Source organism: Triplophysa dalaica, chromosome 20 (assembly GCF_015846415.1).
Source record: "Triplophysa dalaica isolate WHDGS20190420 chromosome 20, ASM1584641v1, whole genome shotgun sequence".
Taxonomy (NCBI): domain Eukaryota; kingdom Metazoa; phylum Chordata; class Actinopteri; order Cypriniformes; family Nemacheilidae; genus Triplophysa; species Triplophysa dalaica.
The window spans coordinates 2,016,160-2,150,000 of record NC_079561.1 but is presented as its reverse complement, the minus strand read 5'-3'; the positions used below and the strand labels follow the sequence as shown (position 1 = coordinate 2,150,000).

General features: G+C 36.5%; 9 protein-coding genes and 3 long non-coding RNA genes across 14 annotated transcripts in view; 8 read left to right on the top strand and 4 right to left on the bottom strand.

The window, feature by feature from the left end:
- Positions 1 to 2,470, top strand: part of LOC130409094 (mucin-2-like) — a 19,251-nt gene extending 16,781 nt beyond the window's left edge. The window contains exons 42-48 of the mRNA XM_056732732.1: positions 336 to 389; positions 512 to 647; positions 743 to 876; positions 1,358 to 1,402; positions 1,524 to 1,653; positions 1,801 to 1,910; positions 2,013 to 2,470. Of these exons, the coding sequence (XP_056588710.1) occupies positions 336 to 389; positions 512 to 647; positions 743 to 876; positions 1,358 to 1,402; positions 1,524 to 1,653; positions 1,801 to 1,906 (605 nt within the window). The 3' untranslated portion in view covers positions 1,907 to 1,910; positions 2,013 to 2,470. The remainder of the gene's footprint in view (positions 1 to 335; positions 390 to 511; positions 648 to 742; positions 877 to 1,357; positions 1,403 to 1,523; positions 1,654 to 1,800; positions 1,911 to 2,012) is intronic.
- An 11,380-nt stretch (positions 2,471 to 13,850) lies between these two features.
- On the top strand, positions 13,851 to 17,469 carry LOC130409525 (L-rhamnose-binding lectin CSL3-like). The gene is made up of 11 exons (XM_056733549.1): positions 13,851 to 13,881; positions 14,144 to 14,200; positions 14,299 to 14,434; positions 14,523 to 14,653; positions 15,474 to 15,524; positions 15,719 to 15,854; positions 15,927 to 16,036; positions 16,279 to 16,323; positions 16,483 to 16,612; positions 16,733 to 16,842; positions 17,024 to 17,469. Exons 1-11 carry the CDS (start codon positions 13,851 to 13,853, stop codon positions 17,026 to 17,028), a joined length of 942 nt encoding a protein of 313 aa, XP_056589527.1. The 3' UTR covers positions 17,029 to 17,469.
- A 2,827-nt stretch (positions 17,470 to 20,296) lies between these two features.
- Positions 20,297 to 23,733, top strand: LOC130409524 (L-rhamnose-binding lectin CSL2-like). The gene is made up of 13 exons (XM_056733548.1): positions 20,297 to 20,327; positions 20,434 to 20,457; positions 20,559 to 20,615; positions 21,418 to 21,474; positions 21,607 to 21,742; positions 21,827 to 21,954; positions 22,383 to 22,439; positions 22,550 to 22,685; positions 22,765 to 22,871; positions 22,952 to 22,996; positions 23,107 to 23,236; positions 23,360 to 23,469; positions 23,638 to 23,733. Exons 1-12 carry the CDS (start codon positions 20,297 to 20,299, stop codon positions 23,463 to 23,465), a joined length of 1,014 nt encoding a protein of 337 aa, XP_056589526.1. The 3' UTR covers positions 23,466 to 23,469; positions 23,638 to 23,733.
- A 5,031-nt stretch (positions 23,734 to 28,764) lies between these two features.
- Positions 28,765 to 32,277, top strand: LOC130409096 (L-rhamnose-binding lectin CSL2-like). Its single transcript, XM_056732736.1, has 12 exons — positions 28,765 to 28,823; positions 28,951 to 28,974; positions 29,059 to 29,115; positions 29,219 to 29,354; positions 29,443 to 29,582; positions 30,442 to 30,492; positions 30,687 to 30,822; positions 31,096 to 31,205; positions 31,295 to 31,339; positions 31,493 to 31,613; positions 31,733 to 31,842; positions 32,014 to 32,277. Exons 1-11 carry the CDS (start codon positions 28,793 to 28,795, stop codon positions 31,836 to 31,838), a joined length of 957 nt encoding a protein of 318 aa, XP_056588714.1. The 5' UTR covers positions 28,765 to 28,792; the 3' UTR covers positions 31,839 to 31,842; positions 32,014 to 32,277.
- A 2,704-nt stretch (positions 32,278 to 34,981) lies between these two features.
- On the top strand, positions 34,982 to 55,912 carry LOC130409523 (uncharacterized). The gene is made up of 30 exons (XM_056733547.1): positions 34,982 to 35,045; positions 35,844 to 35,898; positions 36,002 to 36,025; positions 36,123 to 36,179; positions 36,289 to 36,424; positions 36,508 to 36,626; positions 36,995 to 37,051; positions 37,189 to 37,324; positions 37,409 to 37,536; positions 37,965 to 38,021; positions 38,132 to 38,267; positions 38,347 to 38,444; positions 46,925 to 46,981; positions 47,095 to 47,230; positions 47,307 to 47,416; positions 52,143 to 52,187; positions 52,304 to 52,439; positions 52,528 to 52,659; positions 52,981 to 53,075; positions 53,191 to 53,326; positions 53,414 to 53,544; positions 53,979 to 54,035; positions 54,143 to 54,278; positions 54,358 to 54,458; positions 54,936 to 54,983; positions 55,076 to 55,211; positions 55,281 to 55,387; positions 55,468 to 55,512; positions 55,654 to 55,781; positions 55,895 to 55,912. The coding sequence occupies exons 2-29, from the start codon at positions 35,868 to 35,870 to the stop codon at positions 55,722 to 55,724; spliced, it is 2,658 nt and encodes an 885-aa protein (XP_056589525.1). The 5' UTR covers positions 34,982 to 35,045; positions 35,844 to 35,867; the 3' UTR covers positions 55,725 to 55,781; positions 55,895 to 55,912.
- Positions 55,913 to 58,298: 2,386 nt separating this feature from the next.
- On the top strand, positions 58,299 to 60,443 carry LOC130409097 (L-rhamnose-binding lectin CSL2-like). Of its 2 annotated transcripts, XM_056732738.1 has the most exons (10): positions 58,299 to 58,354; positions 58,517 to 58,540; positions 58,661 to 58,723; positions 58,857 to 58,992; positions 59,099 to 59,196; positions 59,354 to 59,398; positions 59,557 to 59,601; positions 59,739 to 59,865; positions 59,968 to 60,079; positions 60,239 to 60,443. In XM_056732738.1, the coding sequence occupies exons 1-9, from the start codon at positions 58,327 to 58,329 to the stop codon at positions 60,071 to 60,073; spliced, it is 672 nt and encodes a 223-aa protein (XP_056588716.1). In that variant the 5' UTR covers positions 58,299 to 58,326; the 3' UTR covers positions 60,074 to 60,079; positions 60,239 to 60,443. The 2 variants fall into 2 exon arrangements, with proteins under 2 accessions (XP_056588716.1, XP_056588715.1); XM_056732737.1 differs by having other exon boundaries at positions 59,968 to 60,443.
- A 3,771-nt stretch (positions 60,444 to 64,214) lies between these two features.
- LOC130409098 (uncharacterized) lies at positions 64,215 to 67,085 on the bottom strand. Its single transcript, XR_008904816.1, has 3 exons — positions 65,945 to 67,085; positions 65,300 to 65,393; positions 64,215 to 64,965 (listed from the first exon to the last, which is right to left on the bottom strand). It is a non-coding gene; the product is annotated as an uncharacterized LOC130409098 (long non-coding RNA).
- A 341-nt stretch (positions 67,086 to 67,426) lies between these two features.
- LOC130409099 (uncharacterized) lies at positions 67,427 to 68,672 on the top strand. The gene is made up of 5 exons (XR_008904817.1): positions 67,427 to 67,457; positions 67,603 to 67,647; positions 67,876 to 68,011; positions 68,098 to 68,207; positions 68,456 to 68,672. It is a non-coding gene; the product is annotated as an uncharacterized LOC130409099 (long non-coding RNA).
- A 5,224-nt stretch (positions 68,673 to 73,896) lies between these two features.
- Positions 73,897 to 79,409, top strand: LOC130409095 (L-rhamnose-binding lectin CSL2-like). Of its 2 annotated transcripts, XM_056732734.1 has the most exons (15): positions 73,897 to 74,531; positions 75,258 to 75,382; positions 75,495 to 75,518; positions 75,625 to 75,681; positions 75,769 to 76,061; positions 76,151 to 76,263; positions 76,725 to 76,781; positions 76,889 to 77,024; positions 77,118 to 77,236; positions 77,663 to 77,719; positions 77,845 to 77,980; positions 78,067 to 78,173; positions 78,274 to 78,315; positions 78,459 to 78,588; positions 78,703 to 79,409. In XM_056732734.1, exons 6-15 carry the CDS (start codon positions 76,161 to 76,163, stop codon positions 78,806 to 78,808), a joined length of 993 nt encoding a protein of 330 aa, XP_056588712.1. In that variant the 5' UTR covers positions 73,897 to 74,531; positions 75,258 to 75,382; positions 75,495 to 75,518; positions 75,625 to 75,681; positions 75,769 to 76,061; positions 76,151 to 76,160; the 3' UTR covers positions 78,809 to 79,409. The 2 variants fall into 2 exon arrangements, with proteins under 2 accessions (XP_056588712.1, XP_056588713.1); XM_056732735.1 differs by lacking the exon at positions 73,897 to 74,531 and having other exon boundaries at positions 75,067 to 75,382.
- A 5,620-nt stretch (positions 79,410 to 85,029) lies between these two features.
- LOC130409750 (uncharacterized) lies at positions 85,030 to 97,207 on the bottom strand. The gene is made up of 5 exons (XR_008904894.1): positions 92,393 to 97,207; positions 90,958 to 90,994; positions 90,797 to 90,854; positions 87,791 to 87,975; positions 85,030 to 85,696 (listed from the first exon to the last, which is right to left on the bottom strand). It is a non-coding gene; the product is annotated as an uncharacterized LOC130409750 (long non-coding RNA).
- Positions 97,208 to 99,674: 2,467 nt separating this feature from the next.
- On the bottom strand, positions 99,675 to 116,132 carry cd34 (CD34 molecule). Its single transcript, XM_056732171.1, has 5 exons — positions 115,885 to 116,132; positions 104,786 to 104,917; positions 104,402 to 104,622; positions 103,067 to 103,216; positions 99,675 to 101,626 (listed from the first exon to the last, which is right to left on the bottom strand). Exons 1-5 carry the CDS (start codon positions 116,078 to 116,080, stop codon positions 101,435 to 101,437), a joined length of 891 nt encoding a protein of 296 aa, XP_056588149.1. The 5' UTR covers positions 116,081 to 116,132; the 3' UTR covers positions 99,675 to 101,434.
- Positions 116,133 to 133,495: 17,363 nt separating this feature from the next.
- The window catches only part of plxna2 (plexin A2), a 167,905-nt gene continuing 167,559 nt past the window's right edge, over positions 133,496 to 133,841 (bottom strand). The window contains exon 32 of the mRNA XM_056732916.1: positions 133,496 to 133,841. This exon is cut by the window's right edge and continues 3,217 nt beyond it. The gene's annotated coding sequence lies outside the window, so the exon portion shown is untranslated.

Here is a 133,841-nt window from a genome sequence, read left to right as displayed (position 1 = left end):
GCGGTTTACTAATGTACGTGGCAGACAGGTTGTAAATATTGTCTGTAATTTGCATTTCATCATGAAGATGTTATCATTTTATGCTTTACTTAAAATAAAGACAGAGGGTCATCGTGGAAGGTCCAGACACTCAAGATAAATGTATTCAGTGGGCCTGCACTGAAAAGAGGAGCTACACAGATTTATTTAATTTTTGTACACTGTTTTTTGTAATTAAATTTACTTAGATTAATTATTTTAATACTTAAATGTATATGCAGACATTTAGTCTAGTAGACCGTAAATGTTCACTGTTGCATCACAACTCCTAACAAACTTTTCATCTCTGACTCAAGGTTCACCAAAAAGTCTTGTTACCTGTGAATCAGAAACTGCCCGTCTTCAATGCGGTGAGATCTATGGCTTTGGTTAAAACAATGCATTTGCATGCTGTACAATGACTTTAAAGAGCATATAGTACAATGAGAAAATCTAAAATGTAATTTTTGATAATGTTACTTTTTATTAACAGTCCAGGGAACCATTAAGGTTCTTTCAGCCTTTTATGGGCGTCAAGACACAACAATCTGCTCTACTGGAAGACCAGCTAATCAGCTCGCAAATACCCAGTGTTCGATCACTACACCCCTAAATGTTCTGGCCACTAAGTAAGAACACTAAACATCGGGAGCTATTCAAAATATAAATGCACTTTTTGTTATACTTTTGGGGTTCTTGTTCATTGGGGTTTTATTTGTTACAGATGTGATGGAAAAACTAGTTGTTCCATTGTTGTGAACAATAGAGCTTTCACTGACCCCTGTCCTGGAACTTACAAATACCTGTCTGTGTCATATGAATGTGCTGCACCACCACCATCACCAACAACACCACCAAGTACGTTTTACACCTTATTGATCCCACAATTTATATAAATTGATTTCTCATAAATGTCATTTTCAGTAAATCAGATCAGTTATGGAGTGAATTAAGTCTTGGTTCATATGGTTTGTCTATGTACCAAACTTTCAAAGTAGGGAAGCAAGGAGGCGGGAACCGGCGAACATTTAAATAAAGTTTAATCAAAAATAAACAAACAAGAACACCGAAGTAAAAGACTGGCAACCACCTCACGGTAGACTGCCAGCTCCAAAAACATAAACACAAACTCAAACATGTCCATGCCCGGTCCTCTCTCGTCAGCAGTCCCATCGCTCGTCCTTTATGCTCCCGTTTTTCTCCGTGAGATATGCGAGACAGGTGTGCGCACAGCTGATTCCAACTACTCATGCCACCGGCCCCACCACAATGCTCTCGTCCCGCCTTCCTCGCCACAGTCTATAACTAACTAATATACTTGCTTTTCCTCTAAAAACAGAAACAGACATTATCTGTCAAGATCGAAGAAGTGTCCTTAGCTGTGGTAAGATTCTTTTGTTTTCTGTTAATGCTTTTTCCCCTTTTATCATCAAAATCACATTTTCAGAGTGACTTACCTCAGGGGCCAGACAAAAAATGTCTGAAGTGTTTTTTTTTTTTTTTAGCTAAGGGTCGCACACTTTGGATTCACCATGCTTATTACGGGAGAAGAGATAGGGTGACCTGCCCTCATCCTCATGCTGGTGCCAGGTTCTCCACATGCATTTCTTCAGTGACCAGAAACATCAAAATCCGGTATTACTGCTGTTCATTACAACACACATGTACACAAAGAAAAGAATACTATCACATTCTCTTGGTTAGAGTTATTCATATATCTTTTCAAACAGTGTAATAAACAAAACCTAAATTAATCCCAGCATCTGTTTTGTATGTGATTAGATGTAATGGCAGGAGACGTTGTGTCCTACATGCTACAAATTCATATTTCAATGATCGGTGCCCTCGCAACAATAAGTACTTGGAGGTGTCTTACAGTTGTGAATAAGCAAGTAAGTATCTTCTGTTGATCTTTGCAACCACTTTGTTTATATGTTGTATAATGTATAGTGTTTTCCGTGTTTTACTCATAATTTAACTGTTTCACTTTGTAGGAATGAAAACATCTGCTCATCTTAATTTATGTGAACAATTTCTGTTACCTGGGGGAGAAAATCATTTTTTTTCACTTGTTTTTTTTCATGAGATTTATTTCTTAAAGTGATTTTAAGAAATTTAAACTTTTGAAACTTAATTTTCAGCTTTCAATTAATTTGTTTCAACCATTATAAATCATTAACGTATAATCTGAACGTTTTTTAATTAAATGTTAGTTTGGTCAATTTGATATGATCAAAGAAATCTCTGGATGGTTGATAAGTTTAAATTGAGTATTATTTTGATATTATATCAATTAAAATTGTCCTTTTTGATTTTGAGTGATCAGTCTCTTGTTAGTTCAATACTGTTTAAGAATTATTTTCTTTTTTGGTCTTTTGTTTTTAGGTTTGTTTTGACCTAATGTAACCAATTACACCTGCTCAATAAACTGCTTTCAAATGCAAACCTTTTATCAGTGGTCCTAGTGTTATTATGACAAGAGTAAAAATGTAAGTTTAAAGTACAATGTTTTGCAACAACAAACCTTACACAAGTGCTTTTACAACAGTGTGGAAATACGCGAGAAATAACAAATAATTTAAACAAAAAACAATTTGGGCATGGTGCGCTGCAACCCAAGTTATTTTACACCGTTATTGTAAAAGATTTTTGATGAGGCAACATGGCGACCAGTGTTGAGTGTAACTAGTTACTAAGTAATTAGTTACTGTAATTTAATTACTTTTCCCTTGAAAAAGTAAAGTAAGGGATTACTCATATGTTTTCTGTAATTTAATTAGTTACTTTTGATGTAATTAAACTAAATACTTTGTGAAATATATGCGTGTGCAATTGACATCAAAATTCAAAGTCTTACTTTAAAATATGTGCTTTAATGTATAATTCTCACATTTGTAATACTTTGGTCAGTTAATAATATTATTTATTTGAATGAATTAAATAAGCCGTTTAATGTCTATCCTTGAATCACTTAACTAATCAAGGTTGATGTAGGATATAGAAAGTAATTAGTAATGAGTAACTTAATACTTTTTGGACAAATTAATTTGGACAGTAATCTAATTACACTATTGAAAATGTAATGAGTAACTAGTAATTAATTACTTTTCAGAGTAACTTACCCAACACTGATGGCGACCCCAACACTTTTGGAGATTTGTCACATCCTACCGTTGGTTTTCATGTATTTTTTACTTTTCTCTAATTTCATTTATTGTGAGTTGTATGTATTTATGCAAATCATGCAAATTTATGTTCTTATATTACCTTTAATATAGCTTATATTGTACTAATCTTTTGGAAAAAAGCAAATATCCCGTGATTTTTATAATGTCCTTAACATATTGTGGCAAACAAAGTGGCAACATATGTACAATCATGATGTGACATGAGCAGAGAACAACAATAAAATAAAATATTAAGAATAATATTCAAATAAAGTATAGAATATTCTAAATAGTGCACATCCTTCATCACACAAATCTCATAAAAGCAAATCTAATTATTACACTATTGCACTAAGAACAGAAAACACAAACTAAAACCTGACCTTTCTGGCCTTCCTTGATGCAAAATCATCACTAATGTCATCATACGAAATTTGCCCCCTATTAAGTGATTGATACTGATGATAGCAAGGCCAGTGAGCTGTTCCTGAGACATGGCTGAGCTCAGGTACGACTTGATCAACTTCATTTTGAAAAGCTTCTCTCTGCTTGAGCCACAGTGACTGTCAGAGTAAGTGCAATCCTGAGAACAGTCCAAAAGTTGGGGTAGATCTCCGATAGATCCTTATCTTTCATAAAAGTGATAAGTTCAAGGAGGCTGATGGTTTTTGATGGCTGACCAGTGGCAGAGGATGCTACAAAATATTTTAGAAATGCCCCTGAAATTGCAATTGAATTGAAATTGACATCAAAAGACTGTAGGCTACAGTATAACTCTTATGAATTGCAAATTTAAATAAACATGCCCTTACATGCCAAATGTCTGTCATGACTCATTAGACGCTATAATAATCTAATCTAAGGGAGGAACAATTAGCTCCTTGGTTACTGCCTCGAATTATATTCTTTCTCATTCAACAGAGTTATAGCAAATGTTCAAATGACCGGATTATTGTTGTATAAACTTAGCAAGCATCATAGCAAGAAGGCTAACAAACGTAAGAGTTAACGTTACCACCAATTAACATTAGGCCTTCATTGATGATATGGATAACGTTACCGTAATCATACAGAGAGAACGTAGTTGCATACCTTTATCTTTTGCTCTTTTCTTCTCTTCTCCTTTTCTTTTTTTTCCTATATTGGGCACCTGACGGGTTTTACATTTTTCTCTCCATCGCTGTCACTGTGTTTATCTGGCACTCGACTATCAACAGATTTCACATCACCTCCAACCAAGGCCGTAACCAGGGTTTGAAAATTAGTGAGGTCCAAAGTAAGGTGTTAAGAATTGTGCTATAATAACACCCACAAATGCACTCCTAAACTTCAAAATAGACAGACATGTTGATGATTGCGAAAGTTTTTTTATTCAAAATAATGTTTTACATTTCACAGACGTGTGTGTGTGTGTGTGTGTGTATATATATATATGTGTGCCATCTGAAAATTTCTTCTAGAGTGGTCATTTTTATCAAGCTCGTATATTTAAGTTCAGTCATTTATATATATATATATAAGTAGATAGATAGATAGATACACTGTATGAATATGAGGTACCGTATAAGTAACCTTAGATAAGGTAGCAGTTCCAAAATAGTTTTTGTTAATAGTTGGTATGTGTGACGAGACCACAGTCATTTAGAAATACATTACAAAAACACAGTGAAAATAAAGTAGCATTTTGAGGGTTAAGGTCTGTTACCATGGTAAATTTGCGCGCAACGAGCACAGTAGCCTATGACTGACAGGACTGGAAAGTTCGTTTTTTTTTAGGTGAGGGAATTTTTATTTTATAACAAGTTATAAAAACGTTAGAATAATGACACCGATATAAAACTTGACAACATCTCATTTGACCGTAAATACTGAATGAGGAAAAAGCGTTTTTGATAGTCAACCGCTTTCACGCACGTCTGTCAAAATAAAAGTCTAGCGTCAGATAAAAACAGAATTACGTTTGTTGTTTCTTTGAATGCACACTCCGCAACCCACTCAAAACGTTTTTGCGACCCACCAGTTGAAAACACTGCTTTAATTTATGTTTTTTGATGACTTAAGGTTAACTAAAGAGCATGAGACGTCATCCTGCTGGTCAGTAACGTTATTTGGCAATGGCATAGCCTATTTCATTCTGTAACAAACATATTTGTATTATGCTATTGTTTTTGTTGGTGTTAATCATTTCTTTCAGATATTAACGATGATCACTGCGTTTGTCTTACCAATGGTGGTATCTTCCTGTCAGCAATTAAGTTACAGTTTGTCTGTAAGCTTTTTTTTTATTAATGTGCAATGTTGCCAGATATTGCTATGAAAAACAAGCAATTTCAAAAAGAAAGAAAAAGATATCCGAAATAAGTTCAAAGCTTGTGTTTTGTGAATAAGATTAATATATCACTAACACTAACGTTCAACTTTACACTTTATAAACGTCCCAAGACTCCCAAAGTGTCACAATAAATTGGAAAAACGAGTAAAAAAACACGTATAATAGGTGCATCTGGCAACAAATGGAGGCATACCCGCGCTCTCACTCAACGCGCTCTCAAGCCCCGTTCACTGCGCTAGCTTCTCGCAGCAACATGATGAATTGCAAACACTCATATGATATGGGGTGGTTTAAATGGCAAAATAATCATTCAGAGAGCTTGACATTTTATTTTTGAATATAAAAAAATGACCGAGGTCCGGACACTAACCCTAACCCTAAGTCCGGTTCAAGCAGGGGCGGCAATTTGCCATTTCCCCACACAGACAGTTATATTATAGTTAATAGAAACCCGCTTTGCGGCGCAGATTAATTTTCTTTTTCAAGTGCTTGTGCCCCCCCCACAGGTCGTGAAAAATTGCCGCCCCGGGCGGCTGCCCGGTTCGCCCGTGCCTAAAACCGCCACTGCCTGCAAGTCTGCTGGTGTTTTAAACTGAAAACGGATTTTCTCAATGTTTGTACGGATCTAGCCTACTAAAAGTTTTGCTTGTTCATACACTTTAGTGTCAGTGCTACTATGACAACATGGAAGAACTGATTTTTTATGCCATTGAAAATGTGTATAAAGTACAGAAAAAAGTATACTAAATACAAGAGCTTATCTCAAGCCGTATTTTGTTTTTCGGTAACACTTTCCTTGAGGTATGTATGTTTACTGCATTATAGTTTTAAAGCACTGTAATGCACCTTTTGATGCATTTTAATGTCTAATAAATAATTGTTATTACAGTTAATACATTATAAAGCTTAGCAATTCATTGTTACACTACACGTTTTAAATTGGTTATAATACTTTACAACAACATATAATGCATTACATCACACATTATAAGAATTTTAATGCATTATACATACATGCTTCAAGGAAAGTGTTACATGTTTTTCATGCAGATGACAGTTATTATAAAACCGATATTGATACAAGATTGGAAGTTGGAAAAAGAAAAAGTTTATAATTTATGTTGGTCATGCCATTATACGGAACATGTTTGGAAATATATTAGCTCATTTATTAATGAGAATTTTGAGGGTGGTTTCGCAATAACTTTTAAGGAAATTATCGTGGGATATTATGACTCTTTACTTGAACAATATTTGTTTTATTGTGAACTTAATTTTCTATCTTTGTAAATTTTACATAATGTAAATTTTGGAATAATAAGCATTTTTTTCCGGTCTTTCGAAAAGATCTTAAGTTATAGACTACCTTGACATTATTTCACATTCTTTAAATTAGAAAGCCATTAAGAAAAAAATCCGTTTTTAAACACTTTAATGTATATGCTGTTACTTATGTATCATTCAATGTCATACCCTTATGTTTACTTTGTTTTAATTTATTTATCACTTTGAAGCGTTCCCACAGCTCTCATACATTACTTATTCTTCCTATACTGTGAAAAAATGTCAGATAAAAATTGTCGAGACACCCACAGTGTAACAAGTCATTGTTCAAAACACGAAATTGTTTTCAGAACTAAACTCTACACAAACTGAGCAATAGCCTATACGGTTACAAAAAAAGTTTAAATCGGACATCAACCAAACATAAGCTTAAGAGTTGTAGGTAGGGTGACCACCTGCTAATAAGCCCAAGGGGGGACAAGGGGTATGTTTCTGAGGGACAATGTAGGACACTGCCTGGCGCGGCGTGCCCCCACCCCCCGGACAGACTCACTGATAGTGGTTTACCCATTTCTAGCACATACCACCTTACATGGTATATTAATAATGCCCTATTCCCCTAAACATGTGTAATTGCCGATGTATGCTCATGAATAGACCAGCCAATGTATATATTTTTTAAATAAAGATTCACAATATTTTGAACATTCAATGAATTGACAAATGCACCTCCACTTACGATTTACTTTAGCTATTTAATTTCCCCAGTCTTTCTTTTACCCACACCTTCTCTTTTTAATTAATGGCTCAGACCAGTGGCGTTGCTAGGCCCCTTTTAGGGGAGCTAAAGCCTCCCTAAGTTCTAGCTCAGCCCCCCTAAAATATTGTGTGTAATGTAATCTGTACAAGAATTCCAGATCGCTTTATAGCCTCCTTTAAAACTCTTATTATGAAAACGGCGTTAGGCTGCGTTATTTAGCGCATTCTTCAGTTCACACAGTAGCACATTGGAGTTAACGTCATTATCAGAGTAACTTTACAAGGTGTGTTCATTAACATGACATCTGCATTTTTGCCATTCTTTGTTATAAATGCATCTTAATATGATGTGGAAGCGATACAAGACCCTTTCCCATCCACTGTTTAAAAGTTTTATGTGCGTTAACCCCTCGTTAACTATTTGTTAACTTTACCTCAAGCCAAATAAAAGCACCAAACACCAATGACGGCATACCTCGACGATAAAGATGATATTGTAGCGCACAGAAAGTGTCATTAATGATGATGTGCTATAGTTATAGAGAGTTGACGGTAGTTTTGACAGCTCCAGAAAGAGGACGGGCAGATAAGAGTTACTGTAGATCAGCTGGTGCGGCAGTGTTACTCACTGTTCTGAGTTCAGAGGAAATAAAAGTGTACAGAAGCTCGTTTTATCAGACGCTTCAGTATTTTTATCATTCATTGAAAACATATTGTGGAGGTAATAGATGAACACACAGTCATGCAGAGAGTGACAGCGCTAGTGCTCATCAGAATGAATGGCAGGGAAACATATTAAGTTATTCTTAATAAATAATGATTCAGCAGTTGATTGTGACATTTTATTTTATGGATTTGTGACTGTCGTTGTCACTTTGAAATATAAATGTTGCAGATTTATCGATTAATGTGATATTCATTTGAATAACAATAACTTGTATTTATTCTTTTCTGCATATTCTTTATTTATTTGAGTAATGTATACAATATGTGGTGATTAGAGTGTGGCTCTCTCTATATATATCCTCATTGGAGGCTGAGCCCCCCTAATATTGAAAACCTAGAATCGCCCGTGGCTCAGTGGGCGCGCTGTCATGACAACAACATCGGAACAACCTAGTCAGCAGTTCAACTGATGTGTGGGTGTGGCAACAGTAGCGTGCTGAACTGTCAAGTAATGTTCGTTTGGCTGCCTGGGGCTAGAGGATATAGAGAGACCAACTTTTTTTTGAGCAAGCATTGATTATGCGTGACACGGTCTCAATTTGCGGGACGCATGAATTGGGCCTCAAACGCTTTGCGCGCACGCGCTACGCGGGACGGGTGGTCACCCTAGTTGAAGGCTAATATGCGTGGAAACTGTGTACTTATCATTTTTAAAGCACAGGAGAGCTTCCTGTAATTGTATTTTTATATTGTGAGCGCATCACATTAAAGTGTGAATTATGACTCATTACTACCTGTGTATGCTGAATAAAACAAACATTTACAGAATTTCTAATGGTTTCCATTAAAATTCCGTCATGCAACATTTAACCAATATTACCATATTTCTTTACAATTAATGCCTGTGACTCATGAAATATAATGTTTTGAATACTTTTCCGTAATCTTTATCTAAATTAATAATAAATTATTCGTTTTTATACTTAAAATATTATTTAAACAAATAAGTTAAATCAATCAGTTCAAAAGTAACAACTTTATTTTCTAACGAATAAGAAAAAATGTGTACAAATATTTTAAGTTATTATTTATTAACTTCCTATGATCTACTAGGAGAGCTGTGGGGACGCGTGAAGGTCTGCGCATCTTCTGGCTCTGTCTAGCTGATAGTAAAACTGCCACCTGCCAGTTGTTCTCACCGTATTCTGAGCGCTTTAAAATGCAAAAACTCCACACAAAAAGTTGTTCATGCACAAGAAGACATTCATACGAATAAACGCAGAATACAAAAATATTAAATTTGTATTTATGAGAGCTCTGGAAATGCTTGAAATCCAGCGCCTTTTCTTGCTCTGTTTAGCTGTGAATTGGCGAGTCACGTGACCTGCCGCTGGCTATCCAGCCACTCCTTGCGTTTACGCAAATGAAATTAAGTTTTTCGAGTTTGGACGAGGGATATAAATGTTAACCCAGCATTCCTATTCCAATAATCATGAATATTGGAATCTCATCTATACATATTTGGAGGTGTCTTACAGTTTTGAATTACAATGTGAGTTTTATAGTATCTTCTGTTTGTCTTTGAAAACCTATATGACTTAATAGCATAAATATCACTTTAGGAGATAATCATGAATGAAGTATCCTAATGTAGTTTTATACTATTTTATTTGAAGGTTTATTGTCTAATAACGTTTTTCAGCGTTTCTTTTTCCACCTTGTAGGATAACCCTGGCAGCCTTTTTGTTTTGTCCTCCATGGTTTTGTCTGTCCTAATATCAGCTATAATTGCTCACGAATGCAGACTTTTTATTCTTGGATCATTCCTTGTTGTTTAATGTCTCCCTCTCAGTTTTAAAGTTAGAACCTGGTTCTTGATATTCTCGGTGCTACATGCTTGTAAAATTCAAATTTTGTTTATTCAAGGGCATAATATTTACTTCATTTTTGAGGGTTATAAATATTTTCTTTCCCCTGAGAATTCACATTTATGTGCCATTACAATACATAAAAAGAATGCAAGTGTGGGGTTTATCTTTGGAGTACACTAAAAGCATCAGTTTGTAAAATTTTCATCACATTTCCAACATTAAAATCGCTTTGCTTAAAAAAAAAATGCACTTTTGATCTGCATAACTGAAAGGAGCTGGACATCACTGTTTTCTCCAGAAGCTCCTTATCACATAAATATCACATGCCATGTAAATAAAGACTTTGACTTAACAAAGCTGCTGGACTGATGGAGCAAAATATGATAAATTTCATACATTTTGGGAAAAGACCGGATTTGTGGCCCACAGCTGACATTTTTTGGCCGAATGTTATTCAAAACAGGCACCAACATGGCCATGTGCAGTTGCCATTGCTGAATGAGCTGCAGCTTGCCAAGGGCCACATGTATGTGATAAATGAAATGAAATAAATAATTGCATAATTAGTATGGTTGCAAAATTGTGTGGGTATTCAATGGTGCACTTTCCAAGGGAATTTAATTAATGGGAATAAAATAGAAAGGGTATTGTCGTTTACGAAGAGGCAAACTTATAATTTTAAAATTTAACACATGAGTTGAAGGCACACAGAAGAACAATGTTGATTTAGCACATAGTCTCACACATAAACATGTCTTTGCATTCTTTTCTCAGCAGGATTCTGTGTCACTGCATGGAGGACATTCAAACTCATTATAATAACTATGATAGGGACGATAGATAATTTCAACATGAGTTTTAACAGGATGATGTGACTCGAAGGAGATGTGGTCGTACGAGGGTGCCAGCTGTTTGAATTTGCAGTCGTTAGGGATAAGTAGACCGGTTCCTCCACCCCTCCCAAATATGCGTGGGGTGTGGGAGAAAGTGTAGTTATTACAGAGGGCAGCCGGTGTGGCAGTTTGCTCTGGCTTGATCCAGGATCCAGATTCAAGAATGTTAAGCAATAGCTGTGATGAAATCTGCTTTGTTTACAGCAGATTGGCAGTTCCATAAACCATTGGGAAATGTAATTGAGGTAGTTGTGGATGCTGAAAGAGTACGCAGATTATTAGCATTGCATGGCCTTCTAGGTGATGCCGGTGATTTACCAGTTGTAATGACAGTAGGGATTTGAAAACACATAGTCAAAGATGAGAATAAACAATATACAAGACAATTGTGTAGTTACAAATTCTGTCCTGATCACATACTGTACTGTATGCATTTCCTCCCTTGCACAAGAGAGTAATGTCATGTTTTGTGTCTATATGTACATTTCTCACATGTTATGTACAAATAGAACTAGCTACCTTAGTATACTGTAAAGTAGTTATGTTAAACATATGTACAGTCTCCTTATACTCTTCAAAATGTTTTGATGATCTATAATGGTGCAATGTTCATAGTACTATTTTGCCATTTTTTTAATATAAATTTGCTATTTTTTTGATGTAGTCCCCTGCCACATGTTTATATGAAAATAACATAGATTCTGGATGTGCTTTACTCCAATTTTTCAGTTTTAAAAACGTTCCGTTTTGTTGGATAACAGGGAGAACAAAATGACAAATAGTCAAATTAAATCACTTTTTATTAATCACTATAAGCGCTTTTGATTTGATAAAAGTCAACTTGTGCATCTCGTCCAGCTAGACAACCTGTTAGAAAGGTGGAGCTGTTAAACATCTCTTTTTGTTCCCGTCTTGTTTCCATTAGTGTGGCTGGCTTAAACTTAATACCATTATAATAGATACATCTACAGGCATAATTACATTAATTAGTGATTGTTCTGTACGCGCTTAGTTTTATCTCACCTTACAGTAGACATATGCAGTGAGGGATTACAAGCAAAACACAACGGGAGATTCCCCATATTCAAATATGACAGTCTCATAGAACCTTTAACATGATATAACACCGAAATAAACGGATTTTGGTTACTCGAGCTTTCCCATTTTCACAACAGTCATTAAAGGGTTCATGTGTCAATCAGGGCAGGTTGATTTTAGCTTTATTGAGGCATGACCCCAAGAATGAAATCCTAGAGCCACCCCTAATGCACATGTGAAACACCACAACATATCACACAATTTCGCACTATAGTAAAGAGATTATATGTGACCCTGGACACCAAAACCAGTCTTAAGTAGCACGGGAACGTTTTTAGTTATAGCCAAAAATACATTGTTGGGGTAAAAATTACAGATTTTTCTTCTTTCCAAAAATCATTAGGATATTAAGTCAGTTGTGGTCTAGTGGTTAGAGAGTTGTACTCGTACCCAGAAGGTCGCTGGTTCAATTCTCAGTGCAACCGGGAAATGATTGAGGTGCCCTTGAGCAAGGCACCTTACCCCGGTTTGCTCTGCAATGATAGCTGCCCACTGCACCCTACTTGTAAGTCGCTTTGGATAAAAGCGTCTGCCAAATGAATAAATGTAAAAATGTAAATGTTAGGTAAAGATCATGTTTCATGACTTTTTGTGAGTGGATGACCTGCTACAATGCCTCAGATTAACAACTTCAAAGGCGAATTTCTCAATATTTTGCTTTTTTTGCACCGTCAGATACCAACTTTGTAAACAGTTGTTGATCAGCCAGATAGTGTCATATCCTAGCAGACCATATATCAATAGAAAGCTTATTTCTTCAGCTTTCAGTTGTTGTCAAAATCTCAATTTCGAAAAATTGACCCTTAAGACTGGTTTTGCCGTCCAAGGACACATAAAATAAATAATGTTTTGGGTCTGTAGATTTGATAGACTTAACTTAAGGAAAGTTTAGTGTCATCTTAATAGTTATCAGAAATCAATGAGGAGGATAAAGGTCCAATTAAGTGGCATCTAGCGGTGAGATTGTAAAATGGCAACGGATGGTTGACTCCAACCCTTCCTTTCGAAGCACTACGGTGGCTGACACAGAACTAAGATGTCGTCACATTTTTTGCTTCTTTGCAGAAGAAGATAACATATTTACAAAACACTCTCTGTAGAGCAGTTGTCCGTTTAATGCTACTGTAAAAACAACATGGTGAATTCCATGTCAAAAGACCTGCGGTGTACGTAGATAGAAACAGCTGATGCTTAGGTATTAAAAACATAACTCTTCATTATGTAAGGTCTTTATATACATCTGAAGACATAGTTATGTATATTAAGGCTTATTGCATTTCTGTTGATAGATTCTCCAAAAAAGAACACATGATTGGACCTATACTGGGTGAAAAATTACCCCATCATTTACTCACCCTTGCCTTTCTAGGTATATGTTTTAAGTAATTTACAGGGTCATTTTCATTTTTAGGTGATGTATTCCTTCATGCTTTACAGTAGGAATTACTGTAGCACTTCTAGCATTGTACAGGTTTTCTTATACTTGCAAAGGACTTCACATTCCTGAGATTTGTAAAACGGTTTGTTTGTAGGCTTGGCTGCAGGAGGTTTTTGAAGTTTTGTAACATTAACCGCTTACAGGAACTGAAAAAATTAAAAAAATGAGTTACACCCATTTCAAACCCCTTTAACGGTAGGTTATCAGTTTGCCTTTAGAAATCAAAATCTGGTCTCAGGTTTGGCTGTATAAATAAGGACAGTTTAGAACAGCGCTCATCATCAGAAAGCTTCATTCATCTGTTTATCTGTCTGCACATTCAACATGCTGAAAAGAGAGCTGAGCATTCTCACCTGTAAGTCTAATGATTTAAAACGGAAAATGTATTAATTTATTTTTTAAATGTGGTTCAGCTTTAAATCTCAAAGTTTATTGTAAGTTTAAGTTTATTGATAATAATTGATTAATTGATAATCTTGCTGCAAATATTTATTTTTCAGTGTTGGTGCTACTATGTCTTCATGGTAAGAACAATAGTTCACATTTTTTATTTAAATTAATGTAATGTAAATGTAACTTTGTAGTATGAATGTGTATAAATGTCTGTTTCTCTGTAGACGTCAAAGCAGAAAACCTCATCACCTGTGAGGGAGAAACTGCCAGTCTCACCTGTGGTTAGTTCTCCATGTTTACTTGCTGTCATATGCTTTAAAGAATTCTCAAGACTATATCCATCGAATATTAATGATTAATACATTCATTTAATCACTAGCAAAGGGAAACATTAATTTGCTTTCTGCCAATTATGGCCGTACAAACGCAACAACCTGCTCTACCGGAAAACCACCTAGACAACTTTTGAATGTTCAGTGCACCCAGAGCACATCCCTAAGTGTGCTGACCATTCTGTAAGAACACTAAACATCATTTAAGAGCTAATGCCAATATTACATCATTATGATATTCTTTGCATATACTTTGGATTTTCTCTCACAGATGTGACGGACAGCAGAGTTGTTCCATTGTTGTGGGGGATGCAGCTTTCACTGACCCATGTCCTAGAACTTACAAATACCTGAATGTGTCCTACGAGTGCATCTTACCAACGACACCCCCACCACCAACAAGTGAGTTACATCACCTGCATCTTATTAAACGTATAAAAAATAATGTTAAATATTACACGCATATCTTATTTTTAGATGAAATGTCATCATTTCGAGGTGCCTGTGCAAAGGAAAGGAACCAGAGTTTAATGTCAACATATGCATGTGGAGCCAGGAAGACGTTTCACAGCCGAATTTTAATATCATGATCTTTGGCATAAAAGAAAAATCGATAATTTTGACCCATACAATGGATTTTTGCCTTTTACTAAAAATGTTCTCGTGCTACTCAAGAGTTGTTTTATGATCCAGGGTCACATAAGAGGCCTTTAGATGCACTTTTATAAATAGAGGTGCTTTACGATGCCACAGAAGAGACTTTTTTCTTTAATTGTTTCCATAAAGAACCTTTAACCTCCAAAGATCCTTTCTGAGAATACCTTTGACTGGTTCTTTGTGGATCCAAAAATGGTTCTTCTATTGCATCGCTGATGAACCTTTTAAACACCTTTATTTTCAAGAGTGTTATTTCAGTATAAAAGCCATCCTGAGGTGCCTGTGTTCATGTGCACAATCCACCCGTGCTGAACATCATGACCTGGTAGATCAAACGCCCATGGTTCAGCTCTCATGATCCAAAGCCACACTTTTTCAGCTTCACATACAAATTTTGTGGTAGTTTCATGTAAAACAAAACTTGTATTCCTTTAAGAGTTTTGAATATTGGAATTGTGCTTCAAGAAGTGTCATGTAAAGGCATTTAGTCACTTGCAGTGAATGTAAATGCAGTGAATGTAACAATGCATTAATCGTCCTAACAATCTTTTCATCCCATCTCAAGGTACAACTAATTCAGTCACATGTGAATCAGCCACTGCCAGTCTCAGCTGTGGTGAGTTCTTTATGTTTTTCTTTAAAACGTTGCATGGTTTTTCATTAAAACCATTTTAGCACAGTTAGAAAAAAGATTAAAAGTGTAAACATATGCATTGATACTCTAACAAGTATGTTATTATTTAAATCTTTTAATAAAAAATGAACATGTTTAAATTGAGCAAAAACGAGAATGTCACTATTTTTCACTAGCAAAGGGAAGCATTAAGGTGCTTTCTGCCAATTATGGGCGAACGAACCAAACAACCTGCTCTACTGGAAAACCAGCTAACGTGCTCACAAATGATCAGTGCACTCAGGCGACTTCTCAAAGTGTGGTGTTCAGTCGGTAAGAACAGGGACATTTAAGGGTCATTGAAGTATATTTCATTTTTTAAATGCTTTAATTCTGTGTCAATAGATGTGATGGAAAAAAGGACTGTTCCATTCCTGCGACTAGCAACGTTTTCGGTGATCCGTGTGTTGGGACTTACAAATATCTGAATGTGTCCTACGTCTGTGCCGAAGGAAGTTAGTAACTATTATTACAGCTTTCCTGTAGCTCAGTGGTAAGAGCATTGCGTTAACAACGGGTTTGATCCTAGGGGATTGCAAATACCTATATAAAATGTATAGGACAAAGCAATGTAAGTCGCTGTGGATAAAAGCGTCTGCCAAAAGCCTAAATGTAAATGTTATGATAATCAAATGTCTTGGTTAATGTTGTTGTTTGTCTATAACTATATGTTTTCCTTTTCTCCGTTATAATCCAGAAACTGAAAATATCTGTCAAAATGTGAGCAAACACATTAGCTGTGGTAAGATTCATTTTTTTTCTCTTTGCATTCTATTTATTGCTTTTTGCATAAAAAAGGGACACATTTATAACAACTTAAATGTGGCATAGCAGTAGCTGTACCCATCAGTGACCTATCAGGGGGATTCAATATGTCTAAAGTGTTGATGTGTCGTTATAGATGGACGTCGCAAACTTAACATTCACTTTGCTAACTATGGGAGGAGAGATACGGTGCCCTGCCATACGCTGGATCCTAGAGCCATGGCCACCACGTGCATCTCCTCTGAGACCTCGAACCTGAAAGAACAGTAATACAATACACACATACACAAGAAAGCTGTTGCAATACTATTCCAGTATTATTTATATTTAAAACTTTTGGACAGGAATGAATTACTGTAATATAGCAACTTTTTTTATTTCTTTAGGTGTAACGGAAAGAGACGTTGTTTCCTACAGGCTTTAAATTCTAATTTCTTTGATCGGTGCCCTCACATCCATAAATATTTGGAGGTGTCTTATAGTTGTGATTTACCAAGTGAGTATTTTTATTGTCTTCTATCAACCTGATGGAAATGATTTAATGCCATAGATATCACTTCATGCTGTGACATACATCAAAAAATATAATTATTCTTAATGTACTTTTATATCAAATATTGTATAGAGTATAATACATTGAGTCTAATACAATTGTCTTCTATCTTTCCACAATGTAGGATAAACCCAGAAATGTAAACATCTGCACATCTTCTGTAACCTTTAATGGAGCAGGAAAGAAATCTTCTGTTTAATTTTTTCATCTGATTTTCTTCATGATATTCATAGACTCTTGCAACTGAATAAAATATATGCCCGTTTCACAGACAAGGCTAACCTAGTCCCAGACTAAAATAAATAGTTGATAAATATGTAAGTGTTGTCTCAAGATATATACCAGTAACGGTTTTAGACCGTAAGATTTAAATATCCTAATTTAATTAAGGCATGGCTTAAGCTAAACCTTCTCTGTGAAACCTGACCTTAAAATGTTGAAGGCAAATTTTCACTAATTAGTTTCACCCATTTACATAGAAATGTTTGATTAAGTAAAACTATAATATCTAAATATTATACGATTTAAGGAAACTGCATGAAATGTCTATTTTTGTCTGTTATGGTCCTAAGGTTTTTCTGTCCTGAAATAATCAGCTATATCATCTATTCAATAAATTGCTTTTAATTGAAAATACTCTATTCTTGGTCTGTTCCATTTGTGTTTGTATATTTATGTGAACTTCTGACAACGTTTCTCACCCAAAACAATTTGCAGAAAATGAACTGGAGAAAAAAAACGGGTCAAAACAACAACAAAACACTATCTGCGTTTTTAAAAAAGAAACATCGCAAATAAACCCTGAACAAGTTCATATTTAGTTTTAAGCAACACAAAACTAATGTTTTCAAATGTTTGAAAAGGAAAAAATACATACTTTATGAAATAACCTAGATTTTTTATTGCTGACTTTCACTCTTAAGTTTGCTTTTGTTGGAATTCAACAAACACTGCAATATATGATTGCAATGCATGCAGGATAAAAATGATTTATAATGTTATAAATATAAAAAAAACATGCATTCATTGCAGAAGACTGAGAGAATAAAACAAAAATAGTTATTTTTGATTATTGCCTTTTATGTAATAATTGTGTGCGTTTGATTTGACTGATAATGCATTAATAAAGCATTTATGTGAACTGGACATAAATTGAAGCCTATAGTTGGCTAAAAAGAACAATCCCCATCACTGAACGACCACTAACTTCTGTTAAATTTAGCAAAAACTCGTTTTATTGAATGAATCTAATAACACTGCACAATGACCTGTACATCATTTTTGCTGTTTGTTCATGAGGTCCGTGAGCGCGCAACTTGCCTAAACTAAACTATTTTGCACAGTGTTTGGCTACCACCTGCAGCATTGGGTGTTTGAGATGGAGGGAGACAGAATTATTTCTGAAGCAAGAGCTTCTGAAGATGGAGCTTTCAGTCATTACTGAAGGTGAACAGCTAAAAATCTAGCCTGTTGCAAGCAAATAAAAAGCTGTGTGTTAACAGAATAACATAAGGCTCCCATAAGAATGCAAAAACTCCCGTTATTATAAATGAATCTGCACAATTACTTTTACATGCTGTTAATAATAAACTCAAATCAAGCGTGCTTGCGCCTTAAATTCCTTTGCACAATATTCTGCTTCCACCACAGCATGCTTCTCTGTTACACTCTGTTATATGAGTGAAGGGTGGCGTTTCTTGCAACCAATAGAAAAATACTGCAATTTTTGGTGTTATTTTTTATTTTCATTGGGTGGCCAAGACAGACGTTTAGGTGGGCTCAACCCTGCCCATGCCTGGAGACGGCCCTGGCTCCGAGACTTTTGCCATTAGATATAAGAAGCTCCCACAGTAGGGTCTTTTAAATCTCTTTTGTAAACTAATCTTTTTTTGTAAGTTTTATTTTAGTGATATTTTTTATTTCTATCGTGTATATGCTGTGTGGTTAGATGTCTCTATGCTGTATAGTATTGGTGTAAAAATATATATTTTTTGTTTTTTCTTCCTGTTTAAAAGCTGTAACTTATGGTATTTGTAGTTATTTGTTATTGGTCAAATAACTGTTGTTTTTAATGGTGCTTTATAAATAAATTGCCTTGCCTTATGGGAAAAAAGCATATTGTGTGAAGCCGACTGCTGTCTGCTTATATTGCGTCACTCTTGTTTAACACAGAGGGTTTAACACACCTGATCTAAATCTTCAGCTCGTTAGACCAGCGCGCCATTAACTGTGTTCCCATTGAGATGATCCCTACACAGTGTTCACTGCTCTCTACTCCCTGAACACAGAAAATCTTCTGAAGTTTGCTAATGAAGTTAACTTCAGAACACGAATTTGCGCTGCACGACTGTCTGCAGATTCTTCACACGGACAAAACTCATTTAACCACTTGATGAGATTTGCCTAGTCACTGTGCACTTCAATGCACTTTGTCCACTTCGCAGGGCTCTTACGGGCGAATTGGACAAACCTTTGAAGAGAAGCATATAAAATAGGCAGAGCGGGGGACTAGGATCAAGAACGGCAGTGGCAGCTCGGTGCCTACCAGCCAAACAACTGTTGTCCTTCCTTTTACTTGACGAGGCGCAGTGGTCGAGGGTGAGAACAGTTTCTGTTTAGAAAAGTATTATGCAGTCTAATCGCTTTCTTCAGCAGTCTAATCGCTTTCTTCAGCAGTCTAATCGCTTTCTTCAGCAGTCTAATCGCTTTCTTCAGCAGTCTAATCGCTTTCTTCAGCAGTCTAATCGCTTTCTTCAGCAGTCTAATCGTTTTCTTCAGCAGTCTAATCGCTTTCTTCAGCAGTCTAATCGTTTTCTTCAGCAGTCTAATCGTTTTCTTCTTGCTCATCTTTCCGTTATTTATAAAAAACTGAATATTGTCCGTTCCCCCATTGCAGCAAATTAAACTCTTTAAGTCTATGAATGCACCAACAGAAACGCATGCCAATAATTTCTGTGTTAATATAAAATATAAAAATAAAACCCATCCACAACTGAAAGGCTACAAATAGCATTCCTTATCGCAACTGTCAGTTTTATTAGACTTCTATATGTCACAGTTGCGTCCACTGCCGCCGGTGGCAGGTCACCAGGTTTAAAGTAAGTAAGGATGGACTGCACTATGGTACGGTTTAGTTTAAACCAGGGATATGCCTTAGTTAAAAACACCTGTAACGCCTGCAAAAAATAAACAATACTAATGTGCATCTTGAGACAATATGGCACTGGCATATTTTAAGATATTCAAGGGCAAGTTATTTTCAGTTGCAGCTCAAAATTCTCTTTTGGTCGGGGTATAGTCTTAAGCTTTGTTTGTTCATTTAAAATAACAACAGAATGTTTTTAGTTTCAGAAGTGTCCTAATTTGGTTTCAGGTTTGCCTCCAAGAAGGATTCAACATGTTTCATAGAGAGCTGAGCTTTCTCACCTGTAAGTCGTGATGATCTGTTTCACAACAGAAAACTTTTATTGCATGTAGATATGTGATTTAATTAAATGTGTGATCATTCATGCACACCTTTTTTTTTTTCCCCAGTAATGGTGCTACTATGCCAGCATGGTAAGAACTATTTTTGTCAGTCGCATATACAGGACAAAATTCACGTGATGCAAGTGTAAAAAACACATTATAAATGTGGATAAATATCTGTGTCTCTGTAGGTGTCAAAGCAGTAGACCTCATTACCTGTGAGGGACAAACTGCCAGTCTCACCTGTGGTTAGTTCTCAACGTTTTCTTTAACTATTGCGGTCTTATGTTTTACAGTACACTTAAAAAGTCGTTTCCATCAAAACATAAATGTTTATTTAAACTAAACTATCACCAGCACAGGGAACCATTAATGTGCTTTCTGCCAATTATGGGCGTACGGACAGAACAACCTGCTCTACTGGAAGACCAGCTAACCAACTCTCAAATGTTCAGTGCAGACAGAGCACATCCCTAAGTGTGCTGACCACTCCGTAAGAACAATCAATGTCAATGCATAACTTTAAAGAGCTATATTAAAATGCTATTTTGTTAACATTTGGCATATGTTTTTATTAAAGATGTAATGGAAAGCAGAGTTGTTCCATTGCTGTGCGGAATACAGTTTTCAATGACCCTTGCGTTGGAACTTACAAATACCTGTTTGTGTCTTACGAGTGCATCTTACCACCTCCACCAAGTGAGTTATACACCTCTATCAAAGATTGAACTACAACTCTGAAAATATTACTTTCGTGCAGATCTAATTTTGCTCGAGTCATTGTTTGGAGACATTAGCATTAAAAGTGATGCGCTACAAAGCAAATAAAAAAAAAATGATGTGGAGTCTGGAGGAAGTTTCTCATCTGATTTCTTTGTCGTAATGAGTCAACACATTCATATTAAAGCTTGATATAAAGACATACGTTGCCTTTAGCTTCATCAAAATAATTTTAATGGGAGATTGAAATGAACCCAATATTTAAGATTTGATTAGTAAAAGCAGTAAATTGTTTCACAACTCTAACAATCGTTTTATCTCTGACTTGAGGTGCACCATCAACAAATCTGGTCACCTGTGAATCAGGAACTGCCCGTCTCAGCTGTGGTGAGTTCTCTGGAAAAACTTTCAACGGAATATATAAGGGATTTATTAAAACTTGGAAATTTCATTTCTCCCTGTCATATTCTTATTTTTTTTTTTTTGTGGAACAAAACTTAGTATAACTTTTTTTTCCAGCACGAGGAACCATTAAGGTGGTTTCTGCCAATTATGGGCGTACGGATGCAGCAACCTGCTCTACTGGAAGACCAGCTGACCAACTCTCAAATGTTCAGTGCAGACAGAGCACATCCCTAAGTGCGCTGACCACTCAGTAAGAACACTACACAGTTAAGGGACATTGATGAGAGACATTGTTGATCTAATAAATTGATGCTTTAATTCTCTGTGTTAATAGATGTGATGGAAAACCAGATTGCTCCATTGCTGTGAACAACGCAGTTTTTGGTGATCCATGTGTAGGAACTTACAAATACCTGATTGTGTCTTACAAGTGCATCTTACCAACGACACCCCCACCACCAAGTGAGTTTTGCACCTAATGGATGCTACATTTCAGATTAAATTAAAATTTATGTAATATCACATGTATCATAAAAATTTAATTTACGGTTTTGTAGTGTGAATTTTTGCATTAAAGCATAGCATAATTGCCTCCTGTGTTCAATGTGTGTGCATGACTCATCCTTGACACTTTGTCTCTAAAAAACGTATTAACTATTGCCACTCATGGGCCAATTCCCATGATCTGAAACCATCTAGTCCATTTTACAGCTTCATATAGTATTCAGTTGTTAGTTAATTTTTCTAGGATTGACGTAAACCTAACATTCTCTTAAGTTTTGAATATCAGAATTTTGCCACATGAAGTGCAACAGTCAAGTAAAGGCCAGTTAATGTAACTCTTTAGCATCATCTTATATAATAATCCTTAACTCTTCATCTGACTCAAGGTGCACCATCAACAAATCTGTTTACCTGCGAATCAGAGACTGCCCCTCTCAGCTGTGGTGAGTTGTCTGGGTTCTTATATTTTTCAGAATTCTTAGTTACCGGTATACAGTAACTAAAAAGATGATAACGTGTTACTAACAAACACGCATGTCACTTTCTTTACCAGTGAAGGGAACCATTAAGGTGCTTTCTGCCAATTATGGGCGAACAGACCAAAAAACCTGCTCTACTGGAAAACCAGCTAACCAACTCACAAATGTTCAGTGCACACAGAGCACATCCCTAAGTGTGCTGTCCACTCAGTAAGAACACTACACAGTCAAGGGACATTAAGAGACATTGTTGATCTAAATACTTAATGCTTTAATTCTGTGCTCATAGATGTGATGGAAAACCAGATTGCTCCATTGCTGTGAACAACGCCGTTTTTGGTGATCCGTGTGTAGGAACTTACAAATACCTGAACGTGTCCTACACCTGTGTCCCAAGTAAATGATTTACTCTCATGACAAACAAAATGCTTTGTCGTTTGTCTAAAACTGACGGTTTTGTTTTCTCCATTATCTAGAATCCATAATAATCTGTCAAGATAAAAGCAGAACCATCACCTGTGGTAAGATTAATTTCTTAAAGCCTTTCGCTTTACTTTGTACTACCATCAAAGTGAAACACCGCTTAAATATGATCTATCAGGGGTGTGCTAATACTCAATGTTTTATATAGATGGGCGTCGCCGAATTTACATTCACTTTGCTAATTTTGGGAGGAGAGATATGGTGACCTGCCCTAACACTGATCTTACAACCATGTCCTCCATATGTATCTCCTCTGAGACAAAGACCCTGCAACTCCGGTATTACTGCTGTTCAATAAACAATACATGCGTAAAAGACAGTATTGCAATAGATTTTTCTCAAAGCAATGAAATCATTTTTAAACTGAATCAAGTAATTTCAACTTTTTTATATTTCTTTAGATGTGATGGAAAGAAAAGTTGTCAACTATATGCTTCAAATTCTAATTTCATTGATCGATGCCCTCGCATCCATAAATATTTGGAGGTGTCTTACAGTTGTGAATAACCATGTGAGTATCTTCTGCCCCTCTTTGCAGTCACTTTGTGGATATGATTTAATGGCATAGACATGTGATGACAAAGTTTGTTTAAATGGAATGCAAAATATTGCACGCTTTTGACGAGGCTTTCGAATGAAGTTTTCTAACATGTATTGTATAATGTTTTTCACAATGTAGGATAAACCCGACACATCCACATGTCTATAGAGCTGGAGGGAAATCTTCGGTTTCACCTGTTTTCTGAGATTGATGAATTACACAAGTGATTTTTTTTTTACATTAACGATGTAAAGGCAGATTTTTACTACATACTTTCAACCTTGGTGAAGGTTTTTGATCAGTCTTCTATTTTGGACTTGGTCTAAGCTTTGTTCTGTCATATCAACTGTCTGTTCAATAAATAAATGAACGCAAAGACTCCTTGGTCTGTTATATATTGTTTGACAGTAACTCTCTTATAACGTGCACAAAATTATTGCTAGGGTTTTATTTATTTTTGGTTGTACACAAGGTCATTTAGTTTTTTTTTTTTTTTGATTTGATGGGCGAGATTTCGGGAACGTTTACAAAACACTCTTCAGGCTATTTTATATAGTACATATAAACAGCAGTGCTTTGATTTAACATTAGTTATCTAAAAGCATCAGTAGTCATTTAATAAGAGCTCAGGGGTCCATTTCAATAGCGAGAGTCAACACCGTCAAAATGTGAACTTGAGTTGATTAACGCCGATGTGAAACATAAGTTTTTAGTTTCATAACAGCTGATTTGGAGCGTGTGCACCATGGATACAAGCCACGATCAACGGTGCTCCAATATTGCGATTCACCATGGAAGGCACCAAAAAGCAACATTGCGTCAAAGCGCTTGAGAATTACACCGTATACAGTGGATTTACTAAAGTGCTGAAAATGAGAAATAAAAATGTTCTGACTCATGTGTGCTCTTGTAATAACTGACTCGTCATAGTGTATAGAACACTCGTTATGGTGTCAAACTATGTGATAAGTATGGTATCGCTATATTCTGGTGTAAAATGCATGCACACGCTCAGTATTTCTTCCTCCTCAATTCAATTCAAGTTTATTTATATAGCGCTTTTCACAATGTGTATTGTTTCAAAGCAGCTTTACTGGGGCAAACAGGAAAAACAGAAAAGTTAAAACACAGCACAGTGCATGGTATTTATACAACGGTGTTGGTATAAATAGTGCATGGTATTTATACGAGTAAGATCATTCTAATAAATATCAAATTTCTAATTAATTAAATAAATAAATGAATGAATGCAGTCTCCCGGTGAGCAGGCCAACACTGCCCTGCTGTGGCGAGGAACCCAAACTCCAATGATTGATTAATGGAGAAAAAAACCTCTGGAGAAACCAGGCTCAACCGGGAGGGCCAGATCCCCTCTGACGTGTCATAGCTGCACTCAAACTGCTGACATCTGATTTTAGTTTAGCATTTAATACCAAATATTGTAACTTCAGCATTAATAAGACAAATAGTCCGTCTTTGCTCTTGGTTGGGGATGTAGTGGTCTGAGCTGGGATGGTCCGAAGGTCATATTTCTCTTGGCTGGTGGTGGAATTGCCTTAGATTGAGCTGGGATGGTCAGTCAGTCTGCAGCTGTAGCTGGCGTAATCTCAAATTTGGGATGGACATCTGTCGGTCGTCTGGACATGGTGGAACTTTGGGCATCCCGAGGCAGAGGCGGAAAGAGAATAAAGAGAATAATTAGCGTAGCTGCTGTTCATTAACTATGCATTAAGTGAAAGCTTGGCTGAAAAGATGTGTCTTTAATCTAGATTTAAATTTGGAGAGTGTGTCTGACCCTCGAATAGTATCAGGAAGGCTATTCCAGAGTTTAGGTGCTACGTATGAGAAAGCTCGTCCCCCTTTGGTGGATTTTGTTATTCTAGGTGTTGTCAAAAGTCCTAAGTCTTGAGATCTTAGAGAGCGTGATGGGTTGTAACGTGATAAAAGCTCGGTTAAGTAAGTAGGTGCTAAACTGTACAGGGCTTTGTAAGTAATTAAAAGAATTTTAAAATTCCTTCTCTCTCCTTCCTATACACATCTACACAACTCAAGAAGCTTGAGTGCCATCTAGTGGTGCAATAATGTAACAACACCACATATTCCCCTTTTACTTAAATTAATTCTTCTGTTACCAACACTTGACATGAAATAGAATCAAGAACAGCAAATCTACCATCTATCAACAATTTCACCTATAAATGAATTACACTGAGCAACACATTAAATGAACGCAGAAGAGTATTTTAAAGAATAAGCAATATGAACCAAACTACTGAACTAGTATTCAGTACTTGACTTTATGTGAGTAAATGATATATATATTCCAAAAGTGCATGTCAAATTCTGTAGTCCTTTAGCCAACCCGGCTCCCGTCTTTGACGTTGCTCTCTTGAACCAGCATCAGAAGACACGGAATTTCCACATGATGGAGCATGAGAAGGAATAAAGTTTTCAGGACCAGTGGGGAAGCATGTTTAGTGTCTGCAGAAGTTAGGTCGAGAACAAGAGTGATGAGGAATTTATCTGACGTGTGCAGCGGGGTGACCTGGGAGTGATGAGTGGAGCAGTAGCATGTTTAGATACGATCAAGTGGATTACCAGATTTATGGGTTGCCGAAGTGGGGACTCGCTTGCGGTCAAACGATACAGTCATGTTGTTTAAGTCGCAACCTGTGGTTTTTCAAGGTGGATGTTGAAGTCTCCAGGTACCACCAGAGCAGTTCCATCCTCGGGGAAGGATGACAGAAGCGTATCCAACTCCTCCAAGAAATGTCCAAGCTGACCTGGGGGACGATAGATAACTACAACACGAGTTTTAACAGTGTGGATGATAGTAACAGCATGTGACTCGAAGGAGATGTTGTCGCACGAGGGTGCCAGCTGTTTGAATTTGCAGTCGTTAGGGATAAGTAGACCGGTTCCTCCCCCCCTCCCTGATATGCGTGGGCTGTGGGAGAAAGTGTAGTTATTGCAGAGGGCAGCCGGTGTGGCAGTGTCCTCTTGCTTGATCCAGGTTTCAAGAAGTGCTAAAAGAAAAATAGCAGAATGTTCAGCGATAGCTGTGATGAAATCTGCTTTGTATACAGCAGATTGGCAGTTCCATAAACCATTGGGAAATGTAATTGAGGTAGTTGTGGATGCTGAAAGAGTACGCAGATTATTAGCATTGCATTGCCTTCTACGTGATGCCGGTGATTTACCAGTTGTAATGATAGTAGGGACTTGAAAACACATAGTCAAAGCTGAGAATAAACAATATACAAGACAATTGTGTAGTTACAAATTCTGTCCTGATCACATACTGTACTGTATGCATTTCCTCCCCTGCAAAAGAGAGTAATGTCATGTATTGTGTTACATGTTATGTACAAATAGAACTAGCTACCTTAGTATACTGTAAAGTAGTTATGTTAAACATATGTACAGTCTCCTTATACTCTCCAAAATGTTTTGATGATATTTTATAGTGCAATGTTCATAGTACTATGTTGCCATTTTTTAAATATAAATTTACTAGTTTGTTTTGATGTGGTCTCCTGCCACATATTTATACGAAAATAACATAGATTCTGGATGTTATTTAATCCAATTTTTCAGTTTTAAAAACGTTCCGTTTTGTTGGATAACAGGGAGAACAAAATGACAAATAGTCAAATTAAATCACTTTTTATTAATCACTATAAGCGCTTTTGATTTGATAAGTCAACTTGTGTAACTCGTCCAGCTAGACAACCTGTTAGAAAGGTGGAGCTGTTAAAGACCTTGTTTTGTTTCTGTCTTGGTTCCGTTTGTGTGGCTGGCTGCAAACTGTCTTTAACTTAATACCATTATAATAGATACATCCACAGACGTAATTACATCTTTTCTTATTTGTTTCAAGAAATAATTACATTAATTTGTGATTGTTCTGTACGCACTTAGTTTTATCTCACCTTACAGTTGACATATGCAGTGAGGGATTACAAGCAAAACACAACGGGAGATTCCTCAAATTCAATAATGACATATGACATATGACATATGACAGATTCATAGTTTTGAACCTTTAACATGATATAACACCGAAATAAACTGATTTTTGTTACTCGAGCTTTCCCATTTTCACAACAGTCATTAAAGGGGACATGTGTAAATCAGTGCAGGTTGATTTAGCTTTTAAATTGAGGCATGACCCCAAGAATGAAATCCTAGAGCCACCCCTAATCCTGATGTGAAATTCCACAACATATCACACAATTGTACACTATAGTAAAGAGGTTATATAGAAAATAACGTTTTGGGTCTGTAGATTTTATAGACTTAACTAAAGAAAGTTTAGTGTCACCTTAATAGTTATCAGAAATCAATGAGGAGGATAAAGGTCCAATTGAGTGGCATCTAGCGGTGAGATTGTAAAATGGCAACCGACGGTTGACTCCAACCCTTCCTTTCGAAGCACTACGGTGGCTGACACAGAACTAAGATGTCGTCACATTTTTCGCTTTTCTGCAGAAGAAGATAACATATTTACAAAACGCTCTCTGTAGACCAGTTTGTCCATTTAGGGCTACTATAGAAACAACATGGTGAATTCCGTCAAAAGACCTGCGGTGTACGAAGATAGAAACAGCTGATGTTAAGGTATTAAAAACATAACTCTTCATTATGTAAGGTTTTTATATACATCTGAAGACATAGTTATGTTTATTATAGGCTTATTGCATTTCTGTCGATAGATTCACCAAAAAAGAACACATGATTGGACCTATAATGGAATAGTTCATTACAGGATGAAAATTAACCCATAATTTACTCACCCTTGCCGTTATAGGTGTATGTGACTTCCTTTGTTTGGCTGAATAAAAGTCATATTCACAATGGTACAAGAGTGAATAATTTATAGGGTCATTTTTATTTCTGGGTGAAAAATTCCTTTATGCTTTACAGTAATTACTGTAGCACTTCTATCATTGTACATGTTTATTATACTGGCAAAGGACTTCACATTCCCGAGATTACTAAAAAGGTTTGTATGTAGGCTTGGCTGCAGGAGGTTTTTGCAGTTTTGTAACATTAACCGTTTACGGCAACTGAAATAATTACAGATAATCCTCAAGATTTATTAAAGGAAGAAAAAATTATAAAAATTAGTCACACCCATTTCAAACCCATTTAAAATGATTATAGTAGGTTATTAGTTTGCCTTTAGAAATCAATTCTGGTTTCAGGTTTTGCTGTATAAATAAGGACAGTTTAGAACAGCATTTATCATCAGAAAGCTTCATTCATCTGTTTATCTGTCTGCACATTCAACATGCTGAAAAGAGAGCTGAGCATTCTCACATGTAAGTCTAATGATTTAAAACGGAAAATGCATTTCTTTCTTTTTTAAATGTGGTTCAGCTTTAAATCTTAAAGTTTATCATAAGTGTAAGTTTATTGATAATCTTGTTGCAAATATTTATTTTTCAGTGTTGGTGCTACTATGCCTTCATGGTAAGAAAAATAGTTCACATTTTTATTTGAATTAATGTAATGTAAATGTAAATGTAACTTTGTAGTATGAATGTGTCTCTGTAGACGTCAAAGCAGAAAACCTCATCACCTGTGGAGGACTAACTGCCAGTCTCACCTGTGGTTAGTTCTCCATGTTTACTTGCTGTCATATGCTTTAAAGAATTCTCAAGACTTCATCCATCGAATCTGATATTAATGATTAATACATTCATTTAATTACTAGCACAGGGAACCATTAAGGTGCTTTCTGCCAATTATGGTCGTACAAGCAGAACAACCTGCTCTGCCAGAAAACCACCTAGACAAATCGCTAATGTTCGGTGCACTCAGAGCACATCCCTAAGTGTGCTGTCCACACTGTAAGAACACTAAACATCATTTAAGAGCTAATGACAGTATTCTATCATTTTGATATTCTTTGCATATACTTTGAATTTTCTCTCACAGGTGTGATGGAAAGCAGAATTGTTCCATTGTTGTGGGGAATGCAGCTTTCACTGAACCTTGTCCTGGAACTTACAAATACCTGAATGTGTCCTACGAGTGCATCTTACCAACGACACCCCCACCCCCACCCCCACCATCAAGTGAGTTACATCACCTGCATCTTATAAAACGTATAAAAAATAATGTTACATATTACACGCATATCTTATTTTTAGATGAAATGTCATCATTTTGAGGTGCCTGTGCAAAAGAAAAGAACCAGAATATGTGGAGTTTAACGTTAACATATGCATGTGGAGCCAGGAAGACGTTTCACAGCCAAATTTTAAAATCCTAATGATTTTTGGCATAGAAGAAAAATCAATAATTTTGACCCATACAATGGATTTTTGCCTTTACTAAAAATGTTCTCTTGCTACTCAAGAGTTGTTTTATGATCCAGGGTCACATAAGAGGCCTTTAGATGCACTAAATAGATAAATAGAGGTGCTTTACGTTGCCACAGAAGAGACTTTTTTGTTTAATTGTTTCCATAAAGAACCTTTAACCTCCAAAGATCCTTTCTGAGAATACCTTTGACTGGTTCTTTGTGGATCCAAAAATGGTTCTTCTATTGCATCGCTGATGAACCTTTTAAACACCTTTATTTTTAAGAGTGTTATTTCAGTATAAAAGCCATCCTGAGGTGCCTGTGTTCATGTGCACAATCCACCCGTGCTGAACATCATGACCTGGTAGATCAAACGCCCATGGTTCAGCTCTCATGATCCAAAGCCACCCAGTGCCTTGTTCTACAGCTTCAGCTTTTCTACAGCTTCTACAGCTTTTGTATTACATGTGGTAGTTTCATGTAATACAAAAATAGTATTCTTCTAAAAGTTTTGAATATTGGTATTGTGCCTCAAGAAGTGTCATGTAAAAGCATTTAGTCAAGTAAAGAAATGCAGTGAATGTAACACTACATCAATCCTCTTAACAAGCTTTTCATCCCATCTCAAGGTACAAATAATTCAGTCACATGTGAATCAGACACTGCCAGTCTCAGCTGTGGTGAGTTCCTTGTGCTTTTCTTTAAAACGTTGCATGGTTTTTCATTAAAACCATTTTAGCACAGTTAGAAAAAAGATTAAAAATGTAAACGTATGCATTGATACTTTAACAAGTATGTTATTATTTACATCTTTTAATACAAAATTACCATGTTTATATTTAACAAACTCGACAATGTCACTATTTTTCACTAGCAAAGGGAAGCATTAAGGTGCTTTCTGCCAATTATGGGCGAATGAACCAAATAACCTGCTCTACTGGAAAACCAGCTAACCAGCTCTCAAATGATCGGTGCACTCAGAACACTTCCCAAAGTGTGGTGTTCAGTCGGTAAGAACAGGGCCATTTAAGGGTCCATTCCATTCCATTTTCTACCGCTTATCCGAACTACCTCGGGTCACGGGGAGCCTGTGCCTATCTCAGGAGTCATCGGGCATCAAGGCAGGATACACCCTGGATGGAGTGCCAACCCATCGCAGGGCACACACACTCACTCATTCACTCACACACTCACACCCTACGGACAATTTTTCCAGAGATGCCATTTAAGGGTCATGGAAGTATATTTCATTTTTTAAATGCTTTTATTCTGTGTGTCAATAGATGTGATGGAAAACAGGACTGTTCCATTCCTGCAACTAACAACGTTTTCATTGATCCATGTGTTGGGACTTACAAATATCTCAATGTGTCCTACGTCTGTGCCGAAGGAAGTTAGTAACTATTATGATAATCAAATGTCTTGGTTAATGTGGTTGTTGGTCCATAACTATATGTTTTCCTTCTCTCCGTTATAATCCAGAAACTGTTATAATCTGTCAAGATAGAAGCAGTACCATTAGCTGTGGTAAGATTCATTTGTTTTTTTCTATGCATTCTATTTATTGCTTTTTGCATAAACAAGTGACACATGTATAACAACTTAAATGTGACATACCAGTAGCTGTACCTGTGTCAGTGAACTATCATGGGCATTCAATGTGTTTATGTGTTGTTATAGAGGGACGTCGCAAACTAAACATTCACTTTGCTAACTATGGGAGGAGAGATAAGGTGACCTGCCCTAACGGGAATAATGAAGCCATTTGCATCTCCTCTGAGACCAGCAAACTGCAAACCAAGTAAAACAACACACACACATATAATGCTATTGCAATACTATTCCACTATTCTTTTTATTTAAAACTATTGTACAGGAATAAATTACTGTAATATAGCAATTGTTTTTTTATTTGTTTAGGTGTAATGGAAAGAGAAGTTGTCAACTACGTGCTTCAAATTCTAATTTCAAAAATCGGTGCCCTGACATCCATAAATATTTGGAGGTGTCTTACAGTTGTGAATAACCAAGTGAGTATTTTTAGTGTCTTCTATCAACTTTGATTGAATGCCATAGATATCAGTTCATGCTGTATACATCAAAAAAATATAATTCTTCTTAATGTAGTTTTGTATCATATATTGTATAGAGTATAATACATTGAGTCTAATACAATTGTCTTCTATCTTTCCACAATGTAGGATAAACCCAGAAATGTAAACATCTGCACATCTTCTGTAACCTTTAATGGAGCAGGAAAGAAATCTTCTGTTTAATTTTTTCATCTGATTTTCTTCATGATATTCATAGACTCTTGCAACTGAATAAAATATATGCCCGTTTTCACAGACAAGGCTAACCTAGTCCCAGACTAAAATAAATAGTTGATAAATATGTAAGTGTTGTATCAAGATGTATACCAGTAACGTTTTTATACAGTAAGATTTAAATATCCTAATTTAACAAAGGCATGGCTTAAGCTAAACCTTTTCTGTGAAACTGGACCTTAACATGTTGAAGGCAAATTTTCAGTAATTAGTTTCACTCATTTACATAGAATCTGAATGTTATACTTAATAGCATGGTAACAATATTCAGACTCACACAACAAAATTTCTAAATGTTTGATTAAGTAAAACTATAATATCTAAATATTATACGATTTAAGGAAACTGCTTGAAATGTCTATTTTTGTCTGTTATGGTAAGGTTTTTTCTGTCCTGATATAATCAGCTATATCTATTCAATAAATGGCTTTTAATTGAAAATACTCTATTCTTGGTCTGTTCTATGTGTGTTGTTTGATAAGTCCTTATCAGTTAAAATAAGAAGACACAAACAGTGGCATGTCCAGAGGGGCGGCACCATAATGAGCTTTGCCACCTCAGTTCCCACCCCAACGCTGACCATACATTCACGACTTGGGTCCTAATATAATGTACAAACAATTTTGGATTCGGTTCACGGAGAGCGTTACTTTTGCTAAAAATCACTATTTGCTAATAGCATTCTGATAAGAGTTTGTTTTGGTAAAGTTGTAATTTTTGAATATCTATGTGAACTTCTGACAACGTTTTTTGCACAAAACAATTTGCAGAAATTAAACTGCGAGAAAAAGACGGGTCAAAACAACAAAAAAATCTGCGTTTTTAAAAAAGAAACATCGCAAATAAACCCTGAACAAGTTCATATTTAGATTTAAGGAACACAAATCTAATGATTTTAAATGTTAGAAGAAGTAAAACATAAATACTTTATGAAATAACCCAGATTTTTTATTGCTGAGTTTACTTTTTTTGGATTTCAACAAACACTGCAATATATGACTGCAATGCATGCAGGATTTAAATGATTTATAATGTTATAAATAAATAAAAACATGCATTCGTTACAGAAGACTGAGAGAATAAAACAAAAATAGTTATTGTTGATTATTGTCATTTATATAGTAATTGTGTGCGTTTGATTTGACTGATAATGCATTAATAAAGCATTTATATGAACTGGACATAAATTGAAGCCTATAGTTGGCTAAAAAGAACAATCCCCATCACTGAACGACCGCTAGCTTCTGTTTAATTTAGCAAAAACTCGTTTTATTGAATGAATCTAATAACACTGCACAATGAAGTAAACTATCTTGCAGTGTTTCGTTACCACCTGCAGCATTGGGTGTTTGAGATGGAGGGAGACAGAATTATTTCTGAAGCGAGAGCTTCTGAAGATGGAGCTTTCAGTCATTACTGAAGGTCAACAGCTAAAAATCTCGCCTGTTGCAAGCAAATAAAAAGCTGTGTGTTAACAGAATAACATAAGACTGCAAAAACTCCCGTTATTATAAATGAATCTGCACAATTACTTTTACATGCTGTTAATAATAAACTCAAATCAAGCGTGCTTGCGCCTTAAATTCCTTTGCACAATATTCTGCTTCCACCATAGCATGCTTCTCTGTTACACTCTGTTATATGAGTGAAGGGTGGCGTTTCTTCCAGCCAATAATAAAATACTCCAATTTTTGGTGTTATTTTTTTATTTTCATTGGTTGGCCAAGACAGACGTTTAGGTGGGCTCAACCCTGCCCATGCCTGGAGACGGCCCTGGCTCCGAGACTTTTGCCATTCAGCCCATTCGCACCAATTGCGTCTAAATAACACGCGCTGTGCATTACCGTATAATACGGACGCCAAATTGCGATTTTGCGTGCATAAATACGCCTTTTTTGTGTGCATATGATACGCCAAATAGCGTGTTTGCATATTAAACAGCAATCTGTCTCATTACCTTGTCCTCTAACCCAAACCCTAAACCTAATGTTAGCGTCCGTGTATATTATAACCTCTACCCTAACCCAAACCCTAAACCTAACCTATTTATTTTAATTATTTCAGTGTTTCCTCTTCATGTACGTTTTAAAATGGCTGCTCTCCACCCAGGTACAAGCAAACATTGGCGTATCATATGCACGCAAAATCGCAATTTGGCGTCCGTATTATACGGTAATGCAGAAGCTCCCACAGTGGGGTATTTTAAATCTCTTTTGAAGACTAATCTTTTTTTGTAAGTTTTATTTGAGTGATATTCTTTATTTGTATCGTGTATATGCTGTGTGGTTAGATGTCTCTATGCTGTATAGTATTGGTGTAAAAATATATATTTTTTGTTTTTCCTTTCTGTTTAAAAGCTGTACAGCGCATTGGTCAAATAACTGTTGTTTTTAATGGTGCTTTATAAATAAATTGCCTTGCCTTATGGGAACAAAAGCATATTATGTGAAGGCGACTGCTGTCTGCTTATATTGCGTCAGAGGGTTTAACACACTTGATTTAAATCATCAGCTCATTAGTACAGCGCGCCATTAAATTTGTTCCCATTGAGATGATCCCTACACAGTGTTCACTGCTCTCTACTCCCTGAACACAGAAAATCTTCTGAAGTTTGCTAATGAAGTTAACTTCAGAACACGAATTTGCGCTGCACGACTGTCTGCAGATTCTTCACACGGACAAAACTCATTTAACCACTTGATGAGATTTGCCTAGTCACTGTGCACTTCAATGCACTTTGTCCACTTCGCAGGGCTCTTACGGGCGAATTGTACAAACCTTTGAAGAGAAGCATATAAAATAGGCAGAGCGGGGGACTAGGATCAAGAACGGCAGTGGCAGCTCGGTGCCTACCAGCCAAACAACTGGTGTCCTTCCTTTTACTTGACAAGGCGCAGTGGTCGAGGGTGAGAAAAGTTTCTGTTTAGAAAAGTATTATGCAGTCTAATCAGTCTAATCGCTTTCTTCAGCAGTCTAATCGCTTTCTTCAGCAGTCTAATCGCTTTCTTCAGCAGTCTAATCGCTTTCTTCAGCAGTCTAATCGCTTTCTTCAGCAGTCTAATCGCTTTCTTCAGCAGTCTAATCGTTTTCTTCAGCAGTCTAATCGCTTTCTTCAGCAGTCTAATCGTTTTCTTCAGCAGTCTAATCGTTTTCTTCTTGCTCATCTTTCCGTTATTTATAAAAAACTGAATATTGTCCGTTCCCCCATTGCAGCAAATTAAACTCTTTAAGTCTATGAATGCACCAACAGAAACGCATGCCAATAATTTCTGTGTTAATATAAAATATAAAAATAAAACCCATCCACAACTGAAAGGCTACAAATAGCATTCCATATCGCAACTGTCAGTTTTATTAGACTTCTATATGTCACATTTGCGTCCACTGCCGCCGGTGGCAGGTCACCAGGTTTAAAGTAAGTAAGGATGGACTGCACTATGGTACGGTTTAATAGACCAAGTTTAGTTTAAACCAGGGATATGCCTTCGTTAATAACACCTGTAACGCCTGCAAAAAATAAACAATACTGATGTGCATCTTGAGACAATATGGCACTGGCATATTTTAAGATATTCAAGGGCAAGTTATTTTCAGTTGCAGCTCAAAATTCTCTTTTGGTCGGGGTATAGTCTTAAGCTTTGTTTGTTCATTTAAAATAACAACAGAATGTTTTTAGTTTCAGAAGTGTCCTAATTTGGTTTCAGGTTTGCCTCCAAGAAGGATTCAACATGTTTCATAGGGAGCTGAGCTTTCTCTCCTGTAAGTCTGATCTGTTTTACAACAGAAAACTTTTATTGCATGTAGATATGTGATTTAATTAAATGTGTGATCATTCATGCACACCTTTTTTTTTTTTCCCCAGTAATGGTGCTACTATGCCAGCATGGTAAGAACTATTTTTGTCAGTTGCATACAGGGCAAAATTCACGTGATGCAAGTGTAAAAAACACATTATAAATGTGGATAAATATCTGTTTCTGTAGGTGTCAAAGCAGTAGACCTCATTACCTGTGAGGGACAAACTGCCAGTCTCACCTGTGGTTAGTTCTCAACGTTTTCTTTAACTATTGCGGTCTTATGTTTAACAGTACACTTAAAAAGTCGTTTCCATCAAAACATAAATGTTTATTTAAACTAAACTATCACCAGCACAGGGAACCATTAATGTGCTTTCTGCCAATTATGGGCGTACGGACAGAACAACCTGCTCTGCTGGAAAACCAGCTAACCAACTCTCAAATGTTCAGTGCAGACAGAGCACATCCCTAAGTGTGGTGACCACTCCGTAAGAACAATGTCAATGCATAACTTTAAAGAGCTATATTAAAATGCTATTTTGTTAACATTTGGCATATGTTTTTATTAAAGATGTAATGGAAAGCAGAGTTGTTCCATTGCTGTGCGGAATACAGTTTTCAATGACCCTTGTGTTGGAACTTACAAATACCTGTTTGTGTCTTACGAGTGCATCTTACCACCTCCACCAAGTGAGTTATACACCTCTATCAAAGATTGAACTACAACTCTAAAAATATTACTTTCGTGCAGATCTATTTTTGCTCGAGTCATTGTTTGGAGACATTAGCATTAAAAGTAATGCGCTACAAAGCAAATAAAAAAAAAATGTGGAGTCTGGAGGAAGTTTCTAATCTGATTTCTTTGTCGTAATGAGTCAACACATTCATATTAAAGCTTGATATAAAGACATCCATTGCCTTTAGCTTCATGACTGAATAAAATTGAATTGGAAAATAATTTTAATGGGAGATTGAAATAAACCCAATATTTAAGTTTTGAATAGTTAAAGCAATAAATTGTTTCACAACTCAAACAATCGTTTTATCTCTGACTTGAGGCGCACCATCAACAAATCTGGTCACCTGTGAATCAGGAACTGCCCGTCTCAGCTGTGGTGAGTTCTCTGGAAAAACTTTCAACGGAATATATAAGGGATTTATTAAAACTTGGAAATTTCATTTCTCCCTGTCAAACTCTTATTTTTTTTGTGTAACAAACATTAGTATGACTTTATTTTTATTTATTTTTCAGCACGAGGAACCATTAAGGTGGTTTCTGCCAATTATGGGCGTACGGATGCAGCAACCTGCTCTACTGGAAGACCAGATGACCAACTCTCAAATGTTCAGTGCACACAGAGCACATCCCTAAGTGCGCTGACCACTCAGTAAGAACACTACACAGTTAAGGGACATTGATGAGAGACATTGTTGATCTAATAAATTGATGCTTTAATTCTCTGTGTTAATAGATGTGATGGAAAACCAGATTGCTCCATTGCTGTGAACAACGCAGTTTTTGGTGATCCGTGTGTAGGAACTTACAAATACCTGATTGTGTCTTACAAGTGCATCTTACCAACGACACCCCCACCACCAAGTGAGTTTTGCACCTAATGGATGCTACATTTCAGATTAAATTAAAACTAATGTAATATCACATGTATCATAAAAATTTAATTTACGGTTTTGTAGTGTGAATTTTTGCATTAAAGCATAGCATAATTGCTTCCTGTGTTCAATGTGTGTGCATGACTCATCCTTGACACTTTGTCTCTAAAAAACGTATTAACTATTGCCACTCATGGGCCAATTCCCATTATCTGAAACCATCTAGTCCATTTTACAGCTTCATATAGTATTCAGTTGTTAGTTAATTTTTCTAGGATTGACGTAAACCTAACATTCTCTTAAGTTTTGAATATCAGAATTTTGCCACATGAAGTGCAACAGTCAAGTAAAGGGCAGTAAATGTAACTCTTTAGCATCATCTTTAATAATAATCCTTAACTCTTCATCTGACTCAAGGTGCACCATCAACAAATCTGTTTACCTGCGAATCAGAGACTGCCCCTCTCAGCTGTGGTGAGTTGTCTGGGTTCTTATATTTTTCAGAATTCTTAGTAACTGGTATACGATACCTAAAAAGATGTTAACGTGTTACTAACAAACACGCATGTCACTTTCTTTACCAGTGAAGGGAACCATTAAGGTGCTTTCTGCCAATTATGGGCGAACAGACCAAAAAACCTGCTCTACTGGAAAACCAGCTAACCAACTCTCAAATGTTCAGTGCACACAGAGCACATCCCTAAGTGTGCTGACCACTCAGTAAGAACACTACACAGTTAAGGGACATTAAGAGACATTGTTGATCTAAATACTTAATGCTTTAATTCTGTGCTCATAGATGTGATGGAAAACCAGATTGCTCCATTGCTGTGAACAACGCAGTTTTTGGTGATCCGTGTGTAGGAACTTACAAATACCTGAACGTGTCCTACACCTGTGTCCCAAGTAAATGATTTACTCTCATGACAAACAAAATGCTTTGTCGTTTGTCTAAAACTGACGGTTTCGTTTTCTCCATTATCTAGAATCCATAATAATCTGTCAAGATAAAAGCAGAACCATCACCTGTGGTAAGATTAATTTCTTAAAGCCTTTCGCTTTACTTTTTACTACCATCAAAGTGAAACACCGCTTAAATATGATCTATCAGGGGTGTGCTAATACTCAATGTTTCATATAGATGGGCGTCGCCGAATTTACATTCACTTTGCTAATTTTGGGAGGAGAGATATGGTGACCTGCCCTAACACTGATCTTACAACCATGTCCTCCATATGTATCTCCTCTGAGACAAAGACCCTGCAACTCCGGTATTACTGCTGTTCAATAAACAATACATGCGTAAAAGACAGTATTGCAATAGATTTTTCTCAAAGCAATGAAATCATTTTTAAACTGAATCAAGTAATTTCAACTTTTTTTATATTTCTTTAGATGTGATGGAAAGAAAAGTTGTCAACTATATGCTTCAAATTCTAATTTCATTGATCGATGCCCTCGCATCCATAAATATTTGGAGGTGTCTTACAGTTGTGAATAACCATGTGAGTATCTTCTGCCCCTCTTTGCAGTCACTTTGTGGATATGATTTAATGGCATAGACATATGATGACAAAGTTTGTTTAAATGGAATGCAAAATATTGCACGCTTGTGACGAGGCTTTCGAATGAAGTTTTATAACATATATTGTATAATGTTTTTCACAATGTAGGATAAACCCGACACATCCACATGTCTATAGAGCTGGAGGGAAATCTTCGGTTTCACCTGTTCTCTGAGATTGATGAATTACACAAGTGATTTTTTTTTTACATTAACGATGTAAAGGCAGATTTTTACTACATACTTTCAACCTTGGTGAAGGTTTTTGATCAGTCTTCTATTTTGGACTTGGTCTAAGCTTTGTTCTGTCATATCAACTGTCTGTTCAATAAATAAAATGAACGCAAAGACTCCTTGGTCTGTTATATATTGTTTGACAGTAACTCTTATAACGTGCACAAAATTATTGCTAGGGTTTTATTTATTTTTGGTTGTACACAAGTCATTTATTTTTTATTTGATGGGCGAGATTTCGGGAACGTTTACAAAACACTCTTCAGGCTATTTTATATAGTACATATAAACAGCAGTGCTTTGATTTAACATTAGTTATCTAAAAGCATCAGTAGTCATTTAATAAGAGCTCAGGGGCCCATTTCAATAGCGAGAGTCAACACCGTCAAAATGTGAACTTGAGTTGATTAACGCCGATGTGAAACATAAGTTTTTAGTTTCAGAACAGCTGATTTGGAGCGTGTGCACCACGGATACAAGCCACGATCAACGGTGCTCCAATATTGCGATTCACCATGGAAGGCACCAAAAAGCAACATTGCGTCAAAGCGCTTGAGAATTACACCGTATACAGTGGATTTACTAAAGTGCTGAAAATGAGAAATAAAAATGTTCTGACTCATGTGTGCTCTTGTAATAACTGACTCGTCATAGTGTATAGAACACTCGTTATGGTGTCAAACTATGTGATAAGTATGCTATATTCTGGTGTCTCCCAAAACCTGTACATTTAAATCTACATGAGCATCAAATTAAAATGACTTAAGGGGATTCTCCACCCAAAAAAGTCTCTCATAATTTGCTCGCTCTCAGAATTTTCAAAACCGGCATACATTTCTTTGTTCTGCTGAAAATAAAGATATTTGAAAATGTCAGTAACGAAACATTATTGTTGAAAGAAATGTGTTGAACAGTGCCCATGTTTACCAAAACAATCACAAATTACAACTATTAAAACTGTAAAAAATTAATACTAAAATTATGACTTCTATGGCCTGTTTTAACCATTTATTAAATGTCCCATAAAGTTTTATTCTTTAAACAAACAATTAAAACATTCACTACTAACCTAGAGCTTACTGCACTTTAATTTTTACATTTTCTAGTTTAATGTGTTTCATAATGTAGTCAAATATGAAAAAAGGTTGAGCCAAAAACCCAACATTATTTGTCACAATTACTTGATTAGGTTATAGTGTAATTGCCGTTTAAATGTCACTGAAGTTCTAAGCATCATTAAAACGTATGTAACATAGTTTTGTACACTTTATCATTGTTTTTTGCAGTTTTAATGGCTTGGTGTCTTGTTCATTTCTAGATGGTGATGTTTTTTTCACAATTTGCTCTATTTTTGGCAGGGAAACTCCGGAAGAATAAATAAAGGTGTTTTGAATTCAAGTTTATTTGTAGAGTGATTTTCATAAGAATTGTTTCACAGCACTTTTACAGTTTCCCCAAGAAAAAATTCTCAAGTGTTATGTACAAATAGACCAAGCTTCCTTAGTATACTGTGAAGTATTTATGCACTATTTATGTACAGTCTCTATAATCCAAACTTTTTTATAATTTTTGTATACAGATTTTGGTAACTCGAGCTTTCCCATTTTCACAACAGTCATTAAAGGGGACATGTGTAAATCAGTGCATGTTGATTTAGCTTTTAAATTGAGGCATGACCCGAAGAATGAAATCCTATAGCCACCCCTGATTTGATAGACTTAATGAAAGTTAAGTGACATCTTAATAGTTTTCAGAATTCAATGAAATTAAGCAGGATCTAGTGGTAAGGTTGTGAATTGCAACCAACGGCTCACTCCACCCCTCCCCCACAGAACTAAGATGTCATCACATTTTTCACTTCTTTGCCGAAGGAGATAATATATTTCTCTTTTTCCGTTTAGGGTTACTGTAGAAACAACATGGCGAAAATTCCAGGTCAATGGACCAGCGGTGTACGTAGATAGAAATAGCTCATGCTAAGGTATTAAAAACATAATTCTTCATTATGTAAGGTCTTTATACACATCTAAAGACATTGTTATGTATGTTATAGGCCTATTGAATTTCTGTCAACAGATCCTCCAAAAAATTACAAATTGGACCTATAATAACTACAGAATAAAAAATTACCCCATAATTTACTGGGTGAATAAATTATAGGGTCATTTTCATTTTTAGGTGATGTATTCCTTTATGCTTTGCAGTAGGAATTACTGTAGCACTTCTAGCGTTGTACATGTTTATCATACTGGCAAAGGACTTCACAGACTTGGCTGCAGGAGGTTTTTGAAGTTTTGTAACATTAACCGTTTACAGCAACTGAAATAATAAACTGTAAGATAATTCTTTAATTAGTCTTCTAAAATGGAGAATTATTTATAAATATGAGTTACACCCATTTCAAAACCATTTAAAATGTTGACAGTATGTTATTAATTTGCCTTTAGAAATCAAAATCTGGTTTCATGTTTGGCTGTATGAATAAGAAATGTTCATCATCAGAAAGCTTCAACCATCTGTTTATCTGTCTCTACATTCAACATGGTGCAACGCCGGCTGAGCTTTCTCACCTGTAAGTCTAATAATTTAAAATGGAAACCTTTTTTTTTTAAAGTTAACAAACAGAAAACAGACACAGGTTAAACTTTAGCTATGAAAATCTGTATTCCTACAGCTAATTCTTAGCAACAAGGTGAGGTTTCCTGACCCGTACTTACTGTCAGATTAATGGTTGAAGTTCATCTATGTTGTTCCTTCAGACTAGCAAACTTTATATTATTGATCATCTTATCTGCATGTTTTCTCTACAGTTTGTGATTTTAAAAGCAGTCAAAGCTGTTTCTAATATCTTTAGATTTTGCATGATGTAGTACATTTCTAAAAACACAACACCTAATAGTAGAGAATGTCCAGTATACTTCATATGAATTGATTACAACTCTACCCTAAATGTTGTTTGTTTAACTAAATGATTAGCAGAAACTGAAACTTTGATTTGTATTCATTTAGAAATTTTCTATGAAGTCAATAAATTCACTGTTAATGAAACTTTACATACTCCAAATACAGCCTTGTGAACTTTTGTTCTTACTGTTAATGTCAAAGTGTAGATAATATTTTTAAGAGTAGTATCAACTATTGCAGCAATGTAGTTATAAGACCAGACACAATCATTGACATATTTTTATTATATACATGAAATAGACAACTTTCGAACTTAAAATGCTGTATAAAATGCCAAAACAGGACTTGAATTTCAGCTGCCCATTCTTCTCTTCGAGTGTGATGAACTTCGAGTTAACTCGCTTGAGGGATCACAGCATCTGCTTCTTTTGGAGAGATATGATTGATAGTATGATTGTGAGAAAACTTAATATCTTTGACAAATGGACAAATGTTAGACCAGCAGAATTCCCTTTTGACTAATTCATTGAGCTTTCACCAAGATGTTTTATTGTCACTTCTTTTTTAAAAACGTGTTCGTTTTGTAGATTGACTTGTTGTCGGTTCTGCAGGAAATTTTGGTTGTTGCTGATGGTCCGCCATTCTCCCTACATTGACACAGTGGACATGAGCGCACGTGTGATGTCTGTGTGAACACGGTGCGCAGTGGTATGAAAAATACATTGGCCTAAATATGTACACATGACCAGTCACAGCGTTCGGCCAGAACGTTTTTTGGTCCTACGCCTTTCACCCCATTCTTGATGGGTTGTAGGAGTGTAGGAGGGTGTAAGTGTATGCCGGCGCAGATCCAGTGATAGTCCTGTAGGCAAGCATTAGTGACTTGATATCATAATCTGATATGGGCTTCAACCAGTAGCCAGTGGATAGAGATAAAAATGGGTGTCAAGTAAGACCTTTTGGGCTGTTGGAAGACGAGGCGTGCTTCTGCGTTCAGTGTGAGTTAACTATTCCAATAACCTTCTCATTGCTCTCTAGAAAGTGTTAGGATGACATTCAACTTTTCTTCAGTGACATCTCTCAGATTCTCAGATTAGACAGACCAAAAAAATAAGGGCAGTAATTCGCTTTCCTGCTCATTCTCCTTCACAACTTCTGGTGGAATATTCTTCCTAACTCTCACAACATTAAAAAAACTACTTAAAACGTTTCTCGTCTGTGAATGTTAACCCTTTGTCTTCCTCTCAACAGGTAGTGGTCTAGCTTTTGTTCAAACTAGTAACTTAGTAGTAGCACCTATTGTGATATTCCTCCTGTATGACATATCGCTTATTGCTCCCTGAACTCTCTGTAAGTCGCTTTGGATAAAAGCGTTTGCGAAATGACTAAATGAAAATTTACCTCAAATATCGGAGCAAATTATATACATATATCTAAATGGGACATATCAGGTCACTTTAACATGCAGGGTAACGTCATCATAATTTTTGCACCTTTTTTCCTGAAAGCGCAGAATGCCATTCTTATTTTAGTTTACTCATCCTAATGCCATTCTGAGTGTATCAAATACACATACTGTATAGGACTGCATAAAAGAAAGTAAATTATGGGGTAGTTTTCATTTTGGGGAACTATCTCTTTAAGCTCACATAATAACTGTAGAACTTCTTACATTGTACATGTTTCTTGTATTTACTATATGTTATATCACTAATAATAGTCTTCTGCTATAACTTTGTCCCCTTGCCTCTTTTCACATTGGACCTTTAAGACTGCGCATATTTAACCAGTTGAACCACTTGAGAATATCATACTGAAAGGTTTGTAGGCTTGGCTGCAAGAGGTTTTTGGCAGTTATATGACAGTTATATTAACCGTTAACAGTTACTCAAATTATTAACTGTAACACTATACATAATATCCTTAAGATTGGCTTTTTTATTTAAGAGGAAGTTTTTAAGACTTATAAAAATGAGTTCCACCCATTTCCAACCCATTAAAAATTATAACCATATGTTTTTAAATTCATGTTTGCGTTTATAAACAGATGTGTCATTAAAAATCTGGTTTCAGGTTTGTCTCTATAAATAAGGAGGATTCACAAGAATCTTCATCAAACATGGTGACATGTTTACATGCAATATCTGGTTACTTTTGTATCGAAAATGACTTGACAAAAAAATGGTGTTGCTGGGAGGAAGTTTCTCAACTGATTTGTTTTTCGGAACCCATCAGAGCGCACGTATCATAGCATTTATCTTCATATTGAAGCTTGATTATAAAGACATCCAGTGCCTTTAGATTCATGTATGACATATAATTGGAAAACAATCTAAATGGGACATTACAATAAACCCAGTATTTAAGTTTTGGATGGCAATATTGTGCTCCAAGAATGCAGGAATTTAGTGAAGCAATAAATGTAACACTGTTGCATCACAACTCCTAACAAGCTTTTCATCTCTTACTCAAGGTGCACCAACAACAAATCTGGTCAACCGAATCAGAAAATGCCCTTCTCAGCTGTGGTGATATCTCTGGGAAAAAACATGGATCAACAGACTATATTAGGATTATATTCAAAAGTTACACTTTCAACAGCACAGGGCACCATTAAGGTGCTTTCTGCCAATTACTTGCATGTCACTTTCTTCTGCCCCTCTATGCAATCATTTTGTGGATATGATTTCATGGCATAGACATGACTTCGTGATAGGATTTTTTTTCACCTGTTTTCTGTGAAATTAATAAAAAATTACACAAGTGATTTTTAAAATTTAACTAAATGCAGATTACTCATTTCTTTCAACCGTTGTGATTCATTTATGCAGAATCTGAATCTTTTTTTTATGGCTTTGGTCAGTCTTGTTTTATTTTGGACTTGGTCTAAGGTTTGTTCTGTCATATCAACTATGTCTGTTCAATAAATAACTTTAATGCAAACACCATCTTTGTTCTTTTATAAGGGGTCCGAAATAAGCATTTAAACAACTGCGCCATCTGTTGGTGAAAATCACTTCAAACCCGTTCGAGTCGATGATGTTAGGGGTTGTATTTCAGGATTGTTAGTGTTTGAATATAAAATCTGAATTATTTTCGGGACTGGGTTGAACGGGAATCTACACACTGGGTCAGTTTTTCTGTAAGACAATGGACTGGTTCAGTAATTAACAACTGTAAATCGTGAAGGGGAAAGCTGTGACTAATAAAAATGATGAGCATAAAAACTCAAATTATTCGTTTTCTTGCTCCGCTTGCTCTATGATTGTATTTTGTTGTCTTGAACATTAATTATTTCTAAAACTTCTCCAATAGACGGCTTTTTTGGTGCAGAGAAAATAAATAAAACTGAACCAACAGGAGCTGCTAACGTTACAAATTCAGTACTTTATATGACCCTGGATCACAAAACCCCTCTTAAGTAGCACAGGAACATTTTTAGTAAAAGACATAAATACAATGTTTCAAAATGATAGATTTTTCCTTTATGCCAAAAATTATTAGCATATTAAGTACAAATTCCTGTTCCATGAAAATATTTTGTAAATTTCCTACCTTAAATATAGAAACTTTATTTTTGTGAGTGGATGGCCTGCCACAGTACCTCTGATTAACAACTTCAAAGGCAATTTTCTCAATATTGATTTTTTTGCATTTTCAGATTCCTGAGTTTTAAATGGTTGTATCTGAGCCAGATGCTGTCCTATTTTAGCAACTAGTACATTAATAGAAAGCTTATTTATTCAGCTTTCAGATAATGTAAAAATCTGACCATAAGACTGTTTTTTTTGTCGAGGGTCACATGTGTATGGGTAAACATGAGGGAAACTTTCCTGCAAAGCTGGGCCATTTCCTCTCGCCGATACACGTATAATAAGTTGGGAGCATTTTTTGAGCACTGCAGAAAGATCGGCGCTAGACTAAAAGTGCTGGAGGACTGTTTCCTTTGATTGGATGATACGCAGTAGACAGCCGCAGCGCCATTGAGAGTTGCGTCAACTCGGTTGACTCCAATGGACCAGTTTTTTCACTGCATTGGCGGTTCACAATTTGAACGTGCTTCAATGACTTCTTGTTTAATTCTCATTCTATATGAGTAACAATTTTTTTTATAAAAAACAAAAGTCGAAGTTGGAGACAAGTTGCAATCATGGAGGCCTCTCCTCCAAGCCTGAGGCCCTGGGAAACTGCCTGGTCTGCCTATAGGTAACACCGGCACATGGAAAGAAACGCCTGATTCAAAATTATAACCATATGTTTTTAATTTCATGTTTGCGTTTATTATCAGATGTGTCATTAAAAATCTCGTTTCGGGTTTGCCTGTATAAATCAGGAGGATTCACAAGGATCTTCATCACATCTTGATCTCACAGCTCTGAAATCTGAAAATTCAACATGCTGCAACGAGACTTTATCGTCCTCACCTGTAAGTCTGATGTGTTAAAATACAAGCAAATGCCTTTTAGCTGTAAACCTCATGTTCATTGATAATCTTGTTACTTTAAAGTGTTTCTGTCATTATTTTGTTTTTCAGTGTTGGTGCTACTATGCCAGCATAGTTAGAACTGATTTTATATGTCAGATGAACAAAATTATTTTTTTAATTAATGCCATGTCACATATTTAAAGGAGCTTTGTAGGATAAATGTATGTAAATATCTGTTTGTCTATGTAGGTGTCAAGGCCAAAGACCTCATCACCTGTGAGGGAGAAACCGCCAAGCCCAGCTGTGGTTAGTTAATTTTTTTTAAATGCAGTTGTATGTTTTTCCCATATATTTTGTGTTCTCAAGACATTTTTGACATTAAAACTTCTAATAATTATAAATCTATAATTTATTATCAGCAAAGGGAACCATTAAGGTTCGTTCTGCCAATTATGGGCGAACAAACAAAACAACCTGCTCTACTGGAAGACCTCCTCACCAGCTCTCAAATGTTCAGTGCAGACAGAGCACATCCCTAAGTGTGGTGGCCAAACAGTAAGAAAAGTATAAAGTTAAGTGACGATTAAAATCTAAGTGTATTTCGTTTTTTAATGCGTTAATTTGTCAATAGATGTGATGGAAAACAGGACTGTTCCATTCCTGCGACTAACAAAGTTTTCAGTGATCCATGTGTTGGGACTTACAAATACCTGAATGTGTCCTACACCTGTTCCCAAGAGAGTAAGTAACTATTATAATAACCAAAGATCTTGATTAATGCAGTTGCTCTAAAACTAAGATGTTTTGCTTTTCTCCATTATAATCCAGAAACTGTTATAATCTGTCAAGATAAAAGCGGTTCCATTAGCTGTGGTAAGATTCATTTCTGATTCTCTTTGCTTTTAATTTGCTTGATTAAAATGTTGCTTTTTGCATGATTATCATGTGACGTATATACACGTGTCAGGACTGTCATGGGCATGTTAATACTCAATAAAACACTTAATATGTCTAAAGGTTTTTTGTGTTGTTATAGAGGGACGTCACAGACTTAACGTTTACTTTGCTAACTATGGGAGGAGAGATAAGGTGACCTGCCCTTGCCGGGATCATAAAGCCATGTCCACCATGTGCATCTCCTCTGAGACCAAGAACCTGCAAAAGAAGTAATACAACTCACACATACACAAAAATGCTGTTGCAATACTATTCCACTATTATTTATATTTAAAGATTTTGTAAAGGAATGAATTAATTTGAAAGTGAACCAGCAGAGTCCCAGCAACTGTTTTTTTTATTTCTTTAGGTGTAATGGAAAGAAAAGTTGTCAACTACGTGCTTCAAATTCTAATTTCAATGATCGGTGCCCTCACATCCATAAATATTTGGAGGTGTCTTACAGTTGTGAATAACCAAGTGAGTATTTTTAGTGTCTTCTATCAATTTGATGGATTTGATTGAATGCCATAGATGTCACTTCATGCTGTGACATACATCAAAAAAAATATCTATCAGATGAATTATGATAGCTTGGCAATCATTGGCCAATTCATGATTATTACTTCATCTAATGTAGTTTTATATTACATATTGTATAGACTATAATACATTGAGTCTAATTTAATTGTCTTCTATGTTTCCACAATGTAGGGTAAACCCAACGATGTAAACATCTGCCTATCTTCTGTGACCTTTTATGGAGCGGGAAAGAAATCATCTCTTTTCTTTTTTCATCTGTTTTTCTTCATGAGATTCAAGCAATTTAATAAAATCTATTCCCGTTTTCACAGACAAAGCTTGCCTAGTCCTGGACTAAAACACATAGTTTGCCCTGAAACTAAGACATAGTCCTGACTTAAGCTAAACCTTGTCTGTGAAACCGGACCTTAACATGTTGAAGGCAAATTTTCACTAATTAGTTTCACCCATTTACGTAGAACCTGAATTTTATCCTTAATAAAATAGCATGGTAACAATATTTAGACTCACACAACAAAATATTTAGATATTTGATAAAGTAAAAAAAAGTAACATATGAAGATTTTAATTTTGATTACAAAAGTGATCATTCTCATGTTATAGTATTTAACAGCTAGCCATACGATGTAAGGAAACTGTATGAAATTTTTATTTTCTCTTTTTTTCTCTCGTTGTCTTTTTTGGTCCTAAGGTTTGTTCTGTCCTGATATAATCAGCTATATCTTTTCAATAAATTGCTTTTTATTGCAAATACTCTATTCTTGGTCTGTTCTATGTGTGTTGTTTGATAAGTCCTTATCAGTTAAAATGTTTAGACACAAACATTGGCGTGTCCAGAGGGGCGGCACCATAATGAGCTTTGCCACCTCAGTTCCCACCCCAACGCTGACCATACATTCACGACTTGGGTCCTAATATAATGTACAAACAATTTTGGATTCGGCATTACTTTGCTCAAAATCGCTATATGCTAATAGCCTATTCTAATCAGTGACGTAGCCAGAACTTTATTTTTGAGGGGGGCGGTCTGTAAATAAAGGGGCCATTATGTATGTATTTGGATGCCAGATAAAATATCGTCCATATTGGTACAGGCCGATAAAAGGACATTTTTAATGTTATCGTATCAGTTGATTATAAAATTTAGGCCGATATATTATAGCCGTTTAATTATGAATAATTTCATAATGATTCCTCTTGGTTCAACCACTTCAGCTGCAAGCTGCTCACAGTTAATCCAGTACAGTAATGTCTATCTGTCATGATCAGTAATTTACTGCTATTAGCAAAACATTGTTGATTTAGTATGTAGATATTTATCAACATGTGAATTATAGGAATGAAATCATATTGTGTGAAGCCGATTGCTGCCGGCACATATTGCGTATCTCTTGTTTAACACAGAGGGTTTAACACACCTGATTTAAATCATCAGCTCGTTAGAACAGCGCGCCATTAACTGTGTTCCCATTGAGATGATCCCTACACAGTGTTCATTGCTCTCTACTCCCTGAACACAGAAAATCTGCTGAAGTTTGTTTTTTGCAGTTAACTTCACACACGGACAAAACGTATTTATCCGCAAACATGAGATTTGTGAAGTAGTCACACTTTATGCACTTCGTCCACTTTTCAGGGCTCTTACGGGCGAATTGAACAAACCTCCGAAGAGAAACATATAAAAGAGGTAGAGCGGGGTATCAAAATTAAGAAACGGTAGTGACAGCTCGGCAGCTATCAGTCAAACGATCATTGTCGTTCCATTTTACCTGAGGCGGAGTGTTCGAGGGTGAGAAAAGTTTCTGTTTAGAAAAGTCTTTCGACATTACAAGTCATATGCAGTGTAATCATTTTCTTTAGCAGTGTGCTCGTTTTCTTTAGCAGTGTGCTCGTTTTCCTTGGCAGTGTGCTCGTTTTCCTTGGCAGTGTGCTCGTTTTCCTTGGCAGTGTGCTCGTTTTCCTTGGCAGTGTGATTCGTTTTCTTCTTGCTCATCTTTTCGTTATTCATAAAAAGCAGAACATTGTACACCGTCCTTCACAGCGTACAAATTCAACTCTTTGCACAAATGCTACGCAAAACGCATGAAATAATTAAACCAACAATTTTGAAAACGGCGCGCGCTGATTGGTCGATCAACTAATCTGACAAAAATCTGAATGGACTGTGACGTTACATGTGGGCAGTATATAAATGGAGCGGAGTTGAAAGAAGAACGTGCTTCTCCAGAGACCCCGTTACAGTAAAGGCGCGTGATCAGTATGGGACGCGTCCCAATGTTCCGATGCTCGTGACCCTCGGATTAACTATAGAAGTCTCACTATGACGTAATAATTTTGCAAACGCTTTCTCTTTCCGTTCTTTAACTAGGTGAGCTCCGTATGAAAGCACATCGCCGCATAGATTAATTTATTTTTCTATTTGAATCACGGCGTAAACGATGTTTAAAGTTAATGTAGCCGCTTATTCGGAACAAAATGTCCTGTTTGTTTAAAATGAATAAATGCGTTTAATGTGTGCGCTGTCATTTTGGATACTAGAAAGTGAAGACTAACTTTAATCTGTCATGAACCGCAGATTTTTTTGACTGCACGTTTGTGTATGTCTTTTGCTTATTCTTTAAACATGTGTCTGTTTTTATACATGTAGCGTGGAAGATAAAAAATATCAGGATTTCAGATCACATTAACTTAAAAATTAAGCAACCATGATCAGCAATCCACTATGTAGTTTATGTCAAGGGTCTGCAGTTGTCTTTCAGAAATTGTGATGGGAAACGGATCGGAGTACTGATTTTAAGGCACTGTTTTGTGACATTTGTGTTTTTATGTGAACACTTAAAAGATATTCCTTCAAAGAAAGAAGTCCTCACAATCATCGCCTAAATCCTGCGCACAACCCCCTGTGCCACAAATTAAATGTTAGGATGCAACCGTACTTAAGTAAATACTTACTTAAGCCACGGTCAAATCTTTTTCACTTGCATACACGTAGCTTCACTTTTTCAACATGCACACTCTGTGTAAAGAAAGTGAAACAAACTTGCATTACCGCATTTTAGCTATGAAAAGCTCCTCTCTTTTATCTGTGACTGTTCCAGTTGAAACTGTTAATTATTTGTGTTGCTTGAAAAGTGCTTAGAACAAGATTCAGGTGAATTTCTTTACGCAGAGATGTGATGCTGTCTGGTGCTCATAGTTGACTAAACTGAAACAGTATCTTGACATTATACTCGCCATGTTGTTCCAAAACGTGACTTTCCGTTATCAGAACAGTTATTGAGACATTTTACTTTGCATTATTATAAAGTACATCTTTACAACTTGTGCATATTAGTACCTCAGTTACACATTGGTCCTGTCCAAGTGACAGCTTTTGTACCATTTTTCTGACAGTGTTGAATGAGTGACTTTTGGTCATATAACCCAGAATGGCATAGACTTGCTTCATTTCCGGTCGACTTCTGCAAAGAAAAATAATAATCGTAACATTACTCTTTATCTCCACAAATTTAACACTTTCAAATAAGGGAAAGTTTTGCAATTAATAGTAAAGAAAAAGGATTATTTATTTAAATAACAAAACTGTTTTTAGTTTCAGACGTGTCATTATAATCTGGTTTCAGGTTTGCTTTCTATAAATGAGGATTCAGAACAGTCTTCATCAGAAAGCTTCGTTCATCTGTCTGCACATTCAACATGTTTCATCGAGAGCTGAGCTTTCTCACCTGTAAGTCTGACGATCTGTTTTACAACATAAATTAAATTACATATCTACATGCAATATGAGTTTTGTGCTCATTCCTAGGCTTATGAATTGATTACTTGTTTTTTATTTTTCAGTGTTTGTGCTACTATGCCAGCATGGTAAGGACTGATTTTAAATGTCATGGTTGTAAATACACAATTCACATGAATGAATGTATCTAAGTGTAACTCCACAGTATAAATGTGCACAAATATCTGTTTGTCTCTGTAGGGGTCAGAGCAGTAGACCTCATCACCTGTCAGGGAGGAAGTGCCCTTCTCAGCTGTGGTGAGTTCTATGGGAGAAAGAAAAATGTTATCAACAGACTATATAATGGTTTTGTTTAATTTTTAAACTAAATCTCAATTTTTTTGTCTAACAAACATGTCACCATTTTTCACCAGCACAGGGAACCATAAATGTGCTTTCTGCCAATTATGGGCGTACGGACAGAACAACCTGCTCCTCTGGAAGACCATCTAACCAGCTCTCAAATGTTCAGTGCAGACAGAGCACATCCCTAAGTGTGGTGACCACTCGGTAAGAACAATAAACGTCAATAAATAGCTAGATATTAAAATGCAATGTCAAATTATTTTCTTTACATTTGGCATTCATTTGATAACAGATGTGACGGACAGCAGAGTTGTTCCATTGTTGTGGGGAATGCAGCTTTCACTGAACCTTGTCCTGGAACTTACAAATACCTGTTTGTGTCTTACGAGTGCATCTTGCCAACGACGACCCCCCCCACCAACAAGTGAGTTAAACACCTACATCATACATTAAACTGCAACTCATGAAAATATTGCATTCATATCCAATTATGGTCGGAGTCATTGAGGTGGGAGGAAGTTTTTCATCCGATTTGTTTGTCCGACTACATCAAAGCACACCATTTCAAGCTTGATGTAAAGACATCCAGTGCCTTTAGCTTCATGAATGAGTAAAATCTAATTGGAAAATAATTTAAATGGTAGATTAAAATAAACCCAGTATTTTTAAGTGATGGATAATGAAATTGTGCTCCAAGAATGCAGGAATTTAGTGAAGTAATAAAGCAATACATTTAACGCTGTAGCATCACAACTCTAACAATCTTTTCATCTCTTACTCAAGTTGCACCAGCAACAAATCTGGTCACCTGTGAATCCGGAACTGCCCGTCTCAGCTGTGGTGAGTTCTCTGGAAAAAAGTCAACCGTCTATATAAGGGTTTTATTTTTTGCATTCTTCTGTCAATTTTTTTTTTTTAATGTAACAAACACATGTGTGCCACTTTTTTACACCAGCACAGGGAACCATAAGTGTGCTTTCTGCCAATTATGGCCGTACGGACAGCTCAACCTGCTCTACTGGAAAACCAGCTAACCAACTCTCAAATGTTCAGTGCACACAGAGCACATCCCTAAGTGTGCTGACCACTCAGTAAGAACCCCAAACAGCATTTTAATATCTTATATATTTTTGTCAAGTCAAATTATTTTTTACATTTGGCATTCGTTTTAATCACAGATGTGATGGACAGCAGATTTGTTCCATTGTTGTGGGGAATGCAGCTTTCAATGAACCTTGTCCTGGAACTTACAAATACCTGTTTGTGTCTTACGAGTGCATCTTACCAACGACACCCCCACCACCAACAAGTGAGTTAAACACCTACATCATGGATTAAACTGCAACTAATGAAAATATTACACTTTGCATTCATATCCAGTTATGCTCGAGTGATTGTTTGGTGACACATTTGCATAGTCATCATTTGTGCTACAAAAGTAATGGCCAATTAAAAAATTGTGGAGCCGGGAGGATTTTTTTTTCATCTGATTTGTTTGTCCGAATACATCAAAGGGCACCTATCAAAGCATTAATATTCATATTAAAGCTTGATATGAAGACATCCAGTGCCTTTAGATTCAAGAATGAATAAAATCAAATTGGAAAATAATTTAAATAGTAGATTAAAATATTCCCAGTATTTTTTGAAGTGTTGGATAATGAGATTGTTCTGCAGGAATTTAGTGACGTAATAAATGTAACATTGTAGCATCCTAACTCCTAACAACCTTTTCATCTCCAGTTGCACCATCAACAAATCTGGTCACCTGTGATTTAGGAACTGCTCGTCTCAGCTGTGGTGAGTTCTCTGGAAAAAACTGTCAACAGACTATATAAGTGTTTCATTTAAACTGTTACATAAAAAAATGATGGAGAATGCAAACACATGTCACTTTTTTTCACCAGCACAAGGAACCATTAATGTGCTTTCTGCCAATTATGGGCGTACGGACAGAACAACCTGCTCCTCTGGAAGACCATCTAACCAGCTCTCAAATGTTCAGTGCACACAGAGCACATCCCTAAGTGTGCTGACCACTCGGTAAGAACAATTAATGTCAATACATGGCATTTTAATATCTTATAGCTCTTTAAAGTTATTTTTTTTTTTATTATCAAAGATGTGACGGAAAGCAGAGTTGTTCCATTGTTGTGCGGAAAAACATCTTCAATGACCCTTGTCCTGGAACTTATAAATACCTGTTTGTGTCTTACGAGTGCATCTCACAACCACCACCAACAACATCCCCACCACCACAAAGTGAGTTATACACCTACATCATAGACTGAAGTTCAACTCATGAAAATATTACAAATTGCGTTTATCCAATTTTGGTTGAGTCATTGTTTGGTGACATTTGCTTAGTCGTCATATCTGGTTACTTTTGTAGAACATAAGTAATAAAAAAGGTGTGGATCTGGGAGAAAGTTTCTCATCTGATTTCGTTGTCCGCGCACATTATATCAAGCTTTAATATGAATATAAATGCTTTAAAGACATCCAGTGCCTTTGGCTTCATGAATGAATGAATACATTTTATTGGAAATTAATTTGAATGGTAGAATTAAATCCAATAAACCCAGTATTATGTTTTTGATCATAAAAGTGTTTAGTTCGTGGAGTATATTTTTATGAATTAAGTTTAACACCATAGCATCAAAACTTTAACAAGTTGTTAATCTCCGATTTAAGGTGAACCAACAAATCTGGTCACCTGTGAATCAGGAACTGCCCGTCTCAGCTGTGGTGAGTTCTCTGGAAAACAAACCTTCACAGACGATGTAAGGGTTTTATTCAAACTGTGAAATGTAATTAAGTAAAAATGACACTTTCAATAGGACATGGAACCATTAATGTGGTTTCTGCCAATTATGGGCGAACCGACCGAACAACCTGCTCATCTGGAAAACCAGCTAACCAACTCTCAAATACTCAGTGCACACAGAGCACATCCCTAAGTGTGGTGACCACTCGGTAAGAACACTTCACAGTTAAGAGACATTGTTGATCTAAATACTTAATGCTTTAATTCTGTGCTAATAGATGTGATGGAAAACCAGATTGCTCCATTTCTGTGAACAACGCAGTTTTTGGTGATCCATGTGTAGGAACTTACAAATACCTGATTGTGTCCTATACCTGCGTCCAAAGTAAGATTTACTAGAAGTCTTTCATTTTAGTCTTTGTTAACGTTTGTCTACAACTCAATGTTTTTTTTTCTCTTATTTAGACTCGATTATAATCTGTCAAGGTAAAAGCAGAACCATAACCTGTGGTAAGATTCACTTCTCATTTTCTTTATGCTTTTAACTATCATCAAAAAGTGAAATGCAGCATACGAATAACTTGAATATGATCTACCAGTAGCCAATCAGAGGCATCCTAATACTTTTTTTTTTTTTTTTTTTTTTTTAAGAGGGGCGTCGCCGAATTTACATTGACTTTGCTAATTATGGGAGGAGAGACACTGACCTGCCCTTACAATGATCCTACAGCCATGTCCTCTATATGCATCTCCTCCGAGACTGAGACCCTGCAAATCCAGTATTACTGCTGTTCAATACAAAACATTCATGCACAGAAATCAGTTTTTCTTAAAGCAGTGCAATCACTTTTAAACTGAATCAAGTAATTTCAGCTTTTTATTGTTTCTTTAGGTGTGATGGAAGGAAAAGTTGTCAACTACGTGCTTCAAATTCATATTTCATTGATCGGTGCCCTCACATCCATAAATATTTGGAGGTGTCTTACAGTTGTGAATAACCATGTGAGTATCTTTTGACACTCATTTGAGTCTCTTCTTCCCCTCTTTGTGGATATGATTTAATGCCATACACATGACTTCGTGATATCAATTTTGTTTAAAATTGAATGTAAGCTTGAGACGAGGCTTCCTATTGTAGTTTTATAACATACTTAAAGTTGTTTAATGGTTTTCTTTGTGTTTTTCACAATGTAGGATAAACCCGGCACATCAACACATCTGTTTCCATAACCGTCTAATGAGCTGGAGGGAAATCGGTTTTCTGTGACATGTAAAAATTACACGAGTAGAAATCTGCCTTTACATCGTTAAATGTATTAAAATCACTTTCTACTAATCATTTATGCAGAATCTGAGTTTTGCTCTTGTTTTTTTTTGACCTGGTCTAAGCTTTGTACGGTCATATCAATTGTCTGTTCAATAAATAACTTGAATGCAAACCCTATCTTTGGTCTATTGAAAAATAACTGTACAGCTGCACTCTGTTGGTGAATATAATCACTACACAACTGTAAGAGTGGTTCTCAAAAAAATTTTTAGTTTAATTCTGTATCTATGCTACATTACTGGTGAATTCAAACATTTGAGTAATTAATTTACACCATTTAAACAGTATAGTTGATCTCGCTATTTTCATTGTTTCACAAATTCTTAACATTTTAGTGTATAATTAGTTTGAGGTCTTGACACATTTTATGGAACTAAATTTCTAGGATGGAACATCTTTAAAAAAAAAATTGAGGCAACCGTATTCCCATTGCAGGTGTAGGAAACAAGACAAGTTGGATGTTGTTCAATTCAAGCAAATTAACTGTCATTGCAATGGGTCTAAACTTGAACCATAATTCACATGATGGATTGTTTCATAGCTCCAGACTTTGGATATGGGCCCTTAAAGCCAACCATGGATCGGAAGAGCACCAATGTATTACCAGCTCTTCAGATATTTAATGTTGATTAAACCCTTTCCATCTGTATTGTAAAGTACTGGGGATTTTTAGCATCCAGTAACCAATATAAAGCTGAAACTCCAGCATATTTCTGATTATTGTTATTGTACTAGATTTACAGAAGCAGTTGCTATTAGAATCTAATTTCTGTCACATGGTCATTTTATTTCATTTTCTTCGTACCGAAAAGAACGTCTACTTTTTCATCAGTTCATTTGCAAAAACAGAATAAAAGTTTTTATTGTGTTAGCTGTATCCTTTTAATTTATTGTTACTTAATCAAAACAACCCAACTGATTAATATTACTTAGAAAAAGAGATGAAACGGATGATTACTAATAAAAAAAACGGACTTGTCGGTTTTTGCAAATGAACTCTTGAAAATGCTTTGTTAGTGCACAGAAACTAAAGAAAAAGAAACAAAACTGAACCAACACGGACTTCTTTCAGTCGTCGACCAAAAAGGATGGTCAGGAGACAATTCTGAAAAATATAAAAGATGTAATCAAAGAGCAGAACCAGAATCTGCTGTCGGTTTAAGGAATATATTTTGAGGGAATACTGATCTGAATCTTAAATACAGAAAAATTGTGCAAATTTTGATTTGAAGATTGTGTTTATATAAAGACACAGCTGGTTAACCAATTTCTATCAAAATGTCTTATTAAATTTAAAGTCTTTATGTAATTATTGACAGATAGATTTCAAATTTATATGATCTTAATTTGTACTTTGTAAAGACATTTTTTCCTTGTTCGAACATATCATTTTTTCACAGTGAAAATTACCCGGCAATGTGAACACATGCACATCTTTTTATCTTTTATTCAATGGGAAGGAAATCCTGTTTAATTTCTTCATCTGTATTGATGAAGTAATAATTACACTCAAGTGATTTTAATACATTTAGTTCAGGCAGATTTTCACTCAGTAGTTTCAATCATTATGAATCATGTAATTTTAATCTGTGAATGTTTGATTAACTTCAATTCTGTATTTTCGGAATATTTTAAAAACAGAAATTGCCATTTTGTTTTTTTCATGTTCAACAGAATAATATACTGTTTCAAAAAAAAAAAAAATGGGTTTTGGTTGCTCTTTTGTTTTATTCTGCATGTGTTTAAGATTTGTTTTGTCCTGATATAACCAACTATGTCTGTTCAATAGATATGTTTCAAATGCAAACACTTTATTTTTGGTCTGTTTCTTGTGTGTTGTTGGATAAGTCCATTATCCAATGTTAGGTCGCACCAATGCCTGTAGATTTGTGTAGTTTAGTCCCTCCCATTTCAGCCCATTTTAAATAAAGAGAATATCAATGTCCTGTCCATTTCATCAGACAGCCAGCATCTATTCACACATCTGCATATTCAACATGTTACAAGAGCTAACCTTCATTACCAGTAAGTTGATTTGTTTTTAAACATTAACCTATTTATTTCACCTATAGATATGAGTGTTAACCACTTTAATATGTGTTTTTGTTAACCACTTTAATATGACTGACAATATGACACCTTTCTAAGTCAGGGATGTTTATTTCATCTTTACATTTTATTTTTCAGTATTAATGCTACATTGCCAACATGGTAAGCATAAACAATCCAAATCTTTTTTTTATATTAAAATTCAGATACAAAAAAAATATGACACTTTATGTTGTGGCGTCCCTGTATATATAATAAATTGTTTGATTGCTCTCTTTCCAGGTGTTGGTATTGAGATTTTTCACCACATCGCCGGTGAGGGAACTATTGCCAAACCCAGCTGTGGTAAGTTTTCTGTCTTATTTCTGTCTCAATAAGATAGTTCCATGTTTCATTGATTTTCATAAAAAAGAATTGTAAATTAAATTAAATTTGTAAAACGAAACAAGATCATGTTAATGTTGTGATTTATCAACAGACCAAGGTACCATTAAAGTGATCGCATCCAATTATGGCCGTACAAATAAGACAGCCTGCCCAGGAGACTTTGCAGGACAACCCCAGCTCAATATTGACACATGTTTATATGATGTCACCAGTACTTTGGCCCAAAAGTAAGAAAAGTAAAAAGCATTACAGAGCTTAAAAAGCAAAATTTTCTATATTTGTATTTGTTTTTTACTTTTTACAATTTCATCTTTGTATTTTATTTTGTCCTAGATGTGACAGACAAGAGAGTTGTTCCCATGATGTGAACAATGGCATATTCAAAGATGCTTGCGGAGGATTTTACAAATATCTGAACGTGTCCTATATCTGTAGGTTGGACACCAAATTGTGAAAATTAAAATGTTAAATTTCCTTGTATCTATTGACTGATCAGTGTAACATTAAAGGGATATTTAATCAGGCACAGGAAAACATGAAATGCATTGTAGCATGTTGATCTCTAAATAACTCTTTGTTTCTCTGAAGGTTTAAAAACACAGGCGCCACTCGACTGTGATGGAAAGACATGCAGTGAGTTCTTGTTTCATTCCGTTTTCATTGACAAATACCTGAATGGTCACGTGTTGCCCTCAAAGTGCGAAAAAGTGTTCAACTCTTATTTAAAGTTCTGGTTCATTTTGTGACTTCTGTCACATCTTTTGTTTCTTTTCTCTGAACGTCGATCCCAGAGGAATTTACAATCTGTCAATATGAGAAGAAAGCCATCCCCTGTGGTAAGATTTATTTGAGTTATTTTCACACTTGGTTAAAAGTGACTTATGTAGACTTGTGAGCGTTTTTAAATGTACCAAAAAATGCTGAACGCATTCACCACACTAAATGGTTTCAAAACTGTTTTGTGTCATTTCAGGCGATCAAAAGATTTCTGTCTTCTATGCAAACTATGGAAGGACAGATTTGTTGACTTGCCCTCATTCTAACGCTACTCTCACATCCACCCTGTGCTTCTCAGACCAGACCAAGACCGTGCAACTTCTGTACTATTGGCAAACACACACAAAAGAATCACATTTCCAAGTTTTGACTTTTCAAGCGTTTACTTTGTAATCCCGACAGCTGTTTCTTTGTTTTCCTTTTAGGTGTAATAAAAAAAATGACTGCAAACTATATGTTTCAAGTTTAACTTACCTCGATCAGTGCCCTGATGTCCACAAATATTTGGCTGTGTATTACATTTGCAAATAGAAGCAAGTAAGTACTAGATGAAAACGGTCAGTTATCTTAGTGAGAGTTGTTAGTGTTGCAAAATCAAAACTTCCTAATTATTTGTAATAAAAACCAATCTCTGCTTTTTGGTTCACAAATTATGATGTAAATTCTCTGGTTTCCCCCAATTTTCATAACTTTAAGTCTGACTGCCCGGCCAATGAAATCAACTACACATCAGAAAACATCTCTATTACTGTGACCTTCTATTGAGTGGCGTGAAAATCTTCTGCTTCATTTACCATGGGATTATTATTGATCATGCTTTCTTCATAAGATTTAACAAAATTGCAACGTTATAATAAGTCATATTAATGTTTAGATTTATTTCAGTGATTAGTTTGGACAATGTTACAAGATCATTAAATTATTGAATGTTAGCAAAACAACATAGAGTATAATTGTAGTATTTGAACTACTGGATAATTAAAAAGGTGAACTATTGCCATATACTTTTATGTTTTGTATTTGTATCCTAAAGTGGGTGTTAGGAGTTTTGTTCTATATCTGGAATTAAGAACTATGTCTGTTAAATAAACTACTTTCCAATGCAATCTGATGAGTTTCATTAAAGTTAGTCATAATTTGGACTTTTTGGAAGTGTCCATCATTAGAACCCTTCGCAGTCCTTCATTCCAAAGGGCCCTTTGAAGTGGCCAGATTTGAGCTCTTCGGTTTGGAATGACCCTTCAATATGGCGGTGTTCACTCCGAATGGGCAAAATACCCAGTTGGAACGCATCGAAAAAATACAATACCATTATTAATCATATCATTAAAAAAAATAAAGAATAGCCCTACAAATCAAAAGACAGTAAAGTAGTTTTTTTCCATGCACCAGATATCATGACAACAGGGACTGTAAAAACTAATTTGTTTACTTTACTTAATGCAATTGTGCAAACTCGTTGCCTTGATTCAATTGAGTAAGCTTAACTAAACTTTATTATAAAATATATGTTTAAAATACTAAAATAAATAAATATTTCTTACTTTTCTGACTCAAATTTACTTAAATGAATTAAGTTGAAAGACTACATTTTGTCTGTAATTTTATGTTGACTAAACTCTTGACTAAGATTCTTTCAATTTCTTTATTTTTCATATTTCTTAGTCTTGATATGTATAAATCAATTTTATGCAACTCAAAATTTGCAAGAAGAGACTGATCTCAAAACTGGCATTAGCACAGTTGTAGTGACTGGTGACATAACATGTGTTACAGGTTACATGTAACCTCCCACAGCCTGTCTGTGAACATTAAACACTAACAAGTCCTTAACTTTACTGAAAAAAACATCAAATATTCATATTATTTCAACTCTCTTAATGCAATCTGATGTAATGCATACTAGGAATTGGAAATCTTTTTCGACCAATTGTGTTGAACTAACATGTTTAAATTATGTAAATAGAACAAAGAGCAAACCATATTGTTTGAGTTTTTGTCAAAACTTCAAGCAAATAAAAAATAATCATTATACTTCACTTAAAAGTAAAATTGTGTTTCAGGAAAAAAAGTACATCAATATTTTATGAAATTAAGTTTACGTTACTTAATCTGTTTGATTATTTTGAGCATTTGGTTTTACAGTGAAAAAGCCAACACAGAATAAATACCCAGAGGTCTTTAAACCATGCATAATATATTCAATGGTTTCTTTAATAGTTTCTATCGTTAATTCAAGTGGTGTAAAGTATTGGAAAAAATGTACTTAGTTACTGTCCTTAAGTATCTTTTTGGTTACTTTGTACTTGTACTGAGTATTAAAGATATTAGCTACGTTTACTCTCTACTTGACTACATTTTTGAACAAGTACATGTACTCTTTACTCCACTACATTTCTAATGAATAATGCAATTACACATTACATTTTACCTGGCATCATTCTTTTGCGGCAGTTTATTTTTGATACAGAAGAATTAATATTGCCATTTACAGGGCATTGAAGGTACTATAGCTTGTGGGTTTTGCTACATACTAAAACTTGTCGACATGGCTTCTTTATGTGAATACGAGTGCATTATCAATTATCAAGAGTTAGGGTTATCAATGTCAATCGCTGGCGGTTTATATGTGAATGGAGGACATGACAGCAGCTGAGGATAAGGCCAAAACCAGCATGTCCAGTTCATTGACTTTTTAATTTGACTTAAAATTATTTTATTTATTCGTTGTATTGAAGAAACCTTTTGAAAGAGTTTGGTTTATTATGAGCACTTAAGCTTAAATGAGACTTGAGTGTTTGTAATGGACGTAGGTTATGGTGTCAACCATGATTTGTTGAAATTTGGTAGGTGTTCAGTCTTATTTTGACTCCTTTCACTGACATTTCTCTTAAGTGTTGAGGACTAGTGCTGCTTTGAGCCTACATTCAGTACGAGTAAAATACTCAAGTACTGTTAAATCAGATAAGACTTTTACTAAAGTGGTTTTGGAATTGGTGACTTGCAACTTGTAATGGAGTAATTCGTTCTAAGGTATCTGTTGTTTACTTAAGTATGGTTTTCAGGCACTCTTAACACCTCTGGAATTTTAGCTGTTACATCTTTACTCAGTTTTCATTAAACTACATTTAAATATAGGATGAATAGAACAATAAACTACTTTGAGTGAGCTAACAGTGGAATCAGCTATGGAACCAACAGTGTATATTAAGGCAGGAACCAATTCTCTACACTTTTCAGCAACTTGCATATTTTATTGAAATGAATCTTTTCAAATTATATGGCTAACTGGTACACAGTTGGTGGTTTGTAACGATATTTGTGATAAAAACTTTATAATGTACCAGTTTTTTTCATCACCGTGTAAATGCATCATTCACGTTGCATTTACACGGCTCGTGCCAACAGATGTCGCTAGCGTGCGATCACACTGGGCATGCGTCATAGTACTTAGATTCTCATAACTCTCAACATCCTTATGACTTCGAGCCTAAATGTATTCATACATTCTAAACAACGAGTCAGGCGATCTCTTACTATTAGGGTGAATTCACGTTGAATTGACACTTTTTTTTAAATTCATCTTCATGTCAAAAGGCGTCCTATACTTATTTCATTGCTGCAACTTAAAATGTCTTATTTATCCTTTTAATTAAATCTTTTAAGTTTCAGAACATACTTTTATGAGTTGTGCTGACATAATAATCTGAATAGGCCTAACTAAAAAATATTTTGTGTAATTCAGCATATTTAAGTAGTAATAACTAAATTAAATTGTCCTTGATGACCCTACTTCCACACCAATGAAGTGCGGGATTCCAGGGTTCCCCCCAAACATTTAACACACCTTAGCAAGTTCAAACTTTGTGTCTGAAAGGTTTCAATAGCTAAAAAAACAACATCTTCAACACGTTTAATCATCAGCTCTGTGACTTGTCGGTCATGATTTTTTGACATCCTAGAGCCACGAACAGCTCTTTCGTCTACCTGACAACAATGAGCTTTGTTTTAAAAATACAGTAGTTTGCGTAACCAATTTCCAAGAATCAATCAAGTTTTTAGTCATCCATTTCATTTAGTTTAAATAAAGAGGAAAAAATTGGACAACTGTATTGCCATGAGCTAACATTAACAAAGGTTGATAAATGCGGAAAACATTGTTGATTCATGTTAACTGATGCATTACTAATACAAATACAACCTCAATGTTACTAACGTTGTAAATGTGATCTCAACATTAAAACACTACACATCACGTCACATCTAGATTACGTAGGCCCATACGTCACCCCACTACTGCAGCTAAAAAGTTACGCCGCCCCTAAAATTGTTTTGGTTTAGTCCCACCCATGAATACATTTTCCCAATATAGTTGATATTACTGTCTTGCATTTTTAAGGAAGCATCATAATCTCTTTATCCATCTGCACAGTCAACATGCTGCAACAAGAGCTGACCTTTATTCCCAGTGGGCAATTGATGTTAAATAGACATCAAATTGACGTCAAACATCGGCATCAAAGAATTGGTAAAAAATGCAAATCAAATCGATGTCAAAATTTGACATCAAATTGACATCAAGTTTTGACGTTAATTTGATTAGCAATTTCTTTTACATTTTTTAACAAATTGATGTCCTATTCTAGACCAATAAATAATGAAACAACAGTACTTAATGTAAGACATGTTTTATTAAATACAATCAGCTACAATTCCAGAAATTTAAAATGTTCTTAAACCACTAATAAATATAAAATCCTCCTTGAATTACTTTTTAATTAAATATTAACATTTAAATTGATATATAAATATTAAGTGATCTGGAAAAAGCCATCACATGACAAAATTGTACATATTACAGGTTTGGATATCATATGAAAGCTCTCAAGCCCTTTCCATTTGTTAAAAACATTTACATTTACGTGTAGTTATTTAGCAGACGCTTTTATCCAAAGCGACTTACAGTGCACTTATTACAGGGACAATCCCCCTGGAGCAACATGGAGTAAAGTGTCTTGCTCAAGGACACACTGGTGGTGGCTACTAGGATAGAACCAGCAACCTTTTGATTTACCAGTTCAGTGGTTTAACCCACTAGACCACCCACTCCATAAAAACAATTTGTAAATTAAATAAAAACAGTTTTGGAAAGGGCTTAATAGCTTTCATATGATACTAAAACCAGTATTTTTTATTTCACCATGTGATGGGTTTTCCCAGATCATATCCCAAATGAACAAAAATAATTTTGATAAACAATTGGCTTAAGGCCTACTTATTCAGAATCTGAACACACATCAATCGACGATTTCCCCTTTTGTCGTCCCATACCCCCACATCTATCGGGAGCAGACCGGAGATTTTTTAGCTGTATTTTTTTATTTCAGCCTCTGATAATGAAGGTTTGGACTGCTGTAGTGCACCTAAATGAAGATGAAACCACAATTAGCACACCTTTTAAGACATTAAAATATACCTAACATTTTTCAGCAACCATCACTTGTACATAGAAGTTAATGCAAGTTGCTGCTCTTAAATGTTTATTAACACTAAGATGTTCCCAGGTTTAAATAAGTATCTGTTAAATTTAGAAATGTGCACTACTTGCAAATATTTAAGAGTTGTTAAATGTTTTAAATGTGTCAGTTTACTAAGATAAGATTGTAATTTAAGCATTACATGTTTAATTTACTTAAAATGTAGCATATGTTGATAGACACTACATCCTCTAATCATACAAGAAAAGTAATGTAGTACCTATTATAACACGACATAGCCGTGTTTTCCAAAGGCCTTCTTCATTCCTGAGCCATCCATATTCATTGTTGACATCAATTTGTTTGTAAGAATTCTGAAAAAAAAGACAACCATATCAGTATTCAATGATTGTTAAGATTGTTGAACAATACAACTAAGTGACCAGAACAGCTGAGAAGTTTTCCTTTGAGCACAGTAACACAAATTGTCATTGAACCAGCTTTTGGTACCTTTAGTAGTGTGGGCTGGTCCTGCTTGACACAGTGGACCATCTACCAGGACATTTTAGAACACTTCATCAGTGTGTATCAAATTATGAATTATAATTATGGGTATGTTTCGCTTTGTCGCATAGCATCGGTAAAGAGATTCAAATGAGGGCATTTTTATTTTATCCGAATATTAATTGCAAAACTAACATTACTCACTGACATTTCTAAATCGTTAACTCAACGTTACACGCTTAATGGATCGCACATTAACATTACCTCAGAAATCTTCACGGTACTTCTGGCGGGATATTTCAACTCACCAGATTCTAATATATCGCCAAGTCATATATTTCATCAAAACACAATCTTCTAGGTTTTCAAAGTTACCCAATATATATCGTATTTTTTATTTCATGAGATGTTTATTACTCACCTGATAAAAAGCGACAACCTTGTCCAATGCTTCGACCGCATAGCAAACACTGGCCTCTACGCAAGACGTGATGACGTACGTTTCAACGGTCAACGTAGTAAATCCTCCAAATATTTTTATAAATTTTATATTTTTACGTGTATGTATAAAATAATATGTTATACTACATTTGCATCAAATTTCACACAAAAAATAAATTAATTGTTGTAGTCCATTCACTAACTTCAGCTGCTGAGAAACCCGGAAATGTGAAATAGGCCATGGCGCCGTCTACAGGTGGTATTAAGAAATACATAAGACAGATAATAAATGGGCATTAAAACTACAGAGAATGAATGGGCATTGTAGGCCCAACATTTTTCATAATAAAATTAATGATTAATTAATGATTATTAATAAAAATTAAGGAAAAATAAAAATTTATAAAATATTTATAAGAGTTTTTTGACTAAAATGAACATGAAGTTGTAATACTGTAAAAATGGTACATACATTATAAGGTATTACAATTTTATGAGTATTTTCAATTACAGCAATGTTTTTCTAATTTTACAGTAATATAATATCACTATAAATAACAAAAATAAGGATACATAATACTTTATGTGGGGTTACAGCAAAAATGCTGCTTTTGTTTTTAATATTTTAAATTGTAATTACATCTGAATGTATTATTGGCAAATCAGTATATTTTCTTGTAAAATTTAACAATCACTGTTTCCTTTTATTTCAGCATGAGTATTTACATACTTTTAAAAAAAGTGTTTTTTACCACAGAAGTTACAGCAGTCCACTTTCATGTACAAATCCAACAACTGCTTCAAAAGATGTGACAAATAGATGCATTTTGAGGGGCCAGTTAGAAGAAAAATGCTATTTCAACTGGATTTACATTGATGTCAATATGATGTCAATACAACATCAAATGAATGCCTATAATGCAACGTTGATTTGACGTCATTTCAATGTCAAACATATTGGGCTATACTTACATTAACCAATTTCAGTATGGGATAAACCTCATATTTTCACCTCATTAAAAACCTTGAAGAATTTAATGTATGATTTGAATTTGAAATGATGTGGTGCACCATCTTGATCAAATCTTGTCTGAAATTTGACGTCAAATTGACATCGAGGTGCCCGCTGGGTTACCTGTAAGCACATTGAGCCGCAGTGAACCCAGATTTTATTAATGCGATATGTGGGTGTGATGTTGCAGCGACATTTATGTTCATTTAAAATGTATTGTTGACCATTTTAACATCTCTTTTCTGTTTTATTTTTCAGTACTAATGCTACTCTGCCAGCATGGTAAGAATCAACTTTTTATGTCATCGTCAAATGCACATCGTGTGAGATTAACAATACAAATGTTGAATATTTGTATTTCATGTACAGGAATGTACTTGCAAATGTAAATGCAGTAGTGTAGCATTTGTTCTTGTAAAAAAATTTTTTTTCTCTCATGCTTTAGCAGTTGAACCAGACGACTGTGGAGAAACAAGATGTGGTAAGTTCTTGTTTCATTAAAATATGATATTATCTATCCTGTTGCTCATGGTTAATGTTTTCCTTTTATAAAAAGTTCTCATTTATGTCGTGACTTCTGTCTATAACTGACAAATATGTTGTGGATCTTTTTACCATAAACCCAGAAACATTTGAAATCTGTCAAAATGAAAAGAGGACCATCAGCTGTCGTAAGGCCAATTTTTTATCTCTTGATGCTTTTAAGACTATGAAAACTGTCTGAGTATGACTGAATTAATATCTTTATAATTATTATAATTAGAAATCCCCACCATTTCATGTGTTTGTACACCTTTACAAATTGTCATAAGAGTTTTTTGTTTTGGCTTTGTTGATTTATGCTTAAAATACTAAACATTCTAATAATATGAGTCATACAAATGTTTGTGTTGTTTCAGCTGTGCGTCAAAAGATTTCCGTTTACTATGCCAACTATGGAAGGACAGATTTGACCTCGTCGGTTTGCCCTCATTCTAACACTACTCTCACGTCCGCCACTTGCACCTCAGACCAGACCTGGATCGTAAAACTTTTGTACTATTACCGAACACATGCATACAATAATCACATTTTCAAGTCTTCACTTTGTAAAACACCTGCTTCTTTATTTTAATTTATAGGTGTGATAAAAGAAATGCCTGCCAACTTTACATTTCAAGTTTAGTTTACCTCGATCGGTGTCCGCACATCCACAAATATTTGAGGGTGCTTTACACTTGCGGAGCACAAAGTAAGTATTTCTGTAACTGCCTTAAACATATGCTTACATAGTGATAGTTTTGAGTAAGTTGGACAGTGAAAATAAAATCGTCAAAGAAATAATCTTTGCGCAGGTCTGACAATCCACTATTAAATTATGTCAACCTTGCCTTTTATTGACTTTTTACTGCATTGTTTTAAGATTGTTGACTAATGCTTCATGAAATTTAATTTGTCAACATTATGTTTTATATTCTCTGATTTTTTCCACATTTAAAGATTCAGGGTCAAGGTCATCTTCCTGGTCTGATGGTGACTGAAAACATCCACACATCATACACATCTCTATTTCTGTGACCTTTGTGTGAGGAGGAAATGTATTTATCTGTTTTCTTCAATAAGTTAATTAATTCATATACAATTTTATATAATCATTAAAGTAGAATGTTAGCAAAATAATATAATGATGTAGTATTTTGTACTGGTTGATTTCTAGTTGCTCTGATATTACTATACATTCACTAATGACATCAAAATTATATTTCTAATGCCTAAGATTAGCATTGCATGAGTAATTAATCAGAAATATTTTCTTTTGTGTTTCAACCAACAAGACATCATTTTATTATACTGTGAACTGTTTGGAGTTAGGCCTCTAATGTTAAATAAACTACTTCCCAAATCAAATGTTCTGGTTTGTGTATCCTATTAACTAAATGTTGAGCAAAATTTCTGTATGACCAAGAGTACAGTTGCAGCATTTTTTGCCAAGTTTAACATCTTTGTTGGTCCAGGATCAACAGTTATGTAATAAAAAGAATAAGAATTATGTACGAACCCCTAACACAGGCCAGGTTTTCTAAACTATAAAACTATAAATTGCATAACATACTGTTTGATAAAAAACAAGGTAATAGTGCAGTAAAATGTAGCTTTTATTGTTTAATATTGAACAATTTCACATTGGATATAATTTTAGATATATTTTTATAAACTGAAGCATTAAAAAACATACGCCTTTAGTATTCTAACATAACTGAAGAGATTCAATACAAAGCATGCAAACAAAAACACAAAAGAATCAGGCTTCATTCAGATGATAAAATATAGCTGGATTAACATTACCAGGTGAACAAACAACAATTCAAAAAGGACAAGCTGTCATACTTCTCCCTTGAATATGATGCAAACAATGAGAGCTGATTAACAATGGATTTATAACATGCATTACCTGAAGTATGAATACTGTGTGTGTTTTGGCTATTTCAGCTACAGCCATTACCTGTAGATGCACAAGATAAATATCACAGAAATTCAATCCGCTTCAGCAAACACTTTAAGAAGGCCTTTTTATATTCTTGTGTGGTCAAAGGTCTCTGCGCAAAGCAACATCTATTAAAATGGTGAACTGTGTCTGGTGTGACAACTGATGCTGAAATCCCCACATTCATCATTTTCACCTCAGAGGAGTGGACCGTGTTATTGCAGAAAGGCATGACAGATTAAATGCATGTCATTTAAAGAAATCCAAAAATTATAAAAACAAGCACACAGGGTTTGCTGTTTGTGCTTCCACATGTTATTAACTTAATTTTGGAGACGTAGTGTGTGTGGTCCGTATCGTGAACAACACAATCTGTCAGGAGAACAATAAGAGATGGCGCTACCCCTGTAAAATCATGTGTTGACTTGACTTAAAAACATGATGTAAAAAAGGGGCACATACATTTAAAGTAAAGTCAATTTAAGGAGATTTTAGGTCAAAATAACAAGAACATTTACACAAATATATGAGTTCCCTTGACCTTCTATACTTAAAAAATGATGTAGCACAAGTTCAATCAACTTACAGTACTCATGAAGACATTTACCTTTAAGTTTATATTTTATTATATATAATAATAACAAATAGTATTGAAATAATTAATGAGTTAATGTCAATCTTTTAATGATTCTCCACAGAAGCACACAACATAAATTTCTCATGTGTGTCTTCCTTAATGTGGGTAGAAATTTGATGGGTTGAACACGGTATTTGCTTACCAAAACAAACACGAATCACCTGAATGGAAAATTAATGGAAAACGATTTTTTACAACAAAACAACATCAAGAATACTAAATACATCTTAAATTTCGTTAAACATATTATTAACATCTATATAGATGCCCCAAACGTGGTTATTATTTAAAACAGCATGAATAATCAAACTTTTCAGGCACAAGGGCGTAATGGTATTCCTCACAGCATTTGTACTGATAATATTAAGTTCTTTGCACTGGAAATGTTTGTTAGGTTTACATAATTTTAACTACAGTTTGCACAACTCATAATTTTCAATTCACTTAATACATACTTTTGACCTTTACTTGTATTTCATATTTTTGTTTTTACAAGAACAAAGGATTTTAAATTAAGCTAAAAGTGTTATACATTTGTTTATTTCTAAGTAGAAGCTACTTAACATAACACATTATAATTGTTGAGACAACGAATCACTTTTTAGAGTGAATGTCAAACAGGTCATGTACTGCTCCTATTATTATGTGACAACAAAGAACTGATGTCATAGTAAATCAGTCATTGCTCAACCCTTCTTCAAAAACGACCCTGCCCCGTTTTGGAGTTTCCTGCCTCCATCTGAGATCTTCAGGCTAGTGGCTCAGGTTCAAGCACGTGATTGAATGGAGGCGTCGACTACTGTGCATATTCATGAACCTTAGAATAAAACGTTCAGATTACTCATCTTTGTTGATCAATTGGCACGAGATTTGGTATACAGCTTTTAGAGACACTGCAGACAAAAAGTTTTTAGACTATTTTCCATTGGCAAATCCGTTCTCTAATAGCGCGTCTACGAATGTCATGACGAGCACTCCTTTATTTGATGCTGTATCTTTACCAAGCTTTCGTGTTTTGACACAAGGAAACATACACAGTTTAGGCACAGCGCCACCTACTGGCCCAGAGATATAAACGATGGCTATCTTTGCTTACAACTGTTGAAAACTTTGGTGTAAAATCATATGAGAGTTTCTTTGAATCCATTGAGGCAAGATGAGTCGACCCTTACCCAATGTCCTTCAGAAGAGAAGTTAAACCAAGGTCCTTACTCCCTGTGGTCATTAAAAATCCCATGGCACTTCTCGTAGAGAGTAGGGGTGTAAACTCGGCGTCCGGCCAGATTCCGTTCAAAGGCCCCTGTCAATCATGGCCTTCTAATATCCCCCCCCCTCTGAATTGGCTCTATCTCTCTACTCTCCACCGATTCTCTCCTTATTCGTCCAATTAGGACTTCGCCCAGTTGAAAATTGGTCAGATTTCCACGAAATTTGGAACGTAGCATCTGGATACAGTATTGACAAAAATGCATTTAAAGATTTTTGATTGATCGAATGGTTCTTGTAAACTGTGTCAACGAATTCTAAAGCGAGCTCGCCAAAGGGTCATGAGGCTGTGTCATGTGACTTTTGTTTACTGACACAAAACTTGTTAGGCATCAATAATGCCACATGTTGTCAGCCTCATAAAAATAAGGTCACGTACATACTTTAGCTTGACTCTGTAATTGCTGCTTGTGGCTATATTTTGGATTAATTTCTTTAAATTGTTTGAGTTTGCTGCTGTGTGACTGAACACACAAACATCAGTTGTCAAACTGTAAATCTTTTAGAGTGCAATAATGCAAAGAGTGCAAATTAAGAACTATAAAAATGCATTGGAAATCTAAATAATCCTCCATGTGCAAAGAAACTTAGTTGATCATCTATTTTAATGCATTTAGGGGTGGTTTCCTCTTCAGGGTTTAAGACTTGTCCTAGATTAAAATAAATGTTAGATCTTAACTGAAAACAGCTTTCACTGACACATCTTTAAATACATCAGTGCCATTGAAATATATCAAAATTTACAATAGTAATGTTGTTTTGCAAGGTATGTTTGTAAAAACTGCATAAATGGCCTAATTTAATTAATCAACTACTAAAACATATACAAGCCTGCTATCTAGTGGTCAAACAGGGATTTTCAAACTTTTTAGAAAGTTTTACTTCTTTCATCATTGTTGAGAGACTTTCAAATTTTATAAATACTTTAAAAACCTTTGAAAACATGTATTGCACGCATAATAATTATAGACCAAATACTTCCTTTTTAAACATATTCTCAATATATAAATGCTCACACACTTGTGTGTATCGGTGTACATTGATTCAGTAGTGTTCAATAAAATATTCTGTTAAATAAACACATTCAACAGGTTGCTGAAGTGCTCCAGTATAGATATCTGTTCATTGTAATCGATTTCATATGGTGCTAGAAACCACAAAAAACTCTGAACACCAAAAGAAATCAGTCAACCTTGTGAAGAGGACGAACAGAACACAGATCGAAGAGAATGAAGGTGGTTAGGTTTTTAGATTGTTCTTAGTGTAGGAAACACATCTCTTTTACAACTCTGAGTTCAGATTGAGTGCTAGATTTTTTCATCAGTACTCTGAAACACCATCTGAAACCAGCCAGCTTCAAAGAGGCGTAACAGTCAGTAACAGTCAGCATCTCGCATGCTGTCCTTTGATGATCAGTTGCTGAAACATAAATCGTATCAACAACGACAATATTAAGTAATATTTGTATAATTACCTGCTATAAAGACATACATTATTTTTACTTTGCTGAACCCTGAAGAAACTTTTTCCACTTGTTTCAAAATAAGTGTCAGCAAGAAATAAGGCATTTTTTCCCTAAATGTTTCTTCAACTCTTCCAGACTTTGGTTTTTGATTTAAAGCTATCATGTGCCTGGTAACCACAATGTCAAAAGTTATAAAGTTATGTAGGCTAGTTAACCCTCTGGCTTTTGGCCATAACGTCAAAAGCATTATTGTTAACAACGCATAGGCTATTTAAAACATCCCAGTTCGTAACCTCCGAGAAATTGCGTCAGAACTTCAAAGTTGGGGTGTATCTTAACAAAACCTCCTGGGGCCAGTTGCAACTACTTTGGACGTAAAATGCGCCTTGAGTCCTGCGAAGAATGTATACCGGTTGCACCACCCAGTATAAAACTAGTCAGAGGAAAAATAAGTAAAAGTTCTTGATGTTTTTCCGTGGAGAAAAATAATAATAATACAGTATATAATTTAATGTTGGATCTAATACAGCCCATCGCTAGCTACAGAAAATTGGGGGTTTTAAAGTGGATTTTAGCGCTCTTCGTTTAGCACTCAGTGAACACGTTTTGTGAACAATATTGTTGTAATGTTTTCTGTTGTGGAAGAAATGGAAGAAAGCACGAACGATCAGATATTTGACAGGCCTAAAGAGGAGCAAGAAACTTAATTTATCCGTCAAATAGCCTACCTAAAATAGCGCTGAATTATTTCAAATTCATTCACAAGAACGAATGAAAGGCTCCTGGGCTTAAGTGTTATTTCTAAATTATATTTAGATTACATTAGGCTACACGAACAGAAAATCTACTGCTAGATGTCAATGTATACAGTTTGTTTAAATGCGTCTAAACTGGATTCAACGAATGATGTATTTATTAAAATGATAGGCCTACGACAAAATTCAACAAATCGTTTATTTAATACAAATATCAGACAGTAAAATGATACAAATATGAACATAAATTAAATAAAATATAAATAGTAATAATTAGCGACTAGTCAAACGCAAACCGGAAGATAAATGGGGGTGCGCACGCGTACGATAAAACGGTCCCGTTCAGTTTTAACACATTTAACACCATTCGGCCCTGCCGATAACTTACAGGAATGTTTCATTTTAACAACACGGAATGTTACTAATTAATCAACTAATTATCAATGCAGTTATAAGAATCTGTAACCGACGGGAATGGAGTGCTCCTTCATTATCTTCTGTCAGACGTCTATCTTTCGTTTTTTCTAGTTTCGTAAGCGTTTTTTACTGTAATTTTTCTTTTATAACTATTGTTGCTCTCTAAGTTTTTTAATAATTTGAGGCAGAAGAATGTCACTCTCAGCCGCGGAAACGCTAAAGGGCAGGGCTAGTCAACTGCAGTTTTAGCACGCAACTATTTGTCGTATGCAACTGCAAATAAGGGCGGGAAGCAGGCTATTAGTGCAAGAATGGAGGCGGGTCACGCCCTGAGGAGAGAAAGGTCAGGCCGTGATGAACCCATCTGGTCGCACGTCTTTACGTGATGCGAATTCGCAGATCAGAGTTCATCAAACTGGAACGCAGCGGCATGCGCAACTTTGCAACCGAAACTTGCGTGTCCAGTCTGTCGCATTCGCATGTATGGGAGTCAATGGAGCAAAAAGACAGGTGTGACCGCGACCGAAGACGCCATTTTAACGTCACAATGGGTAGGGATTCAGATGGTGCAACACATGTAAATATTTATCAAAAGTCTGGACGTCCAGTTGGTGCAACAAGACTTAAGCCTCAGAACGCGACCCTCCTCCATTCTTGGGCTAATTTCCTAATTTTCTGCTTACCGCAAAATTTGCAATTCGCAGCGGCATACGCAGAATAGTTGAATGCTCAAAGTTCAGTGTGACCAGGGCTTTATTGCACAACGTCAGTAGTCTATTTTTCCGACTGTTCTGGGGGGCGGAGCCAACTCCGCTATAAGCGCCGTCCGAGCGGCATTACTCATAATACTTCTTGGCTAACGCGTGTGTCCAGTGAGACTTTTGTAGTATATATGTATGGCATGAACATTACAAGTAAATTATAGGGTAATTTTCTTTTTTCAAACTTTCTTTACTTGAACCGTGTGTTAATACCTGTAGATTTTCTATCGTTGTACTGTAAGTGTTTCTAAAATTTGCTAAATGGAATAACACTAACAATCGTTTTTTTACTAGAACTTTGTTACCTGTAATTTTAATTAGAAATCTAATACTCTTAGTTTCTAACCGTATTCGTAGTTGGCTGGAGGATGTTAATAGTTAAATAGTTAACTGTATATTCTTAATCAAAAACAATATTAACACTTAAACTTGAACAAAAATTGAAAGTTTTGGACTTAATAAAAATGAGTCCCACCCATTCCAAACCCATTTAAAATAATAACAGTATGTGTTTAGTTTCAGACGGTTTCAGGTTTGCTTCTATAAATAAGTATCCAGAACAATCTTCATCATCAGAAAGCTTCATCCATCTGTTCATCATTCTGCAAACATGTTTCATGGAGAGCTGAGCTTTCTCACCTGTAAGTCTGATGATCTTTTTTACAACAGAAAACTCTTATTGCATGTGATTTAGTGACATTTGTGCTCGTTCATACACTTGTTACTTGTATTTTTTGTTGTTTTATTTTTCAGTGTTGGTGCTACTATGCCTGCATGGTAAGAACTGATTTTATGTCTTATATAACAGATTCACATGAATGAATGTAACTTTAAATTATAATTGTTACTACAAATGTGTATAAGTATCTGTTTGTCTCTGTAGGGGTCAAAGCAGTTGACCTCATCACCTGTGAGGGAGAAACTGCCAGTCTCACCTGTGGTTAGTTTTTCATGTCTTATTCAGTTATTGCAGTCTTATGTTCCTCCATCAAAACAATAATGTTAATTTTACTCAATTTATCACCAGCTCAAGGAACCATTTTGGTGATGTCTGCCAATTATGGGCGTACAGACAGCACAACCTGCTCTTCTGGAAAACCAGCGGGACCACCCTCAAATGTGCTGTAATTCTAACAATTTTTTTTGCGTGTAACAAACATTAGTATGACACTATTTTTCATCAGCACAGGGAACCATTAATGTGCTTTCTGCCAATTCTGGGCGTACGGACAGAAAAGCCTGCTCTCCTGGAAGACCAGCTAACCAACTCTCAAATGTTCAGTGCAGACAGAGCACATCCCTAAGTGTGCTGACCACTCAGTAAGAACAATAAACGTCAATAAAGAGCTATAAGATTTTAAATATGTCGAGATATTTTGTTTACATTTGCTATTCGTTTTTTATCACAGGTGTGATGCAATGCAGAATTGTTCCATTGTTGTGGGGAATGCAGCTTTCACTGAACCTTGTCTTGGAACTTACAAATACCTGAATGTGTCCTACGAGTGCATCTTACCACCAAGTGAGTTGTACATGATAGTACATCTTAAATTCAACTACAACTCATAAAAACTCATACATAATTCATACTTCATGCTTGCAATTCCAGGTTTGCTTTGTAGTCAATGTTTTGTGACATATTTGCATAAAAAGTCCTCATTTGGGCTGCAAAGGTAACCAGATAACATAAAATGTTATGTTAAAAAATTATGTTGAGCTGGGTCGAAGTTTCTCAACGGATTGTTTGTCAGAACATATCAAAATATGCATATCAAAGCATTTATGTTCATATTAAAGCTTGATATTAAGGCATCCCTTTAGATTCAAGAATTATTACAATTTAATTGGAAAAATTCTTTAATGAGAGATTAAAATAAACCCAGTATTTGTTAAGTTTTGGATAGTAAAATTGTGCTCCAAAAAGTAATGTAATGCAATTTAATGCTTTTTAACTCCTAACAAGCTTTTCATCTCTGACTCAAGGTGCACCAACGACAAATCTGGTCACCTGTGAATCAGAAACTGCCCGTCTCAGCTGTGGTGAGTTCTCTGGAAAAAAACTTTATCAACAGAATAAGGGTTTTATTTAAACTTGGAAATACCATTCTTCCCTGTCATTCTCAATATGTATCACTATTTTTCAACAGACCAGGGAAACATTAATGTGCTTTCTGCCAATTATGGCCGTACGAACAGCTCAACCTGCTCTACTGGAAAACCAGCTAACCAACTCTCAAATGTTCAGTGCAGACAGAGTACATCCCTAAGTGTGCTGACCACTCTGTAAGAACTGTAAACATCAATAAAGAGCTATAAGATACTGTATTAAAATGTGATCTTGTTTACATTTTGCATTGTATTATTTTTTCATCACAGATGTAATGGACAGCAGAGTTGTTCCATTGTTGTGGGGAATGTAGCTTTCACTGAACCTTGTCCTGGAACTTACAAATACCTGAATGTGTCCTACGAGTGCATCACACCACCACCGCCAAGTGAGATAAACACATGCATGGATGCTACATTTAGATTGAACTAAATTTAATTTCACATGATACATATCTCATGTATCGCATCAGATTTTAACTTATAGTCACTGTTTTGTATGAAATGTATTTATTCATACATTATAGCGTAATGACATGTTTGAATGCGTGTGCACCATCCATCCGTGACACTTTGTCTCTAAAACTGTATTAACTATTGTCAATCATGGGACCAATTCCCATGATCTTTAACCACCTAGTAGCTTTTTCTTTTTTTAGTTAGTTTCTCTGGGATTGACGTAAACCCAACATTCTCACTAGAGAGAATATCAGAATTTTACCAAATGAAGTGCAATAGTCAAGTAAAGGATAGTTAATGTTACTTTTTAGCATAATCTTTAATGATAATCCTTAAAACTCTTCATCTGACTCAAGGTGCACCATCAACAAATCTGTTTACCTGTGAATCACAGACTGCCCCTCTCAGCTGTGGTGAGTAGTCTGGGTTATTTTTTCATGTTTTTTTCCAGAATTCTTATGTACCGGTACACAGTAAGTAAATAGATGTTAACAGTTACTATTTAACAAACACACCTGTGTCACTATTTTTTTACCAGCACAAGGAACCATTAATGTGCTTTCTGCCAATTATGGACGAACAGACCAAACAACCTGCTCTACTGGAAAACCAGCTAACCAACTCTCAAATGTTCAGTGCACACAGAGCACATCCCTAAGTGTGCTGACCACTCAGTAAGAACAGTGTGAAGTTGTGTGACATTGTCAAGAGACTATTTATTAAAAAATTGTAATGCTTTCATTATTCTTTGTGTTATTAGATGTGATGAAAAACCAGATTGCTCCATTTCTGTGAACAACGCAGTTTTTGGTGATCCGTGTGTAGGAACTTACAAATACCTGAATGTGTCCTACACCTGCGTCCCAAGTACATTATTTGCTATTATTATGACTTAGAAAAGTCTTTGTTAATGTACTTTGTCTATAACTGATTATATGTTTTGCTTTTCTCCATTATAATTCAAAAGCAATTATTATCTGTCAAGATAAAGGCAGTACCATTACCTGTGGTAAGATTCAATTCTCATTTTCTTTGTTTTTTCTCTTTGCATTTTTCTATCAAAGTGAAACACAGCATACGAATAACAGCTTAAATATGATCTACCAGTGGCCTATCAGGGGCGTGCTAATACTCGATATGTGTTTTTTTAAGAGGGGAATCGCAAACTTAACATTCACTTTGCTAATTACGGGAGGAGAGATGCGGTGACCTGCCCTCATTCTCGTGCCAGCGCCATGTCCTCCACGTGCACATCTTCACAGACCAGGAACCTCCAACTCCGGTATCACTGCTGTGCATCCACATGAAAAGCAATACACCACACTTTCTTCAAATAAAATGTTTGTAATAATATGCACCAACAACTAATCCTAGCATCTGTTTTGTATTTCTTTAGGTGTAATGGCAAGAGACGTTGTGTCCTAAATGCTTCCAATTCACAGTTTCATGATCAGTGCCCTCACATCCATAAATACTTGGAGGTGTCTTACAGTTGTGATTAAATGGGAGTAATTTTTGTATCGTTCATTTGTCTTTGCAACCACTTTGTTTATATGGTTTAATGACATAAATGTAATTTCACGATATGATATGAAGACAATACGCTTGTTTAAAATCAGAATCCTATTTTCTATCAGAAGCTAATCATTGGTAAACTCTTGACAAGCTTCATTCATGACAAGCAGTTTTATACCATATTGTTAAAGTATTCCTTATACTGCTTTGTAGTGTTTTTCCTTGTTCTGACATACAATTTCTTCACAGTGAAAGATGACTCCGCAATGTGAACACATGCAATTCTTTTACACACAATTTATGTGATCATTTATTGAATGGTAAAAAAATCTTTTTATTTGGAGTAATAATTACACTCAAGTGATTTTAATACATTTAACTGGTTGAGGCAGAGTTTCAATCATGTAGAATCATGTAGAATCTGAATCGGTGAATGTTTGATTAACTTCAATTCTGTATTTTCTGAATATTATAAAAATTGCCCTTTTGGTTTTCATCACAAGAGTGTTCAGTCACAAGATAGTTCAACAGCTAGAATAATATACTGTTTCAGGATTTATTATGGGTTTTGGTTGCTTTTTTGTTTTATTCTGCATTGGTCTAAGGTTTGTTCTGTCCTGATATAACCAACTATGTCTGTTCAATAAATATGAACAGATGTGTGTTTCAAATGCCAACACTTTATTTTTGGTCTGTTTCTTGTGCGTTGCTGGTCCATAATCTAAATGATTTGACAAAAAAACAACCGCATGTGAAATATTAGGTTGTACGGATGTCTTTAGGGTTGGGTAGTTTAGTCCCTCCGATTTCAGACCATTTTAAATAAAGAGAATGATGTGCGGGATGATGACGTAGAAATGTTTGGTCCCCTTCACCCTTTAACCCTTCAAAGCTCTCGCCCCGGAGGGTAAACCATTCGAAGGGCATAGGGATGAGCTCTTCGAAATGGAACGTAGGGTTGGTCTCTTCTCTAATCTCTTTGCCGGTTTGTTGCTTGTGGCTATGTGGTAGTTTGTAGGACAATTTGGTCAAATTGTTCTTAAACGTTGCTTCTGTGTACCCTTGTTGAGTTTTGACTGTAGTTGTTTTTTTTGTTTAGTTTTCAGGATTCCTACTTAGCTTGAATTTAATTAAACTCAACTTTATTTATATAGCGCTTTTTACAATTTTCATTGTTACAAAGCAGCTGTACATGAGATATATTGACTACAAGTAAAACAACTAAAGTCATATACCTGACAGACATACAAATGCTCCACACACACAATATGCATACATACTTACACACATCGACATAGACGCACACACGTACAGTGAAAGCACACATTTAAGATAAAGGAGAGAGGAACACAGGTCAAATATTAAACGGACTATATATTCCTATATGCAATATTAATTATGTAAAACTTCTGAATTCTAAAGCAGCGCCCCGGCCAGGCAAATAGTGCAAAACAGTATGCAAATGGTGGGGAGGAACCAGAGGATTCCAGTTCCCCTCTGGCAAAAGCTGCTGCCTCTGCACAAGCTCAACAGTGCTTGCACAACAAGGCTAAATAAAAAATAAATAAACTTACTAATAAGGTAAATTATAGATTTAAGATCATCTTTAACACTCTAATAGCATTTGAAATTTTGTAGTGAAATCGTGTCAAGTCGCCGCGTCCTTTATCCAGCTCTATCATCTCAGCTCTTGTCAGGTCACCGCTTCCCATTCTCAGCCCTGCCATCAGGTCTGGGCATGAACTGCATCCTGCGGTAACCTTGGAACAAAGAGACAAGACTGGCTGAGAGTAGAGTACTGTTCTGCACTCTTTGATGCAACAAGTACATCATTTTGTTATTGGATGTGTTCCTGATTCCGGTTGATCTAAATAATGCAGCCTTAATCCTCTGAGGATTAATATTATGGAAGTGTAGTGTATGCAAGATTGAAAAGATGCGTCTTTAGTCTAGATTTAAACTGACAGAGTGTGTCTGCCTCCCGGACAGTGCAGGCAAGAATATTCCAAAGTTTTGGCACTAGATAAGAAAAGGATCTACCACCAGCACTTGAAATTCTAGGTATTACCAACTGACAGGACGCCTGAGAGCGTAATGCACGTGGAGGACTGTAATACAATAGAAGTTCACTCAAATACTGCAGCGCTAGACCATGTAGGGCTTTATAGGTAATAAGAAAGATCTTTAAGTTAATGTGATGCTTTAAAGGTAACCAGTGCAAGGTTGACAGAGCAAGGGTTATATGCTCCTGCTTTTTTGTACGTGTAAGAACTTGAGCTGCAGCGTTTTGAACCAGTTGGAGTTTTTGTAATAGGCTTGCAGGGCAACCACCTAAAAGTGAATTAAAGTAATCTAGTCTTGATGTCATGAATGCACAAATTAATTTCTCTGCATCTGACAGTGACAGCATATGACGTACTTTAGATATATTTTTTTTTAAATGGAAAAATTTTACAGGTGTTGGCTCTCAAATGACAGATTACTATCTAATACAACGGCAAGATTCTTGGCTGACGACGAGGATTTTATGGAGCATCCGTCAATAGTTAAGCACTATTCTTGGTTGTTTCGTATGGCGGTTTTCGGTCCAAAAAGTGTTACTCATCCAGTTTAAAAAAAAAACTGCCTTGGGATCTGATGTAGTGTTTACTTCACACCTTAATCTTTATTTTTACTGATTGGGTCTTTACTACATCTGTGTGCCTGGAGCTGTCTCTTCAGATCCCAAGCCAGTTCCCTTCTTCGGCTGGTTCCAGTTTTTAAATATAACCCTTATTTATTTCACCTAGATATGAGATATAGCAGCAAAGCTGTTTATTTATTTATTGTCAATAACTTTAATATGAAGGACAATGAGACCTTTCTAAGTCAGGGATGATTATAAGTATTTTTTTATAATTTTCCCATTTTTAATGCTAAGCCAACTTGGTAAATATAAACAACACAAATACTCATAGTATAAGCAAGCCTTTTATGATTCACATACTAAACAAAGAATTAACTTATGTTGTGACATCCTAGCATATAAAATAAGTTGTTTGATCGCTCTCTTTCTAGGTGTTGCTATTGATATATTGCACCACATCGCCTGTGGTTAGTTTTATGACTTATTTCTGCCTTACAGTTTCAAGGTTTCATTGTTATTTGGTAACGCTTTAGATTACGACCCGCAAAAAACTGCTTAAGTAAACTGAATTAACGGTGTAAGTTTGAGTAACTTTAGTATATAGTATAACTACGTGTTGGTATAAGGGAACAAAATTTTAGTTTGAGTAATAAAGGGGTATCAACATTATCCAATCCACAGAGAACTACATAAGTAAACCTAAATATGTGAGTAGATATAAGGGAACGAGAATATATAAGGGAATATCTATCTATGTACCTGTATAACATACCCGGCTTAATACATAACAAAACTACCATGAACCCAAACTGCACACACATTTAAATTGATTTCTTGTCTGTGTTTTTTGTTCACTATATACAGATTCTAACTTTAGTAAAGTCTCTTCTCTTGATGTGGAATAAGAAAATATAATACTTAGGGCGGTTTCACAGTCAGAGTTTAAGACTAGTCCCAGACTAAATTAAATGTTTAAGGTGTCTCGAAAGCAACTTACACTGACATCTTAAATTTTATCAGTGTGTTTGTTTTTTTACTTGACATGCACACCATTAATGTTTTTTGTATATCCTAATTCAACTAAGGCCTAGTCTTGGTGTAAACTAGGGCTGTCAAAAGATTAATCGTGATTTATCGCCACCAGAATAAAAGTTTGTGTTTACTTATATATCTGTGTACTGTGCATGATAATTTTGTATTTATTAACACACATCCATGCACATATGTAAGAAAAAAATAAAAATTAATAAAAATTTATATATAATTTAAATTATTGGTAAATATAAATAAATACATGTAAATATTTCCTAAATAAGTATACATGTGCATGTGTTTGTATTTATAAATAAAAAATAATATGCACAGGACATATATGATGTAAACACAAACGTTTACTCTGGCTGCGATTAATCACGATACATTTTTTGACAGTCCTAGTTCAAACTAATCCCAGTCGAAACCAACTCTTATCTACTATTTTTGGATAATAAAATCAATTTTTTTCATTTTTAACCCAGAATAGGGCCGAAATGAGACCAAACAAGCCAGTGGGTGAAATTAACCCAGAAGAAGATCTTCCAAAAAATCTTCAATGCAAACAGTGCAAATGAAGTACTATAAAATGCATGAAAAATCTACATAATCCACCAAGTGCAAAGAAAAATAGTTGATCATCCATTTGGATGCATTTAGCATACATCTAGAAATAATGGTGCACACAAAGTAAATGCATATGAATGCTTTTTAAAAATAATAAAATAGTTACTACTAAATTTGGTTAATATGCTGTCAGACGTTTATAGGTAAACACATTATGTATAATTAATTAATGTAAAAAAACGATGAAAGAATTATACAGACATAGTTCCCTCTCTGTGCTCAGCAAGAAGTACAAGTAAAACATACAAGCCTGTCATCTAGTGGTCAAATGGGGGTAGTTTTATTTTAGTTGATAGGCTTTCAAATTAAATAACTACTTTAAAAACATTTAAAGAAATGTATCACATGAATAATAATTAATGACCAAATACTTATTTCTCAATACTATTCTCAATAAAAAAAATTATCACTTACCTTTGTTCGTATGTGTTGTTTTCTATTGATTCACTAGCGTTCAATAAAACATTCGTTTAAATATAAGAATCCAACAGTATGCCGAAGTGCTCCAGCGTAGATATCGGTCCTTCATTGTAACCGATTTCAAATGGTGCTAGAAACCCCAAAAGACTCTGAACACCAAAAGAAATCAGTCAACCTTGTGATGAGGACACAGATCTCGAAGTCAAATTATACCTCCTTATATCAGCATACAGAATGAAGGTGGTCAGTTTCTCAGATAGTTGTTAAAGTGATGTGTTTCCCACTCTAAGAACACTGATTTCAAATGGTGCTAGATTTAATTCATCAGTACTCTAAAACACCACCTGAAACCAGCTTCCAAGAGGAGTTACAGTCAGCCTCTCTCCGCTGGCCCGTGATGATCAGTTGCTGAAACATTAAAAAAACAATAAAAACATGACGTCTTAGTTGTACAATTACCTGCTAGACAGATATACAGCATTTTTACAGCGTAGAACCCGTAAGAAACGTATTTCTTTCACTTCTTTCAAAGTATCATGTAGTGAACCCTCTGGCTGTTTAAAACATTTTAAACGTCAAACGCATTATTGTCATCATCACATAATCGTTTTCTATTCAAAAGCAGCTACTAAAAAACACAATCCTTGCTAAATGACTGACATAACAAACCACGATTAAAAAGACAATAAAACCTCACACCGCCCATTCAACAGGAAACCCAACCCCGCTACGCTTCTTTGACGAACAGTAATCAAGATTATTAACAAGACTGATAGACGGCTTTGAAGAATCCAGCAGATAGGATTTGAAAGGGAAGAGGCAGGCTGCTTTAATCTCACACATTTTTGGCTGACCACACTGGAATGAAGAAATAAATAACTTTTTCTCGATTTGAAGGATAAGGAAATCAGTCGGTTTTATAAATGCAAGAAGAGCACATGAGCATATGCAGTGGCATAAAGCCAGTGAAATCTAATACAAAAGACAATCCTGATTTGCAATCTGATAGTGTATCTGGAATAATAGATGTATATAACAACAGTCCACACCTCCATCTCTATAGCTACAGTCTGAAACATTTTGTGTTTGTATCTCACCTATGCAAATGAGCTGATTTACCTACAGCTGATATATTCTGCATCAAACAGGTTTAATAATGGGCACAGATGATGGAAAATGTCCTTTGTAGTCAGGAATGAGACTTCCTTACACAAGGATCGTTTACATTTGTAAACAAGTGTACAAGAGGATATGTTGTAATGAATGTAGTCATGGCCTGTGACTCTGGACAACAAAACCTTATGGGTCCATTTTTAGAATATGTTTACAGAATCTGAAAGCTGAATACATAAGATCTCTATTGATGTATGAGTTGTTAGAATAGGAAAATATCTGGCTGAGATACAACAGTTTAAAACTCTGGTATCTGAGAGTGCAGAAAAATCTAAATATTGAGACAATCGCCTTTGAAGTTGTTAATCTGAGGCTCTATGACAGACCATCCACTCACAAAAACAAAGTTTTATATATTTAAATAAGGAAATTTACAAAAGATCTTTACATAATATCCTAATGATCTTTGGCACAAAAGAAAAATCAATAATTTTAACCCGTACAATGTTTTTTTGTCTTTTACTAAAAAAATTAAAGTGCTACACAAGACAAGAACCAATCCAGGGTCACTCACATGAATGAAGTTGGTCCGGAAAAAAATCTATGAAGACGCATCAAATGTCACATTCATGATTTAACTTTACAAGATTTTACGGCAACAACAAAAAACAAGACAAGACACAGATTAAGAAATATTAAAACAAATATCATTGTTCTCTGTGTATCCGGTCATCAGTGCCAAACGTTTTGTGTGATCACAACTGTCCTTAACATGTATATTACATTCAACTCCATTCCTAAAGACTGCTTTCCAGAGAACTGCACTTCACCGATTATTGTTCGACCTTTAGTTTGATATTGTTTACTTTGAGCTCTATGACAGAGGGAAGAAACATGCCCCAGGAGCTCGCTAGCTCTTATCTGACTGATAGGACAGCACCCGTGGGAGTTTCCCAGCCGAGCGCAGAGGAGCATGGCGACGGTTGCTGTTTAGAGGTATCTGGTTGCCCCTCTCGCTTTCTCCCGCCTGCATGTTTGCCTCATCCCTGCCTTTAACCTGTCGTGTAATATAAGAAATTGAACAGTTAAAGCTTTCTTTTGGACGAAACAAAAATAGTATAACTATTCATGCGTAACATATACATGCATGTGTAAACACATATTTACAATCTCTCAAAGGCGTTTCACATTTTTAAATAAGTTACATCGACAAATAACACGAAGACATCTAAATATGATCCAAATACAAATATCACAGACACGGGATAAAACAATACCACGGCGAATATCGTTGCAAAACAGCACAAGTTCCAATCTGCGTCACAGTCCAATCCTCGGCCCAGACGCCTGTGGGTTAACTCCATCATGAGTCTCATCCCTCAACATATCGCCTCCTCCCCATGTGATGAGGCAGCCGGGGATGCTCTCCCCTCCAGCCTGCTTGTGCCATTGTGCAACCAGCGTGTGCCAGAGCTCTGGTCTGTGGCGTCTAATGCAGCATCAACAGCTGCAGTGCAACCTCTGCCTCGCACACACACTCCGATGTAACCTGGGGACGGCGCTGCTCGACACGCAACAGGTTTCGGACGAGAAAATATGTTTTCTGAAAGGCTCACGCTGTCTTCTGCATGACAGCAGAGATGACGTGCGAAGTTGCAGACGTACAGTAAGATGCTGCTTTGACACCATGCATCTAAACAGGAAGCACGGTGGTCAGCTACCGGAGGAAGAAGGCAAGTGATTGACGGTGCCAAATAACAGAACAACTCCGCATCGAGGAGACAGCGTCAGATAAATAACTAGAACATAGAATCAAGTATATAGGATAAAAAACCCTCAACCAGATTCCGTCAATTGATACTACGTAGTAATATCTGATGCACAATAAAGAATTTAAAGAACAAGCATGTTTTACTTTAACTGCGTAACTCATTTCTATTAAGTACAGCTCTCTAAAACAATAACAATCCAACGTCATACAGTACTCCCAAATAACACCATTACCTTTCGACCAATCGGATTAATCGTCCATCCGATAATCCAATAGGACTCGCAGCAGCAGAAGCAGCGGATAGGAGGAGGCATCTGTCACTCACTCCTCTGATGCGGCTGCTTTAGGAAGTCTAGCGCATGTGAACTGGACGCCTGCCAGTGCACAGTCACTAAGAGAGCAAGGTAAACAATTTCTCTCTGTATCTCCCTCTCTCTCACCCGCTCGCCCTTTCCCTCTCATTCTAGCTCTTTCCTCCATTCCCTCCCATGACATGTACACCCTTTTTTTTTAAATGACCCTAACTTAGGACACGAACTACGATATAAGGTGCGACACACGGAGAGAGACAAACACAGATAAGAAAACGCAGTAAACATACGACTGCGTCATTACATGTGTTTCCCGTAATTCGGCGGAAAGATTTTAAAAGGTGAAACTGCAACAAAACTGTCCCATTTCCCAGCACTATCTGGAGCCAAAAGATTGTATTTGGGTTCCTAGTGGCTTAAAAATATCTCGAGTCGCACTTGTCCTCATTTCCACCTGAGCTTTTACAGTCTGCGTAGGATAAAACGCAGGGCACCAAACCTTAACTTATTTCAAAAGTGGTCGTACCCGTTGTCTAAAGAAAGTGATCTCTCATCAGCCCTTTCTGAGTTTGTGATGTATCACTTACCTGTACGGTCACAGCGTTTCTATACAATGGCGTGTGTATAGATACACAACAACATCGTCTGTAAACCTACGTGTACAATGTAGACACTTTCGATGTTGGATCACACAAAGATCGAAACATTTACAGTACATGCATCCTAAAGTCTTCACGCCTTTATCGAAGGAACATTCGAGAGCAGCGTTCGCTTTGTTAACGCATTATATTGTTCATAGTTTTTTGCTCGTTCGCATCACAAAAACCTCGCGACGCCATCACACACCCAGCCTCGGACTCACACACACCAAACCTCTGAATCACGCACTCAAGCGTGGACTGTTTAACTACATCACATTCTCAGCATCCATGTTTGAGCAGCGATTCTGGAGAACGGATGAAATCGTGAAATCAGAGAGAGTGAAAGTGTGGAGAGGAAAGCGACGGAGAAGAAAAGAAGTGGATGGAAGGCAGACGGACCGATAGATGGAGGTCTGGGACACACTCACAGGTAGGAGAAATCGCACATGTCCGAATCCTCTCCTCCAAGCTGCTGTTTTCCTCTCGACGTGAAAAAGTGACGTAGCAACTAATCCAAAATCTCTCTCCCTTTCTCTCTTGCTCTCTCTCTCCACCGGTCCTCCACCCTCTCCCGCTCGCTCTATTTTCATCTTGTTGCAACAGCAGAATCGCTCTGTTATTTCCAGACAGACACATGTCGGCATAAATAGATCACTGATACACACATATGAACACAAACGCTGTGATCACCCAGACAGATAGTTATGGCGAGAACTCCCACAATCCCTGTGTATACTCCCTCACTTAGTCTCCGTCTAGCTCTCTCGCTCATTGTGACGCAGCACTTAATTCTTGGGTCTTTTTTGCTGTTACGGCAACACAAACGTGGCTTCTTGAAAAAAAGGCTCGCTGCAACATAATGAGCGATAAAGAGCGAGACTGAGATGGAAACAGAGCCGTTTGATAACAGTTTGCTTCTGTCTGGTGTCCTCTTCTCCCCTCTGTCCTCCTATAACTGTGTCTACCCATCATCCCCCCCATATCTTTAGCGTCTCATCTGCCTCTCCGAGAACACTCTGGTGTCTCGATGAACTGAGACGACCGTGTTCCTCTGATCACCTGACAGCCTCCAGCTTTTAAAGGCACATCGCAGAGCTGGGTTATGTAACAACTGGGCTGTTTTGTTTCTTGTGTTTTTAATCTCAGTTTATTTCCTCGGCCTGTTCGAAATGTCCCAGGCTGTCGGGGGAGAGCTAAATCAGATCATATGGGTTGGGACGGAAGGACTTTATTGGAATTATAAACAAGAAAACTGGCAATATGGCAACATTATTCTGTTAGATCGATATGTAGCTGGATGGATCTTTAAACTTTTTTATATTATATGATTGTTTTTAAATCATGGAACGTCTCAACACCGGTATCTAATAGGTTTCCTCTTCCTGTTTTAGGACTACATGGCTTCCTGTAACCATGGAGACAGACAGCATAGATGATGTAACCGAATTCAAAACCAAAATTACGTAAAGGAAAAAGGAAGCATAAATGTTTGTAATCACATAAAATTTTGTGATTTAGCAAACACGGCATGCAATTTATCGCATTAAAAGATAAGCATACTAAATATTAAGTTGCTTCGGGAACAGATGCTAGAGCAATAGTTAAAAAAATAAATAAATGTTTATTATAACAAATCACACAAAACAATATCTGTAAATATCTCAATTTGTTGACACAAAAAGTGCTAAATTTCTGAAAAAAATATTTAGTATTATTTGTTTATATAAAAAAAAAGATATTGTGATATATCGCCAAAGTGAACGTGTCGGTCCACGATACCCGCGAAGTGAAAACTTGATATTGTGACGACAGCGCTAAAGAATGTTAAATAAATGAAATAGATAATATTCCTTCTTTTTGCAAACGGGCAAAGACAAGAGACAGAGAAAAACGTCAATACTTGGCTGGTTGACATGGACCACCGTAGCTAAAAATGCCATTTTGTTCCAAATATTTTGTTCTGTCTCTATATAAACCTATAAGTAGTCATGAATTTTAACAAAATAATTTTGGGTAAGCAACATTTCATTAAAGTATAACACGTTTAACCAATATCTGCTTGATTTTGAGAGTGATGCATTAAATTTTATTTTCTTCTATTCTGCATTGAGTACATTCTGTACGTAAACTCAAGATTTTTAAGGTGCAACCAGCCAATCGGTTTAATCAGAATGTTATTTTCCTCAGGCTCCAGAGTTAGTCAGACATCATGGACAACTCTGTTGGTTTCTGGTGGCTAGCTTTTCTCTACTCTAATAGACCGGAAGCACCAGCTCTCTAGAACAAGATATTAGAACGTCTATCGTATCAAAAAAGACAAACACAGGCACTAAATCTCTCCAAACCTAAAAACTCTATGCTCTGAGTAGCCTGACACACTTTCACGTGGACTACGATTCCCAGCATGCACCTCCCTTTGACAGCTCAATCTAAGTGTGGAAGTGAGGCAGGTCAGTTGGCAGGGTGCACAGCCGCCCGCAGTCTGGCATCAGCAGTCAATGATAATCCTCCTCTCTGTTCCAGTTTATATGTGAGAGCCGCACAGTATGAAACGGAACTATATGAACTATGTGATGTTATTCTTGGATATCTTTAATTAACATCTTGTAATCAAACGTCTGCTTAACGCCCGGAGGAACTTCTATGTTGGTTTAATGGCTTTTTGAATAACCCCTTATTGCATTACAAATTGGCACCAAAAACACGGCCAACCGTGTATTGATTGGGGCATAAAAATGGAGGAAGATCCCACCGCAAATAGATGTTAAATGGATCTAGAACCAACTGGACTTGCAGACGGAACAAATTTACTTTCATTTAAGTTTGAAAAAAGCATTGTGTCAAATTCATCAAATATGTTTTGATTGGTTGTGGCAGAAAAATTCGGTATAAAATATTAATGTAATGTAGTTTGAGGTTTGATCTCGGCTCTCATCTTTTTAAAGTCTCTGCCCTATTTTAATGGCTGTTTTGTGGTAAATAAACAAGACGGAACATTTGAATAACAAGAAACATTCTGTCGTTATCAACACAAGTGATTCGATTTTGAACTTTACTGTCTGTGTTTGTTTGTCAACCATATGTGCTATCTAGGGCCCTTCCTGTTGTTATTAATACAGTCATCATTTAGCACCGAACAGCAGGTGGGTTAATTTTAGTAGCGTCATCTTTACATAGTATTCCACTTCCTGTAGGCTTAATGTCAAACGGTAGGGGAGCCCGGCTCGATGACTACAATGGTCTGACAGGCCTCGACTGATTCTCAAATCTCAGAGCCCGAGTGACGCACTTTCGAGATAGCTGCCACAGTGTACGCTCGGAGCGCATGACAGGATGGGATGAAGATCTTGGCAGACAGAATACAGCGTAGAGCCACTTTTAAAAGACTGATATTTTGTTTATATTGGGTGGAGGGCAATCTGGATGTGACTAACCTTTCGTCTGCTTGTTTGGTTTGGACAGCCGTAGAAGATTTAAACTGCAGATTCACAACTCCAAAACAAACCCACAACCAAAGAGGGGTAAATATGCATTATGGACAGTAATGATTTTATTCTTTATTACAAACCGATACGAACAACATGTAAACACATACCTTTATGGTGTTATGGTCTCGGTCCGTCCTGGATCCACTGAAAAATAGAAGAATACTATGTTCACAAATGAAGCAATAAACTATGTACAGAAATATTTTAAGAACGTATGAAAAGTATTTATAACATTAAAAAGCAATCAAATTGTATTTTATATTGTTTGAGTGATGAAGTAACATTCAATGTTATTCCAGTCTGGTATCCATAATGTAATATTTTGGAACAGACCTTTTTCAAGTTTCTCATATTGTGGCAACACGTGTAACTGTATAGTAGAAAGTAAATGTAACAATAAATTGACTCTTAGACAAGACTTGACCTGTTTTGAACAGCATTCATTTATGCTACTTTCGGTCCATGAAATCCTTAATCAGCCACAGAGCCTTTCAATTACCAGCCAATTACCTTCTCACGTTCCCTTCTACGTCACATCTGAACGAAAGAACTGTCTGCTCTCAATGCTAAATTCTTTAACACTAATAAACTCAAGCCCCTTTCCAGCTGACTTCTCCAATATGTGCGATCACACAAAGCAAAACAGCGCCACACCGCGACAGAAGAAAGTACATCCCTGCTTTGTTTACATCACAAATAAAAGGTGCGCACTTCACTAAAAACACTATGAGCTGGGAATTTCGTGACTAACAGAAGGATAAAACGTCACACAAAACATCCATAAGTGAAAATAAGCACAAGAGAATTACAAAGTTATATAAACGTGGTCATAATATTAGGTATCATAAGCCGCGACTGAGCAAGGTTTCCATGCAAACTGGAGACAATTTCTGCGCACCAATTTGTTTACTCGACCGACGCGTGTTAGAAACCTTTACACGATTAATACTGATGAGAAAAGATCAATCTGACCTGATGGACGGTATTCCGACGGGAAAGCTGTCTGATGAGGCTTTCAGTTCGGATGAAAACATGGGTCTGGGCAAAGCGCATTGGCTGGTAAATAAGAACTGCGTAACGTCCTATCTTCGCCATGCCAAGTAGGCTAGTCCATCCACGCGCGCACGCATACACACCTTTGTCGCATCAGAAAGCCCTCCTCCCTGCAGACCCCACCTTGATCTGTTCTCGACTAAGAAGGAACGCATCTATACTATTTTTAAGTAAAAGCAATGATGAAGTCATTTATGATGTCATTACATTGGATTATTCCGAAGAGATCTCAATACACACACATAACGCTACTTTTGTTTCACAGCATCATTATAATGAAGCACATGGACATGGATACGATTACATTGGCAATACTGATCATTTACAACAACAATGACATTCTTGAATAAGCAATTCTGTCTTTGCGCGTAAACACAGTTTAACCAAACTTAAGCAACCTGCCACATTACAACGCGTGTTTTCTTCTGATGTTGGATCAACGCAATGCTCACGGACTTCACATCTTTCTTTAATAAATTCCCCATTTACCTGAACAGCCGTATCGTTGAGTGCACTACCACATGACGAGCGCGTGCGGTGGACGAACTCCTTTTATCATCTTTAAATCGTCTATAACGCACCTTGTTGCCGAGCGCATAGAATTTTCCACAGCGCAGCCCCGCCCATCCGCACACACCCCCGTTTTCTGATTGGCCGGCGGTCCAGAACGCAGTGTTTCGTCAGCAGAATCACATGCTTTTGACGCATGTTTACAAACACTCGACCGAATCACATGTCGCAGGGCAATTTCGACAAAATTTTGCCGCCTCTGGTTAACAAGTATTGCTCACCAAAAAAAGTTTGCTTTGGGCGACACCCGCCTGTGTGTCGGGCCGCTTTAAATCGTTGGGTGACACGAAATGCGACGTTTTCGTAAAAACAGAGGTGTGCGAACCTATAAATGACTGTTTGATAATAATATTGATGCGATTATAACATGATAAATCAAGCAAGATTATACAGCACGATTAAACCGGAAGTTTTTGTGAATCAACTTGCGCGCGCGCGATGGTAGCCGCTTTCTCCCATGCCTCGTTGAGCTACATATATCATCAAATATAAAGCACATCTTTAAAATTAAACCTCAAATGATGTCTTTTAACTCATCTTGCCTCGATCTGGAATGTTCTGGTGATTCTCGTTTCTGAGGAAGACGCTGGTTTTGCTACAGTGCGGCACGTCACACCCTCATGGTATACATACTACATGGGTGACAATTAAACTCATATAGTTAAAAAATTTGTTTTGTTTTTTTGATAAATAATACAATCTTTGTTCAAGCTGCATTTTACAAATTTTATTGAAAATAAATATATTAAAATAGATATTGCCAGATATAGGATTACTTACAGTACGATCCTTATAAAACGAACCTTGTTTTTTTGTACATAGTTAAAGTATAGTAAGCATATTATTGGTTATGGTTTGGTTAAAGTTTTACTACAATGCCAAATTTAAAATGCTTAGTGTAGTTAAACATGATTGTTTCGTAATGGGTAATTCCCTCTTTATCGCAGCAGAGGGCGACATTTGCCCAATAAAATCACAACAGGCTAATGGATCAGATAACATTCATAGACTGTGATGGAAATGTTTTGAGTTCACTCTGGACCCTATACATTAAAGGACCACCCCACCTGTTTAAACTGCTCACGACATATTTAGCTTTTAATACAAATTGATGCACATTATTCTTTCAAGGCCCTGTGCTGAGGTTAAGTAAGGGCAAGACATTTTTGTCGCTTCAATGAGCTGAAAATAACACTAATATAAATTAAATGATGCAATTAATTATATTATCATGACATAATTATTAATAATTAAATGCGGCTTCTTTTACCAAAACACTTTTACCCCATTTGGATGTAGTCAAGTCAGTGCTAATATAGAGAGAGTCAATTTTATGATTACAATAGACTGGAATGTTGGATCATGTTAAGATTTGAGCTAAAGTGACGCTTGACTTGGGTGCGTTGCAGAGAACAGGAAATGAAATCGTGTGCATTGCATCATGGTAGAATGGAAGAGAGAGATGTTTTCCACATTCTTTTGGCAGATGCTCGTTCACGTGGTCTCAGTTCGTAAGTTGTTGTTCAAAATGGTCTCAAGAGTTTTAACAACATGCCTATAGAGCAATTGCTGTAATCGTTGTTTTCGTCATAGTGCTGCTGATCTTTAGTGTTCATAGGTAACAGTGTTTGTGAGGTCTTTGTATATATGTATTTAAATACACACACATATGTTTTCCCTAATAATAGGCACATCTTGAATGGTAATCTAAATGTACAAGCGTGCTTAATTCTACATATTTCTGAATGCACTTGTTGTGGAGAGTGGTCATGCATGTTTTAGCCAACAGGTGCAAACTTTGCATGTGATAACTGATAGCATGCTCGAATCTCAGAGCTGCAGTAAAACATTACGATCCTCTAATATTCTTAAACTATACCGCTGTCATATGGCAGGGAATTACGAGTTTGTCCACGCCCAGTCTCCCGAAACACCTCTTCACAGGCTCTTTTGGAATGAGCTCAGTCAGGCATGTTGGGAGGTACTTTCAATAAATGAAGATATATGAACGTGCGGTTTCCAGTGTTGGCAACTCGACTCTAATGCTATACGCAGTTTCTGAAATGCACGTTTTGTCTATGTGTCTACAAATGACATACAAATAATGTTTGTCACGTATGTGCTCACCCAAAGAAATATGTTATTGCTCAGAGGTTGCACATACGTGTCTGTGTGAGTCTTAGTCATTTTTAATTAATTAAAATATGTACGCTGTCTCAAAAGTTTTCCCTAAAAATCCTCATGAGAATCATTTTAGGAACATTTGACAAACGTGCACGTCAAACATCTTTTGTCACGAATAAGACATTTGTTGGCATACAGTAAGATTATAAAGTTATAACATTGAACTTGATTTAGAGGAATTGATGAGAAATCTTGGACTTTTCAATGCAGAATTTAGTGTCTTGGCCAATTTGAACACAGTTTGATAAATCTCTTTAAAAACATGCTGTGTGTCATATTTGGAGGATTTATTGTCAGAAGAATGCAATATAATATACACAAATGTCTTCAGAGGTGTATAAAGACGTTATATTTTTATAATCTTAGAATGAACTATTTCCATCTACAAACACAGCGGGTCCCCTTGCATGGAATTCTCCATGTTGTTTCTACAGTGGCCATAAAGGGACAAACTGCTCTACAGAACGTGTTTCGTAAATACGTTATCTCCTTCAGCAAAGAAGCGAAAATGACATTTTAGTTCTCTGTCAGCCACCGTAGTTCCATTTCTCCTCCTACGACCAAATTCCGAAAGTTAGGTCTGGAATTCAGCCCATCATTCAACACCCTTTTATGACCCTCGCAGTAAACCCATTGCCCCCCAAGTCACGTATAGCTGTGGATTATGTGTCCGCTATATTATTTGAACACACAGTCTCACTCCCCTTAGCCATCGAGTGACAGCCCGTGTCTGGCATTCATAACTTGCAGCTTTAGACTGGAAGGAACAGAGGAATGATGTGAGAACATTGAGATGGAAAGATGGATTCATCTGAAAGGCTAACCAGTCATGATAGTCCAGATGACATTAGATGTCCTGCAATAATAAAAGACAACAGTTGACTATGTTGTCTGGATTTGTGTGACTTGTTGCTGATACAATTTTCCTTAAGATTCATTTAGTCTGGTTATGGTAAACATGATTTAGAAAATTTCTAGGTATTTGGCACGACATGGATTACACAAGTTTGTTCCATCTTCTGAGCGTCTTGTTAAATTATTACTTTATCACTAAATGTCCAGTGATGCGTATACGTGCATCACTTCCTCATTGTTGTGGAATTCTTCTTTTAGGAGGGGGTTTTAAACCGGGGGGAACCAACGAATGGGGGAAATCAGATATATTTCCTGTTCAGATCTGTTGGGACCAGATGTTATCCTACAGCACGAGATAAGGAAAGGGTCAACATAAAGTGTTCGAAACGCTGAGAAAAGCAGGAAGTTGGTAAACATTCTAAAGCCCACCGATTCCTAATAGACACCTACTGAGAATGCATCTTATAACGGGGACAGACCGGTCACAAGAAACTGCTTTCTGTAGATAAGAGCATGCATCACGCCATACATTATCCGTGTTTACTTTGGATTACAATGCTTTGATTTCTAGCTGAAATGATTTAGGAAGGATGTCATCTTTTATCTCTGTGGCACTGGCTTGACATGTTATGGCGCGACATTATAGGCCTAAATCTCTCTATAGAAATATCACGTTTAGTGTCAGGCTATGATCGTCGACCCATAAGGAATATAAGCATTTTGCTATATGGTGCAAGAGGAGTTCATGTAAAACAAAAGATTTTGTCATTTTCTCACTCTTTCAGTATTTGTACTATGCACTATCATTTTGATTACATCAATCCTTTCGAATGAGAGGTGGTCGTCAATACGTGCTGTACGTTATCAGAACAGCACAAACCCATGATGCCGCTGTGATATTTATGTTCGTTTCAAACGTTCCAGTCAAAACATATGAGGTAGTGCTGCACTTTGACCCCTCACATTGACATATCATCAGAGTCAGCGTCTGTCTCCCCTTCATCTGCCTTCACCCGCTGTGACGACATCGGACTCCGGGGATTGTCCTCCCTTGACTGCTGTGACCTGAAGCCTTCAGCTCTCTCTCTGTTTCTCAGTGAGACTCTCTAAGCATCGGAGAGAGAAAACTCAATGAGCCTCACAGCTGCATCAACACACAGACCCGCCCTTAGAGGCCCGACGGCCAGATAAAACACCCTGCTGCCTTGTGTGGGAGTGTGTGTGAAGGAGTGTGTTTAATCTCTGACACCTCCTCTAACACACACAGAAAAAGCAACATCTTTTTCCCGAAAAATAGCACATATGCATCACACTTTTTTTATTAACTAAATACTTTGATAATCTGTGACTTTGGTAGTGGACGCACAAATAAATACCAGAATTGTAAATTCTCAAAAAGTTTTGCACAAATCCTGCAGTTTGACAGGTGAGGGTTCGATTTTTCTGATAAACTAATCGAGTTATTGAAGTCTATTGATAATCTATGACCCGAACACACCCTAATGAATGTCTTTTACCAAAACATGTCAAAAAAACATCACGCAAGATTTAAAGACATGTTTTTCCTGTAGTGGAAGTACTTTTCTGATTATCGACAGCATTCCTTGTGTCCAAAAGGAGACCGTTACTATCTCAGTGTTGTTTGTTTGTGCGAAACCCATTTGTCCTGGTTTCTATTTATATAGTTCTGCTATGCTGTGGGGTGATTGTGGTTCATTCATGATTTGTAGAATATATTTAGCATGAGGGGTTCTGCATTGGCCCTGGAAGATGTGTTGGGATAATCAGAGTGGATTGTGGGTACTCCACTGTGGCCACCTATACAGTATGAAAATAGACGAATAGGAAGTATATCTGTCTCCAGTCAGGATACTGATAAGTCTTTTTGTATTTCTTTTTAGCTTTGTATGTTTTGTTTCAGAAATATATGTATATTTATCTTTATTACTTTTGATTTCTTAATATTTCTTTATGTACTGCAAAGGCTGTTGTCTGTTAGGACAAATTGCTTGGGCTGTGCCTGATTTGAAAGACACTGTAACTCATTTGCGTCTGGTAAATAAATGTTATCTAATTTCGTTTAGTAAATCTGAGTGTTGGCTTGTGGTCATGAAAGCAAGGTCGCATTTTACTCTCAATGTACTGAAGGTGATAATTACGTCACCCACTAATCTGTGCAGTCTCCTTTACGACTCACAACTTTTTATGACCCCGATTTTTTCCAAACACCTTTTCCTCTGCTTTATCTTTCATTTATTGATAATGGTGATACACTCTTAAAATAGTGTCTGCTGGGCAATTCCATGAAAATGTCAACCTTACCACAAAAAAATAAGTTTTTACCAGCGGTTATTACTCTGGTAACAGCACAGATTTTAACATTTGGTGGTTCAAATACCGATGTGAAATCTCTCTTCAAATTTTTAAAGCATTTGTTTTTATTTTTAGTGCATGATTTTTCAATTGCCATTTTCAGAATTGTCACATACATAATGCTACATATTCCTCATAAATGCAAATATAAAAATTAAATAAAGTAACTATTTTATGTTCTATAAAGAGGCATCCCTCCTCCATTCATTGGGTATTATTGATGCAGGATTGTGCATTTTGTTACACAGAATTCCTACAAACTTTGTCGTCTCCCAAAAGACGCGTCCTTTTTTTGTCAAACATAAATAGATGGTTCAATATATTTGTAACAAAATCATTCTCTGAGCATTTTTATGTCACGTCCATACCGCATAATGTCATGTCCATAACGCTGGAATTGCCCTTCAACAAAATGTTCTTCACAAGTGATGCCATATAAGAATCATTTTTGGTTTCTTAGGTTTCTTATAAGAACTATTTCTTCCTTATTTTTTCAAGCTGCAACATTATGCTAAACAGAAAGTCTCTTTTGCTATTAATGTCTCGGAGGAAACAGATTCAATGTTTCCTCTATAGCATCATTAAGCACATTTATTTTTAAGAGTGTAGTTAAATGGAGTATGTGACATTTATGCAGAATTGAATACTGGTCAGAAATAAATGCTGCAACAAATAGTCGCCGAGGAATTTATATGGTTCTATCTGCCATTTTTATCAAATATGAGTACTTCACATATGCTTATTCTGCGACAACTTATTTACGCTTCATGATTATGTGTACATTTTGGGACTTTTTAGAAAGCAAAAAGGTGATCTACAAAGTAAATTGGAATGGAAAAACTTGATATCTCGAACCTCCTCAGAATGCAAACAGAACCTTAGTTTACAATACCAGGGTCAAAGGATGACTTTACCCAAAATGAAACATTTAAAAACGGTTTCGTCAGATGCACACGCTGGCCCGAAGTTTGTGTTTGGTTATATAACCATTTATTTTATATTTATTTTATATATATTTATATTTATCATATATCAATTGTTTTAAATTAATTAAAAGTTATTTATCGTTTGCAGAGGTCAACCGGAAGTTAAGTTTCGGCTATATAACGTTTATTTATGTTGTTGCCGCTGAAACTATAAGTTTAATGCAAACATAATTTTATATTAAATACAATCATGTTTTATTCTTATGGTACTCAAAATGGTGAAACTTTCACTGTAATCTAAATGACTCCAGTGTATTATGACTTTGAAACCGGAATATGTTTGTGATAGGAAACAATTATTATTTTAAGCTTAGAAATGAAATGTAAACGAACAGAACTGATTGCTAAGTGGCACGTCCAAATCTTATTGGTTCCTATGCATCTCACGACATAAAGTCATGCGTATATTTTGTCACACGACATGCCTCCTATACGTCATATATATGTCATATATGATTTGTCCCTTAAAACATGTTTTTGTCCAGGGGTTAACAATTGCCAGAGTGAAAGCTGCAAACAGTACTGAACAACTGATGTGGATGTTATGAACCCCACCCATATCACTGCGCTGATGTCACCGTTATATGTAAACCAGCTGTTTGCTCAAACAGCATTGAGATATGAGCCAAATGTTTGCTCGTGTGTAAGGGAATGAGCGTGAGATAGAGAGCATGAGTGCATTTGATGTCGAACATTCTTTTTGAGTAAACATCATCTCAGACAAATAAATGCAAAAGGAAAAAAATCCAAATCACAAAAAGATGAGGTTTCTCTGGCATACGTACAGCACAAATGGACAGTGAGCCTTTTATATTCGCTTTATTTTCTAAAACTTTATTCCTATCTCAAACATTACATCACTTTAACACAATGCTAATACACCGACCTGAAACACGAAAGAAAAAGATAATGTTACGCAGGAAAAATATCATTATTTGAAAAGGTCCATGCTTATGATGTCATTTTTTTCCCAAAATGTTCAAATATTCTTATAAAATCCTTGTGTAATTCCACTTTCATGCCATTTGAAATGACACATTCACTCTAGCATCCAAGTTTAACCAGAAAGTTTCAAATTGTCTACAAACACAAATGCGTGTTAGTATGTAGAAATGTTCTTGTTGTATGAGTTTCATCATTTGCCGTGACTCTACAAAGCAACAGTAATAAAACAGTACAACTTAAAGGGATAGTTCACTCAAAAATGGATATTCTGTTATCATTTACTCACCCTCAGATTGTTTGAAACCTGTATAAATTTCTTTGTTCGGTTGAACACAAAGAAAGATATTTGGAAGAATGTCAGCAATTTTCAGCTCCAAAAATTTTGGAAAGCGAACAGTTCTGCGGCACCTTTGACTACCATTACATTTTTCCTACTATGGTCAAATATGTCCCATATCTGAGAATTGCCAACATTCTTACAAATATCTTTCTCTATGTTCGTCAAAATTTGTACAGGTATGAAACTACACGAGGATGAGTAAAAGATGACAGAATTTTCACTTGTGGGTGAACTATCCCTTTTAAAAGCCGATCTAATGGCTGCAACAACTTACATCATACTGACTGGTAATGTTTAATGTACAGTGTAGTAGCAAATAACATAAAAGACACCGCCCCCCAAAGTAAAAGGTCATAAAAACTATTAGGCCAGTCGTTCATTCCATAAACACTTCAAGACTCTAAATGTCTAGTAAAAATATTACAATAGAGCATAATACTGGTTTACAAAGAACGGTGATGGTATACCTCATACCGATGATTGAATACTACATTGGCATTGCGGTACACTTGATTTGTTGGATTTACATTGTGGTTGTTTGCAGTAATGAAATTAAGCTTCTGTTCATTTTTCAGATGGCTCCAAAACTCATTACTTTGTCACACAATGATATTAACAAAATTATACACGACTATAAACTAGTCAGATCTTAATGTACACAAAGACAAACATACAGAACGTAGTCATTTCAGTACACTTGAGTCAGAGGCACGTTAGACACACACAGACAATCCGTAGCAAACAAGACCACAACTTCCATCCGCTGCATATCTGAGTGTTTCTTTATGATGTGGTATAATTTACAGTTAGATGGAAAGCACTGGTGTGTTGGGACTGGAGAGGGGACCCTCCCAGTGTCCTTACCCTGGCTGCCCTCATGAAAGCCAGTAATGTCTAATGGGAAAGGTCCCCCACCCCATACCCAACACTCAAGGAATGCAACTTTTTTGCACCATGTTGTAATTAAATTATACGATGTTCATGTCATTGCGGTCATAACTAGCGTCAGCATCAATCATCGCTTGCCTTTATAACATAAAGAAACCGTTTGTATAACAATTTTGCATATACAGTACACTACATGGGATAGGTAAACTTGTTAGGCCAATTGTGTTTACTTCATTAGTATTTTTTATTGTTATCGTTCTCCCAGAAGTGTTTTCCGAACAAACATATCCGATTGTATTTACATGAGAATGAGTCTTTATCTGATCTCCCTTGAGCCTGCTGAAGGTCAAGGTGGATGTGCAGTAGACGGAGCAGAAGAGAAATGGTCCTTCACAGCTCGGTGTCTGCTGTCTTGGTGGTGGAGTGGCCGTTGGTGGCGGCGGGAGGAGTCTGGGTTATTAATCCCTCCGGGGATTCTCCATTCAGACTGGGCTTCTCCTGGGGCTCGGGCTGGTTCAGAGGGGCCACAGACACGAGAGTGTTACCCTGGTTCTCCTCATCAGCCATGTAGGACTCCTCAGCCTGTGAGAAGATGTGACACTCAACTTAACTGGAAGGTTTCTTGTAGCGAACATTGCATTTGAAATGCAAATATCATGGGTTTGATTTCAAGGAGCACATAATTTCGGATAGAAGCATCTGCCAAATGCATGTATGTAATTATTGCTCAAAGGTTGCTGTCGGGCTGAGCAAAAACCTCATCTCTGCCTATTCACTTTGTCTTCTAAAGAAGTTCAAGAAAAACATACCGTTGCTGTCATTCCAAAACCTCTGATTTCTTAATTCGCTGTTTTAGAAAATGATTTAATAAAAACTATGAAATACTGTTTTAGATATCTGTAAAACCCAGTGACAAACATAAAGGTTGACCAATAATAATGACTTATGGAAAAATATCAAGAAATATGGGTATTCAAACGCCTCGTCTAACCACACCCCCGAAAATCTACGTCAGTTCACCCAAATGTATACACAAGTATGAGGTACAAGTGCTTTGGTATCTGATGTTCCAAATATGGTAAGAGGTGTTACATTTTTGTCACACGCTTGCAATATTTGACCAATCATTGCGAACTGGTTAACTGGCCGGTCATAGCACACCTTGCATTTCAGAGCCATGAGCTTTGTAAAAAATCAGCGCGTTTCAGAGAGGCGGAGCAAAGAGGAGATACAAACATGCACGGTATGTGAAAAATACAGCAATTTTGAACCTTAATTCGTGTATAAACATTGCATTACATCTTGAACAAACCTTAATATTTGTTAAGTCAAATCGGGATACTACAAAAGAAGCAAGACATCTAAACCCTCATTAGGAAACGCTATGAAATCATTTTTCTTTCATGGAATACATTTGGCTGGTGCACCTTCCTATGGTGCAAACCATGTTGCTTCGAGCAACATGTGGCTTATAAAATCCCTCTGTAAATAAAGGGGTGTTTTAATGATCCATACAATGTTTTTTTTCTTGCTAGGCCTGTTAATCCCTGTTAGAACTCTCTGTTTCAGTTTCATGATTTGTTATGAAGAGAAAAGAAAAACGTTTGAGAAGTATTGGCAGGGAGATGAAACTGTTTGTTAGCGTCTGCTGTGGTTCTCAACATGATGTGGGGTGTGTGCTGGACTGAAATGCCGCCAGTTGTTTTCTTCTAAATGATGAGCTTGGCAACACATCAATATCAAATACGCAAACACTGTTCAATTAAAATGAATGCCAATTAAAATGGAAATTTGATTGATCAATTTGTGAGACAGAGGGAAAATGTTGGAGGAATTAATTCAATTTGATAAGTGTCTAATTATATTTTCAAGTGTATGAAGATGGTAACAGTTCAGATAGATGTCATATAAAAACACATTAATGTTTATCACAGTGTAAGTTCTTACAATAAAAACAACAGGTTGATTTAAGATCCTAGATTTATTGAACTCCACTATCTGTGTCTATATGCTAACACTCACCAGTTTCATGCCTCCTTTGCCGTTGGTATTACGATGGCGTTTAAAGCAGAATGCGCCAAGTATCCCGGCAGCAAGCAACAAGCCTGTCACCAGAACACCCCAAAAAACCCCAGAAGACCCAGAAGCCTTCTCCTTTTTGTCTTCAGGATGCTATACAGAAACACAGAAATAATAATGAAGACAAGTCTGATACCTTAAAATCTCAAAAGCATTTTGACTCAAGTTTCATCTGATCATGTAGTTTCCCCTAACAAGCAGTCAAGAAGTTTACAGGATACAGGATGTTTTGCATCTTCTTGAACATTTGTCTTTACAGTTTGAGTGTAACTCAAACAAACCAAAAGATCATTTAAACAAACTGTTAACCTCTGATATAAAATCAAAAAGTGGAAGTGAGCAGGTATTTTAAAGTTGAGCATCTCTCACTGGCCATTACGAAGAGTTTCATCATCAAAAGTTGAAGTGTCTCAAATACTGATCCGGCCTCAAAACGGAAATCGTTCGAATCACTTTAGTCCCTCAGATTCTCTCCAGCATCATCATTTCCTCTTCTAACCTCTGTTTAGATTGAGATTATAACCACACTGAAGCAGTGGAAGGAAGCCTCTGGTCTCACACTTATTCATCTTGTATGTGGAGGCATTATTTATAGTGAATGACAAAACAGGATCTCAGACCTCACAGGCAACAACAGTTCGACTATCTCGACAAACTTTATCCTCGCAGATCGTTTTTTTCAAATGTGCACAGAGCCGGACCACACCAACTGAAACTTAACATCTGTCAAAGTTGTTCGGTTTATCGGTTTGGCAAGAGGCCTTTGAATTCCTTATGTAATAACATATGTAACACGCTGTCATCTACATGTATCCGGTCAACCACATCTCTCGCAGTCACAACATTCAAAAAACTCAAAACCCTTCTGTGAATACTTATACAAATGAGTAGAAAAAACTTTCTCTTTCTCTCAACAGGTATTGGTCTGGGGATTGTTGAAATTAGAAACTGTGTATTGGCACCTAATGTATTAATGCTCCTGTATGAAATATCACTTACTGCTCCCTGAACTCTCTGTCTATGGATGGATGGATGGATGGGGTGTCACAGTATACCAAGGTTGACTGGGATATTAAAATCATGACTATCGATATCATGATACACATATGGCACACATTACACATGTTACACACATTCCTACGCTCATGTTTTGTGTGTGATTCATTGATAAAAAAGACATACACAAAATAAAGTTAAATATGAATTTGACTGTATGTAAAATTCATTTACATCCTAGTATTGTTCAAACAATGTGATTTGTGGCCAAAAAACACTTACTTCAGAAGTTAAGGACTTATTTACGGCTGAAATAAATATGGCCTCTTGTCCGCTTTCGGTTTTCACTGCAGTAATAACTGAGGTTGGATTGGTTGAAGAGACTCCAAATGTGGTAGTCTGGGTCGTGGTCACAATAGCATCAGTGATATCGTGTGATGAAGATGTAGGTGTTGTAGAGGTCGCATTAAGTGTTGTAGCGTTCGTACCAACCGGAGCTAAACCTGAGGAAGAAAGTGAGGTGATTTCATTATAACACACCAAAGATTCAACTGAACCAAGTGACAGATTCATGCTAAAACTTATTCATGAGAATATGCATGCATCCCAACAAAAACAACTAAAAATGAGTCAGGAAGCATTGTAGGTAGATGCACTGGTTCATACCTGTGGTGGTGCTTTCATTAGTTTTGTTGCTTGGGCTAGTATTATTTGGTGAATCTGGGAGTTCTGTTCTGGGAGAGACAGAAGTACTACCTGATGGCTTTACGGTTGTATTGTTTTCCTGACCATGACAACCTACAGAGAAACAAAGAAGATATAAATGCGCAGAACACACTTTAACTTTCCACCTCCACATCACCTGAGAACAAAGAATCTTCAGGTTACATAAACAATAAAGAACAATATTTCTGCACTTGCCATTAAAGGAAGTGTTCACCCCAAATTCTGTCTTCATTTACTCACCCTCGAGCTGTTTCAAACCTGTAGAAATGTTCTACTGAACACAAAGGAAGAAGAATGTCAGTAACCAAACAGATCCCATCCCCCATTTACTGCCATAGTACGGAAAATAACTATACGGGAGTCAATAAGGGATGAGATCTGTTTCGTTACTGACATTCTTACAAATATCTTCCTTTGTGTTCAATGAAACAAAGATGTAAATGATGACAGAATTTCCATTTTTGGCTGAGGTATCCCTTTAATCCGCCACATTAACAGCTGTTTGTCAAGCCGTTAAAGATTAGTCACTTTTATTGAAGAGCTTTTAATCGCAAACAACAACACAACTCGCATTTCTATGTATTTAAGCACTGAGGAAGAAAGGCATTCACGCAACTATTTTCTTTGCCTATCATGCAATCACTGGGGGGTTTAAGGGGTTTGACCTGAGTGTCAAGCATGAGCCGGCCACACTCCCTCTGTGTTTACTAACGTGTGGGTGGTAGGTCCAATGTGAGGTTAAAAAAGATCGGCCCCTCCCGACCGTTATTCAATGCCCCTGTCTCCACCCGCTCCAAAAATGTGCCCTGTTTGCACAGCCACTCAGCTATATTATTAGCTTAAGCAAGAGGCTAATGCACACACCAAGGACAGTGAAAATAAACATCAACCGCCAAAAGTCTCGACCTTTGCCATGGCTGTGTATCACGACACCCCTTATGAAGGAGTCTTTTTCTAAAGAGGGGGTATGCAGGAAAATGATGAGGAAATGGAAATAACACGCAAGAATGCGGCAGGTTGTATTACGAATTCATTTATTCACTCGTTTGTTTTGGGTGGTGCATCCTCCTTGCGCCTTCCTGACAAACTATGGCATCTCCGAAAGCCCTCGATCAATGACCACGCTTACATGGACATCAGTAATCAAATTATTTGTCTTATTCTGAGTAAACTAATATTAGGATTAAGGTGTTTACATGCGTTGCTTTCATTTTGTGTTCCCGTTCCCTGTTTCATTTATTTTCTAGAATTGTTGGCATCTTTCTTGTCTCACAATTTGCGTTCTTGCTTGAAGCCATGTTGTTTGGCGTAAAATGAAACGGCTGTCCACGGCCTAACCTGTCGCAAAGTGCTGCGAAAGTTCCTTTGCCCAGGTAAAAGTGCGATTAAGGTGTGTACATGTCTATACCGCACTTCAATAATGCCACTAAAATAGGAGGACTTCACCCGTCTTACTTCCATTTGTGTTTACTACCATTAGTTTAGACGGAGTCTTAATCGTGTTAATATCGGATTATTGTTGTCCATGTAAACGTGGTCATTGAATTCTTGCTAACAGCAGTTAGACAAGTTTATCACTTGCCCTGGTCTAAATAATGGTTAAGATCTACGATCATTTCTGGTGCCGTTATGGACTACCTTTCATTCTGCGTGGAAAATAATAAATAGATCCGCAGAGTATCCTGCAAGCAGTGCTATCGTGCACGGCCGGCCATATATTTTAATTAGCCGAACCGGGCATGTTTCCTACAGCTCTTAAAAATGTTCATTAAAGTAAGTTCTGACTCACCCAAGCCAAAAGCTGACATGTTTATTGATAAAATAAAAGTTAGGAAGAATGTTCGACTAACATCACATAAACAGCGCCTGTTTTTTCCAGTTTACATGTACCACTTTGTAGACCTCTGTAGTTGTGTGTTTTCTATAAACGAGAAGTGCTAAAACATTCTGTTCTTTCTCAAAAAAACAAAAACAAACAACCTCTTAAATAGATGCAGGGCGCAATCGCACACACTGGAAGAATACGTTAAGTTAGTATGTTGTCATGTCCTAAATAGAATTTACATTTATCATTTGTGTTCCAAATCAGTTTATTGGAAAAAACATGATGTACTGTTTAAATGTGCTGTGTGTAACTTTCTGAGGATCTATAGACAGATATGCAATATAATATACATAACTACTGTATTACATAATGAAGTGTTGTTATTTTATTACCTTAGAATGAGCTAATTCTATCTACATACACCATGGGTCCACTTGGATGGAATTCACCATGTTGTTTCTACTGTAGCCCTGAACGGACAAAAGCGTTTCGCAAATACATTGTTATGTGACAACATCTTAGTTCTGTGTCAACCGGCAGAGTGGTTTGAATGGGAGGGGTGAAGTGAGCCATTGGTTGCAATTCGGACCTTACCTCAAGATGCCGCTAAATGTCATACACTGGACCTTTAACATGTTAGAAGCGTGCATTCGGGTTTTGTGTAAAAGATTGTTGAAATATTTTAGTTGCATGCAGTGGCACAAAGTTGAACATGAAGGTGAAACCTGCTGTTTAAACGGTGGCTCCAACAACAGCCATAATAATCCACAAACACAACACATTTCCATGCCATGTGTGACCTTTTGAAACCTAGAATTTCACAATTTGTACCGCTGTGTGGTTATTTACCCATCAGACAGTGACATCTGGATGCTCCTACAGTAAGCACAAACAGAGTTAGACGAGTGCTAGAACGTGGCCCCACCCGACTGCTTGCCTCATGTTTCTCGTCCACCGATAGAGCGATAATGATGGCGGCAAAACAGAACCATTGTTTTCCTGAGGCAAAGGGACACAACTGGGACCAAAGTGCTCTCCAGATTTCTGAATCACTCTAATTCGTTCCATGATGTTCTGGCACGATTGGTCTCAGGCAATCTCAGGCAAAGGCTCTCAAAATCCCCCATGTTCTCACTGTTTCTCAGCTGTGCTTGAATGGACACATAGCAAAGAGCAGACCAAGACACGTTCTGACAGCTCTGATGCAAACCACCTTCATCCACAATCCCGGGGAACATGAGAAATGGCCAAAAAATGCTTAAAGGAAGTACCTCATCATGTCTTGTTTTCAGGGGTCAGATTTCAAGAACTGAACATTTTGTTTTGGTTCTTTGGGTTACTTCTGTGCAACTTCAATACGGGAGAACTATTTTTGAATAAAACTAAAGTCTTAACTGCACGATTATGCTGATGAGATTCTTCTTGGACCCTTTGTCTCTTTAAAAGTCCCTCGGGTCTATGCATGACACTAAAAATGATGTCACTGTAATTTTCCCAGTGACATTTATTTCTGACATTCAACAGGCATGTCTACGTTCATCTGACTTTAAAAGCCCCCCGGGAAATTGCTGGACTGTATCCTGAAATGAATCCCCAAGAGGAATGCAGCGAGAAGCAATCTGCCTTTTCACGGCTCATAAGGGAGTGTCATTAATCTGCCCGCATCAAAGATTCAATCCCAAATCCATTCAACTATGGAATAGTTTTCTATCTCGCTAACAAAGATTTCCCGTTGTCTCTCGCTCGGAGGACCCTAAGCCATGCTGTGGTTATCTCAAAAGTGCAGATGACCATCACAAGATCTCTTATCTCTGACCTCCAGAGCCTGTCTGGAAGAGGAAACATAAATAAACAAACAGCTTAAAGAAAGAGAAAACGGTGGAGACGACACAAAAGGATTGGTAATAACTCTAATGATCGCCACTAATGTGGTGTCCATCAGGGCGGAGAACATTTCTTTTCCATCAGCAGATGAGATCTCCTGGGAAGCTCTCCCCTCCCAAAGTACTTGGTGTTAAAACATCATGTCGTGACGTCCACTGCCGCTTGGCTGGACGGCAGACTGGGACTCATCCCCTCCACACCCAAACCTTAGAGAGCGTTTTTAGTGTTGATTGTTGCCGGCTGCAGCTCTATCCCCTCCTTAAAGCAAGCATGAGCTCCATATGTTCCTCTACAACAGCCCACATGTCCTATGCTTGGGCCTACCATACTTGCAATTTCAATTCAATTCTACTTGTGAACTTCAATGTGGACGATTATGTGTCAAACCTAGCATAGGTTTGATTCTTAAAGGCATAGTTCACCAAAAATGAAAATCCTGTCATCATTTACTCACCCTCAAGATGTTCCAAATCTGCATTCATTTCTTTGTTGTGATGAACACAGAGAAAGATATTCGGAAGAATGCATGCAACCAAACAGTTCATGGCCACCATTGACTACCATAGCACATTTTAATTTCTTTGTTCTGTTAAACGCCCCCAAAAATATTTTTCAGGTTTGGGGCACTTTTGACTATTTTTGCTAGTCAATGGTAGCAAACAAATGTTTGGTTACACATTCCCAAATATCTTTCTCTGTGTTCGTAAGAACAAAGACATTTACACAGATTTGGAACACATCAAGTGCAAGTAAATTTAAAGTATAAAGTAAAGTTTTTTATTTATTTTAGGTAAACTATCCCTTTAAGAAACACACACTGATCAAATTTTTATCTTGAATTTTATATAAAAGTACCTAAGACCATTTTCATTACAATGCAACAATACATTTCTTACATTTACTTACTGTACTTCGTAGTCTTAAATAAAAAAACATCTTTTGCATCGCACATTTGTAACACTAACCCTCTCTCCAATCACACTGGATTGATAAAAAGATATATATTTTCCCAATCACCAAGCTATAAAATCTTAAATGATCAAGAATGTTTTTATCAGGAACACTTGGCTGAGGCCCTAAACTATACTGAATTCACCTCAACTATGGAGAACTTTTTTATTTGTTGATGTTGATCCTCAGAGTTTACTCAGAAAACAGCTGGGCAATGGGATCACCGATGACTAAACAAAAATGGAATGAAGGAATAAATCAAATTACCGTCAAGCGTGGATTTCACTCCACTCAAGACAGGATGAAGGTATCTCAGCAAGGAATTAAAAACTAATATGCGTGAATGTTAACCATTAGTAATAATGAACCCATACTTGACCGCATTGATATTTTATACACCGACCACCCTCACATTTTATCATCTAGAACCACATGTGTAGAAGAACTCAGCATTACAAACACTGAATTTTTAATCTGGGGCAGTTTACATAAATTACTAAAACAAGTTACACAAAAAGGTAGATTGGTCTAATTGAAATCTGAAAAGTAGACTGATTGGTCCTAGATAATTGCTAGTCAGTGAGACTAGTTGTTATGATGCAGTCTAAAACTTAGCGGCTAAATTTAGGCAACTGGCCCTTGATGCATGGTTTGCATCATGAATGTTGTATATATCTGTCCTATTGTGTGCAGTAAAAGCTGTAGTTTTATACAAAACCGCCGAGGCTTTTTTTTGTTACCCCCCTCTGTAACGGCTCACTGTCAGCACCAGCAACATTGTGTGGCTGCAGATGTCCGTAGAGCGTTTCCAAGCTCTTGTTCTTTGACATCACAGTGCAGATTGATTAGGATGTTGTAACTGGATATCTAAGTGTCTGATCGGCTGCCATGCTCTGCTTAAATAATGCTCGTAGAAATGGCTACAGCAGCAAGAAGGGGGTGAGTTTGGGGTAAGTGCCTATCTCCTTCCTTCTGCTTCCTTTCACACAAAAGAAAAACTAGGCTTGGGTTTTACCCCTCTCTCTTTTTCTGGCTAACCGTAACAAATCCCTTGGGTTCTGTAACCCTGCGGTTAAAGAGAAAAGACTGCCATGAAAAAGCCCTCGCGCTCTTGATGGCAAGAAAACGATACGATCTTATGTTTTCAATTAAGGGAGAATTGCCCCAGTGTTGTGTTGCTTGCAGAACATTAATTACCCCGCCAATTACTCCACCGGTTCAAGAGCCTCGGCCAAGCCATATTAACTCTATTTACTCCTCAGGCAAAATGGCAAAAACCACCCTAGAACTTAGTGAATGCTTATAACAACTGATACAAAACACAAACATTTAAACTTGTCTTTGCATTTTGTATGCTGATAATGATTTATACTAATGAAACCTATTCTCCAACAAAAACCTGTCTGCAGGATGTTACGCGATTTTGCAATCATCCCAACAGTTACAAGCTGGGTTTCTTGTAAATGGTAACTTTGCTGCAAAGCTGCAAACTTTCTACATGCTTATTAGATGGACAATGATGCAAGCCGAAGACTGATCCAAACCGTCTTGAAGTTTCCATTCATTACAGATTTTGTATGACCACAGGCAAATTATGTGCTAATGTTTGGACTTAAGTTTTTAAGGGATCCTATTACAACAGCACTCGTGTCAAAATGAATGTCCAAAATGAGAGAACCAATAACTGCCGCACTGCATTTCAGTGCCAGAATGGCAGAATAACCAAGCAATGACAAACAAATACTAATATGAATCCATATTGTCTTTTTTTACTCGTGAACTAGTACAACGTGCCTGTTAGTCAACCTCTTTCTCAATTGGGATCTTTTCTGAACTGTAGAGGCGACACATGTGAGATTACAAAGGTGTGTTTCACCAACATCTGAGAGCTTGGAGACCAGAGGTACAGTAAAAGTCTCCATTACTCTCATTCAATTATTAAAGGGATCTTTATGGGATAGCTCACCCAAAAATGAAAATGTACTCCCACCAAGTCTTTTCAAACCTGTATGACTTTCTTCTTCTGCAGAACACAAAGAACATAGGTCACCAAACAACATTGCCCCCCATTGACTTCCAATGAATGGACACAAAACCACAGAGACATCTCTCGAAAAATATATTTTGTGTTCCAGAGAAGAATAGGCTAATAGACAAAATAAATGAATTCCTATTTGTATTTCATTATAAATCAACTAAAGAATCCAGATGAAGCAGATTATGCCTAAATCTGATTGAAGCTATCCTACTCTAATGGGTCCTCCATCCTTGAAACTATTAGAACATCAGCAATGTGTCCCAGACTGCGGGAATGCCAGGCAATTGGCGAGTGTCATGAGAAACAAGCTGTTGTCATTTTGTCATTGCATGTGTTATAATAGTGTGTTACAATAAGCTATGTACTGTATGGCAGTTTGAGAATTTCCATTTGATTGTCCAGATCAGTGTGGATGAAATGGCCCCACTGTTGGTAGGAATGATGTGAAAGATCATCATTCAGTGATGATCTGCCAATTGAAGTGCCAATTGCACTAAAGTGTCGACCATTAACAGGCTGGTGGAAATGGTGTCCTATAGTGCTTTGTGTAATATAGTGGGGAGGGGCAGAGGTCTGGAGTCAGAGACATTATTGATGGTCATTACAGCTTAATGAATTCAGTAGGTTAACAGTTTTGCATTTCTATACACTTAACTCGTAGGACATCTCAGATGTTGGTGAAACACACCTTTGTAATCTCACATGTGTCGCCTCTACAGTTCAGAAAAGATCCCAATTGAGAAAGAGGTTGACTAACAGGCACGTTGTACTAGTTCACGAGTAAATGTCCTACTTGGAGACCAGAGGTACAGTAAAAGTCTCCATTACTCTCATTCAATTATTAAAGGGATCTTTATGGGATAGCTCACCCAAAAATGAAAATGTACTCCCACCAAGTCTTTTCAAACCTGTATGACTTTCTTCTTCTGCAGAACACAAAGAACATAGGTCACCAAACAACATTGCCCCCCATTGACTTCCAATGAATGGACACAAAACCACAGAGACATCTCTCGAAAAATATATTTTGTGTTCCAGAGAAGAATAGGCTAATAGACAAAATAAATGAATTCCTATTTGTATTTCATTATAAATCAACTAAAGAATCCAGATGAAGCAGATTATGCCTAAATCTGATTGAAGCTATCCTACTCTAATGGGTCCTCCATCCTTGAAACTATTAGAACATCAGCAATGTGTCCCAGACTGCGGGAATGCCAGGCAATTGGCGAGTGTCATGAGAAACAAGCTGTTGTCATTTTGTCATTGCATGTGTTATAATAGTGTGTTACAATAAGCTATGTACTGTATGGCAGTTTGAGAATTTCCATTTGATTGTCCAGATCAGTGTGGATGAAATGGCCCCACTGTTGGTAGGAATGATGTGAAAGATCATCATTCAGCTATGTAAAAACAAGCTGAATAGCTCTGCTGTTCTGGTTAATGCTGTAAAAATACCAATCATATAATATCGTCTAACAATAAGTTGGTTCAGATCAGTGTGGATGAAATGGCCCAATTGTTGGTACAGATGATGTGAAGGACCACAGCCCTGGATCATATTCAAAATAAATCTGTAATGCCCCATACTTTAAGGGTTGGGAAAAGACCTGCTCCAGGGAATGGTCTGCCAACTAGTTGAAGACGCCTGAAAGTGTTTTCTCACTCTCCAATGAGTGCCAACAAATATTCCACGATGCCTGGGTGGCACCAACCGTCACACTGGCACCTATCCATTGAAACACCACATAGCTAGCAGGGTGTATAACGGCTCAAGTCACATCATGGGAAAAGGTGGTAGCTGAAAATTGGGCACGATTGGAAAGCTAACGTTACTTGGGAGAGAACGTTTGCTCAGTTAAACATGTTTGCCAACAGGCTATGTCATCTGACCATTCTGAAGCTCCTTACTTCTATGAGAAAGATGTTACATCTCTATAAGAGTAATTCTGGGCCATCCGAGTGCAATATTTCGAACTATTCTTTCTGTCTTCAGAAATCTAGTTAAAATATATGTTGTATATTGTGAAAATGGCTTCGATCTTTTGACCGTCTGTTAGTGAGGTCTCACAGAAGTGCCAATTGCACTAAAGTGTCGACCATTAACAGGCTGGTGGAAATGGTGTCCTATAGTGCTTTGTGTAATATAGTGGGGAGGGGCAGAGGTCTGGAGTCAGAGACATTATTGATGGTCATTACAGCTTAATGAATTCAGTAGGTTAACAGTTTTGCATTTCTATACACTTAACTCGTAGGACATTTGAGGATAATCAAGGAATGTAGTTCATCCCAAATCTTGGGAACTTCAGTACAGGATAGAGGCTTTCATTCACTAACGAGAGGGGCGGCCTGTCTGATTCAATTTCTCTTGTAGCTTGTAACAGATTATCTACCGGAGTGCTTTTGTGTCCACGCATTTTTTACCTAGAATAAATTTCTTCCTCCTGCCATTGAAATGCATGCTTTTCCTTCTCTTATCTCAAGATGAAAAAAAAAACTATCCCTGTCTTTCTCTCAACAGGTTGTCGTCTGGCTTTTGTTGACACTAGTAACTTTGTATTGGCACCTATTGCTCCTGTATGATATATCGCTTATTGCTCCCTGAACTCTTTGTAAATTGCTTTGGATAGAAGCGTCTGCTAAATGACTAAATTCAAATTTTAATCCTATCTCTTGAACTTTTGTGTAACTGTGTCTCCTAGATAGCAATGAGATTAGATAAAAAGCAATTGAAGAAAATTATTTCTCCAAAAATATGGACCCTAGAATTCACATTCAAGTTTTATTATGTACATGTATTTAAAGAAACAGATCATCCAAAAATGAAAATTCTGTCTTTATGTACTCATTTAATAGTAAGAAAAAATGCTTTATAAAATTAATTTGTTCATTTGATCCAAAAAGGAGATATTTTGAAGAATGTAAGCAAACAGTTTTGTGTCACTTTTGACTACCATTATCATTTTTCCTACTATAGTAGTCAATGATGGCCAAGAACTGGGGTTACAAGCATTCTTCCAAATATCTTTCTCTGCGTTCATCAGAGCAAAGTAATTGATACAGATTTGGAATTTTTATTTTTGGGTGAACTGTCCCTTTAAAGCTCCTGTGCAACAATGCAAAACCCTATAAAGCGCTGTAGAAATAAAACTGGATTGAACCGTAATAAATGTAAACAATTCCACATGTGCCGTTTCTTTGAAGGTATCTCCCAAGAATCTGTATATGAATTAAACACCTAACAGCTCTAAGTCCCTGAGACATCAAAAAGAGCATGCTGTGAGAGGTAAAGGTTTCTCTTTTATGTCTTTGCCCGTTTCAGTTTTTACACACGATTAATACTGCCACGTCCCTTTTAAGTCTGCACATCTCAAACACTAATCTCTGGAAAACATGTCCCCAACATGAAGGACTGTGTTCAAACCAGATTTCCCATGATTAGACCCACTCTACAATACTTCCATCTCTGGGGAAAAAGGGAATGGGGCGTACAACTGCCCAGCCCACATGGGCGTCACTCCGAAACATTTTTTACCCCTGTTTGAAATAACGGAAGTGCAGAAACCTCTCTGAATGGAAAGCGCAGTTCTTCAAAATTTGTTTTGAAAAGTTCTTCCCTGTGGCCAAAATTGTAAACATTCATCTATTTCCACATGAACGTAAACCAAACACAGTGGTCCGCATCTCAGATAACAATAAGCACGTGCGTAAACCTGACTTTGAGAGACAGAAAGCCCTGGAAATTGTTTCACGTTGTTTAAAAAGGCAGGATAAACTAGACATAAAAGGTGCTCGACTGACTCCACAAACACTTCCAAAGCTTTACAAGTTACAGTCCTCGAACTTACATTAACTCCCATGTTTCGACTCAAACCCCTGGTCAGCTCCACCCAGGCGGAGAACAGGAAACAGACCATAATTACGATCAACGGCAAGTTTCCACTCTAGGCCAGACCCCTTTGTTTTACTTTCCCGCTTACTTTTAACCAGTCTCTTCTGAGTAAACACTACACGCTGCCGGCTGTCACATCCATCACGGTGGGACTGTGTTTGAGTAAAACTGATGTTACTACTTAAAGTCACTAAAACCCCAAATGTTTATCTCAAATAGGCATATAATCATTTATATGCCGTTCATTTTCTGCCCTTATTTCCCACACCTCATCTAAAAATATGTTTTCCTCGCACAACTTGGTGGAAAAACTAAATAATACAAAATAACAAAAAAAGAAACATTAAAATTTGTGTAGATGTTTAAACAATGACTAAACAGTGCCAATAAGAAACACAGAACTTATACATCGTATCATAGATGTTTAAAAAATATATTTTTAAACTTACTGTGTATCAGAAGACAGAACACCAAACCCAATGCAGTCCTTTTCCAAAGTTCATTCATTGTCATGAAGACAGCCATTCTCTGGTCCGTGCACGCGAAGGTGTTTGTTGAGTGTGTGCGGGCGCTGGGGCTGGACTGAGAGAGTTTAGTGGTTTCCTGAGCCTGAGACAGAAACCAATGGGTCACAGGATAAAGCATGGCTTGTGCTCCAGGGGTTTTATATGGCCCCACTCCCCCTTCATCTCTCTCTCTCTCTCTCTCTCTCTCTCTCTCTCTCACCCATCGCTGCTGGCCACCTCCTTCACTGTGTATTTGAGACTATAAGGACTGTTACAATACAGATGTGTAGAAATCTGGTGTAGTTTATTTGTTTGCTATTAGACTTTAGTGCGTTCTCATTTTAGTTTTTTTGTAGTAATTTGAACAAATCTCCTAAAACTATAACTGTCATCATTAATCATGTTTCCAATATATTCAGAGAACTTAAAGAAATAGTTCCTAAATTGTAATGAACGCTGTTTCACAACGGGAAGTTATGTTTACTAATGCAGAAACTAAAGCTCAAACTCTTCTTCTCCATAAAGAGAAAGTGGTATTGACTACTGGCTCTCAAACAAAAAGCATCATAAAGACTTTACCCTGAGGGCCAGAACAGGATCTCTCTGGAAAGATTTAAACTACTCTATAGACATTATAGGATTTTCTTTAAAACCAAGAACACTTTCAATTAACAATTATACACGTTGCACATTAAATATCCATTAGGCATTACACAGTGTTTGTTTATGAATAAAAATATATAATTTGCAAGATACTTTTTTTTACTTTGTTTAAATAACCACATCGTTCAATTTCCACGAATGTATCTGCTAAAAAGTCAAATCTCCTCTCTGTGTTTATAGCTGATCAGCTTGTAAAAGCACGTGGGCTCACACGCTCGCCTGCATTCGATTTGTGTGTAATTGACTAATTAAAAATACTGTGAGTCATCTTACGAAAATACAAACAAACATACATACACTCATTTTTAGATGTTCAGCATATCTGATGTGCTGATCATTCAGCAGAATTAAACTGCAATTTGGCACACTCATAAATTCACATATGTGTTTGGGGAAAGGGGCAAAAATGAGTCATTTTTGTGGTGCACATTTTTGTAAGTAATTAATAGCATCAACGGTTTAGCGGCACTTATATAAACACAAGCACACCCTCACGCAATCCCGCTTCCCCTTCCCATTTGTCCTCAGTGTGACTGGGCGGGAGCGCTTCACATGTATCTGTGTTTTGGCCCTGCGCGGAGAACATCTGGAAACGGTGCAGCTTTGTGTGTTCTTGGGGACTGCTCGCAAAATTACTTGTCAAACATTTCGGCCAGATGGAAGAAAGCAGAGAACATGCGTCCCCTCCCACAAAGCCTGAGTTTAGTTTCCCTCCCTTTTTTGAGGTTAAAGGAGTGTGTTTGAACCCCACAATGTATCCCCTTCCTGACCCCTCATTCATGAATCACACGTGCAGACATACACACAGACAGGTGTAAATGTATTGAGAAATTATGTTTATGTTACAGTATGGACAGGGGCGTGTTTATCATTTTGGGGGCCCTAAGCAAAGTCAGGACCCGGGGCCACCCACACATGTATATTAAAAAAAATTATTTGAATTGCAGTAATATTGAGTACATGTAAGTAGTGAGACACATTATGTTACTTTGAACCATATAACAGCACACACAATTGCTGACAGTTTGATATAAGAATAAACATTCTTTGTTGTGGAATCAAATATTTGATATGCGTGCTTCATGACTGAGTATCTGTCCATTACCATTTTTTTGTGGCAAATTTTGATCATTTAAAATGAAATAGGATTTTAGTTATCAATTATTATTTAAACTAAACAGCATGAACACAAATCATGTAAATGTTATAGCAATTAATTGTATTAATGAACCCTCAAGATTTCAGTGCTTACTCTCTAGACTATGGTGAACTCACATTCCACTTTTATAAAAGCTTCAAAAGCAATCATCAAATGATTTGAATGCTTGTGGCCACTAGGGGACCCCCAAGCTTGCAGGGCCCTATGCATTTGTGTGGTTTGCATTGTGGTTAACACCGCTAATGCATAAAATTGTACTAATGTAAAAGTCAAGTTTTGTTAGACTTTATTAATGTTTTACGAATTAATGTTAATGTGTCTTTAAATAAAATGCAAAGACCCATTTTTCCTGACGTCACGTTTTTGCTTTTTTGCTGCAGGAGATAACGTATTTATGAATTTCTGATCTGTAGAGCAGTTGGTCCATTTAGAGCTACTGTAGAAACAACATAATGAATTCCATGAAAGGGGATCCGTGCTGTATTTAGAAAATACCTTATTCTAAGATAATAAAAACATAACGTTTCATTATGCAAGCTCTTTATACACCTCTGAAGACACAGTTACGTAATTTAAATGTTTATTGTATATAAATAAAAACAAGCATTGTTTTCTCTCTCATGTTTGTGAAATGAAATGTTTGCTAGACTCGTTCTTTATTTCAACCCACAACAGCCACCTGGGCTCTCTGGTTTCTAGCCAGCAGCAGTGAAGGGGGAAGTGGGGCAGGACCACTAACACTCCAGTGTGAGGAGAGTCCCACAGCAGAGCCAAAATTCAACATATGGAACCACCAGTAAACTGAGCTAACCTGCCTTATGCTATGAACAGTATATATAACTCCTGTTACAAACGACTAATAAGTTATGCGTATCTGTGCATCAAAGACAAAATCAATTTTGTAAATGAATTGTTGGCTGTGCTTTTGAAATACAAGATGCTTCTGGAGATAACCGTGACCACTCCGAGGAAATCTCATTGCGTGCTTTAGCATCAGCGTGATGACTAACGCAGCACATGAATGAATAATAAAAAGTGCATAATGGTTATTGCTCACAGCCTCTTCCTTACGGCAACAGAACAGCCCTAAATAGCCTGACGAGAGATAAAACTACGAAGCAAGCTAATTTCCTGTTGTGCTATTTCCTGCTTCCTGCCATTTCGGTTTGTGGAATGTTTATTATGGAATCTATCATCTTGGTTTGCATATTAGCTCTGATAGTGAAAACCATTGATCCGTCATGCTCTTCATTGACAAAAAAATTGCACGCCACTCAAGCAGCTCAAAACCAGACGGCAAGACTCTAATAAGCATTACAATGTTCGAAAACACAGACAGAAATCATGTGTATTTAATGTAAACATTTGTATTTGGGGATACATGCAGTTGTGCCTTTACATTCGCACAGAATATCGCATCTTACATCATTTTATTTGAAACAGCTTTCAAATGTTATCTAAGTAGGCTTGGTTTTAAACCAGCGTTAACTTTGCACACATGCGCACATTGTGACACCTGTTTTAAATTACCATTGAGACGGCTAATCATCTTTTTCTTCCCCTTCCCTCTTTTTCTGAGTCTCGGGGGCTTCGAGAAAGGATTGCATCATAGCGAGTATGTTCTGCCTCCTTCCTCTGCAACCACGCCTGTGAGAACGCAGCAGAGAACATTCGATATCTTCTGAAAGCGTTGCTTCACCCACCGCCTCCTAAATAACCCAAACAAACCTTTTCTGTGTCTATAGGCCATGACATAGGCACCGTGCAGAGCACTGGGGGTCGGGGCACTTGACCTATGGTGACCTTATGTATTTTTCTGACTGTGGGGGAAGGGGTATGGTTTACTCAAACTACACAATGTAACTAGCACTACTTTGGGAGGGAGGAATGACTCCCACATGGAATGCATACGGGTTAAAATAGACACTTTGAAATGATTCATAAAAATAATTTGATGCTCTTATACTCTCTTGTAAAATGACTAATCTAATGACGCGGCCCTTAGGAAACTCACGTACATATAAAACACTAATAAATATATATATTTTAAATATGAATAACTTTGTGATGTATAATTAGTTTTAGATTGTATAGACGGACTACTTATCACATTAATGCTAAAATTAAAATACTTGGTATTAATGCTAAACTTGCATCACATGACAGCAGTTTGCAGTTATAACTGAATTCAGTGGCCCTGATTGGTGGGTGTTTGTGGGGAATGGGGGGGCTTGTGGGTCTGGTTTGGTCTTGTATTGTGGTCGATGACGGATTTGTCGGGGACACTGAGTGCAGCTGTGACACATCAGAGGAGATCTGGCCCTCCCGGCTGAGCCTGGTTTCTCACAAGTTTTTTTTTCTCCATTATTCATCATTGGAGTTTGGGTTCCTTGCCACGGCAGGGCAGTGTTGCTTTGCTCACCGGGAGACTACATCTATTTATTTATTAGATATTATTTATTAGAATGATCTTGCTTGTTCTATAAACACCATACACTGTGATGTGTTTTCTTTTCTGTTTTTCTGATTTGTTCCTGTAAAGCTGCTTTGGAACAATGCACATTGTCAAAAGCGCTATATAAATAAATTGAATCTGATTGAATTAAAATAACTAGAAAAATACATATCAGTATAAAATCTACAATAAATAATAATATTTCCTTATAATATTATATGAATATACGCCTTTAATAGTCAACATACCGTACCTTCTAGACCTAGTTGCAATACTTTTTAAAACTTTTTTTCACACTCTTGTATCTAAGGTTGTCTAGATGTTGTTGTGAAGCTTCCCTTGACTCCAGTAAGGAAGTGAACCGGGGTGGAGAGAGCTGTGGCTGATCTGCGGTTTGCATGCGGTGAGGCTCCTGTTAAGCATGTCCGACATTCATAATTCACAGTGACATTATTCTAACAGGCTAAAGTCAGTCTTGAGTTACACAGAGATGAGCTGTATGGTGCAGTGGAGGAAAGGAAAATGATACGAAAGTCAATGAATACGTCCAAATCAATGGAAGAACAAAATGTACAACAAGGTTATTTTAGTTTACTAAAATAAAAAATTTGAAAACGTTTCTATTTTATTGAAATCAAATCAAATATCGTCCTTTTTATTTAAATATACTACATAGGCAATTTTCCAAAATTACTGGAATTTTTTTTAACATTGAAATAAACGGAAATAGTATACTAAAATTATAATAATAAAATAAAACTAAAATAAAACTAAGACACAAATAAATTAATCTTATTCACAAACATCAAATATATATATAATATCGAAAGTATTCAGTTGCAAAAAAGCAGCTAAAAATTTTACATAAAACCTGAAAGTCTAAATCTAAAAGCTGATTTAAAAATCAATAAAACTAAACAAATCTATAATAACTCCACACAGAAGTTCACAAAATCCCTGTGATTTTTTATGATATATACCATATATCACATAATGTATATAATCATACATAACACCATCATAATACACTGAAGTTGGTAATCATAATACAATTATTTTCAACTTATTATAATTAAATATTAACAGGTTTTTTTTTACTTATCCTCCACACTGTTTATCCAATTTAATGATTGCGTTTAGTTTAATATTTCAATTCCGAAAAGTAATAGAAAAATCAGTAAACAGTATGTAGGAATATAAATATTTTGTGAGTGATTACACTGTAATTTTACATTTGAAAGAGAAATGGGGAAAATGAGGCCAAAGTTACAATTTGCAGCTTTAAATGACCACAAAATCATTTGTGAAGCCAATTTGCTGATGAATTGGGCATGCGGGAGTACTACACCAGTGTCTTTAAACAGCAACTATCTCGCATGCACTCATCCTTCAACGGCCATCATGGCAACACTTCTGTAATCTAAAAATAATCTAAGATGACACATGCGGAATGGTCACTACATTCCTTCCTTGTCTGTCCAAACACAAACCACAGGCCTGTTCAAACAAGCAGTGATTAGACTGACCACACCTTTGTTAACATCTGATGCCAACTGTGTCACTGATATCAACAACAAAGACTTAAAGATGCCAAAAAAGGTAAAGGAACAGACGAACAAAAAATAACACGTCAAGGAAAAAGAATCACAGTGACAGACAGCTGTTGACTGGAGCTCTTCCTAATGGTCAGTGGAATTATGGGAGATTACTTAAATCTTGAGTGAATGCCTGTCAGCACGTTCAGGGGCTGAGAATCAAGTTCCCCAATGAAAATAGGTGGATGCTGAGAAGCTCACGGGGATCTGGTCTGAATTCATGTAGAAACACTACATAACACCAAGACTGGACTTGTTTCGGCCAGGAAAAGCAGGAAACAATACAGGGAGTCCCTATTCTGCTTAGTGTGATAGCCAACACTCCAATCTTCCTGTCCAAGCATTACCTGCTTCCTCTCATTCATTAATGTGTGTATTCGGGAGTGTGTGTTGGGTATCCGACCGCCCCATGTCATTAAACTTAATATAGACATCTCTCTGGGAGATGACCCCGGATGACCAGGCTTCTGGTCCGGGTCCAAGAGTACAGGGGTTAGACTGTCCCACACTCATTCTGTAGCACTGATGATATCATTCTTTTCTTCTATATTATGGAAAGGAATTTCCACATACTTTTTGCTGATCTGAGTGGAACTGTCGCCTGCCTCGCTCCAAAAACATGGAAAAAGAGAGGCTTACAAAACCTGCAGCTACCAAAGGGGGAAAGTCAACCGGGACTAAGAGGAAAATGATTTGAAATGAGTGTAAAGTTTAAAGTGATGAATTGAGATTTGGGCAATTCCAGCGTTATGGATGTGACATTTTACGTATGGAAGTGACATAAAAATGCTCTGAGAATGAATTTGTTATCATTATATTGAACCATCTGTTTATATTTTACTGAACCCTTGTTGATTGAGTCTAAACATCAGAAAAATTTGGTCTATAAAAACAAATTATATTATAAAAGGGAAATAAACATGCGTTATGGATGTGACAAATAGAGGAAGTGGTTTTTGGGAGATGATGAACTTTATAGGATTTCTGTAAAATAAAATGCACAATCGTGAAGCAATAATACACAATGAATGGAATAATGATGCCTCTTTATAGAACAACAAATAGTTACTTTATATTTATTTTCATGTGTCCATTTATGAGGAATATGAAGCGTTATGGATGTGACAATTCTGAAAATGGCTCTTACCTGACAATGAAAAATCATGCAGTAAACATAAAACAAATGCTTTACAAATTTGGAAGAGAGATCTCACATCAATGTTTGAGCCACAAAATGTTCAAATCTGTGATGTTACCATAGTAAAAACCGCTGGTAAAAAACATTTTTTCGTGGTAAGGTTGACATTTTCACAGATTTGCCCATATGAGTGTTTTATTTAACTGTGTTTGCAGTTTTTTCGGTAGTCTCTTAAAGGGGCAGTTCACGTAAAAATGAATCATGAACTAAATGAATGTGTCGTTTCGAACAGTTATGACTTTCTTTCTTTTACTGAACACAACACAGGATAATTTAAAGAACATTGGTAACAAATAACACAGGACCCCACTGACTACGGAAAAAACATTTCTTAAAATATCTTCTTTTGTGTTCCAAAGAAGAAAGATTCATATACAGGTTTTGAATGAAATGAGGGTGAATACATGGATTTTGGATAGAAACTATCCATGTAAGATCAATTCTTTACAAGAGCATGCACACAGAATGTTTAAATTATGCTTCATAGTAGCATGCTTCAACAACTTGCAAAAGATCAAGGTATATATGTTCACATAATACCTTTTTACAGATACATTTATACCTTCATGGCTGCTTTATAAATACTCAATGATGCATGGAATCTATGCAAAATAAAGCATTCAAGTAAAAGAAAAAGTTTAGTTTGGCTTTCCATCCTTTCGTCTAAGCCAATTAAATCAGTTGAGGTCAAAGCTGCACATAATGAAATGCACGACAGCAGAGAGATATGTGCTTTTGTGTAATGACTCTAGCACAGGCTTGACAATAACAACTCATGCCAACTGGATTTTTATCAGCAATTGTGCTTGAGCTGATAACATCGCGCCAATTATTGTTACTAACAGCCAATAGATATTGCAGACCACATACATACAGACATGATGAAGGACCGTTCGCCTGCCTCTAATAATTTATAAGTGATTAGGCCTGATGGTTTTTGAGCTGCAATCAAACGACAGAACACAACACTATGTTTCTTGTCCTCCGTCCAAATTCCCCTCCGTGTGTTCTTTTTCTTTCTTTCCTGCCTGTTGTCTGAGTCGACCATGTGCAGATGTTGGACTTTAGTAGTTATCTCAGGAGGGAGGACTCTCCATGTGCAAATAAAACATCGCCACCACACCCAACACCATGTGCATAACCTCAACAGTATGAGAAACAAAACATTCGACTGACATTTAACTTAGTAAAGAAAAAACTGAAACGCGAACACATGTAAGTCATGTGCGCTTTTGTGCCCACACACATACGCCAAAAAAAACCACAACACTCAGAAACTTAAACAGAAACATACTGGGGCAGTTTCCCGGACAGGTTTTATCTTAAACCAGGATTAGGCCTTAGTTAAATTAGGATATTTAAATCATTTTTAAAAACAAAATTTACCCAAAAAAAACATGGTGTACATCTTGAAACAAAACAATCACACGGATATATTTTAAAGGGGTCATATGACACGCCTGAAACGAATATTACAGTTTGTTTTAGATGTAATGAAATGTGTAAAACGATTTAAAATTCAAAAACGCTGTATTTTCCACATACGTCTCTTTAAAACTCACAGATTTTTTACAAAGCTCATGGCTCTGAAAAGCGAGGTGTGCTATGATTGGCCAGTTAACCAGTGTGTAGTGATTGGTGGAATACTGCAAGCGTGTGACGGAAATGTAACGCCTCTTACCATACTTGGAACATCAGACGGGTTTGCACACCTTACTTGCGTATACATTTGGGCGGTCTTGGTCAAAGCATATCACAAACTGATGTATATTAATGGCGGTGTGGCTACACGAGTTGTTTAAGGCAGGTCTGGGTGAGCATTCGCTTTTAGATAAAATGCATCTTTTGTTCCCACACTTTAATTTTTGCAATTTTACGTGTCTAATACATGCATGGGCAACTTATAACACAGTTATAAGTAAGACACGTATTGACGCCATAAGATCTCTTTAAGATATGTCATTGTTATTTTAAGTCATTTTTAAGCAATCATTTAAATTAGATTTGGACTAGACTTAAAACTGTGGTTTAACATAACTGAAGTTGATTAAATACTTAAATACAACTTCATTGTTTTGTGGAAAACAGTTCAAAATAATGTAGAAATGTACCTAATCTCACTTTTTTTTATTCACTAGTTCTTAATTATTACTGATAAATACTTACATGTGGGTGTGTTACTTCAACAAAGTAATAATTTAAGACTTTAAGTATTTGTCATAATTTTATATAAAATATTATTTGACCCTAAAGACATACTGTCTTGTTTTCATTGAAAGGAAGAGGGGCACGTAAATATTTCATTACGATATGTGAGTTTGGACACTAAAGTAAACCTTGATTTTTTTATTTTGACTTTTTACAAAGATTCAATGGAGTAAGTTTTAAAGCGATTTGTTTTAATGGAGGTGGAGACCAATTAGCATATTGAAGAATCTGCACACACTCAATGAAGCAAGGGTGTAGAGTAACATTAAAGTCATGTTAAGGCATGAAGAAATTATCATCACAGGAAAATACTTACATATGCTATTTTAATGCTTAAAGATGAGTTTTAAGTGATAAAATTATAAATTGGGACTTTAATAAAAAAAGACAATCACAGTTTACTGCAGTGTGTTTCTCACCATAATACTGTTGATAGTCTGGACATCTGGAAGCCAAAGGCACCATTTATCTGTCATGTTCTGCTTATAGTGTAAGCCTAACCACATCCTTCATTACATCATCATCTCTGCTAAACCAAATTCCACATTTCACTGTCTTCCCCAGAACAAGTTTGAAGAGGACGTAACTCATCACATGACCAGTCCTCAGTAGCACTGATTGGGCAGCTTGTCAGACATCTTTAAGTGATTTATATTCGTGAACATTTAATCCCTGTGAACTTCTATGACCCTCCTTTAACCTTCAATGTGACTCTTAAAGTGAGGGAAATGTGAGAAAGAATAGAGAGTAATCCTAACCCTTAAAGCGCAGTCATTTCTCAACAAAATGCTTGAAGATCTCGCCCAAACCTGCTTCTCATACACATACGGATGTTATTGATCATCTTGTGTATTTTTCATTAAGGTTTGTTCCTTTCTCTCGCTCCCTCACTATTGAAGGTCTGAATCCATAAATCAGAGTGAGTTCGGTCTACAAAATGAACACGAGACATTATGTGGAAGAAAACTGAGAAAACTGGGGAATTACAGTACATTCAATCATTTGTTTGCAAGCATGAGTTGACATTGAGCCGTAACATGCCAAGGTTAAGGAGTAAAGAATTTTACTATAAATCTTTAAAATATGTCTTTATGTCTGTGGGTGGATCAGAGTGAAATTAGTTTAGCCAGTAAAGGCTTGTGAGATACATCTACTGCAGATCATTTATCAGAATCTTTACAGATTCTCACACAAGCATTTTGCCTTTGATAGAAATGTTTTTCTCCACTAGAAGTCCGACAAAATATAGAATTCAATACCTTCCCTTTACTAACAGCATCTCTTATAAACTCTGAAATTTGGTCCTTTGTATCTTATTTTTAAGCTTGTAAAGCACATATTTTGCGTTTTTCTCAAATGTGACATTTATACTTTTCAAGAAAGGAAAGATTAAGGATTCGATTTCCCACACCTGCGATGGGTCGGCACTCCATCCAGGGTGTATCCTGCCTTGATGCCCGATGACTCCTGAGATAGGCGCAGGCTCCCCATGACCCGAGGTAGTTCGGATAAGCGGTAGAAAATGGATGGATGGATGGATGGATTTCCCACACATCCTACACAAAACTAAAAACACTTAATTAAAGGGACACTCCACCCAAAACTGAAAATAATTGACTCACCTCCAAGTTGTTCCAAATCTGTATACATTTCTTTGTTCTACCTAACACGAAGGAAGATATTTGAAAGAATGTGATCAACTGACATTTCTGGGACATCATTGACTTATGTCGAACACAAAATGAGATATTTTGAAGAAGTGCACCATTTTAAGTTTTCCTATATGGTAGACAATGATATCCCTGAAATGTCAGGTGCTAACATTGCTTCAAATACATAATTTAATGTTCAACAGAACAAACACATTTGTACAACTGGGGGGGTAATTCATGACAGGATTTTCATTTTTGTGTGGATCTCATTTCAGATCTGCTTCTAGCCACGTGATGGCAGCAAAAGACCTGTTTACAGAGCACACTGTATACCAGAAGAGCACCATGTCACCATGACGCCCTCTAACGTTCAGACTGAGAATTAAACGTCTCCAAACACCAACACAGAAGATGCTGTGAAGGTTAAACGGGTTGTTCATTTTTCCTTCTACTATTCAGTAAATTGTAATAAAAAAACTACTCTAAACATAAAACAATGGTATTAAACTCGATCTCAAAGATTTAATTTATATGCATGAGACCAATTTTAAAATGTTAAGCTTAGGTGAAACAGTTCAGGGATCCTCAAGTTCTACTGTAATAATCACCATCTGCTCCAAAGTCTGTTTAGTAGATACGAAATGTACGACGGATGCCTTTGGAGTTTTTAAAGCATGCTTGTTTCAGGTGTGTGTGCTGACTGCCTCTTGATGTATTTGCTCTAGGCTTGAGCACAGACTCTCAGGATCTACGCATCAAATATTTATCCTGCAGTAACTCTTATGCCTTAAATAATTCTCAAAGAACTGCGGCAGAAGCAAGGCCTTACCAAACTAGACACGCTTCAGCCTGGACAATAGATTCAGGGGAGTGGAGAGAGATAATAATGGTATAAAAAAAAAGTGCACTACAAGCTATATCAAAAAAAATCCATTATGTCTTTAGCTAAAGTAGAGTATAACTGAAGTTCAACTGAGTGCTTTATTTGATTTGAGCAAAGTTACTGAATACCAAAGGCGTGCACAGAGGAGGGGCCAAGGGGGCTCATGTGCCCTTCGGGTCATATTGAAAATAGTAATATTAATTAAATGCAGCTAGATAACAATACCTTTCTATCATCGCAAAGAAACAAATAAATACAGAATATTTTTTATGATCAAATTTGCGTGCGGTTGGAGCAGTAGGTGGAGGTTGTTTCCGGAGCAGCACATGCAACTATAGTATGTCTTTATTTTGGCAAGTTGGCAAATCAGTTCCGATGAAAATATTGGCCTTTGATGGAAGGTTTATTTCAAACTGTTTTTAATGCTGTTAACTTAAGTTGTTTGTTGTGGGAAGCGACCTTTCTAACGAATGGTATTAAATATTTTTATTTCATGACACTTAGCACATTTATACATCTATACAGCCAGAATACATTAACAAAATGTACATCGAGTCAACATATTAACCCTGTCGATTCGTAATGTTTTGTTAGACAATAAAAATAATTTATTTTTTATTTTTAAATATATTTTATTTTTCTATGCCTCTTTTGGTTTGATTTGTAAACCCCCCCCAAAAATACACTTGTAAATGTTTACTTAATAGTACTTTATTTTTAAGTTTTGGTCCTTTGGCCCCTGCAGGTCTGTGCACACCACTGTTGAATACCCACCATTTTTTTTCATTAAATGACAGCGGTAGACAAGCAGCCCATATTCCTCGTGTGCTATATTCTGCTAGTTTTAAATCCATACCATAGATTTTGTGGTACAGACCAGAATTTAAGATTTTATCCTTGAAAAACAGCCCGCTATATCTCTTGAATAGCATTCACACATCAATCTTAGTGCATGAAGTGAGGGCCGGTGTTCCTTTAACACCATATAAGACCATATCATGTAACCATAATAAACTTTGTGAAACATATCATAACAAGTTCTAAGATAAGATAAAAGCAGGACAAAGCAGTGCCTCTCACATGAGTTAAACCATCCGCTGGACTCAACTTATGAGAAATATAGCATAGACTGTCAATGAAGAAAAAAACTGATGCTCTTTATTCAGTTAAGATGTTTTAGGCGGCTGCGATCAATAAATCAAATGCTTCCTGGGTTTGTTCTGTTTGATATTGACAGAATAAATGAAGGGGTTGTTTCACACATTTCCTACATTTCAGATGGATCGAAGACTTCTTCGAATACTTGAACACTGAGACTCGCGCGATAATCTCTTGTCAATGTCTCACACATTCATTTATTAATTTGTGTATTTGCCCAATCATATCCACAGCCATGAGAGAAGGCCGGCATTAGCTGTACAGATCTGATCTGAGATCCTTGTGGTTTAATTCACCCTTTTGATTATCTGCACATGTTCGTATACATGCTAGAAGGACCAACTTGGCAGGCAGATGCCCACCAATATCTGCTTGTACCAATTTGAATTCAGTTCTCCAAAAATAGGTTTCCATTAACAACATAAACAATGCACAAGAACGAGCACTAACGCACCGATAAGCACATGATCTTACATGCTCAAAGGCCTCCGCTGACTCCTCTCCAGCTCAACCCATATGGCGTGGGAGTGTGCGGTGCCACTGAGGGCCAAGAAAGTGCTTTGCAATTGAATTCCGCACTCTTTCAACCTCTGTTGAGAAGAAAAGAGAGGAGCCTCTTAACATACCACCGAGGCTACTGAGTCATGCATGTGCCATTGAAATTAATTACAATTCTAAAGAGACAGGAAACAGAGAGAGGAATATAAACCCATGAGAAAACCAGACAGATGCTCATAGTAGTACTGACTGACATCAAATGTATCTTAATGGTGCAAAGAAAGAGAAAGACCAACACTTTTTCATCTTGAAAAACAGGTTAAAGGAGTAGTTCACTGTCAAATTAAAAGTTCATGATAATTCACTCACCCACGTGGAATACAAGCCGTCCGTGTGTTTATTTCTTCTGTCGAAAACAAATTGAGGCTTTTAAGGAAGGCCAACAAAACCTTTCTACAAAACGAAAGTTCTTGTCCATATAATGCACGTAAACGGGGGGGCTGTAGGTTAAAGTCTAAATTTTAGTTTCATCGCAGCTCCAAAAGACTCCACACGACACGAAACGATTAGTCATTTTCATTTTTTTGTATTTTTACTTGGAAATTACCATCGGCTGTGTTGTCTAGCGCATTTTGAAGCTGCGATGAAACTGGAATTTGGACTTTAACCAACAGCTCCCTGTTTAAGTGCATTATGTGTATAGGGACACTGGAAAACATTCCTCAAAACCCCTCAATTGGTTTTCGACGGAAGAAATAAACACACGGACGGCTTGTATGACATGTGGATGAGTGAATTATCATGAACTTTAAATCTTACAGTGAACTACTCCTTTTATCGTAATAGAATCTGTGGCATGTTGTACATTTTTGTCTCATCCTTAAGAAATGTTTTTTTATCAATGGCGTATAGAAGCAGAGCAATTGCACACGCCATCTTTAACTTCTATCCAAATGTTTAGCTACAATGTGTGTAATCTGCACGTTTTTGGTGTTTAAAAGAAGCACAACCAAAAACATGTTCCTCTGCCAGCTTCAGAGAAGAGCAAAAGAGAGAAAACTGACAGACAGATTAGGTGAGCGGACCAGAAAGCTATAAATAACTCTCCTTTGACAAGCAGACGGTTGCTTGACGTCTATGTTTGCTCTCCACCACCAATTTTCCTTCACACATGCCCATCTTCCTGCACACCGCTCTCCTCCAATCACACGCGGCTGTGCTGACCTCTATATATGCAGCTATTCTTCCTGTCCGCCTTTAATATCCAGCCCTGTGATTCAGTACCTCACCTCAACAAATGATGCCTTTAAATTTCCACTCCACATCCGATTATTGACAAGAACCACTTTCAGACGCCTCATCTCTGTGACATAATTTTTCAGTTATTATTTCATCATTATTCCAAATTCCTGTCTGTTTGCTCTTGCGTTATTAAAGGCATGGTGGGTGATTCTGTCCAGAATTTTTTTTTGTCATATTTGTTGGAATACTCTGTACATCCTGATAGCAATCAAGAAGTATAAGGGTCAAATAATATTTTTATGATCATATTTTGTCTGTGAAAGGAGTAGAATCAAAACAAATTCGGCCAATCAAAACGTTCTGGCCGAACGCTGTGACTGGTCATGTGCACAGCCAATTTATTTTGCATACTACTGCGCACCCAGTTCACGCAGACATCATACGTCATCATACGTTCACCAATGTAGGGAGATCTACAAAACTAAATTCAGTTTTGAAAGGCAGTGACGAAGAAACGTCTGGATCATGAAAGAGGAGAAACTCAAATTAACATCGGTTCAGCTTTTACACGATGGAGACATCTCCGGCCGGTCTGAAATATGATACCATGGTTGCTCTCTTTCTTTTGGACAGGTATGTACATGATTCGAGACGATGGATTTAGTTTGTAATGGGCAATTCCAGCGTTATTGACGTGACATAAAAATGCTTCGAGAATGAATTACGATTATTCTGAACCATCTGTTTATACTTCACTGAGTCCTTGTTCATAGAGTCTAAACATAAAAAGTCAGTCTATCAAAAAAAATGTATAAAGAAATTGAAATAAACATGCGTCATGGTAGTGACAAATAAATGTGGATTTTGGGAGACAATAAATTTATATAATAAAAATGCACAATCCTGAAGCAATAATACCCAATGAATGGAGAAGGGATGCCTCTTTATAGAACATAAAAAATAGTTACTTTCATGTGTCCATTTATGAGGAATATGTAGATGTTAACATAGTAAAACCGCTGGTTAAAGCTTAACTGTTTCGTTGTATGGTTGTCGTTTTCACGGAATTGCCCTAATTCGTTGCGTGGATTTACAAACTACATTCATGTGTTTGGAGGAGGCGTGGCCTTGGACGGCGCACCGAATCAAGGGTGGGATTATAATTCCAGTGCTAGCAGGCTAAAGTTATAACCTTTCCAAATCAACCACTCCACCCTAAAGCACACTGATCATCTTGGTTTTGTGTCTCACAGCTCTCTTCACAACTGCCACTTGCCTTCATCTATTCCTCCCCCCGGTTCTACCCATCTCCTCTGTCAGGTAGCCCGTGAGGACAGCTCTTTGAGGCTTAAATTTTGTATCTAGCCTCAGGGGATGTGGTGACTAGCCGCTGTCAGAGGATTCTTTTCGGGATTAGGCCAGCTGTAGCAGTCTGCAGATGACAGCAGTGTCCATCTCCAAGACTTTACACTAAACATAATACACGTGCATGAACATGAGTCTGTTCTATAACAGTCATTTTAAATTGACATTACAGCCAATTAAGCTTATTCAAGCACCTTTGCTAATGAACATTCTCGACTAAGTATTGCAAGTTGCTCATATTCCCGGCCACGTCAAAACACCTCGACAAGCTATTAGCATTCACGGAGCAGCTTCGCAGCTAATGAAGTTGCACTAAAACCCGCTCAACTGCTTTGGGCAGCACCTCAATGGCGATCAGAGGTCTCTGCTCAGCATGCGGTAAAATATTTATGACCGGCTATTACACACGGCCTGTTGTATTATTGATGGTGAGGCTTTGAGCCGGACGGATCGCACCGGACCTCTATCTGTTTGACCGGCTAATTAGCGACAGACCTCACCGTGGCAGCTAATATTGACTAGATGCATAAACATCAATGACAGATGGATGGCGGTTGAAAAACTAAATCGACCAGCAGCCATTTTCACTCCGGTCGCTCGGTGTTAATGAGAAACAGAGTCCGTGTTCTCTGGCAATCTTAGTGAAGTCTATACAGTAAAACATGGCTGCCGGTTTCTTAAAGAGACAGTTCACCCCAAATTTAAATGGAGCAGAATCAAAGAGACATCCTCAAACCTCATCGGCTTTCATTATGTGGACAGGAATGTTCAGGATCTTCTATAAAATGACATGTTGTTTAAACTTTGATGCAAATGTACAGTATTATTTAAGCAAGAGGCTCTGTTTTATTATGAATATACTCTGCAAAAAAAAGGTACAGAACATGTCACTGGGGCAGTATCTTTAAGACGCTTTATTTAACCAATGTCTTCATGTACTTGTGCTTTCTGGACAGTGTTACAGTAGGGCCAGTCAAGGTAGGAATGAATAAATTCAACTCCCAGTGAATTACATTGAAAAACATATGCCTGTAGTGTTTGGTTGCTTTCTCGCCTGAACTAGACATCTCTATTGATTTAAACCCAGCGCATCTACCTCATCTACCTCCTTTGGGGGCATTTTATAGGGCCAACCAATCAGAAACCAGCGGTCCATTTACCATCGTAATGTAATTTGTCTGAGAGAGGTGCGAGAGAAATGTCCAGCTAGAGATAATGGCCGTGTGAAAAGACAAACTGCAGCGCTGGGCTGTTTAAGCTCCATCGGTTACCTTGTTACGCAGCGAGTGTTCATTGACGGCGGGTTTAAATTGCATCCCTGGATTAACCCCAGCAGTGATAAGAATCTGTAGTCATTTTTCCCCAGAGGTGATAGAAATCATTTAAGTTTTATGTAATACTACAGTAGGTTACATACGAAACGTAAAACTGTACTTATCGGGTGCATCACTGTACATCAAATAAGAGAAATACTACAATTTTTAACCAGTAAATTTTATTTATATATAACAACAGTACAAAGTGAATCCTTGGCTTGCAAAATAGGTGTGCTTCATATTTACAATAGGTACACAGTAATATAATATAACAAAACAAAATCAATTAAAAAAACAAGACCAACTTTTTTTCTTTTTAAATACTCTCTTACAATTTTCACAACACTTAAAAAACAACAAGAACAGACATCCATAAGCGTTATTATTATCGAGGTCATTATTATTTCTATGTACTATGTTACAGAGCTCCAGTGTCTACAAAGAGAGATTTGTTTATAATTTAGCGTGATCAAAAATGGAAGGATGTTCACCTGCGCGGCGACTACAA

Bases quoted from the DNA above. Each gene is read 5' to 3' on its own strand.
- cd34 (XM_056732171.1), bottom strand. From the start codon at position 116,080: ATGCTTTATCCTGTGACCCATTGGTTTCTGTCTCAGGCTCAGGAAACC. The intron at 104,623-104,785 runs GTATGAACCAGT...TTTCTTCCTCAG, and splicing joins TAATGAAAGCACCACCACAG to GTTTAGCTCCGGTTGGTACG. The intron at 103,217-104,401 runs GTAAGTGTTTTT...GTTTCTGTATAG, and splicing joins ATAAGTCCTTAACTTCTGAA to CATCCTGAAGACAAAAAGGA.
- LOC130409523 (XM_056733547.1), top strand. From the start codon at position 35,868: ATGTTTCATAGGGAGCTGAGCTTTCTCTCCT. The intron at 37,052-37,188 runs GTGAGTTCTCTG...TTTATTTTTCAG, and splicing joins AACTGCCCGTCTCAGCTGTG to CACGAGGAACCATTAAGGTG. The intron at 54,036-54,142 runs GTGAGTTCTCTG...TTTTTTCACCAG, and splicing joins AACTGCTCGTCTCAGCTGTG to CACAAGGAACCATTAATGTG.
- LOC130409095 (XM_056732734.1), top strand. From the start codon at position 76,161: ATGCAGAATTGTTCCATTGTTGTGGGGAATGCAGCTTTCACTGAACCT. The intron at 77,237-77,662 runs GTGAGATAAACA...ATCTGACTCAAG, and splicing joins CATCACACCACCACCGCCAA to GTGCACCATCAACAAATCTG. The intron at 78,174-78,273 runs GTACATTATTTG...ATAATTCAAAAG, and splicing joins GTCCTACACCTGCGTCCCAA to CAATTATTATCTGTCAAGAT.
- LOC130409524 (XM_056733548.1), top strand. From the start codon at position 20,297: ATGTTTCATAGAGAGCTGAGCTTTCTCACCT. The intron at 20,328-20,433 runs GTAAGTCGTGAT...TTTTTTCCCCAG, and splicing joins AGAGCTGAGCTTTCTCACCT to TAATGGTGCTACTATGCCAG. The intron at 21,743-21,826 runs GTAAGAACACTA...CTGTGTTAATAG, and splicing joins CTAAGTGCGCTGACCACTCA to ATGTGATGGAAAACCAGATT.
- LOC130409096 (XM_056732736.1), top strand. From the start codon at position 28,793: ATGCTGAAAAGAGAGCTGAGCATTCTCACAT. The intron at 29,355-29,442 runs GTAAGAACACTA...TTTCTCTCACAG, and splicing joins CTAAGTGTGCTGTCCACACT to GTGTGATGGAAAGCAGAATT. The intron at 31,614-31,732 runs GTAAAACAACAC...TTATTTGTTTAG, and splicing joins ACCAGCAAACTGCAAACCAA to GTGTAATGGAAAGAGAAGTT.
- LOC130409525 (XM_056733549.1), top strand. From the start codon at position 13,851: ATGCTGAAAAGAGAGCTGAGCATTCTCACCT. The intron at 15,525-15,718 runs GTGAGTTCTTTA...ATTTTTCACTAG, and splicing joins CACTGCCAGTCTCAGCTGTG to CAAAGGGAAGCATTAAGGTG. The intron at 16,037-16,278 runs GTTAGTAACTAT...GTTATAATCCAG, and splicing joins CTACGTCTGTGCCGAAGGAA to AAACTGAAAATATCTGTCAA.
- LOC130409097 (XM_056732738.1), top strand. From the start codon at position 58,327: ATGTTACAAGAGCTAACCTTCATTACCA. The intron at 58,355-58,516 runs GTAAGTTGATTT...TTTATTTTTCAG, and splicing joins AGAGCTAACCTTCATTACCA to TATTAATGCTACATTGCCAA. The intron at 58,724-58,856 runs GTAAGTTTTCTG...ATTTATCAACAG, and splicing joins TATTGCCAAACCCAGCTGTG to ACCAAGGTACCATTAAAGTG.